The 140813-nt window shown below is 45.2% G+C and overlaps 7 protein-coding genes and 1 pseudogene across 32 annotated transcripts; 4 read left to right on the top strand and 4 right to left on the bottom strand.

The window, feature by feature from the left end:
- Window positions 1–12918: 12918 nt before the first annotated feature.
- LOC144994149 (uncharacterized) lies at window positions 12919–17567 on the bottom strand. Its single transcript, XM_078950889.1, has 2 exons — window positions 14822–17567; window positions 12919–13757 (listed from the first exon to the last, which is right to left on the bottom strand). The coding sequence occupies exons 1-2, from the start codon at window positions 15086–15088 to the stop codon at window positions 12921–12923; spliced, it is 1104 nt and encodes a 367-aa protein (XP_078807015.1). The 5' UTR covers window positions 15089–17567; the 3' UTR covers window positions 12919–12920.
- A 21296-nt stretch (window positions 17568–38863) lies between these two features.
- Window positions 38864–40987, top strand: LOC111948295 (serine/threonine-protein kinase pim-2 pseudogene; annotated as a pseudogene). Its single transcript, XR_013657767.1, has one exon. The product of XR_013657767.1 is annotated as a serine/threonine-protein kinase pim-2 pseudogene (transcript).
- Window positions 40988–51919: 10932 nt separating this feature from the next.
- On the bottom strand, window positions 51920–52897 carry LOC144994301 (uncharacterized). Its single transcript, XM_078951612.1, has 5 exons — window positions 52705–52897; window positions 52580–52615; window positions 52363–52515; window positions 52169–52287; window positions 51920–52080 (listed from the first exon to the last, which is right to left on the bottom strand). Exons 1-5 carry the CDS (start codon window positions 52772–52774, stop codon window positions 51973–51975), a joined length of 486 nt encoding a protein of 161 aa, XP_078807738.1. The 5' UTR covers window positions 52775–52897; the 3' UTR covers window positions 51920–51972.
- Window positions 52898–53324: 427 nt separating this feature from the next.
- sun1b (Sad1 and UNC84 domain containing 1b) lies at window positions 53325–73199 on the top strand. Of its 14 annotated transcripts, none has more exons than XM_078951596.1 (23): window positions 55357–55835; window positions 57607–57704; window positions 64091–64279; window positions 64449–64705; window positions 65321–65557; window positions 65679–65813; window positions 66131–66259; window positions 66829–66912; window positions 67382–67492; window positions 67620–67739; window positions 67835–67928; window positions 68198–68256; window positions 68664–68845; window positions 68941–69216; window positions 69313–69405; window positions 69885–69976; window positions 70071–70215; window positions 70324–70638; window positions 70741–70825; window positions 71188–71303; window positions 71402–71569; window positions 71663–71755; window positions 71834–73199. In XM_078951596.1, the coding sequence occupies exons 2-23, from the start codon at window positions 57628–57630 to the stop codon at window positions 71948–71950; spliced, it is 3174 nt and encodes a 1057-aa protein (XP_078807722.1). In that variant the 5' UTR covers window positions 55357–55835; window positions 57607–57627; the 3' UTR covers window positions 71951–73199. The 14 variants fall into 14 exon arrangements, with proteins under 14 accessions (XP_078807727.1, XP_078807724.1, XP_078807732.1 ...); XM_078951593.1 differs by having other exon boundaries at window positions 67835–67930; window positions 68191–68256; XM_020705310.3 differs by having other exon boundaries at window positions 55575–57266.
- Window positions 73200–73938: 739 nt separating this feature from the next.
- Window positions 73939–88039, top strand: iqck (IQ motif containing K). Of its 9 annotated transcripts, XR_013657766.1 has the most exons (12): window positions 73940–74074; window positions 74139–74254; window positions 74330–74417; window positions 74505–74602; window positions 74713–74765; window positions 74881–74958; window positions 75198–75282; window positions 82302–82413; window positions 86452–86583; window positions 87110–87168; window positions 87258–87360; window positions 87506–87695. XR_013657766.1 is itself a non-coding variant. In XM_020705315.3 (11 exons), the coding sequence occupies exons 1-11, from the start codon at window positions 74023–74025 to the stop codon at window positions 87267–87269; spliced, it is 885 nt and encodes a 294-aa protein (XP_020560974.1). In that variant the 5' UTR covers window positions 73940–74022; the 3' UTR covers window positions 87270–87419. The 9 variants fall into 9 exon arrangements, 8 of the variants coding, with proteins under 8 accessions (XP_078807736.1, XP_020560974.1, XP_078807737.1 ...); XM_020705315.3 differs by lacking the exon at window positions 87506–87695 and having other exon boundaries at window positions 87258–87419; XM_078951611.1 differs by lacking the exons at window positions 87110–87168; window positions 87258–87360; window positions 87506–87695 and adding an exon at window positions 87885–88039.
- Window positions 88040–88693: 654 nt separating this feature from the next.
- gprc5ba (G protein-coupled receptor, class C, group 5, member Ba) lies at window positions 88694–104321 on the bottom strand. Of its 2 annotated transcripts, none has more exons than XM_011478198.4 (4): window positions 103478–104321; window positions 94520–95551; window positions 94154–94299; window positions 88694–91539 (listed from the first exon to the last, which is right to left on the bottom strand). In XM_011478198.4, the coding sequence occupies exons 2-4, from the start codon at window positions 95547–95549 to the stop codon at window positions 91495–91497; spliced, it is 1221 nt and encodes a 406-aa protein (XP_011476500.1). In that variant the 5' UTR covers window positions 95550–95551; window positions 103478–104321; the 3' UTR covers window positions 88694–91494. The 2 variants fall into 2 exon arrangements, with proteins under 2 accessions (XP_011476500.1, XP_078807733.1); XM_078951607.1 differs by having other exon boundaries at window positions 94178–94299.
- Window positions 104322–112431: 8110 nt separating this feature from the next.
- proza (protein Z, vitamin K-dependent plasma glycoprotein a) lies at window positions 112432–116077 on the bottom strand. Of its 2 annotated transcripts, none has more exons than XM_004071437.4 (9): window positions 115906–116077; window positions 115220–115325; window positions 114904–115046; window positions 114777–114801; window positions 114591–114704; window positions 114363–114497; window positions 113660–113763; window positions 113463–113580; window positions 112432–113251 (listed from the first exon to the last, which is right to left on the bottom strand). In XM_004071437.4, the coding sequence occupies exons 2-9, from the start codon at window positions 115296–115298 to the stop codon at window positions 112719–112721; spliced, it is 1251 nt and encodes a 416-aa protein (XP_004071485.1). In that variant the 5' UTR covers window positions 115299–115325; window positions 115906–116077; the 3' UTR covers window positions 112432–112718. The 2 variants fall into 2 exon arrangements, with proteins under 2 accessions (XP_004071485.1, XP_078807717.1); XM_078951591.1 differs by having other exon boundaries at window positions 115683–116052.
- A 9486-nt stretch (window positions 116078–125563) lies between these two features.
- gpr139 (G protein-coupled receptor 139) lies at window positions 125564–139231 on the top strand. 2 transcript variants are annotated; one of them, XR_909159.3, is made up of 3 exons: window positions 125564–126090; window positions 134022–135562; window positions 135701–139231. XR_909159.3 is itself a non-coding variant. In XM_004071670.4 (2 exons), exons 1-2 carry the CDS (start codon window positions 125946–125948, stop codon window positions 135011–135013), a joined length of 1137 nt encoding a protein of 378 aa, XP_004071718.1. In that variant the 5' UTR covers window positions 125564–125945; the 3' UTR covers window positions 135014–139231. The 2 variants fall into 2 exon arrangements, 1 of the variants encoding a protein (XP_004071718.1); XM_004071670.4 differs by having other exon boundaries at window positions 134022–139231.
- The last annotated feature ends 1582 nt before the right edge of the window (window positions 139232–140813 follow it).

The following is a 140813-nucleotide window of genomic DNA, read 5'->3' as shown; positions in this document are numbered from 1 at the left end:
ATGGAACAACAGTGAGAATGGCTCCGTGCTCCGCTCGTAACAGAATCCTGAGCAGGACATTGTCTCCTGAGTGGACCGCAAACTGCAATGCCGCGGGGTACCCCATCGCTCCCTCGGGCCAGTCTCCTTCTGCAAAGTCCGCGAGTTCCAGGCATGAACCGCTTTCGGCGAAGCACTCGAGCACCAAACTTAACATGTCGCGGGCTTTCCAGGGCCCAGAGATGGCCGGGTTAGTCTCCTCCGAACCCCCTTTGCCCGACAGCCACTCCACCTCTTGTTTTGTGAGAACCAACGGAGGTAACTGCTGTGCTGACTCCAGCAGTTTTCGAAGTACGGCCTTCATCTCGAGCTTTGTCGGCGAGGGCACAGACACCTCCAATCTCACATTTGTCTGATTCCCACGAACTCGTCGTGAGCAGCATCCGATCCCCCAGTACTCGCTCTGGGTTCTTTGCTTGCAAAGCGGCCTCTTTTCAGTCCGCGTTCTTGAGACCTGCGTCCGGAGCCCAGCCTGCCTCAACTGTTCAGTGGTGCTCCCCTGATAAATGTAGATCCTGTCCGCGTGGACGAAGGCCACTATGTTCCCTCTGGGAGTAAGTCTCACCACTCGTGCCCCGACAGGCACCGAGTTGGAGACTTCCACCCGCTCTCGTAGGAGCTGGGCTCCACCGCCCTCCAGAGGGTCGCCGATGTTCATGCGTGAAGACAGACCCAGTCTCAATCCCGGAACTCCCGGGATAGATACGAAGCCTTTGGCGAGGGGATCATTCTCTGCAGCTCGCTGAAAAAACATCCCTTCCTCTAGCTTGTATATACCGTTGACCCTGACGTGGGACAAACCCCCGTCTTCGAACAAGGAGCTCCTCGTGTAACTATAGTGCAGGGTCCCGAACTGTCGCGCTGCTGAGTCTATCGCTGCAGCGAGCTCCGCAAACAGCGGAGTGCCACTTGGCCTTCCAAACGTATGGTCCAGGCATCCCAGTGAGTACCGGGTCACCCCCCACCTCGCCATGTCTGAGACAATGTCCCCGAGCTCGCCTGCCGAATACAAGTGGCTGGCTGAGCTCTTTCTCTCTGCGTGCCTGTTGCTCTTCCTCATCGCAGTGCAATCAGCGTTGAGCTCGTAGCGGGCTGTCGGCAGCGTCACAGCGATGCCCGCGCCGTTGTTTGACCTGCGGCCGAGCTCCACGAAAACGGACAGCCCCGTCAACCCGTGCAGTGCTTCCTCTGCAATCAATCTGGTCGAGTGCGGGTCCCTGGAGTCGTACTTTCGAAAGGGCCAGCGTCTGGGTTTAGTCCACTCGCAGGGCCTCTCCAATCTGTCTATCCAGGAGTCCAGGTCTAGCAAGGCACCGCGCTGAGATGCCACTTCACCGGCTTCCTGCAGGGCGGCCTCGGCCTCTTCCACCTGACTCGTTTCGAGCCACAGAGCTGGCTCCGGGGTCTCCGATCCTTTCTGGGAGACCTCTGCTGGCCTCAGATCTGCAGGGCACAGCGCATACACCGTGTCTCGCTCTCGACACATGGTGCAGTTCTGCCCAGAGGCTTTCATGGGCCCGCAGTCGAGCAGAGGTCGTCCTCTTTGCTGTCGGTACAGAACCTTGCCGTCCTCCCCATACAGCGTCCTGATCTTTGAGCACTCAGAGTAAGCTTTGGTGCATGCGAAGCGCTTTTCGTTCCCGTACCTCACCGACATCAAGTGAGCGAGGGTCTCTCCGGACAGTGCGGGCAGGACGTCCACGCGAGACCCGTACATGTTGCGCAGGACTTGAAAGTAGCTCCAGAATGTGGGCTCACGTGGGTCAGCATCCAACACTGCGACTTTCAGTTCGGGGTAACCACTCAGCAACCAATCCAGCACTGCGGACGTCTCCTCCACGCTCAGGCCTCTGCCTTTCGGCTTTGGACGAACGATCCTCACTCCAATCTTACCCCCCCATTCTTGACGAATCATCTCGTGCAAAGTCTCCTTGGTCCGCAAAGGCACGCTTGGGCCAGTCAATTTCTTCTGGCTTTTTTTGCTCGCTTGCCGCACGGCGAGACTAAGGTAAGGCCCATCGTCACGTCCTACGGTGTCGTCCAGAAGCACGGGCACCTCGAGCAGCATCACGTCACAGCTCTTCACGTCAAGAGGCGGATTAAGCGAGCCGCGCCTGGGGGACGGGGAGCCGTTGAACACTTCTGTGGTGGCCGAGCAGAGACGCTCAGTCTTGCGTGTTGTCGTCCCCCACAGCGTTCGACCCCTGGTTGCGCGGATGCTGGACTGCTCGCCCGACACCACGAGCGTCCAGTCATTGAATCCGGCGCTGGGGTAAGCGCGCCTGAGGCCGATCAGAGCGCACACGGGTGAGCAAGGTCCTGCGGGGGAACCATACCGCAGAAGGTCCCTCGTGCAGTTGCAACCAGGGCTCAGGCAGCCTATTTTGACGTCTGTTGTTGAAGACGGCCCTCCCGTGGCAAAGTCGACTCTCAGGCTTGCAGATTCGAAAAGTCCGCAGACGAAACCTTTCACCAACAGGGAGACGTCCAGCTCCTCCACAAAAGAGCCATCCGGGTAGAAATATTTTTTGTAGTCCTTGTACCACAGGCCCGCGTTAGGGGCAAACTCGTACTTGGCTTTGTCCGCAAACACCACCTTGGTCCCGTTACCCTTGAGCAGCCAACGACCTGCCGCGTTCCACTCGAACGTGAAAGAATGGTTTTTCGTGCGCATGCCAGAAGGAAACACGATTTTCGCGACAATTGTGACCTGTGTGCCTTCCTCCACCCACAGCGGCCCGGCAGGCTCTAGGAACACGGTTGGCTCCGCACGAGGCCCTTTGGGCTCCCCCATCAAAGGCTTTAAGACTTGCTCGTACATTTTACGGGCCTCTACGTACGCACCGACTCTGTTCAAGGCGAAATACAGGTTCTCGGCCAGGTCTTGGCCCATTATGCGGAAAAGTGGAGCAAAGTCCGCCGTGCATATCTGGAAGGTACGGGCGATCGAGACAGAAACAAATGAGCACACACTGTAAGCGGCGTTTTCGTCTAAATCGTAGATCCATGCTCTTGTCAGCTCGTTCAAAGCATGATGTAAGGCGGGAGAGCGTCGCACGTCCCTGGATCCCTCAAGCAGAGCGTACTCCTCAGGCCTGCCGCATACGGTGTCGTGCCATACGGTTCCTCGGACGATCTTCGTCTCTCCTGGCGGACACGTACTCCTGTGGAGCTGGCACGTCTGCTCCGTGCCGACACTCGTGACGAAGTATCCCCCAGGACAAACCTGTGCGCAACTGCGTTTATTCTTAGATGGTTGCGAGATCAGGGGCTGCCCGAGCGGACAGTGATGGGCACATGTTTTCCGGCCGTAGTCTAAGCATCGCACAAGCACAGACTTAACTCTGAACCAATTATCGCAGTGCGTTTTATATTTCAGGCAATTCTTGAGATTGCTCGTGTCTAACACTTGTTGCTGCGAACGAGCGACGGTCCAACATTTGAAGAAGACCGCCGCAAGCAGCAACCGCGCGTGCCACCTTGATAACTTGAACATTCTTGCTGTAATCATTTCATTTTTGTTTTGTTTTTTCTAGTCGACAATGGCAGCCACGGCCGACGTGTCTGTCGACTAAGGGCTGATCAGTTAATTCGACCTAGCGAGATCGCAGGCACGCGGAGCTATGGCGCCACCCCAGCGATTTCATCCACCACAATGCAAGACGATTCTGAGTCTGTTCGACGGGACTGGCAGCATATGTAGGCCTTTCATTGCGGCCGGCTGGACGGTGCGCAGGCTCGATGTGGACGGGAGGCACGGGGCGGACATAGTGGCGGATGTCAGGCAGTGGGACCCGAGCAGGGACTGGCAGGGGCCAGCGCCTGACGTTGTTTTCGCCGGGCCTCCATGCGAGAACTACAGCTTGGCCAGGACCAGAGCCAGTAGGCCGAGGGACCTGAGGCTCGCAGACTCGCTGGTGACCAAGACCTTGGAGATCATAGAACACTTTCACAGACAAAACCCTCGCTTGCAGTACTTTGTCGAGAACCCTGATTCCAGCATGCTCTGGAGGCGATGGGTTTCTCACCGGCTGTACCAGGAACCAGGCAAGCACTACCTGAGCTCCTTCGTCGAGTGCATGAATGCGACCAGAGGCAAGAAGAGCTATAGGTACTTGACTTGGGCCAAACGCAAAAGTTTCAGTTCAGGCTGCGGAGACATACATGCCGTCAGGCTGGACTATTGCATGTACGGCACCAACTACAGAAAGAGGACAAGGCTGATGACCAACAGCCCTTTCGAGGGTGCGCAGTGCAAAAAGAACTGCTCTGGTTTCAGAGAGGGCAAGCATGAGGAAGCGGCTCAGCGAGGACCCTATGACAGAGGGGTTGGGCAGAAGAGCCACTCCCTGAACGAGCTGCACGCGTATCCCGCGCGACTGGTGGACGCGATATTTGCACACGTCAGCCGGGCCGAGTGGCGGGCACGACACGGGCTGAGCCTGCCGACTGCAGAGCCTGTCTTGAGACCGGTCTCAAGACAGGTGAAGCTGCAGAATAATATGAGATGTGACTGAGTGGATGAGATGTGCTGACACAGTATATCTCGGGGTCCATACCGAACGTCCGATTGTGGGTCGTTTCAAAAACTCTGACCAAAAAGAAAAACCCGACAGCCTCTGTGTCCCCTGCCTTGCTATGTCTTGGCGATCGTACACATACGCTTTTACTTGCTGCTTGATTTTCTACTAAGTGTTCCAAATAAAACTCTAACTGGAAGAAAAAAAAAAAAACAGTCTGTGATTCTTGTCTAACCTAGTCTGTCTCGAGATATCTGGCTAAGTTTGCGTACGACTTTATGTGCTCAAAGGCTCTCTGCGGTATCCTAGGCAGAATAAAATGTTGAAACTCTAAACAAAAAAAAAATAGAAAAGAAATAATGAAAGCAACACATACAAGACTCAAATGTGATTGGGTGCACATTTTATTAGTTCACACATCTGTAGTGATCCATTTGTAAGACACAGATTTTCAAAGCAGAGCAACAGAACAGAGAAGGGAAAAAAAAAAAAAAAACAGTAGATGTCAAACAACCCCAGTTTCCTGCAGTAAGTGCCTTACGATCATCAGTTACAAGCAGTTCTGGCATGTCTTCCTCCCTCAAGCTACGAAACATTTGGCTTTGGTATGTGAGTCAAAGACCAGGGCGCAAAGCTTGGTCTTGGAATGTACCCTTCCGTGAATCGGGCATGGGTAAGTCTCGGACCTCTCGTTGGCTTGCACATACACCAGCCCCGATCCGGTCATCTTCAACGTCACCGGCACGCCCCACTGATCTGAAAGTCTCCTAGCCTCGCTTTCTGCCAGTGCTTGCTCCGGGGCCCGGGGTGGCTCAGTTTCAGGACCTGGCCGGGTTCTCCCTGCCCCGAGTGTGTGTTCAAAGCGCCCCCCGAGAGACGTCACGTCGGGAGCGATAGGGTTCGAGGAGAGGCCCACAGAGAGAGCTCGGGGGTCCTCTAAGTGAGAATCCTCTATGTCTTCTCGAGCGTTAAACGTGTCCACGTACTCGAAAGCATAGCCGTCCTTGCCGCAGTTTGGAAGTCTCACGCACTTTCTGCAAAAATATGGAGCTCTGTCGATCGCCGAGCGCCTGCTCGAGCTGGGATTCGGGCCCTTCACTCTCAGCCATCCTGATCCGGATGCCCTCCGCTCACTGACTGCTTTTTTGAGATCGCACAGCCCGCATTGAGACGGGTCGTCCGGGTAAGAGAGCACAGTGTAGCGCAGGGACCTTTTTTCCATCTCTTTCAGCAGCTGCCCATACGCTTCTATCCCGTCGAAGCTGCACAGTTCGATCGGCAGGTACCACAGGATCCTTAAGCTCAGCTTAGCCATGGCCGTGGACACCTTTTGATACGCTGCGAATTTCCCCAGCGATTGGCACAGGTCCGTCAAAAGCTCAGGGTTCCCCTGGACCTCCGCCTTTTTCACCTCAGCCAGCCTGAGCACAGATTCCGCTGCCACGAGAACCAGGCTCGAGACCACGTTCTGACACACGCGAGCCTTGGTGGCTCGGTCCGTCCTGCTCGAAAACTTCTCGCTGCATCCCTGACAGCACTTGAGGTCCAGGTCCAGGTTCAGCCTGCTGACGGGTCTGCCTGGCAGAAAGACCTCGTTGTAACAAGGGGGTGGTTCTTCGCAGGGCGACCTCGTGATAAGGGTGCTTAGGTGGCCTCTGGAGGTTACGGTGTACCTGCGCGAAACCTTTCCTGTTGACCGATTGACCGGGTCTTCCATGAGAAGCACCGGGTTTATCGATCCCCATCGACAGCGCTCAGGCAAGGGACCCAGGGCTCCCGAGGCTCGTTTCAGGCAATAGTCGACCAGGTCGTTGAAGCGTAGCTCAGCACCCGTGAACATGGTGTATGCGTAAGGAAATCCCTTTGGGCCGTCCGTGAGCGTTCCGGTCAGATTGTTGAAGGCGATGTAGGTCTCTCCGACCCCGTGGGCCTCTCCCAGATCCGGTCCGCCTGACTCTTTGTCTGTGCCGCCCGCAAAGTCCTCCTCTTCGCCGTCCTCTGGGCCGCCCTCATCCTTCTTTTCACCGGAGCACCTGTTTCGTTCGCAAAGAGGGGTCTCCGCCTCAGCAACGGAGCTCTTCGGTTCCTCACCTGTGGTCTTGCCTTCAGAGCGCTCGGCCTCTAGGGGATCCACGGCAGGGTCTGCGTCTCCTTCGTAGTACCCCCATCGCGAAAACGACAAGTGGTCCGATCCCACCAGCGGTATGCCGTGCAGAGCGACGTGCTCTTCCACGCTGCGGTCGAGCAACCCGCCCGGAGCCACCATGTCCTTCACCTCGGGCGGCCCGGACCGGACCTCAGACGTGAGGTGCAGGCTCAGAGCTCGGCTGAACAGGGCGTAATGGTGCATCACGTCGTACTGCCTGCGTAGCATCTCCTCCACGGAGCGCATGAACAAGACTTGCAGCCGGGCTCCGAGCCTGGTGTCTTCATCGTCCTGCTCTGGCTTCTTCACGTAGTGATTCAGGAAAAGAAAACAGTCCACTCCTTTGGACAAGCACAGTCTGGAGAGCTTGTCCTGATCCGCCGCCTGCTGCAGGACACTAAGGTGCTGGTGGCCTGGGTGCTCGCGGCCCGAATATGAGTCTGTGTGAAATCGCACGTCTCGATCGAGGGTGCAGGCTTTACTAGAGGACCCAGGCAGGACGAGGTCTATGAGTGCTTGGACGACCACGATCGAGTCGCTCTCAAAGTTTCGATTCAGGATCCTTGCTGTGCACCTGTCTCCGGGGCGCAAGTTCAGAGCCATGGAAGACGTGTTCCACACGTGCCACTCGCTCTCCGCGGATCCTCTCGTCAGGAAGCAGATGGACATGGAGTAGAACGAGGGTCTCGGACGCTCTGTCTGAGGACCAGGGAACTGTTGCTGCTCTGTGCCTGTCACCCTCTCTTTGGCACGCTTCATCGCGTGAACAATATTGGACGGGAGGGTAGAGAGCTGCGGGGACGTCTATGTTCTTTTCCTTCTTGTCTTTATTTTTTCTAGCAATCCGTGAAGTCAGTCTAGGTTTCTGGGGCCGACAGTGGCGCCTGTCTCCGAATCTCGATGACCCGTTATAGAACCAAACAATGGAGGCCTTCTCGGAGAACGATCGTCAGGGCTTTCATTTTGTGGGCAACAGCGAGGCCCGCGCTCACCGGGTGCGCGACCGCACATGTAGCACCACAGTTTGTCAGCCAGCGTGATGTATATCCCGTGGGTGAGATGAACCTTCGGAGAAAGGTCCGTTCCGTCCGGAGCCCACACAGCCTGAGGGTGAGCGATTAGGCCCCTGGTGAACCTTACTTGGCCTAGCTCAATGTCGATGCGCTCTTGCGTGGAGTTTGCAGGCAGGGCAGAGCAAGTCCCTCCTGAAACAAAAACATGCTGGTTCAGATAGGTCTCGCCCGGCGCCGCAACGCCTTTGTCGAAGCCGCAGGAGAAACTGATCCCAGTGTTCGTTGGCCTGCTTAACACCCGTTTCATCGTCCTTTCTTGGCATTCCCAGCAGCAGCATTGCCTGTGCGAAAAACGAATTGTCATCCGGGTGGACGTCTCGGCCTCCATTTGTGCTGTTCATCCACTTGAGCCTGTGTGACATCAAAGTACGGGCCTAGACCGATCGGAACATACTCACCGTCCCTGCGGACGATGTTGCTGTATACTGTAGGTTTGTCTCCCTGTCGTCGCTCCATCCCCTCGACTGGTTTGACACCTGCTGCAAGCATGGCTGTATAATATTTGTGAGACAGAATCCTCGAGCCTGAGATAAGAGTTGCTTACCTGGCACAGATGTCTGAAGCTGGTGTTAAGAAATACAAAAGGGGATAAAGAGTCTGAAAGGGAAAGGGCCTACGGACAAACGAGGACGAAGAGGAAGATTCAAATAAAGGTGACGGCAAAAGAAAAACGAGAAAAGAAATAAGAAGAACAAGAAAAGGAGCAAGGTGACAGAGGATGAAATCAATAAGAATGGGCGAGGAGAACGAGTAAAACGAGTGCCCACTCACGTCGTTGCTGCTAGACAGAAAGTGAGCGAAGGACGAGCCCTTGTACCCGGGATCGAATCTGTACACCCGGTTCTCTGGGCTTCCCTGAACGCTCACGGTCCTCTCAGTCTGAAGGAAGGATGGCAGTCTCTGGAGTTCCTCCATGACGGCTTCCACCCCAAGCCTCAGTGTGGTGCACATGTGTTTGTTCTGAGCCTGCACCATGACGTTGATGTCCAAGTGCAAGAGCACTGCCGCCAGTATCAGCTTCATCGCCAGGCTCTTGCCGCACTGCCTCGGGGCGAGGCATAGGGTGTACGGGTTGGCATATCGAGCGAACTCTTTTTCTACTTCAAGCAGGTGGCTGCGCGCCGGGTTCTGGTAATCGTAGCTCTCTGAACCCAGAGGCGCTAGGTTCAGCGCACTCAGCAGGGCGTGCTTGTGCCTGAAGAGGTCGTCTCCAAACTGCGCGTTGGTGACGCCCAGCACCACTCCTCTCAAGAGTTCTAGCTGAAAGGGCTCCATGCGCATGCCGTTCATTTGGAAATATTCAAACACCCTTTCTACCATACATCGAAATCGATACATGAGGCGATCGGAAGCATCCCCTTCAAGATTTCCCGAGGCCCGTAACTCGCGCACCCTCGCCTTTGCGCCTTCCAAACCCAGCTCCCGGATCAAGACGGCTTGCGCAACCCGGTCTGTCATCAGACGGTTGTATTCAGAGACCCTCTCCCGCTCGGAGCGCCTGGTCTCCCCCTCCACCTGATCCTTGTAGAGCCTGAGCCGAACGCAGTCCACAGCCACCGCCAAAAGCGCAGGCGCCCCAGAGCCCGGTGCTGGATCGTGTTCGATTTGGTTTTGCAACCAAAGGATGTCATCAGGGTTTGACGACAGGGCTCTCCACAGGCCCGGCCGCGTGAGGCGCGACGAGATAGATCTGCACGCAGGCTCTGTGCTCGCAGAGGGAGAAGAGGGTGAGGCGCTGTGTCCGGCAGAGCTCATAGCACACAGTACCTGGGCTTGCCAAACCCTGGACGAAGAAAGACGCCCCTGCAAGGCCACGGTTAGCGAGTTTGTGCTGCCGCTAAAAATCCACTTCAGGTACTGCTGGCTCTTCTCTGGGAGCCCTGTGAGAGAAGCATCGATACCAAGAGATGCGCATCGGCCGGAAGCGTTAACCGATACCCAAAAGGTTCGCGCCAACCGCGCGATGATGTCCGGGGACTTCGATCCCGAATTCTGCTTCGAAGAGTGGCCCGCGGAAGCCTTTGGGGTTAAATCATTTTGGCTCACAACTGACGGAAGGTTGGTTGTCGTCGACTCGCCCCTCGAAGATGCAAAGTTTTCTTGTCTGAGGCAACGCAATCTCACGAACGCTCTGGCCCTTTGGGAGGTGCAGCCTGAGCTGTGCTCCCAGCTCACCAAGGCCTCGAGTGTGGCGCACTCCGCCTTGATTGGACTGTGCGGGGATGCATGCCGCCTGAGCCGAGGCCGCTTCTACAACCTGTACGCCAAGTACCCTCTGCCCCTGGAGAAGCGAGGCAGCGGCCTCGCCTGCAAACCTCCCGAGAATCGGGGGGCGCCCATCGAAGAACGCGACCTATCTTTCAGAGAGATCCGTTCGGGTAAGGAGTTGCTCTCGATCCTCAGACCTCTCTACGCCACATATTTCGCCCTGGTGGAGGGGGACCCGGCTCTCGAGGAGCTCCGGCACAGGGTCGATCTGCTCAAGGCTTGGTGGCTAGTTCGCGAAGAGCGTTCTGAACTGAGCCTCTCTGTCTGCCTGCGTGGCAGTCGGGTCGCCAGATGGGCGTTAGCGTGTGCTTTCTTCCTCACCGACTGTTGAGCCGCGTGGCATGTCTTTTGGACGGACAGAAAATACAGTTTATTAAGCCCGGATGCTGTTCAGCAGGTCAGGTCTTGTTCTTCCGAGGCAAACCGCGCACCTCATGCATCTGAAGACATGGACCATAGGAATATCAATCTAATGGGACCGTTTCTCAACAGGGACGAGACAGTCAGGTTGATGCTCGGCACGAATTTGGGCAGCTATCGCGTAGTCCTCATGCAAGGCTCCTGCGATGTGTGGGTGCGAGGCAGAGATTGCACGGTCCAGTACCAGGCACACAAATGCACGGAAGGCTCTGGATGGTACGCCTACTCGAAATCTCAGTCAAGAATATCAGGTCTGTCAGTGGAGGACCTGATAGAGCTTTGCGTCGAGGACACAATCTGCGAGGAGCAGGAAGAAGAGGAGGTGGTGAAGGAGGACAAGGAAGATGAGAAGGAGGTGGTGCAGGAGGATGATAATGAGGCAGCGCGGTACGACTACGAAGTGATACACAAGCTCTGGGCGCGCAACAAAGGCCGCAGCTATGGTGAAGAAACGAGCCCAGACGGTGGAAGGGCTGGGGGGCATCCTGACTCACGAAAGACATGCTGGGGCTCCGGGGGGGGCGTGCCGTACCTCCAGGATGGCGAGAACTCGGTTGATGAGGATGTCGAGAGTGGTGATGAGCTAGACTTCTTGCCCGAAAAAATGGGCAACCTCAAGCTCGTGGCAACGGATCGACTCCAGAAACGCCCCAGCAGCCCAAATCCAGCTCACTGGGACCTGGAAAGACGCCAGCCGGGCAGCCCCCCTCTGCTCCGTTGGGACCTGAAACCCAAGGAGCATCCCGTCACCAGGAGTGCCTTGCCCAGCGGCATGGAAAAGTTTGGTGGTACTCCTCCACTCCGGAGACATCCTGAGCCAAGAGAGCACTGTCTCACCATGCCCGTCTCGCCCACAAAGGCACCCGCGACTCAGGTTCCCAGTGACCTGAAGCTTGAGAAGTGCAGCATGCACAAACACGCTTTTTCCTGCGACAGCTCCCAGAAACCGGCGTGCCCTGGACGAATTCGAATCCCCCCGATTTTTTGTGGTGAACAGGAAGCAGATCCGCAAAGTCCATCAGAGGATGACAGTGAAGAGGATGGGTACGGAAAGGTCTACGGCGAAAAGAGATCTTAAGCGACGAAGCAAGCACCCCAGGAAGAAGTTGCCGAATATATCAGAGAGTACAAGGCAACGTGGTTGAATTGAGTGTATGTGTTCATTTATTTATTTTTTGTTTTGTTTCTGTATCCTCTTTTATTTTCACCCATATCCATCTGGACCACTTCACGTCACCCGTGATATCGTGTCAGGAGAGCAGTAGTTGAGCTCCGTCGAGACAAACGGGTTTTGTCGGATGAGCCTTTTGGTCTCCTTAAGCCCGAGTAACACAGGAGTGGTGGGCAGTGACGAGAAGCCTGTGTCTCATCTCTTTGTCTGTTTCAAGAGAGTACATTCACAAAGAAAAAGAAAGGAAAAAAAAAAAAAACTATTCTGACACGACAAGTTACCAGGAACCTCGACCCCACCTCCAGGTTGGATCAGACACACGGTTCAGCGGACAACAGGAGTCTCCAGAATCTCCCCTCGTCCGCCACCACGGCAATGTCAACCACTCCAGGACACGAGTTTTACTCCTTGGATGTAACGCACACAAGAGCTTCATCCTTGACAATCACAACAGAAACCGTGTCGTTCACCAACGCCCGTGGTCTCGAAGGGGACGGTGTCCTCACCACGTTCTCACCCAGAGACAGGGCCAGCTTGGAGCGCGGTGGAGAATCCGGTCGAGGGGGGGCGGAGGACGTGCCGGACTCTGTCATCTATGATCAGCTCTCACGGAACCCTGAGTCGCTGAGTAATTCCAACTTCGTGTCCGATTCGCTGGAGAGAGGGATGTCCGCTTCCTCCGATCTAGACGAGGAGGAGAACGAAAGGTTGGATGAAGATTCTCTTTCTGACTGCAGCCTGCCCGATTGGTACGACCCGGCACTCCGGTGGCATGCCCCCGAAGTCGTAGAACGCATGCGAGGCCAGGGCCTAAGCGTTGACGAAGAGGGATTCTGGTACGACCCGGGCTCCTTCTACTTGGACGGCTTTGAACCTAGAGGCGTTGTGTTTGAAGACGAGAAGTGAAGTTCTGATCCTGATGTATCCCTTGACTCTATTTTTCCTACCTACAGAATTGAACAGTGTTTGCTTTTGTATGTTTTTTTGACTTCATTGTATGAGACTCAATAAAAGTTCTGCTAACTCACAACCTGTGCACGAGTGTGTGGTGCCTCTGAATGAGAGTCCATGAGCTCCTGAGGCTTGTACAGTGAAAAATTATTGGGAGCGGGAGATTGGAGCAAAACAAAAGAAAAAGTGAAGAAAGGAAACAAAACAACGAGAAAGACCAAGCAGTTCATCTTTACCCTTTTACTTTGTATTTTATTGAGGGGAAACAAATGTGACGATACAAAGCGGCGGCACACACAGACAGAGGCAGACACAGACAGAGAAGTAGCATTTCACATACAATGAATCTCTCCGCATATTCTGACGGATCTGTCTCCCCCGTGAATTTCGTCTCTGGTGTGGCAGAGCAGCAGAAACGCAGAGAGCACGTCGTCCCTGGTGTACTCGCCACCCTTTGACTTTTTGCCTCCGGTGAGAACGGTCCCACCTACACCCTTGGCTGACTCTGTTATCACGACAGTGGCCATCTCATCCCTCAGTTTGCCCAAGAGCCGCTTCCCGTGCTCTGCGTGCAACCTGTCGGTCAACCTGCTGTCAGGCAGGAAGATGGTGTCTCGGATATCTAGAGCTCGAGCGGTTGCATCTGTGGCCAAATTAATGCCACTCCTTGACCTCCTGTACATATGTACGGCCATGGAGGAGCCGGCCCTCGTGCTGGAGCCAGCGCCGCGACAGACGCCAAGGGCCGCTTCTACGGCCCTGCCCTTTCCGATGGCCTCGGCCAGCACGGCCCAGCCTAGGGACATGACACACTCGCAGTAGCCCAGATTGTCCCTCTCGATGGCCGACACGGCGCTGAGCACCATGGCCAGTTTGGTCTTGGCGCTGACGTGTTTTCCCAGCATGTACCTGGAGTTGACCTGGGACCACTTGCTGTAAAAGAGCACCCTGAAGCCAGCGCGCGCCAGAGCGTATTCGAGCAGCTCCTTCAGATCTGCCAGCGCGTTTACGTAGGTGTTTTGCTCAAACACCACAACCACCGGCACCTCTTTCCAATGAGCTGCGGGCAAAAGGACTTTCAGTAGCCTGACGTGTGCGCTCAGCAGGGCAGCGTACACCCTGGTGACTTGATCTAGATCCTGAATCTCTAGCTCGTCCAGGGACATGATCTGCAAAGAGACGGGGGAGACACGGGTTAGAATATTTTGTCTTCAAAAAACAATTGCACAAACAACACTGAGAGGTGCTCGACGTAGTGATCATCATATTCATCGTACAATTCATCTTCTTCTTTAGCATCATCATCGTCATCACCATCATCATGATCAACATCATTATCGTAGTATCACCCTTAAGATAACACAACTGAAGCAGATCTGACATTATCAACATGTCTCTCTGTCCTGCCTGCTGTACGGCTAGAAGACATCTCTTGCAGTCCATGCGTATGCCGTGGGAGCTGCTGCTCTCCCGATATGAATTCATGGTAGCCCTTGCTTCGTTCCGCCGCAATGTGGACCTGTACGTTGAGATGGACATCGGGCAGCTGAGAATTGCGTACAGTCAAGTGGTTTCGTTTTCGCCCGCCAGGATACTCGTGACAAACTCGCTCATCTCCCATTACAAACTGAGTTTGAAGAACGAGCACTCGGGACGCAAAGTTCAGGCATCGGTCCCCCGAGTCCCCACGGAGCTTTCTGAAGCGGTGACCCTCGCTCTCGGAAATGCCGTTCCGAGACGTTTTGTGCACGGTTGCATGTCCAAGCGTAAGTGGCGAGGACACGAGGAGATGGTTCTCTCTGCCTTCGCCTCTGCTGAGTCTGTGCGAGGCGGGCCACTCAAGTACCTGGCCCTGGTGAGGGCGAGCCCCCGGAACGTGGCCTCTCTACACACGGTGGTCGCGCTCGCCATGACGGGCTGGATGATGGAGTTGTCGGGGGGTAGGGCTGAGAGCTGCACCTGTGGGGTCTGGGATCAGGCCCTGCAGCTCATCTCGTGCTCCGTTCCAGACGCGGAGACCACTCTTAGCGTGCAAGACGAGAACCGAGTGAGCGCGTACATCTGCACCCTGATGCATGTGAAGCTGGGCCCCGAGAAAGAAGTGCCTCGAGGGCAAGCTCCTGACTACGGAAACATTTTCAGAGATCTTCTGGTGTCCGGCTTAGAGGAGACAGAGGAGGAAGGCGTCGAGCGTGTACGGTCGCGCGTTGAGGATCGTGGATGGGAGACCTACCACTAGCTTGCCTCCGGCAATCTCCACGGCACAACACACTCCGGCGCAAGACCTGGAACCTCCCCCGAACGTCGGGTCCAGACACAAGTAAGCCCTAGTCACAGTCGATCGAGCGAGGTCTTCCAAAGCAGAACAGTTGTTGGAAAGGAACCTGTTGATGACAGAAGCCTCGAACGGGATAGTTGTGTCAGTCTTGCGGTCCTCAGACGAGGTGCTGCTGCTGCCTGTAACCTCACTCTCGAAACCCTTGGGCGAGACCATGTTCATGAGCTCCTTAAGCTGCTCATCCACTGATATGTGTTGTGGGCAGTAGACGCCGAGGCAGCAGCAGGTGAGCCCCGGATCCCTTTCGTGGTACGCGCACTTGAAACTCTGGGACACCACGTGGTAAGCGGGGCTTCCCAGGTCGTCGCGGATGTCCGCGACCTTGTTCAGCCAAGGCGTGTTGTTGACGTGGCTGGTGATGTGAACCTGTTTCCTTCCTCTGAATGCAATGTTGGGCAGGACTGCCAGAAGCACTTTGGAATTCACAAAGCCAACTTCGTCCACCAGGATGAGATCGGCGCTCTGTCCCCTGCTTGCCTGAGAAAGGACAGCAAACAAAATGAAAGAAGAGCAAAAGTTTTTTTTTTTTTTTTTTAAAAAAAAAACAAAAAAAAAACAACAACAACAAAAACATAGAAACACTGTAGCAGCGTGAGTTATACAAGTGGGAGAACAAAGAAGAAGGAGAGGAGAAGAAACAGGAGAACAACACAGAGAAAAAAGAAAGGGCAAATGGGACAGGAGAAGGCTGATCGGGAGACGAATCGAGGTTTGACGCTAAGGAAAGCATCGATGGACCGCTGGCTCTCAGAGTTAATAGACGACCCTCAGTGGGTAAGCCACTGCGTGGAAGAGGGATGCACTTTTGATGACCGATACATCCTGGGCTGTTACGTTTGCTCAGCGCACCTCAGCAAGCACTCCTGCTCGGGATTCAACTGCTCCCTGGTGCGCGCGATGGCCGGCCGGGTTTCTCTCGCCTCGTCGTCAGAGGAATGCTCCTGCCCCGTGGTGGGGCTGGCAACATTTCGCAGAGAGGACCCTGACTTCAGGGGACCCTGGTACTCTGGTACGGATGTGACCGTGGGCTACGGAGCGTTGGAAGCGGACCTGCGGACGGGCGGACCCGTAGGCAGGGTGCCGTGGGTTGAAGATCAGCGCAGCGTAACGGCACGTGTGCTGAAATCCTGCCTGCCGGCCATGATCGCGCTGTTCTCCACCATCCTCTCGCGTGAATTTTCAGATGAGTACCAGGCCCTGGAGCGTGGGGAGGGTCAAGTCCTTTCGGAGCGTTGCCGCTGGACGTCTTGCGTGTTCGGACTCGCGGGTTGCATCGAATTTCAAACCGGAGGAGAGCGGGTCAGCGCGGACCTAGGAGATCTGGAAACCGTGAAGGACGCTGCTCTCAAAAGTGCAGCTGCCGTATCGACCCTTTTCTGCTCACCCGAAGCGAGGGTCAAGCGCTTTGTGAAAAAACTTGTGAACAAGCAAAGCGACAAGCATTCGAGGAGAGATGATTTTTACACTCTGGTGATTATGGCCTCCCTTTGCTTCTTCCCGTACTTAAAGCTCACCGTGTTGAGCGAACTGTTCAAAAACAGGACCCTGGTGCTCATGTTTTTCGACAAGACCCTCGTCAGGCACAACCAGTGGTCCATGCTTGCTACCAACGTCCACCTGCACGTGAAACAGCCTTTGTTTAAGAATGCATTCGCGGACGGCGACCCGGGTCGATACCTGCCTTTGGTTGTAAGGGCCGCCTTGGGCGATTATATTTCGTCATCCAGTCTGAGAAGTGAGCTGAGACCAGGAAGCCGATGCCCAACGGGAACGGAAACCGCCACGAGCCAGCCCAGGCCCCGCTCAGAGAAAATGGAAACAGGGACCGAGGCCGCTCCAGAGGCAAGCGGATAGAGCCCTCTCTGGCGGGCTTCTACGAGATGCATGAAGGAAGAATCGAGGAGAAGAGAATCTGCGTTAGCAACGAGCCGCCTTCGGCACAGCGTTGCAGACAATATCGCGTGGGGTGATGACCTACTGCCTTTATCCGATGTCTTCGCATCTCACGCTGCTCATTTTACCTCTAGGATGGTGTTTTGTCTGCTGTGTTGTACCTACACTACATTCAATAAAATCTCCAATGAAAATGTGACTGGTGTATTGGTTTGTGTCCCTTGTTTTTACCCCCCTCACCTTTTTCAGAAAAAAAAAGAAAGAAAAGGAATTCAGGTTTGGTGTAACAGTTTTATTTCCCATATTTAGTCTCCCTTCTGGTACAATGAAATGATGAAAAGAAAGGTAACAAAAAAAAAAAGAAACTCAGAACCAACATCAGCAAGGCGACTCCACAAGCGTTCCGAAGCAGCACAGAGACATCGAAGGGCCCTAGACCTCATTGTGGCTCTTCTGTCTTGGTTTATATGCCCCCACTTTTTTCCGCTTGGAACACAGAGGTCTTCTCCATTCAACGCCTTTGGGCCGTGAAGGTTTTGGTTTATTCATTTCCACGCTGCGGGAGCCGTCTCGTTCCTGGGAGTCTGTGCTCTCAAGAGGCAGCTCTGCGCGTCGCAGAGCACGATCGGATTTGAGCTTCTGCAAAACCTCTCTCTTCCACTGCAGGTTGACCAAGGATGTCAAGGGAGCGTGTCCGAATTGCACCAAAGCGTCGTATGAGTGCCCTGGGTCGGCGCTCGCTACCCTATCTGCGAAAAATCTCATGAAAGCGATCTCGCATCGCAAGCAGTTCCACGATCTGCTCGAAGGGCGAGTGGGCTGAGGCGATGCGTTGGGCAGAGTCCGGCGCTCCCCCTCGTCCTCTTGCCGACAGCCTGTATCCAACGTGGCCGTTGTCAAACACGTAGATCCCGTCGCGAGACAGTTCCACTGGCGAGTCTCCCATGAGCACGTATCCATGAGGCAGCTTGCGGAGCGTGCAGTATGATGTGATGTGAGCGAATAACCAGATGAGAGAAGCGACCTTTCTGTTATAAGGTGTGGGTCTTGTCGTATGTTTTAGCTGCCTGTTCACTCCCTCACTCAAAGTCACCCCGATCAGGGGGACCCTGGCTACCCGAGACACGCTCCTCACCAGGCTCCACGAGGTCTCCACCGAGAGCCCCGATGCCACCAGGTGCTTGAACAGCACAATCCTCTCAGCCGCCATGTTGCATCTGTCCGTATGTCTCCGGATTGGGTCCAGCAAGGCCATGCACACGTAGGAGAGCAGTTTGTCGTTGGTACCCGTAGAGGCTGTGGAGGCCAAAGAGAGCTTGAGCTGCTCCACCGCGAGGCCCACTCGTGCTCGACTGTCATCCTCTGCCACCCCCGACCGGCAGTTCGCCAGGAGCAGTGCCCTTTCACGGCTCCTGTTCAGCGAACCATAAAAGCGGTGGAGCCAGCGGACGGGATGGGCACTCAGGTACCTGGGGGCTTCCAACTCCTCTAGCGTGCGCTTGTACGAACAGAGCCGATGAGCCACTTCTTTTCCAAGAGCGATCTGTTTGTTCATCTCGTCCCGACGCTTCAGGGACTCCAGCTGCTCGAGGAACCTCATGGACCTCGCGCCGTTGCCCGTACTTTCCGGGGGCCGCTCCATTCCCGGGAATGCACCTCCGCTCGGCCCGGCCCTGGCCACCTCTCCGAAGCCTTCGGGGTCACTGAAATCTAGCATGGTCGACCCGACCGAGTCCAGGTCGCAAAGGGGCTCCACGCCCTCGTGCCTCAGCGTGAAGTGGCAGCATGATAACGTTCTCTGGGTTTCCTCCCAAGTGTCCAGGGTAATGTAGGTTTCAAAGTAGCACTCGGGGCACTCCTTGGTGTCTGTGGCCAGCCTCGGAATCACTGGGTAGCGGAGCAACAATGCGAAAAAATCCCTGAGGGAGTCCAGTGCGAGCAGCAATTCCTGGGTCGAGAGCGTCCCAAACTCTCTGCTCAGCCTAGCATACACCTCCAGCGCTTCGGAGAACGTGAGGGGCTGGCTTGGTTGCCTGACAATGGTTTCCCCTTCTTCTATCCCTCTCACAGCGAGCCAAAGGGTGAATTCGTTCACTCGCTCTTTGCCCGGGTCCGATGGGGTGCAGGCGGCCGTGCGGGGCTCAGCAAAGGTCCTGGCGAATTCCAGCAGTGTTGCATCTGCCTCTCCCAGCACGCGAGCCAAGCAAGCTCTGTCGTACAGCTCCGTCAGGGACCTCCGAGTTGTCCCCATGTTGCTCTGGTCGCATCTTGCTTCTGCGCCACCAAGGCTTCCAGTGCGCCCGGAACCAGAGTGTTCGCGATGAGCCTCTGACCCTGCCACTCGGCTAGACAAAGCATGAGTCCTATCCATCGCGGGTCCCCTGAACACGAGGGGTGCTTCACGTCCAGCCTGAGACCAGCCGATGGCCAGAGGGTTGTTAGTTGGGCAAACGTGGCCAATCCGCTCTCTGAGAGGAACCGCCTGGGTGAGCCATAGATACGCCGTGGTCCTTGACTCCAGGAGGATAACGGTCCGCCCAACTCACGGTCCAGGCTCTCTGGGATTTCTTCTAACTCGTAGGCCCCGGCCTTTGTCACGATCATGCAGCGAGAGAGTTCTCTGGCGCGCTTCAGTATCTCCCCTCTGCCACCCCTCACCACCAATGTGACACCAAACTTGCCTGGAGGTGCATCCATCGACAACACGTCCCCCAGCGCTAGAGTGCAAAGGACCAAGTCCAAGATCTTGTCCCCCGCCGTGTCTGCAGAACCGTGCTCAAACACTGGCCTCAGGCCACATCCGAATGTCAAAACGGTGTGAACGTGATACGCCAGGGTTGAAAATGCGCAGGGTCTGTAATAGCGCACAAGCTTGCCTCTTCCCGTCAGCTCGAACTGCCTTTTGCAGTTCACATTGGGAGCTGGGGTGAAAAAAATGTGGCCCTCCACAGCAGGGACGTCTGGGAGCAATTCAATCTCCAGTCGAGAGTTCAACGTGAGGATACTCGAAATGCCTTTCTCTCGCCAATTGCATTTTACTCTCACAGGTGCAGGTATTGGTGGCGCAGGTTCGTCTCCTTTTCCTTCATCTCCAGCTTTTTCTTCTTCTTCTTCTGCATCATCATATACTTCGTCAACGTCAACGTCCTCTTCTCCTGCTTCTTTGTCATCATCCTCGTCTTCTAGCTGCCCAAGTCCATTGTCACCGTCCCTCGTGTTCTGTTCCTGTGCATTTGTTACTCCTGTGTTGAGCATCAGGTTGGCAGCCCTGTGCATCCTCTGGACAAGCGACGCCTTTGTGTCCACCGAGCACCAAAACCTGTCTCGCTCAAGCACGAGTCGACCGTCGGGGCTCCTCTGCCATCTCGGAGGGCTTGGGCCGAGATGGGGAAACCATTCGCAGTGTCCTCGAGCCAGCGCTTTGACCGGCTCTGCATTACCCGTCTCCCACCTGAACTTCAGCTCGGCCACCTTTGCGCAAAACGATCCCGGGTCTCTCTTTGACCATGGCGAGGGTCCGTTCCAGGTCTCGGGGCCACGTATTCCCCCAGGCACTCCGTTCATTTCGCAGAAGGCCCTAAGCGAATCTTTGTTTCGCATTCTCAGAATGTTCTGCTGCTCCTCCGATGGTTCGGCATCCTCTGGTGCGCTGACGAGCACGTGCAGGCCAGGGTCGCCCCGAATTGCAGCAGCCCTCAGGGTTCTGGGCTCAGAATGCAACACCAAGTTACCAGAGTTTCTCACCGGTATGACACCTCTAGACCTTTGGACCAGAAGCGCAATTGCCTTGTCCTTCTGTGAGCTGCCTCCACCCGGGTGCGACACAAGGTACCCCGTCCTTCTGCTTTTCAGCGCGTCCATGTCCCTTGGCAGCGCATGGGTCCACCGACAGGCAAAAGTCAGAGAGTCTGCCTCTGGAGTGTACACTGTCACAGAGCGACTCCTGAAGGGCCCAGTGGCTCCTGCAAACCAAGCAACCGCTTTCTGTAGGTAACCATATAGCCCGCATTGCGAGCATCTGATCTCCAGCTCCGCGTGAATTTCTCGAGAGAGCATGGCACGCGCGAGCGCGCCCGCAAACTCTCGGGCAGAGCTCACCTCGGCCCGAATGTTCCGCCTTTCGAGATCATCTTCGCTGTCATCCTCCAGCTGGTTGTTGGCGTCGTCCTCAGGAATTGGCTTTGCGTACCACCGTCCGGGCTCCGCTATCTCTATCAGGCTGGAGATGGGCACGCGAGACTCACGCTGGAACAGGCTAGTGCCACGATTTGTCACGACGCAGAGGCCCCTCGTCCACTTTTTTTCCAGGGGGCACGTCAAAACGCGCGAGCGCAGCGTGTCAAAACCTCTCCATTCTCTTGGATTCAGTGCCCTGGCATCCTCGTCTTCCATCTCTACTCTCCCGAGGCCATCGCCTAGGTGACCGAGGTTCGTGAACTCCTCCGGAGGAGCTCCGCAGAACCATTTTACCATTGCGATTTCTGAGTCATCTGGGCCCAGGGACCTGGAGCTCCGGGACACCGGGTAATCTCGCTCCCAGTCGCTCAGGCGCGAGGTCTCGGCTGGGACTTTGGTAAAAGTCCATCGAGTTTCCTTCAGCCTCTTCCAGGAGCTCTCGCTCGCTGCATAGCCATCCAAGGGATCCCTGCGCCCCTGACGCATGAACATCTTGTCGATGGCGGAGGCCTTGTCCAGGCACTTGATGCGTGCCCTGGGCTCGAGCGGATCTGGGTCGGGCCACGAGGAGTCTTCGCTCGTTAGAGCGTCGGTCCGGAACAGCGAGCAGCTCTCCACTACCACCGCCACAGACTCCAGCTTCTGAACCAACGGGCCTTCACCCCTCAGGTAGAACAAGGGAGACTCAGAAGCGAACGCCACCATGTGCCCGTCTATCACAGACACCCCGGGTTGTCTGCCGGACGCCGTCGATTCAGATCTCGAGGCCCCCTCGCTCCCCAGTCTGAGGAAGCTCCAGTCACCCAGGCTCGTCGAAACTTTGCTCGGGAAGCGCTCAACCCTCTCAAACAACAGCGTGGGTCCCAGCGTCTCCGAGTACGCTCTTAGCAGGAGATCTTCTTCGTCCCCTCGAGGCAGCAGCACGCTCCCGGGGTGAAGCTCGGAGGCGCTCAGGGGTATGGGCTCGCAGCACCTGGCCAGGAGTGGGGCCAGCCTGTGGTCTCGAGAACAGAGAAAGGCTCCAATCGTGTTGACCCTAAAGCTCCCCGAGTGGTGAAACTCAGCGTCTGTTCCCCTGGTCCAAGCAGATGCACCCCTGTGCCGGCTTAGCGTGAACAACCGGGGGGCCGAGTGGCAGCTCAATCTGCAGCTCTCAGCCAAGTGGCCCAGGAGAGCGTACGCTGGGGGCAAAAGGCCCCGTCCATGCAAGACGAACTCGTAATCGAGCATGATGTCACCGGTGCTCATTTCTGGCACGCAAGGGTGCACGGCTCGGTAAAAGTGAGTCAGACAGGCACTCACGTCGAAGTCCTTCTCTGCCCCCCTTGTTGCCAGTACTCTCGCGCAGTGCCCTAGCATCACTGCCTCGTCCAGGCATGCTTCATATGCGGAGCCGCACTCCCCGGGGCACCTGTCGGCTCTGTCTAGAGCAAAGCGCTTCGGGCGAGCGTTCGGCGCCAGGTTCAGGTTGTATTCGCACAGGGGACGGGAGAATGTATCTTTCGGAAAGCCCTCGCTCGAGTCCTTCTCGTCCCTTGCCACCTCAACCGAAGGAAAGAACTCTCCGTCCCCAATGGCACTGCGGCATGACTGGTCAGCCTGCGCGATGAGCCAGGAACGTGCGTATGGGGGCTCTACAAAACAAGGGCCTCTGGTGAAAGGCTCGTCCACAGCCACCTCGAACTCGCAGCGCCCAGACGTCCTGCGGGAGGATGTGAAAAGGCGCGACAGCCTGCGCTCCTCGTAACCCCTGGCCTGATCGCTGCGAATGGCTCGTTCCAGGCCGAACGCGACATCCACAGCGAACGGGGATCGTACGGGTCCGGGGTCAGAGCGGCTCAAGGCAGGCTGGCTCTCCGTCTCCGGGGCATAATTCAGCTGAAAGTAGCATTCGCACGTCTGAGGGATCCTCGAGGAGAGGCCGATCGCGCAAAGGTCGTCGGTGAGCCTAGTGCGATGGCCGCCGCTGGATGCTGGACGCACGCCTTGCGTATTTGGAATCTTTAGGACGGCCCTGTGATGACCGTGTCTCGAGTGAAACACCCCGCAAACCCTCAGTATGTTCAAGTCTGTGGGCCCCAGCGTGCGTATGCCTATCGTGAGCCATTTGAAACAAGAGCTCGGCCCAACTCCCCTTCCGTAAAGGACTAGGTGGCCTGTCCTTTCGGGCACCTCTCGGGTTGGTGGTGAATCTGCGCGTGCCGGAGTTTCTAGCTTGTGGATCTCCTCGGTGTCCGAGTTTGGCTGCGGCCGTCTCGGGTTCCCATGTAGCAGCGCTAGTTCCTCTTCCAACTTCCCGTGGATCGGACTCTCGGGCGATCCCAACGGCTCTAGACACGTGAGACGAGGGCCGGTGCCCGGGAGATACTCAGACACGATTGTCCTGAGCTTTTGTAGGATGCAACAGTCTCTCACCTCAAAGCGAATGTTGCTTTGATTCAAACCATGTTCAAATCCCATACTTTCCACACTGAGGTAACAAAGAATCAGTGCTTGCGCCTCTTCCTGCCCCAAGGGATCCGAGAACCAGAGGCTTGTTGGTACGTCCGGGCCCACCAGCCTTGAGAAGGTTTCCAGCGCGTACAACACCGCCGTGCAGCTTGCGCCGTCAAACTGAGCCGGCGTGATCACATCCATCGTGCCAGGGATCAGACATACGGCTCGGTCGAATAGGTACTCCTCTGACCTGCAGCCCTGCGGCACCACCATTTCGTATCGGGGGCTCCTGGTGACGCGCAGGGTGGGCGTCCTGCTTGCAGACGGCGACCTATCTTTCCCTCGAACGAAGCGCGAGGATATCAGCAAGCGAGGCACCCCAGGTGCAGCCGTCTCGATCTCTAGCACAGAGTGCCCACAGGGAAACCATTCTGTAAGTCGTCCGCTGGGGACTCTTCCTACTGTCCCCATCCTCCTTCTCCATTCCTTCTTAGCCTCTTCGGGTTGCCTTCCTGTTCCTTTGCTCCCACCTACGTCTCCGCTCCTGTCGCTCGTGCTACTCGTAGCACAAGATACGCCATCCCTACCCACATTCTGCCTCGACTTGGGCACGATCACCAGCGCGTCCCTCAGAAGGTGCCTCAGCACAGCGACGTGGCCGTTTTCCGCGAGTACAGAGAATGCCAGTGGCGTGGAGATCACCTCCTTCAGAGCCTCCAGGCCAGAAACTGTGAGGAAGTCTGTCTTGATCACTCCGTCGAGTTCCCTGTGAGGGTTCGACATCCCACCAGCACAGGGGCCTTTCATGGGCCCCGCGAACAGAGGATACATCGGCTCCAGGTCTCTCAGGTCCAGGGGGACAGCGGCTTCTCCGGGCAGCACGCATCGCAAGGCGAACCGTGTCCCAAGCCCACAGTCTCCTAGGGCCAGGGCGCACAACGTGCGGACGACCTCTTCTCGGCAGCCGAATGAGAAGAAGAGGCAAACGCGAGCCTTCCAAGAAGACACCACCTGGTAGAGTGACTGACCGTCAGAAGTGTAGATGCGACCGGAGATCACCTCGGCTCCGCGCACGTCCCTCTCCTCGACTGTGTAGCCCACGCTTGTTTCTGGCCACCAGTGGGAAGAGCTGCCCGAACTGCTCTCCGAATGTGTCGAGATCACCAAAGAAGGCTCGGATCCTCCGTCGTCGCGCGCTCTAAAGGCTACGTCTGAAAACACGGACAGCGTTTCCCTGAAAACGGCGAACGCGCTGTCTGAGGGCCGCAGCCTTCTGGGAGTACGAGGCTCCGCGAACTGCCGGATACTCAGCACTCTGCCTTCCTCGTCTGCGGTGACCAGTGCACCGTCGCCCAGCCATGCGGCATAGTGCGACGAGGTTTTCGATGGCATCAGAGGGCTCGGGGAAAGGCGCCGCCGACGCTCCCGCTCGTACACGATGTGGCATCGCGACCTGTACCGCTCAAACCACTCGGGACGAAGACTGGCACGCAGGTTTCGGCCCCGCATTCCGAACAAGTAGGCCAGCTCATCGTCCGTGAGTTTGGACTTGCCAGCGCGGAGGCATGCATACACGTAGCAGATGTACTTATCACACATGCGGACTAGGGGGCCCAAACGCCCCCCTCCCGAACGTTTCAGAGGGGACGGGGCTTCAAGGGAGCTGCTCTCGATCACTTCTACCCCATGGATCCGGTCACCAGCGTGTCTTTCTGCTCCGCCTGGAGCCGAGTGGTCGAACATGCTGGCAGATTGCCGCAGATTACGCTGGCCCAGGCCGTGGAGTCTGTGTTTCGGAGGTATGAGGAAAGGACTTCCACATGTAGGAAGAGGGTCGAATCTACAGACCGTGAGACTTACAGAGGAGAACGCAAAGAGTCCAGAGCGCCGAGGTTTGAGCAGGACGAGGTCGAAATGAACACAGAGGACGAGTTGCTCGATTTGGAGTCTGGATTCGAGAGGTCCTTCGTAAACCTGAGGAGTATCAAAAGCGAAGAGAGCATGTCTGTGCTCTCTCAAGGCAGTGACGTTGAACTTGAATCCGAATGCGAGTACAATGTTTCCTGGGTACCCGTGAGACGGGAAAGGTACCGGCGTGCCAATTCTGTAAAGAACGACAGCCTCGGTCCGGGAAATCCTCCGCCGAACGAGCCCGCCAGGTGCCTCAAGTGCGAGGCCTACGACGCCCACTGCAAGGCCGCCGCCGAAAGTTACAGACGGACCTTGAGTGGCTACACGAAGACCGTCTCCGAGCTTATGTTGGGCTTCAAGACGGTTTTGGAGAGGTATCCTGAGCTGAGGGTGGACACGGGAGATGAACGCGTTCACTTCATGGTTCAGGCCGCATTGGGTCGTAATAATCTGGTCCGAGAAATGGTCCGTCTGTCTGCAAGGGCGACGTGCGAACGCACTCTCGGGGAGTCCAGGCAAAGAGAGTCGTGTCAACACGACTCGGCAACCGTGTGCGAAGCGCTGAACTCCTGCTACACGGACGCTGAGGCACTGCGGATGATCCTGGAGCGCTACACCGACCTGTACGTAAGGTACATGGAGGTGTGGAGGGGGATGTGTGCCAAGATATCAAGGGATGTCACACCGCTGGAGTTTCTCGAACTCGTACGGGAAAGGCCTGGGGTGAGCCAAGGTGAGCCGTGGAGCGAGGCCAGAGCATACGTGGGTCGCATGCTCGTCAAAGCGTCTTCGCTGGTGCCAAAGTGTGTGGGGGACGATTGTGCTCGGATGCTCAGGAAGTTGGACGTCGAACTTTCTCGAGCCAGGCCTCTAAACTCAGGGAGTAGCAACAGGTTCCTCGTAGGGTACCTTGAGGACGTGCGTGGGCGTCTGGACAAGGCAGGCTCCGGTGTGTGGAGCTGGGATTGTCACATGAACGATGCCTACTTTGACATCAGGTGCGACTTAGCGGTTCTCGAGAGCCTCATCGGCATTGGTGACATCTCAGTCAGAAGCCTGCTCTATGAGAGATCCCTGCTGATCTCTCAGTTGAGAAAAGTCATGATGAACGAGGGCTCTCTGGAGGTCAACCTGAGCAGGGCACGCTGCAAGCTCGCTGAGGCCAATGCTCTGAGGCGTCGCCTGGAGGCCGCCGGCCCGGTCTTCACGTTCTGAAGGTATCCATATGTGTGTGTGTGTGGGGGGGTGGTGGACACAGACGGTATGGGACGCGGCGAGATACTTAACACATAAAGCGGTGAGAGCTCGACTGACCACCCCCCACCCCCTCATCATGGATGTCAACTGCGATTACTTGGTGGTCAGTGGTTTTGACACTGAACCTGACGACCAGATTCACTCTTGTCCACATTGCTCATCTGCACGGTACCTGCGCAGGGCGCTGGTGTACGAGCCCGCAGATGGGGAATGGAGCGGGATCTCGGCTTCCATCTCGGTCAGGCCGGTCACCTTTGAGGAGGCGTCTTACGGTCGCATGGTCCCCTACTTGCTGTCGCATGAGACACGGGACGATCATGGCACCGGACCAGAGGAAGGGGACAAGACCTTGCTTTACTATGTTGTGCATAACAACCTTGCCTCAATTCAAGGCCCAGTGCACTTGAGAGACACGCCGGAATACGGAACCTGGTTGACGGAGGTCGACCGGTGCGCCGTGGCGCTTGGACGGTTGAGAAGCGCGGCTTCCGCATGTGCTCACCTGCCAGACCTGAAGCGATTCGTGCTGGAGCAGAAAAACGACGACGGCCTGCTGCACCTGGCTAGCAAGTGGCTCGCACAGGCCAAAAATTCAGCCGTCGGGATTGAAGCGTTTGGTCCCTTTTTCATCGACGTGGCTTTCGCGCCAATTCTTCACAAGATCATGAGATCTGACTGGCTTGCCAAGCGCAAAACCAACTGTGGCACCTCCAACGAACTGAAACCAGGCTGGGCGCAGGAATTCTACAACGCCAGCAAGGTCTCGCGCTCACCAGATGGTAAGATGAGATTCGTAGGCCACCCGACTTGCCTTTCTGTGCCGCTTTGCGTGGCGGGGGAGGGGAAGGGGCCCAGCGGCGTGGCTCAGGCCATCCTGAGAGAGATGAGGCTCTGCGGATACACCCCTTGGTCCGCAGTGCACGCAGTGCGGTGCCACGAAAGCTCCTTGCACGGGCTCTCGTGTCCCGAGTGCCGTCGGGTGATTTTTACCCATTGTGCATTTCTCATGGAGTGCGCTGCACTCGAGGCTTCTCTTGAACACGACTGGCTGGTCCGCAATGAAGCTGTGATTCAACTGTGCTGGGTGGTCCATTCCCTCCTTTCACTCGAGATCCGAGCCGCGGTCACTGTAGGAGACCTTTCGGCTGCCTGCAGCGGAGCAGACAGTGAAATGGATTTCGAAGATGTGATGACAGAAGGAACGGAAGAAGTGGAAGGAGAATGGGATATAGGAGAAGAAAACGAACAAGAAGATGAAAAATTAAAAGAACAAGAACAGCCAAATGAAGAAGGAGGAGAAGGTGCGCCGTTCGACACGACACGCTGTCGCGTCGAGGCCAAGGAGATGGACACTTGGGCATTTTTAGTGACCGCGCACTGCGTTGCATTTCAAACCCACGAGCGAAACTGCTCGCTGGATTTGGAAAAATTGGCAGTGCTGTACGCAAACGATCATTTCCCGTCTACTCTTGAGTGTGAGAACGGGGAAGAAGGACACACCCAGAAAACGAGCGCGAAGCCGGACCCCAGACTGTTTGAGATGGCAGCCCTGAACAACGCATTCAACTCTCCCAGGCTCAAATCAGGGAATTGCCTTCAGGAGCGGGACATGCGGGTCCCTCCGGCTGGGAAAGTGTTGTACGGGCTCTCTGCACCAAGGAGGTTCTATGGTTCGGGTTCCGAAGACCAAGCCCGGATACCCAATGCCTTCGTTGACATAGCCGGACGTATCGAGGCCCGGGGTCAGGATCCAGAGGTGATAGCGGACGCCTTCGGGCTTCACTTTCCCAAAGTGTCACCGTGCGCTCTCTGCCATCTGAGCCTGAAAGCGCCTCAGCCTAGCTCGCTGAGGGCAGACGCGAGCTTATTTTGGCCCGTGTTTGTCAACCCCACGAGGTCCTGTCACAAGCTGTTCAAGGCCCTGGCTCTTCCCGTGTCCCCGAGTCCTGCGTACGCACTGGAAACGTTGGCACGAGGATGGAGAAGGGTGCCGGACCGTGTGCGAGGAGAAATGCCCACTGCCACTGGAGGCTGGGTCACGATCCCTCGTGAACATTACGAACGTTATTTCAAGGGCCCTTTGGACCTCTTGACGGGCGCAGGGTTGATGAGCGAGAGCGAAAAGGGGATGATGCTCGAAGCTTTGAGCAAAGGCGTTTTGCCATGCTTCGCTGCCGAAGGGGAAAGCTTACCCGACACGCTTGTGAGTTCCACCCTGGCGTTATCATTCGCGGCCAGTGGGTTAAGGCTTTTTGCATCCGGTGACCTGGCTGGAGGAGGAGAGGGACGGCAAGGAGTCAAGGCAACAGCTCGTTCCGCAGTGAGAGGGACCGTGGCGGGGCTGTTGTACTTCGCGGCGTGGTACGTGCTGGTGTATGGTAACGCTCTGCACTCTGGCCCATGCGCGCTCAAAGTCCTAGCGCGCGAGGCTGGAGGAAATGATGCAAACAGGCACTTGTGTGCGGCCATGGAACTGAAAGCTGACCGTTGCGCCAGAATAACTCCTGCAAGAGGAGACGGTGGAGGGGACGCGGACCTGGACCTGTTCTGCGAATACTCTGTTTGGGGGTACGACGACGGCAGCATCGTGAAAGCTATGCTGATCATATTCGAGGGACTGCTCGATGCTCGGACCGTACTGCGTGCGGCCCAGCTGTACGTACCCGAGCTCACTGCTCAGCTGCCTTTCTCCAAAGCCATGAACTCCGTCCCCAGCACGGTAAAAAGCGCGATCGAGGCAAGGGACGCATGGTTTGCTGCACGCCAAGGCGGAGTAGAGTCCTCTCGGGGTGATCCGCCTTACATATACCTGGGCGATGTGGCCCATGGGATTCACAGCAGCCTGAGAGGCGCTTTAGATGACGGTGACGAGAGGCCCGTCGCGGCTCCTCCGGCGAGCCTTGACGCTCAAGACTCAGACCCGTGGTACGCATGCCTCCTGTATCTTAACGAGAGCGACGACAGAGAGGGGTCACATCTCAGCTACGTGATACAGGACCTGGAGAGAATGACTGTTCTGAACGACCCGGAATGCTGGGAAAACATACTGGAAGGAGAGCTCCCAGACGTTGATTTGGGCATTCGTTGCCCAGACTCTGCAGACGGCACACGGCAAGTCGCGGCCCGTTCGGAGAGTGTCGCTCGAGGCTCCCCACACGTCGCAGGCGGGGTCGCTCCCGGGGATCCAGCCGTACAGGGAGTGGCGCGTTCACAGCTGGATAGCTCTCAGTCGACACTGGAGAAGTTGCTGGTGGTGGACTCTCTGGATAATCTCGGCTTTGCGGGCCAGAGCATTTTTCCCAGAGAAACCGCTGACATCGATGACTGGCGGCGTTCTGACGGGGCGAGCGCAGCCCCAAGTTTGAGAAGGCCATGCCTGACGAACGTGTGGAACACGACTTACACAAGGACGCATTGGGACGGCACGCGAAACTCGAAACCTGCCCTACGCAGCTCGCGGTCACGCTCTTACCGAACCCTGGCGGAAGCGCTCTGGGTGATGTTCATCGGCGCGTACGGATGCAAAGGGTCGCACTCAGCTCCCCTAACGGTGGAAGCCCTCGCAGTGATCATACACCTGGCCTCCAAGATCATCGATAATGGATCCATCTCCGGCCTAGGGCCCTGCAAGGACATAAGGGCTCTGTGCTGCCACTTGTACCCCGAGCCGCGCCAGTTCCTGCCGGTCGCCTCCGTAGCGGCCGGTATGTTTGGATGCAACGTTGCGGTTTGCTCCCGGGAGACCTTTTATTGCATTCATAACAGCCATCACGAGAACTCGTGGGTCCAGGGTTTTCTGGAGTGCGACGGGTCCTCGTGGCACCTGAGGGACGCGCCGCTGCACACAACTCCGATCGAACTGCTGTTCGAGATCGGACCGAGGCACAGAGCGGGCTCACTTCAAGCCTATGCGAGGCTACACGACCTCGAAGTGATCAATGTTCCTTCGGACGGCTACTGCGGATTCCACAGTGTGGCTCAGCTTCTGTACGGTCGCATGGCCACGGATGAGATCCGCGTGGATTTGGTAAAGAGGATGGCTGACTTTGTTTTCCTCAACGCAGGAAGGTCAGACATTAGAGAGACGTACCTCCCGGAAACCAGAGCGCGAAACATCTCTGAGCTGGAGCGGCACTTGTCTGAGGAGAAGAGGTGGCTCAGTGTACAGGAATTGGGTTATATGCTAGAAGCTCACGGCAAATGCTTGGGACTACTCACGGACACCTCTTACCCAATCTACGACAAGGCTTGCGCTCACATCGTATGGACACAAAACCATTATGAGCCCCTGAAACCGAAAATGGAATGTCAAAGAAGAAGATGTTGAGCTGTGCTGTTTTTGGTCAGATATGTTTGTCCTAATGAGCTGATGGGAATGAATAAAAAAATAAATAATAATAAAAACGTACACCAGAGTTTGTGTTGTATGGCTCAATTCTTTATGTTGTACGACAGGAATACATAGGATATATGGAACAGGGTAACAACTCTGGTAGAAAGGACCAAAGATACTGCACAGTCAGAAGGCACTTTTTTTTTTTGTGCGAGAGGAGTACACAGGAAATATGGTACATGGCGACCACTTCGGTCGAAGTTACTCGAGCTACAGCTGTCAGAAAACACATTTGGCACACACATATTGCAGTCCATCGAGTAGGTGGATGAAACCTAATAGTACGTGCTGCTCTGCGTGTCCTCTCCCTGCTGAGGGAGCACTGGTGCGCTTTCCTCTGGCCCGTCTCCCGAATCAAGTTCCTCGCTTGGCTCGGCAAAGGCGGAGAGTAATGCCCTGGTGATCAGGTCACACCTTTGCGACGGGTTCATCTGAGCCAGGGTCACAGGCCCAGTCAGGACGGGCTCGACCACAATTGCCCGATTCCACTTGATGACCTGATTTTGTATCCGTACGACAAACGGGCCATAGGGTTGCACATCGGGCCCTTGGTCGGTGGGCAGCGAACACGTTTTGTATCGTCCGTCTCTCCCCAGCACTTCCTCCAGGGGCCCTTGTGGCCCCGTGGCTCTCTCAGAAAAGCCGCAAAGTGCGTACACTTGGTGGACGAGCTCCTCGTCATCGGGCAATGTCCACTCTCTGAAGTGACCTCTCATTTCCCCTGGTCGGAGCCACGATGCGCAGCCGCGCTCAGTACCGTGGACCCTCTGTCTGCGCACGGGGGGGGCGTAGGTGGGACCCGGGGGCGCTCCAAACACTGTGGCGTAAGCCTGCTTTAGTTTGTCGGCTGCCGCTGTAGGCACGTATTTGTGCAGGTTTAGCTGGGAGAGGGTTTCCCACACAGCGGCCAGACCTTCCAAGGCACCCCAAGCGGGACCGTTACCATCCCAAACGTACAGCGTGTCGGCCAGGCACGCCAGCAGGTCAACCCTGAATCCCGTCTCGACCCTCCAAATTCTAGCGGGCTGTATGCGCTTCATGGTGAAGCCGAGAACCCTCAGGGACAGGATCTGAACTCTCAGTAGGCACTGTAGCACGTGGTAGGCCAGCAGGACCATGTCGTCGTACCCGCATGACACGATTGACCCTCTAGAGCACCCTAGGTTCACGGACCCGGGCCTCTCGCCCACAAAGACACCGACAGCAGTGTCCTCCGTGTCTTTGGTCACGGAGTGTAGGGCGAAGGTGCGTGGAACAAAGGAGTGGACTTGCAGGCGTGTGTGCATGTCAAGCAGCATCACCAGATGCTTGTAGGCCATGTGAATCCTGTGTATGATCAATCCCAGGACATCCTGGACGGTGCACACGGCACCCAGGTAGTGGGTCTTTCTCCCTATCACTCGAAGGAGATGCGGAGTGTCTTCCTTGCACAAGCACGGCAAACTGTCCACCAGAATCTCTGTGAGCTTGTAACCCAGGTCCGGTGGAGCGGCAAGATCCACGGGAAGGTACATCTGCTCCGAAAGCTCGCAATCGAGCAGGTTCCGCTCCACCGTCGGTACGTAGGCAAAGCCCCTGGGCCACGAGAGGTTAGTGCACCGGGCGCGCCCCCGTTTCATGGTATCTCCATCCCTGAATGAGTACTCTCTGCCCAGTGTCCACAAAAACTTTTGACAAGTACTCGCTCCGAGTACCAGGTCCAACACGTCTGACATCCGGTGCTTTTGGTCTTCTGTGCAGCCCTGGCCCCAGGCGTCCCATCTCCCAGGCTTTTTGAGTCCGTGGCACGGCCTGCTTACACAGGCCTCTGCTGAATCGCGTTTCACAGTGGGGTTTCTCATCATATCAGTTATGTCCCTCGAAACAAGGTATGTGATGGGGTGAAAGCGTGCGCGGTCGGCGGATTGCCTCTCCCGCCGCGAGAGCCCTCTGGATTTCCACCTCATGCGATTAGCTGACAGCACGCGCTCACGTTCTGCTTGTAGTTTGGGACTCTCCGCGCGCGTCACCGCGCTGAGACTGTCCCCTTTGCTGCAACTGTCCTCTGTTTTGACGCGACCGTGAAACGATCGCCTCTCTTCGCTCCCTACGGGGTCGAGGCCTCTCGGCGTGACGGGCGTCCCTCGAAAGCCGGCCTGCGTTGGCTGTTGCGTCTCTTCGTCCAGACCCTGCTCGGGGTAAAATGACTCTTGAAAGACTCTGTGCGCTGTCTTGGCGCTTGGGAAATCGTCCATGTCTGTATTAGTCTGGAAAGGGTCTGAAGCATTGTCTGTAAAAATGCTGTCCAAGGAGCCTGCCGTGAGCAGCGAGTCTGCCGTGTGGAGGGAGTCTCCCGTGTGTAGGGAGTCTCCGGAGTGGAGGGAGTCAGCCGTGCAGAGAAAGCCGATTGTGTCGAGTGTACTGATCGTATGAAGGGGGCTCACACAGTCATTGCTGCAAGGTTCAAAGTCCTTGAGGGCGAGGAGAGCCAGAGTCGCCTGCTGGTCCTCATTGTCAGGGTTCGCATCAACGTCCAGGTAGGTCACGGTTCGGGGCTCGGTGAAAGGCCCGCTCGACAGCCCGCTCGAAAGAGTCAGTTCGCTCGTGATATTGTGGCACATCTTCCGAATGTTCTCCAGGCCGCTGAATTCTCCTAGCATCTGCCGGCTTACAGATTCAGAAGTCTCTGATAAGAGTGACTCGCTAAGCTCCATCGTCATGCTTTTTGTGATGCACGGATGGCACTGCGTTTCGCTCTTACGCTTCCTCCTACCAGCCTTGGCTCGAGGCGGACTGGTGGCAGGAGCGCATCCCAAAACTTGGGAATCCAGAATTTCTGCGAGGGTCTTACAGCTCTTCGGCAACGTCCTCCGAGACCCCAGCAACGACAGCTCGTCCTCCTTCAGGACCTCAATCATGCAGACGAGCCCGGGAACGGCCGCGGTCTCGTCACATCCCATCAACCAGACGAATCGCTCTCTCAAAGAGGTACGATCCCTGTACCCTGGCCCCAGCCATGCGGGTTGCGGCCAGTGCCCCTTCTCTTCAGACCTCATCGGTCGTCCGAGGCGATTCCACACAGCTGACCACAGCTGACCGTCCACCATGCCAGTCCTGCAAAACGAAGAGATGGCAGCCTCCGTTGTCGAGCCGTCTTCCGGGAGCGGATCGAGACGGCCCACAGTGGGCTGCGAGCCCTCGGTTCCTTTACTCGAGGCCGTAAAGGTTCGGCAGTCCGCTCCGGCGTGCAACACGCTCAGCGCCAGGTTCAGGCACGCAGCACGGAAACTCTCTTCATCATCGGTCAGCGCAGAGGCCCGGTAAAGCCCTGGCAGGGAAACCCAGGGAAGCAGCGACATTGTCTCCCCTGTGTGGCGGTTGATGATAAAGGCGCACGGGAGCTTGGAAGTGCTGCGATGAGAGTCGGCATCCTTGGCATTTTGGTACAGAACTCTACAAGGCCTGTGATCAATCGAGCAAAGTTCCCTCAAGGAGTCCAACACGCAGACCAGCGCTCTGCGAACTACGATAGCATGGACATGCTCTCCTCGGACCTCCTTCAGCCAGCTGTGTAGCGGCAGCCACCCGGCCCCCAACGTGGTCACCAAGTGCATGACTGTTGACGCGGCTCCAACTGCCTGCTCCAATGCGATGCAATCGAGCCGTGGGTAGTGCCGCCTGACCCCCAGTGAGCAGCTACGTTCTTCGTCTTTCAGCGTGTCCCTCAGCTTCGCTCTGCGTTGGTTCTCGTGAGCCCTAGTGGCCTCGTGCAAAGTCTGCTCCAGGTGTTTGTTGGAGATCAACACGCTCAGGATGATGGAAACGTCCCCATGGAGCGTGGTGCGCAGCTCGCGCACCCTCACAAGTGGGTTCCTCAACCGCCTTTGGCTTGCCGTTTCGGGTCCGGACACACGTAGCTCATGAAACAAACACTGGTCCCTCAAAAAACTGTACAGGGGTTCGGGCATCCTCAGGTCGAAGCGATCAGACGATGGAGTCCACGACCGTCCCTGCGGCACCGTGGCCAGGTTGAAGTAGTAGGGAATGGACACGTGTAGCCTGCCGCTAGCTCTGGAGCTCTGCTTGTCCTGATATCTCCACCAGAGCTTGAGCACACTGGCGTGGACGCGAAGCTCAACTTCTGGGTCTTGAGGCAAGCAGTGGGATGCATCGGGACCTAACGCTAGAAGTAGATGCGCAGCCATGTCTCTCAATTCGCTTGGGGACTTGTGAAACGTGTAGCGTCTCCTTTTCACGAGGCTGACGAACAGCATCACAAAGTACGGCGTGTGGAGAACAGCCAAGTGTTCCAACCGTCGTAGGTTCAGCCCCGCTTCCAGCGGTGCGGGCTCAGCGCGGCAATCTTCCACCTCCAGCACGTGGCGACATGCAGTTGGGTCGAAATACAGTTTTGCCCCTCTGCAAAGCTGACAATCTCTGCACTGGCCCGTGGCGAAAAATGAACTTAATCCAATAGAGCCCCTCAGGTGTTGCGGGTGGTAGAAGTAATCCCTGCGCTCTGCCTCGAGGCGGTTATGCTCCCCCGAGGAGTACCCCCGTGCAGCTTGATTGCAGAGGTACCGCAGGGCCTCCTCGACACATTCAAAGCCGTCTCGAACGACGGCTAGCTCCAGAGCGCCAGTGTGCAGTGCCGCGGCTGCAGCCAGCCACTTGGCGACGCCGTCCTTCGGATCCATAGGCGCAACTGGTAAAGAAAAACAAACAGAGGAATGGGTGAAGTGAGATGAAAAGAGGGAGAGGTCATGTTCTTTAAGTTATTCACTGGGTGTTCATTATGTTGCTTCATCTTAACCCAACGGTGGCCCTCGTCTATTGGAAAAGTCAGTGAATATCCTTCGCGCTATCCCCCTAGCGGCCCCTGTCCTCCCAACGCAGCATCACAGTTTGTAAATGTTCAACGAGGTGTCACCGTCCGAGACTGTGTGCGTCACCATCAGTTTGTATCGTCTGTCCCTCGCATGGTAGTACAGGGTGTGTTGCACGGCAATGGCGAGACAGCAAGCCCCGTTTGTCTTTTTGAGAGCCCAGGTCGTGAACTGGTCCCACAAGCCCTGGGGCTCTTGTGCACGGCGTGACTTGGAGCCGCTGCTGAAAGGTGTTGGCTTCAGGGCACCCAGGGATGCCGGCAGCTCGTACCAGAAAGCAGGCGAGCCTGGTCGTGGGAAGCCCATCCTAATCGAGGCCTCTGGGAGCTCGCCGATGGCCGCTGCGGCCAACCCCGCATCTCCCTCGAAATACGTGTGTGCAAAGCAGGAGGTCTCACCCAAGGGCGGCTCGGGCAGAGCCCCAGGAAAACCTTCCATGTCTATAATGATGTAGCGCACGCCGAGGCTCTCGTTTTTGTAGTCTACGGTGCGTACGGCCACGGGCAGCGCACCGACAAACCCGAAGAGCCAGGCAAGCACGTCAGACTCGATCTTCACAGGGTCAGGCACGTGGTTGGACCAGACTACTGCCTGCATTCCCCTGATCTTTGGAACCGCCTTCAAGCAAGCGCTCATCACGTCAAAGGAGTTCCAGCGGAGATCTATCACGCAGGCTTGTTCCGTTCTCATGGAGATCAGGTGGTGGTTGCAGGCGACGGCATTCTCGCCTGACTCTGCAGTTATAAGGTCGAGCGCTAGGGCTTCTCCAAAAAGCCTGTTTCCGTACTCGGGCGCGGGTGCTGTGATGCTGCGCCCAATCACGTACAGGGCGCTGAAGTTGTCGCGACCCGGGAAGAGCTCCAAGGTTATCTCCTGGGGCAGCGAGCTTTCTAGGCAGCACGGTTCTTCCCCCGACGAGGCCGGTCCCCGTCTCTGGATGCAAAAGTTAAACTGCTCCACCACGCTGAGGGGTCTCTCTGCGGTGCAACCGAAGTGGGATGGGCGTGACTTGTAAACGTACAGCCCCGGAGGCAGGGTTCGGGATCGGTCAACCTGGTAAACCAACACTGCGTCGCAGCATTTGGGATATCTCGCGCTCCGGTTGCGAATCAGCCACCTGTACGCCGCTGCCACCGGCTCCATTTCGTAAGCCCAAAGGACTCGGGACTGGGCTCTGGCGGTCTCGCGGGTGGAGCTTCTCACACCTGATTTTGTTGCGCACCGTCTGCTGCGGCGTTCCTCATTTGGAACATCTTTGCCAGACTCCTGGTTGTCGCGCTGACCTGCGGACAGGCTGGACTGATGAGCGCAAGTGCAAGGCTCGTCTTTTGTCCCGTGCCGCAGCAACGAGTCCACCGCGTGCCTAAAGTTAAACCTGTGGTGGAAGCAGTTGGTCGAGCCATCTCCGAGAGATCTCAGGCTCAAGCCTTCCGCTCCGGGGGCATACAGCACACCGTCAATCACTGGTACGGGGTCTAGCGCCAAGGCCTTGTACAAACAGCAGCACAGCTCCCCTTTGGCTTCCATCTGGGACCGAGCTTCCACGGACAAACACGGCAGGTGTTTTCCGATGATGCTGCAAGGAGGGGAGGAAACTCCTCGAGAAGGTCCTCCTGAAACATTCACGGGTAGGGTCCCCGTCGAGCTGTTGATGGAGTGCAAGAAAAAACGTCAGAAGGCCTCAGCGGAGGCCGCTCTCAAGTCTACAAATCTCTACAGGAGAATTTCCACCATCAGCTATGTTGGCGGAGCGTCCAGGGTCAGCAGAGCGCGAGCCAACAAGAGGTCTGGGTGCACCAAGTGCCTGGCATGTCTGGTGACCTTGGTCAAAGGCGGCAAGCGAAGGAGCAGAGCCGGCGTCAAGCTCCGATGTCCTTGTGACGCCAGGGTGTGCGAGACCTGCTTTGTGAACGACCCCCACTGGTACCTGACGGAGCCCCACTTCAGCAGCTGCCCTTCGATCCGCGGGTTCATCTGTTCCGCGTGTGCCTGTTTCGCAGGACTCGTCGAGAAGCCATGTTGCCTCTGGATGTGCTTGGGCTGTTCGGACGGGGTCCGGGAGAACGGCGTAGACTGCTTGCAGTGCTCAAAACCTGCGCCTCGAGGGAAGCCCCGCTTGCGTCGCGCTCTTTGGTGCGAAACGATGAATGTGGGTCGACAGGATGCTGGGGAGCCTTCCTCAAACGCCCTGTGTTGCGACAAGGACAAGGTCTCAGACTGTAAGGAACTGATCAAGGTACGCGTCCTGGAGCGCGTGGCAGAGAGCAGGCACCTGTCGTCGACAGACCTTGCCGTCCTCTTTCCGGAGTGCAAGCCTCCGCTGGGCAGATGCTCGTGCGGGGCGAACGGCGACCCCGATCCGATGTGCCCACGCTGCACCCCCGTGCTGGCCGTGATGGAGCTGCTGGCCAAGAACCCGAGGCCGCTCATGGCATCTTTTGCAGAGCGTGCGGTACCAGGGCGAGCCCTGGCCCGTAACACGTACGACAGGGTGCTGCTCACTGAGATGCTGAATGACAGAGGGCTCCCTTGGTGCGCTAATCGCAACTCTTGCAAAGGCATGCTGGTGAATGCAAGGACGGGGCCCTTGAGGACTCTAATGTCCCCCGAGGCTTACAAGCGATTTGTTTTGGAACGAGTTAAGGCACAGCGGTTGGGCAATGGGGAGCCGGAGGTCACGCCAAAGACATCTTGCTGCGTCCTGTGCCTGCTGTTCAACCAGTCTGCGGCCGTAGCGCAGATGTGCGCTTCTGAGGGTTTCAGGCTGGAGGCTCACCCCACTGAGCCTGTGTACTACTTCAACGTGAAGTTTGCACCTGACGTGGGCCTGCCTGAGGTATCAGTGAGAGACTACCAAGGCTTCCTGATCAACTTTCAAGGGTCTGTTGGAAGCTACAAGCCCACGTTTTACTACAACTGGAGACATATGTTGGAAATGTTACGCAGAGACGCCTCCGGAACAGTGATGCTCGTTCACCCCGGACAAAGGCAGCCTTAGACACTTATCAAAACAAGTTATGAAACGAGTCTCTCTAAAAACGCGATCGTTGGAAAAGAACAAAAAAAAAAAAAAAGAACAACAAAAAGAAAAGCGTTTCCAAACAACTACATGGTAAATGACAAACTCACATACCTGAAAGAATCTCTCTTCAGTCCTGAGCTGACAGCTCTGCGATCCAGGTTCAGCTGCACAAAAATGATATTGGCCAAAGAGGAAAGTCCTTTCAGAATTCCAGATGAGTATTTGAAGCAAAATGCCCTCCTCTTTCTTGCTCCTTGCAACGTGACAACCTGCTTTGCCTGAGCCCTTGGGAGAATTCCTCCTCCCTCCAGTCGGATGCTTGAATTTATGTGGTCAGATATCACTGTCTCTCCCCCTCCCTCTTTCCCTGCAGCTTTTCCTCCTTCAGACAGAAGACTCCACCTTCTAATTTCTCTATGTTTCTTTATCTGCCTTAGTGCCCTCCTTCTGCTGCTTCTGTCAGAAGTCCAACAGGAGCACAGCAAACAGAGCTTTCTGTGTCTAGGTCTGCCAGGGGAAACCTGCTCTCTGGTGCAAACAGAGCTACACCAGAAGACTGAGATCCCAGGCTCTTCAAACCAGAAACTGTTTCATGCAAACCTAGAGAGGTTTAAGTAAAATTACCTGGCTCTGTAAAAACACCATGGAAGCGAAGACTCAAAAAACGATCGATCCTTCTGCCATGAAAACATTCCGGGAAAAGTATTGGATGTCCAGCCATCGCCTGGGCAAGGGGGGCTTCGGCAAAGTGTTTCTGGGAAAGAGGCGGAGCGACAGGATTTCCGTGGCCCTGAAGTTTGTCCCGCTCTTGCGTACGAGATGCTGCGAGGTCGACGGGACCAGTAAGCCGCTCGAAGTGGTCGCCTTGGAAATGGTCACCAAAGACCCTCCGTTTCCGGGGATCATCCGCATGCTGGACTTTTACAAGACCCGGGGAGCTTGGGTGATAGTCACGGAGACGCCAGAGAACACGCAAGATCTGTTTCACTACATCACGACCTGTAAGCGTCTGTGTGAGGACACGGCCAGAGATTTTCTAGGTCAGGTCATTCAGGCCTTGCTCCACTGTCACAGCCGCGGTGTCGTGCACATGGACGTGAAAGACGAAAACCTGCTGCTGGACCCGTCTACGCACAAGCTGTTACTCATCGACTTTGGTTCTGCCGTTTTCCTTGAACCCGACAAAGTGTACGACACGTTCCACGGGACCGCGGTGTATGCACCCCCCGAACGGCTCACTCAAGGATGCTACAAAGCTCTCCCGTCTGAGGTCTGGTCGTTGGGAATACTTTTGTACGACATGGTGCACGGGGACATACCGTTTCAAAACGACGAAGAGATCCTACTGGGCGAGCTTCGTTTCAAAAAGGACCTTTCCGAGGACTGCGTGGCCCTGATGCAATGGTGTTTGAGCAGGGCGCCTGAAGAGAGACCGACGCTGAAAGACATACTAGCCCATCCTTGGATGTCAAAGCAAGACTCGGAGATGCACCAGGGAAACGCCTCGGCCGGGGACCCGGCGCGCACGCGAGGGGATCTCCCGCGATTGAAGAACGAAATGCAGCACCGTCCGTCGATGTTGACGCAAGGCTCCGAGAGCCCGGAGGAGCCTGAGGAGGAGGGGGTTAGCCGCACTCCAATCGAAAAGAGAGACGGAGCATTCATTTAAATCGGCAAATGACCTCCATGTTCCTTGGAGTGTTGCTGAAGAGACAGGACTTTCCGCGGCCACTCTGAAGTCTCACAGAGCCGTGTGTCGTCCAGCCTAGGCCCAGCGTTGCATGGGTGGCAGCTTTCTGATAGTTTGGCAAAGTGTGTTCCTTCAGGATTTCTGTGTTGCAATTTTGCCTTAGTCGAATAAAAGTTAAATCTGAACCAACATCATCTTGTGTTTTTCCATTTGTGTTTGCTGGGTGCTGTATGACATAGACCCCAATAATACCTTTTAAAGATAAATTGCTTTATTTTGTATTAGTTGATACAAGACACAAGCTGGCTTTGTAAAGATTGACAAATGCAAAAAAAATAATGAAAATAATAATACTACTAATACTAATATCAATAATAATAAAAATAAAATGAATAAAACTACATTGATGTTTACATTGTTTCAATAGCATATTGGTTAGCCTATAAGCAGGATAAATTAAATGATTATTGCATACAGAGGTTAGATGTTTGTGATAAGCGTACACACAGGTTAAATCGAGTGATTATCGTAAGCAGAGTATACATGTTTGTGACTACCTGACACGACTATGAGATTATAGTACGAAGATATTACATGAAGTTACTGTCTCATACAAGATACAAAACGGTACATATTGAGACGGATAATAGCAGGAGGAAACAAATCTCGAAGTCACAAGGCAAAACATTGTTTGGTTTATTTGTTTTTTAGTATTTTTTTCTTCTTTTTTTTTTAAGGTACTCAATCCACAAAGCCGTCACGCGCCGGGTTGAGTACTAGCAGCAATGGGTATGCCTAAAGTGCGAGTGGCATAGAAACTCTTCCGCTGGTACAGCTCAGCCAGTCCCCTTCGAGGAAGCCCAACGGTGGAGCGCTTTGATAATGTTGCCTGGTTCTGAGTTAAGCCTGGACGCGGAATTGCGTATCTCATCCGTGCAAACGAGCCAGCCGTCTGGCCTCTGTCTGCGCCAGGACGCGGTGGGCTGGCAGATGGGAACATGACGTTCAGGGACAGTGTTGAGGTGTTCCCAAGCAAGACGTGGCCTCCAGGTACCCCTGCAACTGCGCTTCTGTATTCGGTGACACTGCATCACTTGTGGCAAATTGGCTGGACCCTGTAGGATGTTGGTCACCGTTTTTTCGGAACCGATCATCATTGGGTTTGCCTAGAGAAAGATCAACACAGTAAAAGTTGAGATGGCATGCCCCTTAGCGCTCAGGAAAGAATAAAAAATAAATAAATAAAAAAGGTTACTTTGATGGCCCCGTCCTCCCGCTCGCCACCGTAGCACCAGCAGAGTAGAAAGAGAAACGAAAGTGTCCGAAGAACTATCATGCTGCCCACACTCAGGAAAAGGAATGTGTTTGGAAAGTCTGTAAGAGTCAGTAGCTTTTAAAACCCTAAGATAGAAGTCGGATTAAGAAAAAAAAAAAAAAAGAATTGTAGCTTACTCTGATTCAGAGGTGCCGACCGCAGTTTAGGGACTCTGACCTAAGTTCTGAGAGTCCGACCACCACAGACAGAGTCTGACATTAGTCCCTCACCAAGAAAAGTCAAATTATAAAAAAAAATAAATAGTATAAAATATTAAAAAGTTTTCCACGCTCACTTGTTGGGAACATAAAACCACATTGTAAACTAAAACAAAACAGAAAAGTGTTCTACGCGCTGGTTGTTGGGGTTATATGGAACCCACCTTAGACTTAGGTAAATAAATAGTTTTGCACCCTGCCTTGTTGGGTTCGCGAGACAGAAACCTCAACAAATATAGTTCCGAGCGCTAATTCGCAGGGTCCCGGGACCCAAGCATAAACATGAACAAAACCTAACCAAGGTACACTAAAACACCACATTTGTTCAGAGCGCTGCCTGGCGGGGTCCGTGAGACCCCAACATAAAATAAAACAAAATATAGTTCATCATGAACCTCGACAAAACGTAGTTCCAAACCCTGCCTCCCTGGGCCTGTGTGACCCCAAGGTGCACTAAAAAGATGAATTTGTTCAGTGCGCTGAAATGCGGGATCTGAGAGACCCCAGCGTAAACCTGAACAAAACTTAGTTCCGAGGTCTGCCTCGGCGGGTCCGCGTGACCACAAGGTACACTAAAGTGATGCATTTGTTCCCCGCGCTGCCTCGCTGGGTCAGCGAGACCCCAGCGTGAACCTGGACAAAGCGTAGTTCCGAACCCTGCCTCGCGGGGTCCGCGTGACCCAAGGTACACCAAAAAAAAAAAAAAAGAACAGTTTTTCAGCGCCCTGCCTCACGGGGTCCGAGAGACCCAAGCTTGAGCCTGAACAGAACTTAGTTCCGAACTCTGCCACTCCAGGTCCGCGGGACCCCAGCGTGAGCCTGAACAGAACTTAGTTCCGAACCCTGCCTCGCGGGGTCAGCGAGACCCCAGCGTGAACCTGGACAAAGCATAGTTCCGAACCCTGCCTCGCGGGGTCAGCGAGACCCCAGCGTTAACCTGGAGAAAGCGTAGTTCCGAACCCTGCCTCGCGGGGTCCGCGTGACCCAAGGTACACCAAAAAAAAAAAAGAAGAGTTTTTCAGCGCCCTGCCTCACGGGGTCCGAGAGACCCAAGCGTGAGCCTGAACAGAACTTAGTTCCGAACTCTGCCTCTCCGGGTCCGCGGGACCCCAGCGTGAGCCTGAACAGAACTTAGTTCCGAACCCTGCCTCGCGGGGTCAGCGAGACCCCAGCGTGAACCTGGACAAAGCATAGTTCCGAACCCTGCCTCGCGGTGTCCGCGTGACCCAAGGTACACCATAAAAAAGAACAGTTTTTCAGCACCCTGCCTCACGGGGTCCGAGAGACCCAAGCTTGAGCCTGAACAGAACTTAGTTCCGAACCCTGCCTCTCCGGGTCCGGGGGACCCCAGCGTGAGCCTGAACAGAACTTAGTTCCGAACCCTGCCTCGCGGGGTCAGCGAGACCCCAGCGTGAACCTGGACAAAGCGTAGTTCCGAACCCTGCCTCGCGGGGTCCGCGTGACCCAAGGTTCACCAAAAAAAAAAAAAAAGAACAGTTTTTCAGCGCCCTGCCTCACGGGGTCCGAGAGACCCAAGCGTGAGCCTGAACAGAACTTAGTTCCGAACTCTGCCTCTCCGGGTCCGCGGGACCCCAGCGTGAGCCTGAACAGAACTTAGTTCCGAACCCTGCCTCGCGGGGTCAGCGAGACCCCAGCGTGAACCTGGACAAAGCGTAGTTCCGAACCCTGCCTCGCGGGGTCCGCGTGACCCAAGGTTCACCAAAAAAAAGAACAGTTTTTCAGCGCCCTGCCTCACGGGGTCCGAGAGACCCAAGCTTGAGCCTGAACAGAACTTAGTTCCGAACCCTGCCTCTCCGGGTCCGCGGGACCCCAGCGTGAGCCTGAACAGAACTTAGTTCCGAACCCTGCCTCTCCGGGTCCGGGGGACCCCAGCGTGAGCCTGAACAGAACTTAGTTCCGAACCCTGCCTCGCGGGGTCCGCGTGACCCAAGGTTCACCAAAAAAAAAGAACAGTTTTTCAGCGCCCTGCCTCACGGGGTCCGAGAGACCCCAGCGTGAGCCTGAACAGAACATTGTTCCGAACCCTGCCTCTCCGGGTCCGCGGGACCCCAGCGTGAGCCTGAACAGAACTTAGTTCCGAACCCTGCCTCGCGGGGTCAGCGAGACCCCAGCGTGAACCTGGACAAAGCGTAGTTCCGAACCCTGCCTCTCCGGGTCCGCGGGACCCCAGCGTGAGCCTGAACAGAACTTAGTTCCGAACCCTGCCTCTCCGGGTCCGGGGGACCCCAGCGTGAGCCTGAACAGAACTTAGTTCCGAACCCTGCCTCGCGGGGTCCGCGTGACCCAAGGTTCACCAAAAAAAAAGAACAGTTTTTCAGCGCCCTGCCTCACGGGGTCCGAGAGACCCAAGCTTGAGCCTGAACAGAACTTAGTTCCGAACTCTGCCTCTCCGGGTCCGCGGGACCCCAGCGTGAGCCTGAACAGAACTTAGTTCCGAACCCTGCCTCTCCGGGTCCGCGGGACCCCAGCGTGAGCCTGAACAGAACATTGTTCCGAACCCTGCCTCTCCGGGTCCGCGGGACCCCAGCGTGAGCCTGAACAGAACTTAGTTCCGAACCCTGCCTCGCGGGGTCAGCGAGACCCCAGCGTGAACCTGGACAAAGCGTAGTTCCGAACCCTGCCTCGCGGTGTCCGCGTGACCCAAGGTACACCATAAAAAAGAACAGTTTTTCAGCACCCTGCCTCACGGGGTCCGAGAGACCCAAGCTTGAGCCTGAACAGAACTTAGTTCCGAACCCTGCCTCTCCGGGTCCGCGGGACCCCAGCGTGAGCCTGAACAGAACTTAGTTCCGAACCCTGCCTCTCCGGGTCCGGGGGACCCCAGCGTGAGCCTGAACAGAACTTAGTTCCGAACCCTGCCTCGCGGGGTCAGCGAGACCCCAGCGTGAACCTGGACAAAGCGTAGTTCCGAACCCTGCCTCGCGGGGTCCGCGTGACCCAAGGTTCACCAAAAAAAAAAAAAAGAACAGTTTTTCAGCGCCCTGCCTCACGGGGTCCGAGAGACCCAAGCGTGAGCCTGAACAGAACTTAGTTCCGAACTCTGCCTCTCCGGGTCCGCGGGACCCCAGCGTGAGCCTGAACAGAACTTAGTTCCGAACCCTGCCTCGCGGGGTCAGCGAGACCCCAGCGTGAACCTGGACAAAGCGTAGTTCCGAACCCTGCCTCGCGGGGTCCGCGTGACCCAAGGTTCACCAAAAAAAAGAACAGTTTTTCAGCGCCCTGCCTCACGGGGTCCGAGAGACCCAAGCTTGAGCCTGAACAGAACTTAGTTCCGAACCCTGCCTCTCCGGGTCCGCGGGACCCCAGCGTGAGCCTGAACAGAACTTAGTTCCGAACCCTGCCTCTCCGGGTCCGGGGGACCCCAGCGTGAGCCTGAACAGAACTTAGTTCCGAACCCTGCCTCGCGGGGTCCGCGTGACCCAAGGTTCACCAAAAAAAAAGAACAGTTTTTCAGCGCCCTGCCTCACGGGGTCCGAGAGACCCAAGCTTGAGCCTGAACAGAACTTAGTTCCGAACTCTGCCTCTCCGGGTCCGCGGGACCCCAGCGTGAGCCTGAACAGAACTTAGTTCCGAACCCTGCCTCTCCGGGTCCGCGGGACCCCAGCGTGAGCCTGAACAGAACATTGTTCCGAACCCTGCCTCTCCGGGTCCGCGGGACCCCAGCGTGAGCCTGAACAGAACTTAGTTCCGAACCCTGCCTCGCGGGGTCAGCGAGACCCCAGCGTGAACCTGGACAAAGCGTAGTTCCGAACCCTGCCTCGCGGGGTCCGCGTGACCCAAGGTTCACCAAAAAAAAAAAGAACAGTTTTTCAGCGCCCTGCCTCACGGGGTCCGAGAGACCCAAGCTTGAGCCTGAACAGAACTTAGTTCCGAACTCTGCCTCTCCGGGTCCGCGGGACCCCAGCGTGAGCCTGAACAGAACTTAGTTCCGAACCCTGCCTCTCCGGGTCCGCGGGACCCCAGCGTGAGCCTGAACAGAACATTGTTCCGAACCCTGCCTCTCCGGGTCCGCGGGACCCCAGCGTGAGCCTGAACAGAACTTAGTTCCGAACCCTGCCTCGCGGGGTCAGCGAGACCCCAGCGTGAACCTGGACAAAGCATAGTTCCGAACCCTGCCTCGCGGGGTCCGCGTGACCCAAGGTACACCCAAAAAAAAAAGAACAGTTTTTCAGCGCCCTGCCTCACGGGGTCCGCGGGACCCCAGCGTGAGCCTGAACAGAACTTAGTTCCGAACCCTGCTTCGCGGGGTCCGCGTGACACAAGGTACACCAAAAAAAAAAAAAAAAAGAACAGTTTTTCAGCGCCCTGCCTCACTGGGTCCGCGGGACCCCAGCGTGAGCCTGAACAGAACTTAGTTCCGAACCCTGCCTCGCGGGGTCAGCGAGACCCCAGCGTGAACCTGGACAAAGCATAGTTCCGAACCCTGCCTCGCGGGGTCAGCGAGACCCCAGCGTTAACCTGGAGAAAGCGTAGTTCCGAACCCTGCCTCGCGGGGTCCGCGTGACCCAAGGTACGCCAAAAAAAAAAAAAGAACAGTTTTTCAGCGCCCTGCCTCACGGGGTCCGAGAGACCCCAGCGTGAGCCTGAACAGAACATTGTTCCGAACCCTGCCTCTCCGGGTCCGCGGGACCCCAGCGTGAGCCTGAACAGAACTTAGTTCCGAACCCTGCCTCGCGGGGTCAGCGAGACCCCAGCGTGAACCTGGACAAAGCATAGTTCCGAACCCTGCCTCGCGGGGTCCGCGTGACCCAAGGTACACCCAAAAAAAAAAAAAGAACAGTTTTTCAGCGCCCTGCCTCGTGGGGTCAGCGAGACCCCAGCGTGAACCTGGACAAAGCGTAGTTCCGAACCCTGCCTCGCGGGGTCCGCGTGACCCAAGGTTCACCAAAAAAAAAAAAAAAGAACAGTTTTTCAGCGCCCTGCCTCACGGGGTCCGAGAGACCCAAGCGTGAGCCTGAACAGAACTTAGTTCCGAACTCTGCCTCTCCGGGTCCGCGGGACCCCAGCGTGAGCCTGAACAGAACTTAGTTCCGAACCCTGCATCGTGGGGTCAGCGAGACCCCAGCGTGAACCTGGACAAAGCGTAGTTCCGAACCCTGCCTCGCGGGGTCCGCGTGACCCAAGGTACACCATAAAAAAGAACAGTTTTTCAGCACCCTGCCTCACGGGGTCCGAGAGACCCAAGCTTGAGCCTGAACAGAACTTAGTTCCGAACTCTGCCTCTCCGGGTCCGCGGGACCCCAGCGTGAGCCTGAACAGAACTTAGTTCCGAACCCTGCCTCTCCGGGTCCGGGGGACCCCAGCGTGAGCCTGAACAGAACTTAGTTCCGAACCCTGCCTTGCGGGGTCCACGTGACCCTAAGATACGCTAAACGATTCGTTTGTTCATAGCGCTGCCTCACGGGGTCCGAGAGACCACAGCGTGAACCTAAACCAAATATTGCTCCTAGCTCTTCCTCGCCGGGTCCGCTAGACCCCAGCGTGATCTTGAACAAAAAGGTACTTCCGAACGCTGCCTCGCTGGGTCCGTTAGACCCCTGGGGAGGGTGAAAGGGCTGTTTATCTTTATATATATATATATTCATAATAATAATAAGAATAAGAATAATACTAACAATAATAATATTAATAATAATAACAATAAAGAAATAAAAAATAAAAAACAACTGTAAGGTTGGCACCATCAGGTGGCAGAGAGGAAGCATGGTGCATGTGGACTAAGACCAAAAAAAGAAAAGGAAAAAGAAACAATGAAGCCCCCCCCCCCCCCCCCAACCCAATTGGTCAAGGATAAAAAAAAAGAGAAAATAAAGGTGGACTGCATAATGCATTCGGTGGAAATCTTTTCCTAAAAGGATGCCCCTTGTTGGCATTAGATCAAATAGGAAAGAATTCAGGGTTTCAGTGACCCTCAGAGAAACGGCACCCCTGGTGACCGAGGGTAAAAAGAAACTAAAAAAAAAAAACAGAGTGACCGCAGTAGAGAAAAGGCGACCCCTGCTGTCCGTGAAGTAAAAAAGAACCGGGGAACTGGCGACCCCAAGTGGTCGGGGGTGATAGAGGGTGCCTGAAACGTCTACAAATTTTTGGGGTGAATGACCACTCTTCAGTGGTCAGGGACCAAACCAGGATGAGGGGGTGCGTTTTTAAAATGACCCCCCCATTCCCTTCCTTCAATCCAAGCCTTTTTGTTCCCCCTCTAGGACAGCCAAAGGGTTAAAATAAGCCCCCCCGTTCCTTTATCTAATCCAATTTATTTCTTTTTTCTCTAGGATAGCGCAAGGGTTATTGAGAAAATTTAATGCTACAAAAAAACTTTAAAATGATGGATATAAAGGAAAACTATCAAAATAGCTCAATTAAATCTACTGGTGCAAACTATGCTGCTTATTTACAGGTCTGGGATGGAGAAATGAACAAAAATAAGCATGTTGTTACTGACTACACAAGTCCAAATAAATGAATAATTAAAAAAAAACACAAGAGTCAGGAACTGGTTTTAAGCACTGTATTTTTCAAACTCCTGAGTATAAGTCACATGGCGGCCAACTATGCAAAAACTTAGTCAATGAATCAAAACACTTTTTTGCGAATGCAAAGCTATTGAAAAAAGACATTGGAATTTTTTTGGGGGGATAAATACATTTGGTATGTTTACATGATATATATATTTTTTTTACAATAATGGTATGTTTACATGATATATATATTTTTTTTACAATAAATACAGTTTCTTAATTTCCTTAAAAGTTTGCACACCCCTTTTTGCTCTAAAAAGTGTTGTTTTAATTTTCCTTTTTTCATTTTGACATTCTGACCCCCTGATGTCCGTGCTGAGCTAAACAGGTCCCTTATATCAGTGTTTTTCAACTTTATTTGAGCCACGGCACACTTTAACCTTGACAAAAATCCCGCGACACACCAGCATCCAAAAAAATTGATAAATAAAAAAAAAGAAAAAGATCATAGTCTGTATTGATCTACAATCTCTGCAATCTCACATGCATTTTTGTGATAATTGTTGCAGAAAAAGCTGGAAGCTGCAGCTGTTTTTTTCTAAAAGATGTATTAAAAATTAAGTCAAAAGATTCAAAAACTGATGTGTGTTCGTTGTTTTAAGACGTTAAGAGGAGAGACTCATACACCTTTTTCGCAAAAAACGGAAATACGTCATCAACGTGTAAACCTACTTGTGCGCTAAGACAGTCAGTTTAATGCATCATTGGAGATGTAGTGCCGATAATGCGCCGACCGCAGAAAGACCAGCGACTTTGAGCTTCATTGTTTTGTTCACTTGTTCCACAGTCTGATACCAGATTCTGTGGAAAGCTACACCGCTAAACACGAGCTTTAGCTGGTATTTTTCTGAGAACAGAGAGACTTTTTTGCGCTAAATCGAAACAAGAAAGTGAATACTTTAACCACTTCTGATTGGTCAGACTGATGACATATGATTAAGCCTTCAAGATTGATTGGTGGAGACAGTTAAAGGGGCGGGACTTTTCCTTACACAGTTATAGCTGCAGCTATAAGTGTACCGCGGTACCGTCATTCTTATCAAAGTGTCTTTAATAGAATCATATAAACACAAAGAAAAAATAATTTTATGATATTTCATATTCTTAACTCTTCAGTGTTTTATCAGGGCCTGTTTGGATGAACAAAGAGCTGATTTCCTGGAGATGGTAATTGTTTTTAGATCAGTGAATGAGGGCAATTTCTCACGGCACACTTGACCATCTCCCACGCGGCACACTGGTTGAAAAACCCTGCCTTCTATCACCGGTGGAGACAGTTTTATGGTCTAGGGGTTGCAAAACACAACTAAAAATCTGAAAACACCATCTGAGTCTAATCTTCCTTAATTTGTTTTTAATGAAAATATGATCATCTTTCAAGATAATTTTGTTAATATTACACTCAAACTTTGAAATTTAACAAGGTTTACGGGGAAGAGACATACTTTTAGAGAACAACTTAATCAAAGCCTTGAACTTAAACAAAATAAAAATCTCTGATCTACATCTTGTTTCGTTTTCACCTTGTAAAAATCCTCTAGTGACATGGAAACATTTCGTATTTTGTAGAGAATTGTTAAATATATTTTTCATATACCTGCTGTATTTCTGTGTACCAGGAGTTAAGTCTGGTCAGATAGTCCCATCCACGTAATAAAATCTTACTGCCACTCACCAGTGACATTACTGTGCCAACATGGTAGTTTTGTTCTGAGCTTTGCTCCACTTTGCTGAACGTCTTCCTTTCAGATGGTTCCATACATGCACAATGCTTTTGGGACATTCAGATGAATCAAAACCTTTCAGCCTGATTGCTGTTATTCATCACATTGTGATTTTGGTTCATCCACAAATATTTTTCCAATAAAAGACCCTTAAATTTGATTTGAAAAGAGTTAATCTAAGTTTGTTGATGTACTCTATTTAACCACACAATAAATCCTCTGACCTTCAACGTGTTCCACATAACTCAGTCCCATATTGATGTATACTAATCCGCTCACACACACAAGAGAGAAAGGAGTTTTAAATATATTTGGAAATGTATCACATTTAAAAATGAAGCAAATTGTTTTTTAAGAGAAAAACAGATGGAAAGGTTTCCATGGAAACTAAAGAGTTTAGGCTAATTGGTTCCATTAGATCTGAAATAAAAGATGCAAATTTGGTCCTAAATAAGATAAGGATTTTCTTATATTTTGCTGCTGAGTTTGTCAGGGCTAAATGTTTAATATAAGTTTGCTTTTTTTGCAGTCCTACTAACTGGAGATGCACAACATGCAGAGTTTGTCAGGTTTTTTTTCATTTCATAATTTTAAATCTCCAAACACATGAGGTCTACATAAATAAGGGGTCTCATGCTTAACCATGAATGTAAGGTTGAAACATCTCCAATGACCTACAAGCAAACATCTATGTCCCGCACCTGAGACCAGGCAAGGATTAATTACAGCTTAGGTTTTTATTTTTTATCTTTTTTATTTTTACTTTTATTTTTTTACGAAAAACAAGAGCTATTGGTAAAAGTCTACATTCAATTTTACTCAATATTTATATCTGATCTCACTATGCTATACCCAGGGTTCTAAAATGTATATGTTTCCTGTTGGGTTGTAATTTCCTGATTGTTTGAACATTTATAGTGTTATTGTGGTCCAGGAAGCAAACAACCTCAAACTTTTTGGCCCTCCTGTGTTCCCGTCATTTTGTTCTGTACCGTCTCTGTTCTGTTGTTCCTTACTGTCGTAGTTTGTTGTAGGTCTTTGTACAGTCCAGTCTAACTTTTCACCTGTTCAAGTTCTCAGTTGCAGGCCCTCTTTAGGGCCTGTGTTCTCTGTGGACATCTGTTTGGATTGAAATTCCTGATTCTGCAAAGGAAGGACTTTTTCCTGCCATTTTGAAAGACCATAACTTCCTTCCTGCCCCCTAATTTTATAAACCTATGTATTAAACTTCCCTTCTGGGTTTGACATTCTTTGTGCTTGTCCATCTGCACAGCAACTAAGTACCGGTACACAACAAGTCCATCTGTAGGGACCTCTGAAGACAACTAAGGGTTTTTTCTTTATTTGGCCTTTATTTCAATTTAGATTTAAGTCAGATTTTCATTTTTCTTTAAGTGAAACGTCATCGCTAACGCAAAAATTGATGAATATTAACTTTAAAAGTTTTGGCTCCTTATTAAGAAACATGATGTTATCGCGTTTCATGTCACCATGCGATACTCTATCGATTTAAAGTACTTTGCGTTGACTCCACCGCAACATGAAATACTGAGATATCAATGATGTATTTATTATCATGATCAAATAGCTGATAAAATTCAACAGCTTCACAGCTCATCTGAATGTGCAGTAATGGGCTGGGCGATGCGTACATTTTCCTTGTGTGTCTGTAGTAGAGCCTCAATATCAGATTCTGCAAAGTCAACTTTGGAGTCCTAAAAAAAAAGTTATATAAGAAAAGCCAATTACTCTCTGGAAAAAATATTTTGCATAAAAACTAAAAACACCACATTAGCAACTTACCTCCTGAGACTTTTGTTTGACACCCACACACGCATGGGATTGCTCATAGCACATCACAATGGACAGATTCTTTGGCTCTTCACGAGCTAAAGCAGCGAGGAACTGGTCACGATGAGAATCTGGATGGAGGGGTTATTATTTTAACTTCCTGATTTGTAAATCTAGAGACTTTTCATCCGGGACAGAGATCTTACCCAGCAATTCCGTGCAGGCAGATAGCACTTTATCCTTAGTCGCATGCTCTTGATTGTAGGACAGAAGGTGATGGCACAGCTGCCCACCAAGGAGCTTCTCTACCACTCTCTGCCTGCTTTCAGTTGGGGTTTCCTTTATGACTTTCTCCATCACTGAAAAGAAGCGCATTTGTTTTTTTTGTGTTTTCTGAAAAAGACAAAGTTGAATCTGACATACCTTGTGCTGCTTTCAGACAGCTTTCACAATTCATGTCTGGTAAGGCAAAAACAAACAAACAATTAAACAGTAAGGTGATGGCACAATTGAGCTAATCAATTAAAATGTTTGCAAGGTCTACTTACGGTGATCTTTCTTTTGAGCTTGTGTGGGAATAAAATAAAACATACAGATGAAAAAAAAAGAGATTTTCATGGTTTTTGATCGTAGACCAAACCCTGGGTAACAGCAGAAAAAGGAATGAGCCGTGTGAAGCTTTGATCAGCTTCCCTTTTGCGTAATGCGCTGGTGTGACCTCAGGGACAAAAGGATTCCTTCTCAGTCATTCACAGCATCACGGAAGTCCAGTTTTTCAGGTTATGTCTGTCTATGTAACTAGTGGTCTGCCTGTCATTTTAGGACCTTAAATCATTAAAAAAATAACTTCTGACACTGACCAGAAAGACAAAAAAAAGGAAAGAAAAGATTATGTTTTCTGACAGTTAAAAAATAGCATAAAGAAATGTTTGGAAAAAAGGGCTACGAGGTTTATGTCTACATGTCTAGTTTCATTTATAAATTAAAAAAACAACACTTTATGATAGTGAATAAAATTGAATGCTATGTTAAAAAAACGTTTTTATATAATTTTTGTTTTGGTTTTGCTTAAATATTTTTATTTTATTCAATTTTATTTTATTTATTTTATTTTAGGTGACCGCCAGGTGGCAATAACGTTCCAACATGCACACTTGCTCGGAGTTTACCAGGATTCGAAGGACGTCTCCCATATATGGTCATTTTTACTATTTAAGGGCTGTCCGTGTGGCGCGTGCGCATTAGTCAATTAAATGTTAGCCAATGAACGAAAAGAGTGACCTAGTGCGGAAAAAGCGAACGGAGCAGTTGAGTCGTCTTCTCTCGAAACAGCAAATGTGGCGCCTGTAAGCCAGAACTTCAGTGTGTGACCTGTTTACAGACTCGGTTCATCGAAGTTCAAGTGAGTATCTCGACGTCTGTGGGAAGATGATAATAGTGAATTAGTTCTCGCGCCAAGTACTATTTGGAACTGTCACGAGCGGCAAAGGAAGCTAACACAAAACATGATGCAGTCTTAAGTATTTTGTATCTTTAATCTTCTGTTAATCTGCCTATGGGCTGTGTCAGATACCTATAGTTACCCTAGTAACGTTTCTTCTTCGTGGGATTTAACAAAAAAATGTGGTTCTTGGTCATCTGTCGGCATTGGTCGGTAACCGTTAAAAGTAACACCATCAAACAGCCAGAGACTAAGTTGGACTCGCTTTGAGTTTGAGAAAAATAACAATAGTTATATCAATTTCAAACAAATTTCCTTCTTTCTGCATGTCACAAAAACACACCACATCTTGTCAACATTTTTTGGAACCTACTAATCGTATTAATTGAACACAGTTTACTACAACCGGATGAACCGGGATCCAAACCGAAAATATCTTCCACTCTTATATCATTTTGGCAGGCATGTGCAGTCTGATGTTAAATGCGAACTGAGACTGGGACTATTGAATTAGATCATTTGCAAAAGTTACGAGACAATTTTCTTCTGTCTGACTCTTAATTGTCCTTTCTTGTTTTCTTTTGAAATATCTTGTAATTAACAGTTATGTTGGTGTGAACAATGAACAGTATAATAAGTCTATTTGTTATTAGTTGGTTGTCTGGATTCATAAATGCAATAGTGGGATTTCTGCTCCTGGACCTCAGTCTCTGTACATCAGGGCTGGACGTCACCTTCAACGTTTGTTTTTAACCAAGGTCGTGTGGAAGAAGGTTTCTTCTCACTGAGATACCTGGATCCAAAGATTGATGGGACTCCAAGGGTTTAGTTGAAGGTGCGCTGTCATGTCTAAAGTGAAATCCAGCTTTTTAACTCACTTTGGCTGCTTCAAATCATGAAATGTGACCCCCTTGCTGCTCTGGAAATGTTTTACTTGCTTCAGGACCTTCTCTGTGGACAGCCACCTGACTGATGTGCTGATGCAGCCCTGTGCATCCTAACAGAGCAAGAAGTCTCAATTTATATTTTTGATTTAAAGTTGATTAACTTTTCCTGTTTGTCAGTTTATCATTTTAATGGGAGACTGACCTCACGTTCATTATACTAACTATAAACCTGTCCCATAAGATGGTTACCTGTTTGATTTTGGTTTTATTGTAAACTATTGGTTTAGACAAAGGTTTTTTGGGGCTAAAGCAGGAAGTTAACAAGCAAAAGTCTTGAGTTTGGGTTAAAATCACTAGACAGTCAAAGGTTAATATCCAGAAAAAAGCGCTGTTTTTTCTTTGACCAGCAGGTGGCGCCTCTTCCATGATTAAATGTTGGTTCAGTATGAATTAAGTGGCCAAAAATATCAGATTTATTCGCACATCTGTGTCAGCTTGTTGCAGATTGATCACACCTCAGTGGGAAAGATCCTCTTCCCGTAAACATGATGTACTCAAGCATGTAATAACTAATGCACTTGCTTTTGTAGTGAAAATGTTTAATTATGTACTGTTTTTTTAGGGTTGAAATGTAAAGCAGATTTGGAACATTTTTGATAGTTTTTATATGATATTTCATGCATAACAGCTTTATATATGTGTAATTTGAAGATGTACTCTTTCTCGTGTACTGATGGTTATTTATTAACAAGTTGGCCCCTTTATAGACTTAATCATTGACTATTTAAGACCATTCGGTCTTTTTGTGACACTTATTAATGAATATTTTACTTAAAAAAATGTTATTCTACCCTGACAGTTTGCATCTTTGTACACTTCTTCTCGAGGAAGATTCCGTTTTTCTGGAGGCTTTTTAAGTGTAAGGAGGAGATTTGGAACTGTCATATATCCGGGCAGCATCTCTTCAGTGGATGTCATATACAGCTCTGCTTTCCTCCAATAGATTTAAACTGGGCGCTCTGACCGACAATAGAGGGCCCGGGAGTGGGAGGATCAGCTCGGGAGAGATCCTTCTGGCTTTGTTACGCCAGGGAAGCCATTTTGGAAATCTTCTTGTTATGTATTAGCAGTTTGCAGTCTTGTCGTTGCAAGTAAACTTTTCTTTCCTACAGAAACGGCTTGTAAAAAGAACCGGGTGCGCGTAAAATAAAAATCCTTTTGGGAATTGGGCCACGGGAAGCAGGAGGGAAGTTTGCGCACCTTCACCTTGCGTGCGTTTTGACGCGCGGATTTTGCTCCCTTTGGATTACGCTTTTAAAGAATATAACCTCCATGGATTCAAACCACGCGGGCAAGTTGACATGTTACCACGAGTAACCTCCAACTGAGACTGTATTTGTGTGGGGCAGGCCTGTGCGCTCACTTAAATATGTCCTTGCTGCGCTCCTTTACCAACAACTGTTTTGACAGCTAACGCAGTGTCGGGCCCTGTTTCCTTAAGTACTTTTCATAGATAATAGTCTGCTTGGTTATCACATCTTTAGGTGTATAATTATTGGCAAACGCGCGTGCATGTATGAAGTGATGAATGGACGTATTGAGCAGAAATAATAATGGCGCGTCGTTGATCAAGCTTGTAAGTTAGCGCTGCGTAACTGACGTTGTTGTCCAACACATCTACATCTAAATTTAGCTCTGGGCAGCACCGACGCGTTACAGCCTTCACATGTTCCCCACACCGACGACCACTCGTAGTCATAGTAAAGTAAATATGTTTTCCTTTAGCTTTAACGGCGTTATTCTGTAGGACTGTTTGGATTCGTTGTCAGGTCGCCGCTGTTTGCCGTGTCCGTCGCAGGTAGTTTGCGTAAAGGAGGCAGCAAAACATACGCGTAAAAGAGGTAAAAACACAGCAAAGGAAAGGTGTCTTTTTACCCCTTATTGTTCAGCCTGTTTCGTCTAGATGAGGCTGTCTGTCCATCGTGATCAGGTGCACTGGTTTGACATGTGGGGAGAAATAATCCTGGCGGATTTGAAGTAGTTCCCTTGGATTTGGGGTATTTGTTTCCCTTTATCCGTCTTTTCGGCTTGGAGAGTTTTTTTCCCATTTAATCAAGATTAGGTTATGTGTTGAGTTTTTGGAACTGGATTTTATGAACAGACTTTTAAGTTCTGCTGTTTTACTTCTATTATAGTCAAACGCTATGTTAATGCACCCTTTATGAATGTTCATTTGTTTATGTTTTGTTATTGAATAAGATTAGTCTTTTTGTAAATTTGGATGCAGACTGGAGCTGCAGGTGCAGTAGAAAAACTGTAGATATGAAGTCAACTTTGTACTGTTAAAATATACATTTATAAGTATTGATCTTTAGCTATCTTTGTTGGAAGATTGCTTGAATCTCTTGTTGGAAGTGTTGGCAAGTTGCAATAGCAAGCATATTGCAGCAACATGCTGTTTGCTCACTGTTCTCATAAAGGAGGTTTCTCTCAACTCTCAGACCGTTGCTTCCCGCCCATTCCTTCACAGCCTGCCCCACCCCTCTGCTCCTTTACAGTTTCATAATACCAAGCTTACTTGCAGTCACTGTAGGGACTTGCTGTCCTGCTGTGTGGTCTGCTTAGTCCAAATAGAAAGAAGATTGCCTTTTTTTTCTCTCCTGTCTCCTTTTTCTATCATCCAAAGCCTGTTGACTGCCAAGAGAAGAAGAAATCAGCTTTTTTTAAACTGTTTTTGCTGGTGTTTTAGTCTACGTTGACCAGAAGCAGCATGCAGGACGAGGTTGGCTAACTCTCATTCACAGTAGCGTTGTTGTGTTTTGAATAGAGGGGATGTCCAGAAGCTCCCATTAGGATCTGCCTGCAGTGGACGTCCATGGTGACTTCCTTTATCACTGGTGTATGAGTTAATGTGGGCAGAGTCAAAGAATTAGCTAGATTTATTTGCAATGTGCAGGTAAATTTCTCACCAGTTGTTAAACATGTGAGAACTTGCATTGATTGGCAGAACAGCCACACTAAGAGACAGGCTGAACCAAGCAGGGAAGATGTTTTTTGTTTTTCTCCTGAAGTCTCAGCTGTGATTTTAAAAAGAACTGTGCCTTACGTCCTCACTTTTTCAGTTTAAACAAAGAAGAAATACCATGGATTTTTCCCAGCTTCACACATACACGCCTCCACAGTGTGCCCCGGAAAATACTGGCTATACATACTCTCTCAGGTGAGACCCTAGTGCCGGTGCTGCAGAACGCTGGCAGCATCAAATATGTCTATCAATGACATGAGGTATACTATTCAACTTGAAATTGAGCAATGCCCTTTCTGTTTCCTGCTTATTAATTTTTGAGGTGTGGCAGAAATAACAATTGTCTTTCAATAGAGGTATGTGCTGGTGGTTTAGATGAGTCAGTTTCGTTGTGACTTCAGTTGGGGGCGTTTTTCTCCCATCAGAAATTGGGAAACATTGCACAAAACACTAGGCCTATTACCAGGTTTCATATTTACATATCCCCTTTTTTCCATTTTATGAAAATGATGGCGCCTGTTTGGATTTAGCGTCCCTCCCCATCTCTCAATCATGCTTATGATGGATGCTAGATTTCTTTCTCTTCATCAGAGCACACACACTCTTAACCTAGTCAACTCTTCCTCAGAAAGGTCTGTGCATGTAGAAGAATGCAGTATTTTTCAGAAATGTCAACTTCATGCCAACAGCTAAGAGACTACAAAAAGGTATTTAGGGTTGGGTTGGGATTTATATCACTGCGCTTTGTTCAACTTTTAACCTAAGAGTAAGAGTGATTGACAGTTGAGGTATAGCAGATCTCATGGGAAAAATATGAAAGCTATTTTTCTTTCTTTTTTTAATAAGAAGACCAAAAAAAGTTTGGGCTTGGTTATGGATTTATATTGTGTGCTCTTTTCTACCAACTGGCAAAGCTGGACTGCAGTTTCTGCTGGACTTACTGCAGTGTGGGAAAGTCAATATGCTTAAATCCAGCTTATTTTTTCCCCTTTTTCTGCTTTTATTATTTTCTTTATGTAATAGTTGACTGTATCAACTTTAAATGTTGACGCTTTAGAATGGTTTTACATCTTAAAAGATTCATTCAAAGCATATAAACAATTAAATAATGGGGGGAGGGGTGTTTCTAATTTTTTTCTAGTTTTAGTGCCAATTCTTGTAAAGTTGAGTTCTGGTTCATTTTTTTTTTCTCTTTTGGGTCATCTTTTGAACAAATGGAGAAAAGCTAGTTTCACCCCCGACTGGAATCTGTTTGGTGACTGAAGTGCTGGAACAAGCTAAGCTTGTTCCCTTGAATGCAGTCAGCTGAGAAGCTATTAATGAACCACACTGCCACAAGTGTCCCCCTGATCTCAGGATTAGACTAACAGTTTATGCCTCTTTACTGTTAAAGAAGTCCAAGGTTTCACTGGTTAGCGTCTGTAAGAGGCTGCGGGAACCAACCAGGTAAACTAAACCAAAAGCAGTTTCACATCTGTGCTTGCTTTTGAGCTGTAGAACGGCTGCTCAAAACCTGTTGAGAGCTTCGGCTGAAGGGTTTTGGCGCACGCGTGTGTGTGTAGTGTGTGGTTTACAGTTCAAACCGTCCAGGATGGATGGGGTCAGGTGACAGAAGCGGTTGGTCCATCTGTTGTCAAATCTCAAAGGGACAGAGGCAAGTTTTGTAGCACAGAACGTCAGCACAGTCAAAGTGTGAGAGGACAGGCGTCCATTAGGAGAGAGAAACTACAAGAATCTTGTGCTTAGTTCATTTAGAAAATGTAAAAATACAGCGAGGACAAGCTTAGTCTGAAAAGGAATTGCTTTAAAGACTTTAGTGAGAGTTGTCTTTGAATGCATACAGATGTGTTTTACAGTCTGAGATGATCACACTCTGCAGCCTTTACAATATTAAACTACCACAAATAGTAAGTCTTTGCAAAAGCTTTTGCAAGCTTGATGTAATTTCAAGCTTCTTTTTTTTTCGATCTTGTATATCTGATTTTCTTGTGTAATACAGTAAGCATCAAATGGGTTTTATAGAAAATAAAACCCATTTACAAACATTTGACAAACATTTACAAACATTTAAAACAAAACCCATGTACATTTTACTGTTTTAATTATCAGAATGTGAGGATTTCATATCAAGAAAAAGATGTTTGATGCACCCAGATACTGGTGTGTGTATTGGGTCGCACACAGCTTTCATATTTTATGATGTTAGAAGTAGGTCAGTGGGGCTTCAGATGCATGTCATCTTGTTTTTTTCTTCCATCATTTGTGATAGCTTGATTTTTATGACTGTAACCTGTAGTACAGACAAGTGCTATTCAATTCTATAAAGGTGTAGTATATGCAGGGAAGTAATTTATATAATGCTGATGCAGAGAAGCCCTTATGTATAGTAAAATACGTTTTTTTCGATCCGATAAATTAATAATGAATGCGTTTTGATTTCTCCATGCAGACTGATGCAGCTGAGGCTGATGCAGCTGGACAGTTGTTGCTTCCTCTGCAGTCGCAGTTGTTGTTGCATGTGCTCGATGTGTCTCAACACCTGCGCCACCAGCCAAATAACTAACAAATGACAGCAGCTTGAGTTTAGAAAGACGACTTTTGCCATACTTATTTCTTTCAGCCTTTCTTAAGAACTTTTAAACTCGTCCCTGTCGAGTCATATAAGTTTAAACTGTCGACTTTTATACATCACTTTGATGTTTGGCCCTTGGATTTTTTTATTTTACAGTCTTTGGAGATGATTTTGCTCTTGTTCAGCTAATAATCAGTTCTGTTTTTTTTTTTTTTAGACGAGGGTCCTGTTTGAACTTGTCCCCATGGCAACGGAGAAAACCTTTAATGGCACTCTGTAGTACTTTGTGTTGGTGAATGAAGGATATCGCCCTGAAGGGAAATGCTGTCTGAGAGGCAAAATGAGATTATGCTGGAAGAATCTTAATATTGATGAGTCAACTTTTTCAAGTTTTTCTTCCTCTGTAGAACTGAGTAAATATGCTTTATCGCTTAAGGGCAAAATGTGCTAAGAATGTTGAAAGGAGACAAGAAGTAGCAAGAAAAGCACAGCTGAATGAGAGCATAGTACGGTAATGAGCCCCCCACTTTATTAATAACTGTACTTCAGCAAGACTAAAGCAGAAAACACTTCATTAAATACAGTGTTGTTGCACTAAAGTGCCTCAAGAGGACCTCTAAAACTACACCTTCTGTTCTGTTCTTCTGTTCTTCAGAAATGACTTGCATTTGAAAAATTTGAACCGGCTTGTTGTCACAGTAAATTTGATAAAAGCTCCAATCTATGCAGCGATGAAAAGGTAACCAAATTGGTGTGATTTTAAATTTGAGAAATATTTGCAACATTATAAGGCTTATTCATCATTCATTTCTGCGCTTAAAGCCCAAACCTCCTCCTTCTGTTTCTAGGAGATCTAGGATGATTAATAGGTGACAATAGATCCAGACAGAGCTTGCAGCTCCTCTGTTTTCTGACGCATGACACACCTTCAAAAAGTTACAACATCTGCACTTTCCTGAAAGCTCCAAAATATTGGGCAAAGAAGAAATGTTAAAACTGTCTCACACTTACCATAACCTTTTGGTTATTAAATTGTGAAAATATTTACAATCAGTGACTTGGAAAACGTTTGGCCTTAAAACACCCGTCCTCTGCTGTGTGAATTTAAGGTTAAATACGCTGACAAAATGTAGAGCAGAGCTTTTGCAACCACATTCTAAATTTTAATGCTGAGATTTACAACCCACATGTTTCCCATAACCTCCGTTTAAAATGTGTTTGTGCTCGCCTCCATGAATAGTAGTCAGAATGTGGAGAAAGTGAGTTCCTAATTAAACTCACTGCTGTAGACTGAAAGCTTACAGCTTATTTTAAACTAAGATAAATACAAACATGTTTTTCTACTTAAAAATACATTTCTTGCACTGCCTTAATAAAATAAAGATTTTTTTTAAATTGTGATATTTTGAATGTTTTCTTATTGCTTCAACGGTTTTGGATTCAAATGATATTGCAGCCAGAATTCAAGCTTTCATTCATTCTGAAAATAGTTGGTTGATGAACTGATGAGGCTTTAAAAAAAATCATTTGTAAGATACAAGACATGGCAGATTCATTTTAGATTTGTCATGGCTGCTGGCTACACCGACAAACTGTCTTGTTCTATTTCCTAAATTCCCGCCCTTCCCTGTGTGTACACAGGAGATTTGGCTCAGGATCTAACTTAAAAGCTTGGAAAGATTTTTTATTTGCTTTTTGCTGTAGGCCAGATTTACTGGATTAACTGCTTATGCCGCTCATTTGGCAATAACACGTTTGCAAATAAGTTTGAAAAGTCTTTTTCTGTTTTGAATTTGTCTTTACATTCTTTTTTTTAAAGTTATTTAATTTCAAGATTTTGCTTTTTAATCACAATACAAACCTGTGAAACATTCACAGAAGAGCATTCGATTTCCAAATGATGAGCTGTTTACCCCTTTAATCTGAAGTTCATTTATCCCTTTAGTTTTAGTTTTTCAACGCAAAGGAAAGTCATAGAATAATATTTAACCTTCGAAGACTAAAGTGTTACCAATATGATACAGAATTATTACAAAGCTACAAAACAAAACCTGAACAGACACAATCTGTCCACCTTTTATTTTTGAAGTTGGCAAAACTAAAAGAAAATTAATGTTTTTTGTCCTTACAGTATCAATATTTTATTATTTATATTCATAACCTAATATTTTTAAGATGACCAGTCCTATAAAATTAAGTTTTAAAGAACTGGAAAAAATGATCAAATTTAATGGGATGACTTCTGCTAAATATAAAAATGATGCAAACTGACTGATCTGTTTGAACTTCTTTGGTCCTGACTACTCCACAAAAGCTTTGCATAGCGTTTTCCTCTTTCATGGCTTCCTATTGCTCTTTTTTTGTCATTTTGTTCTAAAACCTAAATATTTTTGCCTTTGCTGGAAGCTGGATCTACTTTTGCTGTTTCTACTAAGCTTTTTGATGCTGATGAGCATTTCTTCCAGTCAAATAATCAGGGCTTGGCAAGTCTGAAAGAGGGATTATAATGATCAGAATCTGCGTGCTTCTTCCTGCAGCACAGAATCCCTGTGCACCAGGGGTACTTTGAGTCTGCCCTGTAGTTCCTCTAGATCCTGTATTCTGTTACTGTGCAATCTTATGTTAATAAACTAGGATTGTGTTGAAGTCAGCACTCGTGAGCCCACGACGGTTAATTAAGCTCAAATTTATAGAGCATGCTCAGTACAGACTGTCTGCGTGCCCACAGTGTTCAAAATCATAAAGAGAAAAAAAACACAAGTTACCCAGGATTGACTCGTAACATTGTAAAAACATTCAATTTATCGAATTTAAGAATTTAAATATTTGACTGGGAAAAAAAAACAAACTACAAATACAGTTTTTGGTTATCCTTTTTTCAAACTGCATCAAATGAATCTAGTGTTTTTTAGCTGGTTGCCAAGAGTTTATGAAAGTTTGTTTCGAAATAGTTTTTTTCTTTATTAAGGTCAATTAAAAGTGCCTTTGATTAGACTTTCTATGTTTCCCAAAAAGATCAACTTTAGAGCACAACAAGAATGGAGTCACCATGTGCATTGTGTAGAAGAGCCAGTTGGCTGAGCAGACAGTAGACTTGCTGGGAAACAAAAGCACATAATTGGCTCTCACTGGGAGGGTGTAATCCATTGGAACCACAGGGAGGGTGAGGGAGAAACCTGCACAATGCAAATACGTGCACATTCGCACACATTGCAATGTGGTCCTGAGACTTTGGCCCCACTATTCAGAGTCACCAACTTGGAACTGCGTGACTGGGCCATAAATCTGACAGCTCTTGCATAAAAAGAAAAAGTAAAATTACAGAAAGAGGTTTGTTTTGGTCTCACCAGGTTCATTTCACCGTTTACTTTTCACTTTTCTGAACATGCCGGAATGAAGAAAATTCATACTTTAGCGTTTAACAGTGTCTGCTTTCAGCGTTGACTCAGTCTGGTGGGTGTGCCCCATTGAGTGAGTCATGGTGTGTTTCCACTTACTGTTGGCTCAACATTTTTTTTCCATTCAATCCCCTAACATGCAGATGTTTACTTTCCTATCTGTCCAGTTTACTTTAGGGGAAGCTCTGAGCCTTTTGTCAAACTCTTTGAGATATTCGTTTCCGGTCACAAACTTCTGCTGCAAAGAACAATCGTTTAACGGCTTAATGGAAAAAAAGGAGTTTTTATCTGAGGGTGGGAAGCATTTCTGTGATTCCCCCCCTCCCCTTTTGTTGTTTAAGAATAAAGTTGTAATATCTTTAAATTAATCCTAGGACATCTTAACGTGATCCAAAGAACATCAACAAGGAAAAAAAATCATTTGTTTAAAGTCACCAAGTTAAATATAGAAACTACAGGAAGTGCAGGTCTAGAACAAACATAGCACCAGCTGGAGCAAATATAGGAAGTGGATTTCTGTTTCTCTTTTTAATTTTTAAAATCTTGACTTTTATCTAACTTTTCTGCTTGTGCTTCTTCTTCCTCCTCTTCCTCCTCTTTTTTTGTGTCAGTTCCAGCTACTCCACTGCAGCATTAGAGTTTGAAAAGGAGCACCAGATTGCTCCTGTGTACGAGTCGCCCAGAATGTCACGGCGGAGCCTGCGCCTGCAGAGCGGCGCCACTCACTATGGCAACGAGGGCCTGGCTGATCACTGCCATAACCAGAACAGCAGCTACAACAGCACCAGCAAAGAGATGCGGTACGTCTATGATTAAATACTCGACAATTGTAGCTCAGCCTATCTAAGTAAATCTTTGTGTTGATGACTAATTACTCTACTAGCTGCTTGGGACAAAATATAACATCTGCATACATCTGCATATAGGAGGGCTAATGCTTATACTCACTTCCTATCTTTGCGTTTTCAGGACGCTTCGGAGCCGAAAGCAGCAGCAACAATCTTTGTCCAGCTCGATGTCTTTATCTTTGAGCCAAGTGGCCACACCCCGGCAAACCCTATCCTTCTCAGCTGTCAGCACCCCGATTGATGGAAGCAGCAGCAGAGTTCAGGAGAGCAGCACAGAGTTTGAAGCATCTCAGCTCACATCTGTTTATAGCAGATCTCACACGAGGAAACAGACTGTCTCCACTATCAGCACCACCACTACAGTGGATTTATGCAGGGGTCAGTGAAGAAGGACACATTACTCACAAAAGACCTGCCTTTCTTTTCAAGCATTGTCATCTTTTTGAAAAATTCACAAGATTATTTAATAGATCATTTGATGAGTTTCATTTATTTCTTGAGCCTTTCTCATGAATAATATTCATCTATTTGAATCATTTTTAGTTAACTGAGTTTTGAAACTCAACCTGCCATATTTGTCACAAATCCTGGCTATAAACAACTCTCTAACTACCAAGAGTTATAATTTGTAGTCTACTAATTATAAGCTGTAAGTAAAATCATAAATAGTACAAAGAAATGTTTTAATACTGAGCCTAATGGGGTTCTTACCATATCAACAGCTCTAAAGTTGTCTAAGTTACATTGTTTTTTACCATTTTAGTTGAAAAAACTACTTTCAGTTTTCACAAGTGTGCATTGCATGTATATATTTTTTTATTAATTCATTTAATAATACGTTTTAATAGTTTTAGCTAAACAATAAGCTGAACTCAAAGCTTCTGCTTTATTTTTACTTTGCCAAAATATACTTTTCCAGAGCAAAGATAGAATTTGCATTAGAGCAACCGCATTGTAATAAACTACTTTTGTTGTCGCGTCTTTCTTCTGTAGGTCAGAGCTCAGCTCAAAAATCAAACGTCAACGGCAAAGCCAGCGCGTCGAAATCCCACATGGCACTCAGCAACGGATACATCTGCAACAACTGCTCTTTACACGCTCAGAAAACAGACGCTTGCATGTCAAATTCGTCATGCCAGGCTCAAGAAGTCTCCACTGAAGCCCTCTCCTCCACATCCTCGCCCTTCACCAGTGTGTACACCAGAGACAGGAGTCGAAAAAATAAGACCGGTGAGGAGGCGGAGTTAGGCTATAACACACATACTTTCTTTTCTGCCTTTTTCCTGACTTCATTATACGGTTCAAGCTCGGAAGTTAACAAGAATGTAAAGTCAACACTGTCTTTCTGCAGGTGTCCTGATGTCAGTGTCCAACACATGTATGCACTACAGCAAACAAGCCCTGACCCCCGTAGTATCCTTAGTCACTCTTCTCCTCAGTAGTGTGGTTCAGCTGGGATCAAAGGCTGTAAGCCTGTCAGGAAAAGGTACCCAGAGAAACTTTCTCTACTCCTCCTTTCATTTTACTCCCTCATCGTCCACCCTTTGTGGTGTAGCTCAGTCCTGCTCATTGGACACTTCATCTATATCCTCATTTTTCATATTATTCTCCCATGTTTTGTTGTGTTTTATGTACAGTTTTTTTTTCTTTTGTAAAATTTTTCTTCACGGACTATTTTCTTTCTTTTCTTCGCTTTGGCCCACCTTTTGAGATTTGGTTTAAATGTTTTTTGATGTGAGCCGTGTGTCTGTTTTTGTAACATAAATGTACATTTTGACCAAGAGTGAACTTATTTGTCACCAGGTATTCTCACAGCCTTTTTGGACTCAGTGAGACGAGCGTCATCTTCCAGTTTGTCCAAAATGTGGATATTTAGGTCAAACATTCTCCGCAGGATGATGGGCTCCTCGGAAAAACGCTATGAAGAATCAGGTACTTGATGTTGCCGGCTCTGCAGCTGCTCTCCTGCTAATGATATTAGCTTCCTTCTCGGGAAGTCACTCCTTTATTTAGTGAGATGAAACCTCATCCAAACTGAGAATCTCATCCTTTACTTCTCTCGTCACATGCTTGTATCTGACTTTCACACTCTTCCACCCCTCTCTTTAGGAGGAAATGCTGTAAAAACAAAACTAAGCAGACCAACTGTTTTCTGATTGACAACATTCTTTTCATTTTTCGTTCAAACTAGCTTTAGAGCAGGTATCCTTAAAGGACAACAAGACAGTGATGAAGTTCTATAGTGATCTACATTTGTATGTTTGTACGATTGAGCCTCAGATTTCAACAATCCTAAAAAAGGCTGCCTTATTAAGCTTTATTAAACTATGCTTTTAAATTTGCTTTGATTCAGTTTTACTCTCCAGGACGCAGCAGCTGTTGTGATTTAATATAAAAATTAACTTTTCTTCTTTTTATGAATGTTCTTCTGTCTCTTTGATCCTGTTTTCCTGTATGAAAAGGTGTTAAATGTTCAAAGAAAATCTGTTTGTGTGTTGCAGCACATTCTTCTTTTTCTGGAAGCATAAATGTAAACGATCAGGCGACGGACGATTTATCGCATCTGAATCTCAACGGCTCCCAGTGTAAGCTCCAACACACACACACACACCTAACACACACACTATGGGTTCTGACCGTTTGTTTTTCCAAGTGCGCTCGTGACTGACGGAGTCAATGATATGCGTGACCTCTGTCAGAGCCACAGAGCAGAGGTTGTGTGAACCTCTTTACCTCGTCAACAGCCTCTTGACTGTGGTGACCTGCAGAAGCGTCTTTAAATCTAGAGACTACTCCAGATCTACTTTAGGATTCACTTCAACCTCCAAAAGAGCCTCATTAATCCCAATTCTAAGTGACATTTCCATCCTAACATCTCTGTATGGCTTTAGGTACGCAGTGGAAATACGGCTTTGAACTTTTATGGCTTGAACAATTATGGCTTTATTGAAGAGTTTTCTGTTCAGTTTGATCAATTACTGCAACTTTGTTCACCTCTCTTTTTATTTTTTCCCCCTTTTCTTATCTTGGTATCTGTCGTGCTGTTCTGAACAGGCAATGACGGTACAGGGAAGCATTATTCTGCAGCCAACACTGTCCTCCTCACAGAGCGTTCCAGGTCCAAAGGTGTGGTGGGAGCATTGTGGAGTGTCCTTCTTTTTACAGGTTAAACAACACTTAGTTATCTTTGTATGAAAAAATACATTGAAATATCTTTTTTTTATGCTAAAAAGTGAAATTCAAGTAAACAGTCTAACAGATTTAGATTTTCTTCATTAACTTTGTCTTCCAGGTTACTGTCTCCTGCTGCCAGGTTACTTTGTGGTGAAAGCTAGCAGCGCATTGGCTTCAGGGTTTTACTCAGGAGCAAAGAATCTGCTTTCATGTTTGTGGCTTCTCATGACAACCCCAGGTGAGTATCACGCACTTAAAATATTCACCCTCACTTTAGTGAGGACATTTTGAACAGCATTGTTTTTATTTAAAATTTTTTCTCCATGCACTCAGTGAAAGCAAGCAAAGGTTTGCTTTGGTTCCTTGGGCAAGGATGGTACCAGCTGGTGTCTCTGATGTCTCTCCTCAACATCTTCTTTCTGACACAGTAAGCATCTGTTTAGTTCAAAATATTTCAGCACAAACAGAAATTATTTTTAGCTTTATCATGTTTGTCTCAAATCAAACAGTTTTTTCCAAATCTAAAGGGTTTTAAATAAGTTTTAATAGTCGGACCATAAAAATAAATATTTGATATTTTGCTGTTTAATTTCTAAAAGTAAATCCAGAATGAAGAGAGCAGATGGACAGGATAAAGCATTTTCTTTGACCAGCTGTGTTTTTTACTGAATGTGTTTTTTTATTTTGGTCTGTCAGATGTGTTCCCAGACTCTGGAAGCTCCTGTGGTTTCTTTTACCCTTTTTACTGCTCCTTGGTGAGTGTCTTTTTTTGGGTTTTTTTTTTTACCTTCAGAGATGTAACCCATTTTAATTCAGTGAGCACATGGTGAAAAATCTCTCTGTATAGAAGCAGTGAGTGTCCTAAGCCTCCCCAGAGTCTGCTGCAAAGCCAGCTGCAGATTTGGGTCAAGTTCCTCAGAGCTTTGCCGTAGTTCAGACCTGCTCTGACAAAAACAAACCAAATAAAAGTTGATCTCATATAGAAGCTAGTAAATACATCTATTAATACCAATGAAATGTGATTATAGTCAGATTTAATACTATTTTAGGTATATCAATGCATTATTTCATATAGCGAAGTTGATAAGATTAAATGGTTAAGACCTTGCTTTCTGAGTTGTTTGGTTGGAGTTTAAACCTAAAACCTGAACCTTCTTTGTAGTTTTGTGGTTGTGGGGTCCGTCCGCTGCCACTCTGTTCGCCTACCTTCCAGCCATAAACCTGACCGAGTGGAACCTTGCATCTGCATTCTCCTTTTCCAACTTTAAGAAGATCCCAGCTTCGGTCCCTGTAACTGAGCCTCCAATGAAGCAGGCTCCAGTCGCCCCGGTCTCACAGGCTACGGTAACTATTACTGATGCTGTGATGAAGAAAAGTTAACAAGTCTTTTGTTTGAAATCCCAAAACGTGTGTGTTTCTGTCTACATCTCCACCCTCAGCCGGTTCTCCCCCCTTCTACGACCTTGAATGTGGATTTAAAGCGTCTTGAAGATGTGGAGCGTCAACTGGCACTGTTGTGGGAGCGAGTTAAGCAGGAAGACGAGCAGCAGGACCAGCGTCACCAGGACATCTTTAGCCTCTACAGCAAACTGAAGGAGCAGCTGCACATGCAGACCAACAGGGAGAGCCTGGGAGTGTGGGTGTCCTCACTCCTGGAGGAGCGACTCAGTTCGCTGAGAGAGAAACTAGAGCAGGAGAACACACAAAGAACACAGGTAGGAGGATGAAGAGAACAGCGTGACGGGTTTACAGGTTGACCCCTTAGACTTTTAGCATTCTTAAAGCCCGTGGAATCTTGTTGTTCTGTGCAGAATGAAGAGCAGCAGGAACAACGACAGGAGAGTCAGGCTGTCCGGCTTGCTGAATTAGAATTGCTGCTCAAAGCTTTGTCTGGTAAAACGGAGGTGAGAAAGATGGATTTTCTGTATTGGAACACTTTAATTTATGTCTTCAGAATATAGGAAATAAATGTAATGGCTGATTCACAAGATATGTAGTTTTCTTTTCTATAAATAGCCAACTTTCAAATTTGTTCGGTATATTTCATAAACAGTTATATACAGTAACCAAATTTTAAATATAAATAATAAATTATTAGCCTAAGTGATGAATGAACGAGAATCAAAAAAGCAACAGCTTTAAGGACTAAGAAAATTGATGAAGAGAGCTGAAAGCATTCACATAAAAACAACCGAGAGCAGCTAAGAGCTCAGTTTGACGTAAGTGTGCCAAAAAACTTTTGCGTTGCCTCAAAAAGAAGTTTTCCATTTCAGAAGCAGACTGCTTTTCTCAAGAAAAGTGTCATATCAACAGCAGCTGTCTCTGTGATGAAGGTTGAACGCTGTTTTTCTTGGTTTGACACTTGTTTGTGTGTGTATTACAGGAAATGCAACAGAAGCAGCAGCAGTATGAGCACTGGAAGGAAGAGAAGGAGAAAGAGGTTGTCACACCAGCAGCAGCAGAGACACCTGTGAGGTACAGAAGCTGAGACCAATGCTTTCACCTTTAAATCTAAACGTGGACGTCTGCCGCTTCTATGATCTGACATGTTGTTTGTGTCTTCCCTCAGCGCGGGTGTGCAGCAGGAGGACCATGATGCTCTGCTGGTGGAGGTGCAGAGACTTGAGGCGGAGCTGGTTAAAATCAGACAGGAGTTACAAACAGTTGTTGGATGTAAGGGGAAGTGCGGGCAACTGGACACACTGCAGGAGACGGTTAGTTGGGCCTTTTAGTCCGCTCCGTGTACCATCACTGAAATCCACTTTTGATTTGATAACAACCAGCATCTGTAAATGACTTTATTTCTGCTTTATCCGCTTCAGATATCTGCACAGGTGTCGTCGCAGGTGCGCAGAGAGCTGCAGGCGCTTTTCTTTGGCGCCGGTGGATCAGAGGACCAGCAGGGCGAGGTACCAGAGTCCCTGATCAGCTGGCTGTCCCAACGCTACGTCGGCACACCCGACCTGCAGGCGGCGCTGGCCTCACTAGAACTGAGCATCCTGAAGAATGTATCGCAACAGCTGGAGCTCAGCCGAGCCCAGACTCTGACTGAAGCGGAGTCCAAAACCCAAAACATGGTTCAGACAATCACTGGGACTGTCCAACACACGTCCTCATCGGAGGGACTGACGGAGGAGGTAACGTTTATATACTCGTTATTATAACTGTTTTTTATGTCAACAGCGTAATTGTCATTTTTAGCTATAAAGTAATGGAAGTTTTTTTTTTTTTTAACTCAGCAAGTGAAGCTGATTGTCCAGAATGCTCTGAAGCTGTTCTCCCAGGACAGAACAGGCCAGGTGGATTACGCCCTGGAGTCTGGAGGTAGGAAGAAAGTCATCTGGTCATCAGCCCTAATTCAGGTCACTAGTGCTTTAAAGTGATTACCAAGTTAGATGTTGCATAACATCTCAGTGTATGTGTAATGCAATAAGGGTTCAGGCATAAGCAGGCTGGAGGACAACAGGGTATTACCTGATATAGCTCCCTGCTCCATTGTCCAGATACTTCCTTCTGTCTGTTGACCAGACTGATGCGGATTTTCCCAGCTGTGCTCAAAATATGTTATTGCTTCTCTAACATTTGGGTTTGAATTGCATTTCACCAACATGGTCAGCAAAAAATAAGGGGGTAATGCTCACACTGACAGCAGTAGCATCACTCTTTGAGTTTCTGTGCACATTCAGGTGGCAGCATCCTCAGCACTCGCTGCTCTGAGACATACGAGACCAAGACAGCCCTCATGAGTCTGTTTGGCCTGCCGCTCTGGTACTTCTCACAGTCTCCACGTGTTGTCATTCAGGTGAGAAACCTCAAAGGGATTTATTTTATCCAATAGTTAGAGGAGCTGCCGAAAAAAATAGAACTAACGTTTTTTTTGGCTTCCCATCTTTTTAACAGCCGGATGTGTATCCTGGTAACTGCTGGGCATTTAAAGGCTCTCAAGGTTATCTGGTGATCAGGCTCTCCCTAAGAATCCTACCAACATCCTTCTGTTTGGAGCACATTCCTAAATCTCTGTCACCTACTGGAAACATAACCAGTGCTCCACGCAACTTCACTGTCTTTGTAAGCGATGCTGGCAAATATTCATATAAGGGAGTTTTTTTTCTAATTCAAGCACGAGTCTGTTATAGTTATGATGTGCATTTTTATACGTAGGGTCTAGATGATGAGTACCAAGATAAAGGAAAGCTGCTCGGCCACTACACTTATGAGGAGAACGGGGAGGCATTACAGATCTTCCCTGTAAAGGTAAGTGGCATTATCACTATAGACGAATCTCTTGACAGGCGTTAAGAGACACTTCCTGTTTGTTTGGTCTGTTTTTAGGAGGAGAATGACAAGACTTTCCAGATTATCGAGGTGCGTGTGCTGTCCAACTGGGGTCACCCTGAATACACCTGCCTGTACCGCTTCAGAGTCCATGGAGAGCCACGGCCCGAGTGATGCAGACATCACCAAGCACATCAACAAACAACGTTAAACCGTCTCTGTACATAACACTCACTGTTTCTTCAAAGCCAGGGGGATTCTGGAGTGTTTGTGCGTGGCACACAGAGGTTGTGGATACTTGAAGGGATGTGCCCAGAGTGACTTGGGGAGGTGAAGCGCTGGAGTGTCGAGGAATATGTGGAGAAACAGAACGTCGGACGAACCTCCCAGCCCCCTTTCATTGCACTGAAGCTGCTCTTGAGGACACTAAGTTTGCCTGAGCTGACAAATCCAGCCCTTCAATTCATGCAGGATGGTGGGTTTGGGTTCACAGTCTCCTTTTCTTTCTTCACATGCTGTTAGCATCCCTACATTTTCTGTTTATTTGCATTTTCTCAATAAGAGATCTCCTTTAGGAAAAAGACTTTTAGCCCTTTTCCTGAGATTCTGTCCAGTCAGGTGAACTCACCACAGATATGTTGGCTTCACTACATAATGAGCTCAATTTCATGCTTTCTTACATCCATAATAGGCTTTTTCAGAACTGAACATGATGCCTTTGGACAAGCTCTGAATGTCAGCTCAAGTGGAGCTACGATGCAAGTTTCCTTTAATCATATGACAACACTAAAACCACTGACCTAAGCTCTTTTTGATTAGTCCTGAGTCTTCATGTGTACATTACATGGAATCTATGTCTAATGATGGCTAGACTCAAGAAATAATGCAAACATGTGACTCCTCAAGAAGCATTTACCACTATGCTCAGTAACTTTTGCATCGTGGTTGTAAAAGGTTTTCCTTCCTGGATCTTAAAAAATGCATTTCTTCTGTAGACAACCGTGAGCTTTTATTCCTTTCTATTTCTTTATTTTTTTTTGTCAGAAAATGTCCTTTTTCTCGCATCAGCTCACAACTCTAAAACTTTTGAAGGAATGTAATCTGTACATTTTACTGTTGATAGTTGGTCCTTTATATTAAAAACTTTTATCAGTGTTGCTTTCAAAAAATAGTTTTAAAAGTCATTATTTTTATTGTATTATTTCTACTGTTACTTATGGTTTTCCTTTCTTTTTGATTAGTTGCGGATTTTTGGATTGAAAGGATGCACTGCAAGAAATTGTCAAAAGGTTTATGGGCAAGGTCTTTATAATTTGTTTAAAAATGGGGTATATTTGCATCTATGAGTAAGTCTAAAATGTTATTTGTAAAAAAGGTTTTCTTCAATATTTTATTTATTAAAAAGTTTATTAGTGGCTGCAAAGTCTTGAGTAACTGCAATGTATATTTTTGTCAAAAGGTGTTCAGTGCATTTTGAAATCTTTTTTGTTAATTTTTTTTTTAGATAAATTGCTATTTTTGTTCATTATATTTTGTCATGAGATGACTTAACCTGCTTTGGAATATAATTCAATAAACCCATTTCCAGAAAAAACTTTGTTTTTTGTTGAGTTTTGTTGGTTCAATTTAAAAAAGAAAAAAATCCTTTTTAGTGCAAATGTTAAAATGTACATTCAATATTTCTTCAAAATGCGTGTATCCCAAGTGACAATTTTCCAATTATTAATGCAATCTAGATATAATCAGTTATTTATTCCCTTTATGACTGAATAAGCCGTGAATATTTAGAGGGCAATTTTATTCTTCTTAAAAAGTATGAGGACCAGAAATGCGCCATTTTTCGAATCCTACCAGAAGCTCTTTTTTAAAGCTTTTTTTAATGACAGACATTGATCAGAACTTTGACACACTTCACTGCTGTTATCCTGTTTAATCAATAGTCTTTCTTAAAATACAGACTGATCGATTTTACGTCATGTAAAGATTATCTGCTGCCATCTAGTGTCGTGAATAGGTATCGCAGGGCTGCTTCTTGGAAAAAAAGGTTAATTCTGAGTTTTTATATGTATTTAAAAATACTACAGACCACTACGCATTTCATTTTGGTTCCCAACCAGAGATTGTATAAAGCCGTGGGCAAATTCAGTTGACCATCTGATTCTTGTTTACACCGGAAGTTGGTTTATTCTTGTTCCTTGGCAACCTGAGAGTCCTTAGCAACCACTGTGGAACACGCAAGCTAAGTAATGTCGAAGAAAACGGGTCTAAAAAAATTACTTCGGCAGAAAGTGTGTAAAGGTAAGTTAATTTAAAAAGTAAATCCGATTTAATATAAAATAAAAACAAAAGTTGTGTTCTGAAGAATCTGAGGCTGAAAAGCGTAGACCTTCTAGTGTCCAGCTAAAAGAAATTACCTCAGTGAGTATTCTGCACAGCTTCAGTGTACCGTCACTCACCCATACTCTTACCAATCCAAAGGTGAGCCTAACAAGTTGTCTTTTAATCACGCTTGCTCTGTAAGGTTGTTAATATAGTTTGTGATATTTTTATTAGAACAATGATGATCATGAAGCTGTGTCTGGCAAATCCCACCTCCCTCACCAGCGGCTCTCATCAGAAGCTGATCAATCATTGTTATCTCGTGAGTGAAAGAAAAAAAATGTTGTTTTTTAACATCTCAACCACTTAATGCTGCCAATTCTCTGATATGATTTCGTGTTAATGTTAGATCCCATCTTAGCTGTGTTGGAGATGACAGTCTTTCCTGTGTTGCTACCTGGACTGGAAGCTTTGCTAAAGGAAGCACAGAAACATGGCTGTTTTAAGGTAATACTGTATGATTTAAAAAGTTTACCCAAAATTTGCTTATTAATGTTCTTTTTCTTCAAATAGCAATTTGAACAGTAAGTTAAATCTCCCCTTTATCTGTGTTTCAGAGGAAATTCACGTTGTTCCTCCCTTGTGATTTCCTTACGGAGTGGCTCTACAAGTAAAAAGCGTCCCACACAGATTTATCACACAACAACACACATATTGTTACTCAAAATGTCAAGTTGTTGGTTTGTGTAAAAATTCAGTGCATCATGTTTTTCTCCTCGCCTTAGTCATAATCCTTGCAGGCAGGGACAGGTCCCAGTGAAACTTCATGACATTCCCTTTGTGAAGGACTGGCTCGGCACACAGTAGGTTTTTCTAGATGCATACATATTTAGTTATTTTCACAATTTTTCATAATTTCTTGTAGTTTAAAATGTGTAATTAATAGGAACTTAAGGGAAAATGTAAAAGATCATTCTTTAAAATTATACTATTTATGCTTTAATGTCCTCTGTCCCTAATAGTTTATATGTGGTCCTTATACATGTCCTTTGTGAAGTGTCCTTGTATAAAAAACTAATGACTCTATCTTTTTTCCCATCAGCCCCAGGCCTCCCATCCCTCTATTTTTGCAGCTCAATGAAGCTCAAGCTGCTCTTCTCATCCAGGCTTTTTGGCGAGGATATAAGGTACAAGCATTTTTTATTAAAGCATTTTCAGTAGTCAGAATACAAATGTATAATCTTACAGATTTACACAGATGTTCACTTTAGTTATGCGTCTAAATATACTATAGCAAACATCTTTTTTGTGTGAAAAATGCAAGAGTTTACAAGGGCACAAAATGTTTTCTTGGCTGTGTGGTCACCGCTCTCTTTTGTGTGTGCATCAGCCTTCATCATGTTCTTGTTGTATAATCCCATCTCCCTGAAAAGCCCCTCTTCCACAGTCTCTGCAGTTTCATTCAGCAGCTTGATTATGTCATCAGTGATGCCAACCTTTAATTCCTTCCTGTGTGGGCGCTGTGCTGCTCTGTTATAAATAGTCATACACAGACATGGCCAGAAGCAAACAGCAGCAATTCTGCAACACTTGCACTCAAATGAACACATTTGTCAGCGGGTGGAAGGAGACCAAGGGTCATGTTCTGTTTAGCATACTGGTTATAGTTGTTGCGGGGGAGTGTGTGTGTGTGTGTGTGTGTGTGTGGGGGGGGGGGGGTGTTCATCTCAGTTTCACAGTAAAAAAAAAGACATTGGGAGTAAAAAGAAGGGCAGCTGTTGTGTCATGTACAATAACATCACACTTGCACTGTCAGAATCAATATGTCTCTGAACGTGTGGATGAGTCTATAGATGCATGTGCATTCTGGGGTGTAGAGGCACTTTTGGACAGCAGGAGGCAGCACTTTTCTGCTCTCATGTGGCCACAGCAGTGAGCCAGCTGCCTTTTAGTTTTGACTGTTTACATGGAACTGAAAGAGGGTCCAGGAGGGCCACAGATAAAGCTGCAGACAGACACTCCCCAAGAGAGCAAGCAGAACAGAGACACATCCTGAAAGACATGTTTATCAGCAGACATAAAGCTAGAAGATCAGAAATCTGCCTTTGATGGTCTTTAGAGGGATTATAAAAAAATCAAACAAAACTGCAGTTTAGTGTTTTGTGAGATAAGTTTCTGTCAGAATTTGTCAGCTTTAGCAGATGGAAGCAAAGTAAAACAGTAGTGCTTAGTGAAGACTTGCCTTTGACAGACTCATGACCTAGTTAAGAAACACAAGCATTATTTTTGCATGTTTCCCCTCCTGTGATGAATGTATTGATATATTTTCTAATGACATCACAAGGTAACACATATGTCTAAATGAGTATGGAATAAATCTTACAAACATCTTCAGTGGTACTTAACAGGTTTGTAAAATAAAGTTAATTTTTTGTCTGTGAAATACATTTAGGTTCTTTACAATACCGCCTAACTCTACACCCCTGACGCAGATCCCCATGTTCTCCCCCTCTCTCACACTTTTAGCTGTTATATAATCCGACTGATGCAGCGCTGCTCCCTAACTGCAGTGTGTGTCTGTGTGTGCGAGTTCGTGAAAGTGTGTTGTGGTAAGAAAGACAGACAGACAGACAGAACAAAGCCCAGCAACTGGGAACGGAGAGTATTTTTGTAGAATGGAATTTTATCCCTCCATTATTAATCTCCTTCATCACAACACAGACAACTTGGGATGAGCAGCAGTGGAGATGGTCCACAAAGGCACTCACCCGCTCGCATCTGCTCCCTGAACAATGTTATCGTCTCTTGTTTCATAAACTTATAGCCACAAAGAGCTGCCCCGTCTAAACATATTGCATAACCGTCTTTGCCACTCTGTGCCTTAGCACAGCTATAATCCAGCTATCCATGCCTACCACTGTAACACACATTCACTAGATACGTACACATGCACATACATTATACTGATCATTGAGACTTATCAGGATTACTCAACTCTGCTCAGTTAGAGAGCAGAACTGAGTTGTAAATGTTAAAAGAGAAAGACAGCATCCATCAGGATGCATTTTTGTCTTATTTTGAGGTACAAGTGCATCCACACCAATAAAAAGACTATCATAAAAAAGTTCAATGCTTTCTGCTAGTTATAAATGTACTTGTGTTTTATGCAGCATCTTTTGAAGTGTATATATATATATATATATATACACACACACACACACATGGGAGGGCAAACCCCTGCATGGGATGTACCACCGGACCATAACTGAAGTGGCAGAAATCAGGAAGTCCTACCAATGGCTAGAAAGGGCTGGCCTACAGGACAGCACTGAAGCGCTCATCCTGGCAGCTCAGGAACAATCCCTGAGTACCAGAGCGATAGAGGCTCAGATCTACCACACCAGAGAAGACCCAAGGTGTAGGCTGTGCAAAGAGGCACCTGAAACAATCCAGAACATAACAGCAGTGTGTAAGATGCTGGCAGGGAAAGCATACATGGAGCACCGCAATCAAGTGGCTGGAATAATATACAGGAACATGTTTGTAGAATATGGACTGGAAACCCCAAGGTCAAAATGGGAAACACCTCCGAAGGTGGTTGAGAATGAGAGGGCAAAGATCCTGTGGGACTTCCAGATCCAGACTGATAGGATGGTAATGGCGAACCAACCAGACATTGTAGTGGTGGATAAAGAACAGATGAAAGCCGTTGTGGTGGATGTGGCAGTGCCAAGCGATGGGAACATCAGGAAGAAGGAACATGAGAAACTGGAGAAATACCAGGGACTCAGAGAAGAACTGGAGAAAGCATGGAAAGTGAAGGTGACATTAGTGCCTGTGGTAATTGGAGCACTCGGGGCAGTAACCACCAAGCTGGAGGAGTGGCTACAACAGAGACCTGGAAATACCTCAGACCTCTCAGTCCAGAAAAGTGCAGTGCTAGGAACAGCTGAGATACTGTGCAGGACCCTCAAGCTCCCAGGCCTCTGGTAGAGGAGCTTGGAGGAAAAACCACCCGCGGAGGATGAGAGGGGCGTTTTTTTTTTGTTTTTTTTTATATATACACATTATGTTGTAATTTTAATGAATGAATTAGAAGAATGTAAAAAACATTCAGTTTTGGAAATGTTGGAAATCCTGCGAAATGTACCTGTTCAAAAAAAAAGGTAACTACACATTTTAATCAGTAAATATCTTGAACAGGAGGGTTGTTTTCTTTCAGAAAGGAATTTCTGCCCCACTGCTTTGGGGTGCTATTGGATGCCTTCCCCTCGTGGGGTCTATTGGATTAACAGGCTGTTTTTGTCAAAAATGGGGCAGTGTCAGAGCTGAGGGCTAATACACTTTAAATGACCCAACAGAGCTGGTTGACAGTCACACACACACTGGCTGCAGAGTAGGAGAGCATCATCAGTCGTGGAAGTAGATCTGTTTTTCCAGCTGAGTGATCTGAGGTCAGTCATACATACATGAATGGTTTGAACTAAGCTATAGAGGCAAGTCAAATGACCGGGTACACAGGCTGACACTCGAGCAAAAAAAAAATGGCAGGCACTCAGGACATTCACTCGGTGCTGCCTCTACTGTGTGACTGAGTGTGAGATTGTGTTTACCTGTGAGTGTTTATAAAAAGAACAACGAGGTCGGAGTGCAGCAACTTCTGACCCAGAATCCACAGAGTTGTGGGTCATATCGCAGGTCACTGGGCTGATTTGAGCCTTGATTGGAAGAGCTGGTGAACAAAAAAAGACAATGTATGGGTGGGTGGATTACATGTGACGGGAAGACTGAATGGGGTTGTGTCTCTATGTGTCTTGTCAGCATTGGGGATGTTACTGCAGCCAAACAAATACATGTTGTGCTGCTGAAGAATGTAAGCCTCTGAGAGGAGCTTAGTCACTCAAGCAAGAAGATGTTGTGGCGCTCAAGGTTACAGGCAAAAATAGAATATATAATAACCAAAAGAGTCCATGAAAACATCCATCCTTCCATCCATTTTCTGAACCCACTTAATGTCTTTGGGGTCACAGGGTTGCAGGAGTCTATCCTAGCCACTGATGGGCAAAGGCAGGGTGCACCCTCGATGGTTTAATGAGTTAATTGATTTGTATTTTTAATGAAAGTATTGTAAATGAATCAAATACATAATCTCCAATCAATTAACATGGTTGCCACCTCTTAGGCATTGTTTTTTTCTGTTTTTGTTTTTTTGTTCATGGTAACTTCATAGACTGGGAGGAGAAGTGCTCTTTATCTCGGTCTGTTATATGTTTTCAGAACAATGAAATCCAAACTCCATCACTTCTGAAAGCTGTTTAAGGATGCTAGGGCTAGAACTGTAGAAGTATTTGAGACTGAGGAGGGTTGAAAGATGTCGAGAAGCTTCATGAATGTGAAGATTGGTGTTACTGTTTTCAAAAAATAAATGAGTGCATGAATTACTGTCAGTCTCATTTGGTCCAGAATTCCTTGTAGCCTTAAATACTTTTATGCAAGACTGAAACCCTGCAGGGATTGCAAAGTAACCTGGCCAAGAAAACACTTGAATCTTGTCAGTGAGCATCTAAATGAGTCAGGGGAGAACTGGTTGACAGTGTTGTGGTTACATGAGACCAAAATAAAAAAAACTGTGACATCAACATATTGGAGAAGAGAAGGCTGGTTAAAACACCAAGTACGTCATTCCCACCATCATTTACGAAGGTTGGGACAGGATTTATGTTGTTTCTTTGCTAAGCGGACAGGACAACTGCACCTCATCTACAAAACCAAGAAGAAGACATGTTGCTGTCAAATCTTGGACGGAACCATCTTCCTATTCATGCATTCTGTCGTAGCAACTTGGGTTGAGTGGCCTTTCCATTCTCCAGATCTTAGTCCCCCAAAAACCTGTGCAAAGTGCTGAGGTTCAAGTCGACAAAACTTGGTTTCCAAATTTTAATAACCCAAAGAAGATCTACAAAAGACAATGGGACACAACATATTCTGAGATCGTGACACATTTGGTGGCCAGCTACCAGAAACATAAAATCTCTGACAATGGTTTTGCCACCAACTACTAAATTATGTTTTGTTTAGATTAGATTCAAAACATTCACTAAGAAGCAAAACTCTATTTAATTTGGGGTGCAATCATACTGGCAGGTTTGATTAGCACCAGGGTTTGTTTGTTGGTCCAGATAGTACCTTATTAGGCACCCATGACAATGTTAAATTTAAAGTATAGTAGGAGACATTTGTTTTTCTTCTGTTTGCCATTTTTCCTGATTAGGCTATATGGCTTCCAAGACAGCAGATATTTGGAACTGCACGATGATGGCTGGCAGTTTAGGTCTGCAAAAGTTCTTGGTTCATCTCTGAGAGCTCCAAAGGTGACTGAAACCAAACCAGACGAAGGTGTTAGTCTATTCGAACCAAGTCATGGGGTCTGTGACTCAAAGGCTTCTTGCAGATGTGTACGTGCTGTGCTTATAATACGGTTTGATGCATAAAGCCTTCCGCAGTCTCTTCATTTTTTATGCATTCTGTGTACAGCTTGAGTAAGGAGCCTCTGACATGTGTGGTGACATTACAAAACACTGGGTGGAAAAACAGGATCAAATTTGACATCATGATTCAAGATCAACTGTTTTACTAGAAACACACATAGAGTCCATCAACTCTCTTTCTCCCAGGCTCCAAACAGAGCATTAACAGTCTCAGCCTTTGTTCTTTTCTGTCATCCAATCTGTCAACACCTCGCAAAACCTTTCATTTTAAAAGTCAGCTTTTCTCAGTCTGATTTGGTTTACGCACGACACTTTGTGAAGCTGTTGTTACGCAGTCATCCAGTATTCCTGTCATACAGAAGCAGCTGACAGCAGCAGAAGTCGAGTACTAGACGCAAGGTTCGTGGAAGGAAATACTGAAAAAATCTACACTGGTTAGGAGCAGCACATAGTTGCAAGCAGAACACACATGCTAACAAACACAAAAAGAGCCCCTCCAAACCCATCTTCCCCTGACCCTCACCCCTCATTTCCATCACTATGCTCTTCTACCATCAGCACAGCGGCGGCTGCTGCAGCACCATGACATCCAGTGAATTAGCTGTTGGGGCTCACTGGTCTTGCCCATTCCTCAATCCACGGCTTACATAATAGACCCAGTTTCATACTCACTAATAGCAACTCCATTGTTGCCACACAACCAGAGATTTGAGAGAATGTTGGGGTTGAAGAGGGGAGTTGAGGAGTAGTACAGAGTGGGGAAATGTTAGAGAAAATGCAGTTTTTGGGAAAGGAAAATGAAACATTAATGTTTTGGAAAGTCCCAGAGGGGACCACCGTTTGAGGGAGCTAGGAGATGAAAGAACGGAGGTGGAAAAGCTAAAGGCAGCAATAGAAAAAAAGAAAGAAGAAAGAAAAAGTGGCCAGTTGGTTGAAGTAAATTATTAGGAATTGTATATTAAGATCTCAAAAAAAGTGCAAAATTTTAGTTTTTTCTTTTGTCTCTATGTGTCCTATACTTTTATTTATATACATTAAACTGAGACAAATATACACTTGTTTTTTAGCCATGATACTCTGAATTAAGATCTAAGGGGTTGTACTAAATGATCTGCATTTACAAAATATTAAAATGTACAAAAAATCCAACTAAATCATTAATTATCTTAGGATGACTTGAATAAACAGTTTTAAATTAACACTGACAGTTTTTTCTTTTTATGATTAAAGAGTACGATTTTTAAAAAATCACATAAAAAGCCACATGTAGATAGAAAAAGTCCTTTATTCTTCTGTTTTACAGCAATACGTTTACAACTTGTGTTTTAAAAATAATAGATGATGAAGCAAGATTAAATATGAGCGAATAACAAAGTATTTGCATGCTTTACATAAGCTTCACGAGGCATTACAGTAAATAAAAGTAGAAAGATTATGACCTCCTTTGGCTCTGTTTTCCTGTTGTTCAAACTCATTAACATGCATGCAGCCTTTCAATGTTAAAGCTACTAAGCTTGATTTGAGTTATTCCAAATTTGTTTTGACTTGTATTTGTAGCCAGTAAAGGCTTAGCTGCACTCACTGAGACCATAGTATTAAGTAATTGCAGTTTTTCCAATATTTGTGTACATTTTTATTCCATTCCATTGCTTCTATGGTAGTTCAGTCATCCATGATGTCTCTATTTGTGCCTTTTTACACGTGCACTGTTGTTCCAGGTCAGGGCCCGTCCAGATGTGCAGGAGTTGCGTCGATGGCAGAGGGGGCTAAAGGAGAGGCGCGACATTGCCAAAACTGTTAAACAGTTTTGGGCGCAACAAGAGAGGCGGGGTGAGCACAAACACTCTATAATTCAGCCCTGCTGACATTAAAATACCATCAACTCTGATTTTTCTGACCGAAAACAGCTGCTTGTGAGTTATATTTTATGCGCACATAAGAGAAGTGTCATTCTAAAGCATGCTTATGTAATACTGTGTCACACAATCTGCAGCATGGGGTTACACGGCTAAACCACTGCAGAAACACCACGTTCAGCTCAGTGTTGCTTTGATGTGAAAGCGTTGAGGATTCTGGCAGGAGCGGCACACTGAGAAAGTACTGCAAATGAAAGAGTGGAAGAATGTCTGCAGGGCTCAGGGTCTCTTTGTGTGATGGAGATGGTGGAGGGTGGGGGCTGGGATGGGAAGAAAGAGAAGATACGCAGAGCGAAGAGGCGCAGGAGAAATTTCAGACGGCGTGTGCGTCCGTGTGTTTTGTGTGCACACATGAAGGACAGAGTGCAGCAGCTGAGAATGCATGCCCGGGATCCAGTACCGACTAGCATTAGCACTCAAGGGTGGTGACTAAACTTTGTCCTTGAAAATACAAGCACTCAGTGGTTCAAGCAATTTGGAACCCTTAAGTCTTCAAGTAAATATTAGTGTAAGACTCATGTGTTCTCTGTTATTAAATAGTAAATCAAGTAGAAACATAGGTTACAATTACAAATGTACATTCCATTATGTGATGGATTTAATGATTTTATCATACAGGCAGAGTTTTTCCAAAACTGCTCCAAATATTTGAGAGAATATTGGACTTTTATAACTATGAATTGAAAATTTTGTTTCAAAATTTTCATATTTCAAAAGTAAAATTTTAGTTTAAATTTTAAATATTTGTATTGGGAGGGACATTTCCGAGCGAAGCCATGCACACTTAGAGCTTTTCTGAGCTAAGCCACTTTCTACACTGACTGTACATTGGTCACTTAATAGTTTGGGGTTAGCATTTTCCTAAATAGGTAGCTAAGCTTTCTAAAAGGAAAACAAAAGGTTAGTAATGTATAAATACACACATTTTCCTGCAGCTAGAAGCACATGTTAATAGTAAATAACAATTGTGAGGAAGTAAAAGTTTTGTAGTTTTGTAGCTTGAACCATCTTTACTGTATTTTCACACAAAAAAAGATGTATTGTAAACTCTCAGTGTGGAAAAGAACAGGTATAATGTAAGAAAAAAAGCACTTAACACATTTGTACAGTTGTTTGCAAGAGTCGAGAAAATGAGTGAGAATTTCCACCTCTGTCCTAAAAACAAATAATTTTAATATTTATTTCTGAATTTTGGCACTTCTCCCCAATGTCTGAGTATCAACCCAATGGGTCAATGTCAAACCACATTCACTCACAGCAATGCCACCAACAGAACTGGCTGCATTTCTAACACTATTGATTCCTTTCTAAGCCAAAGTAAATTACTTCAAAATGACAAATACCTGACCAGTGGCAGCCGTGCAATTTAGATCCTGGCCAGCAGTGACATCATTCTTCATTTGGGTTTATTAATAAGCCTCACAGTGTCATCAACATCAGTGCAAGAATTATGTGTCGTTACAATATTGTATTATGTTTTGAAGACCAAAAAGATGGATCACTGTCACAGCTCACTCTTTGGAGCAAGATAAATATTTATGTGACATAATTTGAGCATTTGACATTACTGTAAGCAAAGCTCCACACTAAAAACTGAGTGCAAAAACAAACTAAGATCAAAAATTATGAATGAAACCTTGACACCCAAAATTGGAGCAAAACAATAGTAAATTCCCATGATGCACCTAGACCAGTGCTTGCCTTGCATGGATTGAAATCCCAACAAAAATAAAACAAAAAGTCACATGTTTGCATTCACCATCACAGATCTCCTTCACAGGTACTTATTATTTAATGTTGACACCCCCCTGCCTTTTTTCTCCTAAGTAACATGCAAATGACTTTACTTTACTGTTCATCTTTGCATTTCCCTTCCATCAGCCTGTTATTTCCTGTCGACGCAGCTCTATTTGTTTATTTTTAGTATTTGTAATGCGCATCCACAGCACTGACCAAAAGCAAGGGACACAGGGACATAAGCTTCTGTGACACACTTAGATTTTTGCTCCAAAGAAAATATCTTAACTGGTAGCACTGGGCAAATTTTGCTGAACCTCACAACACAAATGAGCTAAAATATTACTGGATAAAAACTACTACAGTGTACAACACTTTCAGCAGCTGATCTGTGGAAATAGTGTAACGTACATACAGAATAAGGTTATTTGTTTCATTTGACATTTTTATTTAACCCTTGTGCTATCCTAGGCACTTTAACATTGGGAGTAGGGTCATCTAGACCCACTAGACAGTGCGCTGCACCTTTTTTCTTCAATGATTTGTGATCTTCACTGGTGTCCATGGATTACATGAAATCTTTCCACCTTTATCCACCTTTGTCATGGTAGGAAGAACACGTCAATGTAAGGGTGGGGTCATCTAAGATAGCACAAGGGATACAAAAGTGAATAAGTTTAGGCTATCAGGGTAAGTCTTGCAGGCCTTGATGGCCCACCTCCTAAACCTGACCAACCAAACACCTGCTAACATTTAGCCTTACATCTCCCTAATTCTACCCCAAATTATGTATTTTTTGTTTTAAACAGGTTTTTTTTTTACATGTTTTTGAAGTCGAAACGTAACAATTTCTGTATGTCACAGTAATTTGCATTGTCTTCCTGCTGTTAAACCATTTCATCATTGGGGAAAATGTCACCCCACAACCACCTAGTTTGACCTTCTTGATAGAGCAGTCATAGGAGTCATCAGTAAACACATCCTCTCAAACATCTGAACACGATTGTTTCTCTATTTGTGCGGCACGCCAACAACAAGTGAGACTGTCGTGAGCGCTGGCCGTTCTCACACTGACAAAATCCCACTCAACAAAGGCGCTCTCTGCAGCCGGGGAACATTCTTCCAGTGTGCGGCGCAGCCACACACTGTGCCACTGCAGACCCCACACAATAGCAGGGGGCCTAGGGAGGGGGGGGGGTCTGTGCGTATTTAAAAGTGTGTGGTTACAAAAGAGTCTGCCTACGCTGTCGTCCTGCATGGAAACCACTTTTGGGCTTTTTTTTAAACAAAAATTGAAATGAATGAAGCAGAGAGTGAAGCTCTGTACTCTTCTGTCTGTTGTGGTTTCGGGTGATATGGTCTAGTTTTGACAGATGAACAAACTGTGGTTGACACAGAGCCAGGAGTAGAGAGCCAGAGAGAAATTATTTAGAGAAGCCTCCTCCTAGGAACAGCTGCAGTCGTGTCATTTGACCCCAACGTGGTATTCTTCCAGTCAGAGTCATACATCTGAGTAAAAGTAACTATCGAGTGTGTTTACATCACACTAAACTGATAATAGGGGTAATCAGAAATGTATTAATCTGATTTGATGAGTTTAAATGCATTTTAGAAACGGGATATTCATAAATCTTTGGTTTGCATGTTTTCATTCATAGTCCTAGCTGCGTTTGTGGTGATTTAAAACTCAAACGTCTTCCTGCTTGTCTTATCTCCTTTCATCTTGTTGAAAATGTTCTACATTTTGTCTCAAACTCTGACTTTGTCTCATTCACTTTTCTAACACGCAAGAGCGAAGAGTACAAAATAAATCAGATATTAAGAATTTTACATCAGACATCTGCTTGTCTAAACAAGCTGCTGCCATGTCAGAAAGTCAGAAGCTGTTGGACGAGTGCAGCTGCCGCAGTTTATGAATCACAGCACTGCTGCCCTTTGCTGTAACCGGCCTGTTGGGGGCTTATAATCACCCATGACCTTTTGAAAAGAATGAATAATGAAAATAAAATCTGATTGGTTCTTTCTAAAAACCACTTAAAGCATCTATTGATGCACAGCTGCAATGATAAACTTAAATTATCCAAATGTTATTATTTTATTTTATTTTAGATATCATCCCTCAACGTTTTTAACAAAATAACAAAAAAGAGTCTTGAATTTAGTTCTTAGAAGAAAACAAAAAAAAAACTGTTAAAACTTTTTTTTTTCTTTACAGTTGGTCTGACTATGTCCGATTTCCCAGAATGCCCTCAGCCCAGCAATTCCGATGTGTCTATCCAGGTGGTTTCCCCCACCCCTCAGAGCAGTGAGGCCCACACCCCTACCTACCACATGACTTCAGAGGCCGGTGAGTGGCTGATGCCCAGCGTGTTTAACAGGGAGGAAATAGATCTGACTAATATCACCCAAGTACCTGAATCCATTGAAAAATGTCTCCCTCTGTCTCTATTAGCAAAGCCTGATCTGCATTAGTGGGGCTATTATCCAGATTCATTAGCCCTATTTACAAGGTTTTACTGTTGTTAAAAGGCTTTAAAGGTTATTGGCTTGATGACAACCTGACTAAAGTAATCAGTCGATGAGGCGCAGAAAAACTCTGTAACCAGCTGGCTATAGCCATGTAAGGATTTATGGTCTGAGATCTGTGTCTAATCTTTTTATTGCTCCCATTGCCTCGTTGATGGATCACTTCCCTTCACAAGTTCTACCCAGCAAATGAATACCATACAATTCAGCTCCCATAATGCTGTCAGGGGGGGAAACCTCCTGTAACAGACTTCATTTTATTTCCTCTGCTCTTCCTAACGCATGGAAAATCATATTTTACCGATCTGTCATTCCTTTTTTTCTTGGTAATACATATTACTGTACAGAGGCCACATTATCTCAACCACAGCAGAGAGGTGAGGCCACAGAAAGAGGCGACCTGATAGTAAGAGCAGTACTTTTAATTCTGTTAGAAAGGAATCTACCAAAGAGATAAAAAATCAGAACACATCTGAAGTTCTGCTGAATTCACAGGTGGAAGTTTAACAGCCAGCTAATACTCTCAAGATTGACAAAGTCCGAAGAAACCTTTTTTTGTAAAGTTCTTAATAGGGAAAATACATCCATCATGTTTCAGGTTTGTTTGTGACTTAAAATTTAAGAATGTGTATGCAATTTTGAAATGATCAAACTATGTCTTTATTTGATATATATTAAAGTTGAAAGCATAACAACTTCACAGGTCAATCCTCCTTTAACTGTCTGCTTTTCATGCCCACTAGAGATCAAGCATCCTTTCCAGGATCACAAAGCAGCTAGTGGAAGCTCATGAGAAGATGATATGCCAAAATAAAAAAGTCTGAATGCAGTTTTCTGTTTCCGCATGTCATTTCTGTCCTTCAAGCCAACCCATCCTCGTTGTAACCATCCTGTTCTGAATGCTTGTTAATTAAACTTATGGAGTAAAGAGCACCTCTGGCATTTTTCCATTTCCTCACACACCCAGCATTGAGAAACACCATCCATGTCTTTGATGTTGTCTTGAACCAAAGCATCCAGGGTGTCAGTGTGTGTCTTCTTTGTAAAAATGTGGATGCTTGGTGGGCAGCTGTTGTTGAGTAAGATGATAAAACAGTCCATTTCATCCTGGATATCTGATAGGAAAGCCAGCTCCGGAGAGTCTAGCAATTTTGGACTGAAACTGGATCAGGAAGCAGCAGAAGGGAGGCGGCACCAGGCTGTTACAGTGTGGAACAACTGCTGCTGGCTTCCAAACTGCAGATGGAAGTGTACATTACAACTATCTTCTAACAGAGAGAGACCCAGTTTAAAGAATTATGTTCCAATTTATTGTCACACAAAAAATGGTTTCATTTCAAGTCATGTGGCTGCATGTGAACAACTTTTGTATACAAAAAAATAAAACAAAAGAAAAACATTTATATGGCAGAAAAGAATTGTTTTTAAAAATCCAAAATAATGCTCACTTTTCCTCACTTGCAGCTCCCGTTTTCAACAGGTAGCATTTCACTTTGAGGGCAAGCATTAGTCAGAGCTTCTTTCTAATAAAAACCTGACTATTTATGAAAACCTTTTTTCTCATAAAACAAGAGTCTAAAAAGATATTCTTTCCAAAACGCTTTCCTCTATACTTAAGAAAATTCAACAAATAGTTTTGCATGAATAATTTAATTATTTTCTGCTTTGTAAAAAAAAAATGAAATGTTTCCCTGTTCTTCATTTGTGCATTCCAGTTTTTTTTATTCTTTTCCAGAGACTTGAATCTGTTTTGTGGATTTAAGCCTAAAATCAAAACATTTTGAGTCAGTTCAGGCTCAGAATACGCTCATAGAAAAATTTTACAATGGTAAAAGCCAACAAAAAGAAAATCAAAATCACTTAAAAAAAATGTATTTTTGTTTTTTATTTCGAAACCACTTTCAGAAAAAAACACCAGATCAAATAAAAAGTTAACTACAAACATGACACTTTTATTGAACTTTTTTCTGAATCAGTTACAGAAACAACAGTCTTTTTTTTTTTTTTTTTTTTAATGAGGGGAATCAAATTTGTAATACATAGGCATGCTGCGTCACTGCACAGTCATAGCTGTGAAAACCAATACTACCCGTCAGCTGATCGACTGGAACAGCCTGAAGGCGATAGAAACCAGGAGAGGACAAGCAAGGACGTGTCGAGCCCGGGGAGGATGAGTGTTCGGATGGGCTGCAGGGGACGACGAACTTAACATTGAAGTTTTGTGCAAATTTCACCACTGTCTACGTAATTTCAAACACAGAGACAAAATCAGTCCAAAGATTCTTTTTTTTTTTAATCCTTCAAGTGTTCAAACCCTGCAGAGGAAGATGTTAGATCCACTGATGAAGGGGACCTTCGTTTTGGACCATTTCCTTCATGTTTTAATCTCTTTGCTTCACAAGAACCAGCTCCCTTTCATGTTTAAGAAAGCACAGACATTATATTAAGTGTGTCATCTGATATACACGTAAATCATGACTGCTGTCACATGACCTTTACATAAATAGAGTTAGTATTGAAAAGTACATCTGAGAAAGGTCTTGCATGTTGAAATGGTGTGATAAGCATGCACAGATAAGTATTTGAGGAGTGCAAAATCTACGAAGTCACATCATGTAGGGTTTTCTTTTTTAATGCATTGTACTTCACATTGAGTGAAAACGTCAAAAAAATGGAAACCTCCCACCTCGACTCTGTGATGAGACTTGGTGCTAACCGTCCAAAACCCTGAGGATACTTCCTCCTGTGTGGATCTGACCAGCTGGACTGTAACTGACAATCCTGTCTTAGCTTAGCCAGTGTGTATGACGTAAACATACAGCAGCAGTCGAGGCCTGACCCTGACTTCTTTCCTCGTCCATGGCTCACTTGAGTGACTTTTTAGTTGGCTGTGCTTAAATTACCCCAACATTTGACTAAATTAGTCTCTGTTTGCTGCTCAAAGCTGAATTATTCACAGCAATTATCCCTTTTTCTAAATCTTTCCCAAAATAAGTACGTTTATATCCCCACCGCTCTGACTAAGAATTAGAGGTACTGACTACGTAATTCATTTAATTTGCATTGATATTAATTTAAAAAATAAAAGCCTATCTAGAGTTGGCAACACACTCAAAAAAACCTATTTAAAAATGAGAGAAAAAAAATAAAAGCATGAAGCCAGCAAAAAATAAAAAATCTGTTTTGTGGTGGTCGGTCCTTCAGTGCTTTACTGGAGTTTATATTCAGCTTATGGTCTGACCCAAAAAAAAAAAGTAAAGAAGCAAGCAAAGCTTTACTGCACTAATATGTACACAGCTTTTCAGGTGAGCTGGTGCCATGATAAAGGGGAAGGGAGTGAAACAGACTCTGGTGAAAGAGAGTCCTTCTTGGCACTGGGACTGGCGTAATGGCAGATCACAGAGAGACAGGAGGAAGATGAGAAGGAGGAGGAGGAGGGAGAGACTGAATGGTCCAGGGAGCCATTTTATCACATAGACACAACTGAAGAATACACTGTAGACTCCCATCAGACCTCCAGATACCTCCTTTCGTTGCACCCTCCTATTATATTTGATCCCGCTGCCTTTTTGCTGTGTAAATCTGATCTTTCTAAGGCTCTAGAATATCTCCACACAACTAAATATAACTGTAGTCTGGAAGTTGTGGCTTGACCATCCACACAGGTGTTAATTCTTTGCCTCACCACAGTTGTGTGCAGGAATATTTAGCACCAGAAAGCAACTTGGACTCTGATTTTTTTTCCACTAACACTTATGAAGCTCTCGTGAAAACAGACAGAGGAACCAGGAGTTGCTTATTTCATATCCTCGCTCTGTTTCCTGCTGATTTAAAGTGACACTCTTGTTGCCGCCGCTCTCCGCCAGTGGCCACTGGAGATGTGGGAGCAAAGCAGTCTGACCTAGATTCACAAGGCGGCACCTCCTCGCTCGGGACTGACGCCCTCCTCATCCAATCCCCTCATTCAGGTGTTCCAAACTGCTGTTTTATGTCTCTGTGCTTGTCGAGGGTGTTTTTTGATCCAGTTCACAGTTTTTGTTCATGCAGGTGAGAGGATGAGTCCAGGTGAGGAGAGTCATGTGTTAGGTGAACACAAAGGCCAGGCCTAACAGTCTGGAGGGTTTGTTGGAGTGGGATGGGAACACTCACACAGTTTCCTTTCAGATGTTCTACACCTACACAAGCCAGCTTATTTTTTACAAGGGCGATGCACCAGCTCTATAGCTGCCCATGTGGCCCTAGTGTGGATGGGTGGAGGGCAGAGCCAAATGTTTCCACAAGGGCGCCTGTATTGTGTGGAGCAGCAGAAGAGACATCCTGCCTGACAGGATGAGAGCCGGAAGAAACTTTAGGCTTCACAGATTTTAAGGATGTGGTGTCAGAGGAACAGATCAGTCCAAAAACAGGACAAACTCAGTTGATGGTTTCATGTTCTAGTCAGCAAAAGCTCAATTTTGCTGGACTGAAGCTTATGAATAAGTGGAGATGATAGAAAGAGTTTAGCTCTGTCCTCCATGAACTGCTTTCTCTCTCACACACATACATACATTGATTGGCACACAGTCAGTGTTACGGTACTAAAGTTTGTACAGAGTGAAAGGGCTCTGCAGGCATCTGCGTTGTAAATCCATTCCCACAAGTCCAATCCAACCTGGAGCCTCCCTTCCCTCCCTCCACACCCACTTCTTCTCCTTTTTTTTTTGATCATACATCTTCTTTCCAAACGCCTCGCTCACCACAGCTGCCTCCCCGTGTAAGTGGGAGGGGCCGAGGGCACCTGTAGATTGAAAAGGCACATTTGTGAATGATAAGCCACCTGATGTATGTCATATAAGTCACACAAGCATCATAAATGATGTTCCTTTTAATGTGGCCCTTTTAATGTATTCTCATTTTAGTCAAAAAATTTGCAAAAATTAGAATAATAATAGTTAATTTTAAAGACCCACTCCAATAAAAAATGTATTTTTAACATGTTCTTGTGGCATTGTTCACATGATGGAGGATATATATAAAGAAAATTAAGATTGAAATGTCTGAGTATTTATTCAAATTGTGGTGAATCAAGAGCTGATGAAAAAACACAGCTTGAAAAAGCTCGCTCTATTCCGATAAATCCACTTGCAGACAGATAGAACCGTGTACGTTCTTGTCTTCCTCGTCTAAGCTGGAATCTCCAATGTTGTTGCACCTGTAATGTTAGGTTTGGGGTTGTAAGGGCCTTTAAGCTAGCGGGAGAGAGTGTAAACAAGGGGATGATGGGAAATGAGAGCAGCAACTCAGAAGTGAATTTCTAACAAACCCCTGCAGCTCTGCAGAAGCTATGTCCAAGAAAACGACACAGTTTTTACATTTTGCCAAAAAATGTCATAAAACACTGGGAACGCCTTGAAAATGCACCATAAGACGATTGGAGTGGGTCTTTAAAGACATTTAGTAAATTAAATGTTTCTTACATTACCCTAATTCTTACATCACACTTACAATATTAATTTGTTTTGTAGTTTAACATTTGGAAATTATGTTCATGTAAACACTTATCCATTTACCAACAGACCTTTTGCCACGTGAGCTTAATTGTAATGTGTTTATATTGCAAACATAACAGGTGGCAGTAGCCGCTTTGCATTTTGGGTAGAAATGTTTTGTTGTTTTGTTCTGTTTAAGATATTTTCATGTGTTCTAAGGGTTGTGTTGGTCGCTGCTTGTTTATCATCGTGGTTGGGATCTTTGGTTGTAACTTCCACCACAAATGAGTGAAAGTGACATTGCAGTGCCAGCACACTATTGTATTAGCTTTTGTACATTTAAAAATGGATTAAATTTTTAAAATGTATTCACTACAGATTTGTGATTTTGACATTTTACACATTTTATTTCAAAAAGTATCTTATTCAGTGAAGGAACGGCTATAATTATGATTCTAGTTATGATGACCCAAGAAGGTCAAGTCAGGTCATATTGCTTGTTGTTTACATAAATCTAGTAGGACTACTCCTTGATCATCATCCAGAAACCGCAATGAATCACGTAGCACCAACATGTTTACATTTATATCTAACAACAAAAACATATTGTTCTAATTACTGTAACACATTTAATTTGGGTGGAAAAACATCTTACAATTTTATTAAGTTCAACCAACAAGTGATTTTTTTTAGTGTAGCAACTGGAGATTAATATGTTTCTTTCACCATATTTATGGCCTCCCTGAGGTAACTTTTCTAGTCGTTGCAGCTTCCTGCAGCCTGACAGGAACCCCCAAAGGTAAAACTGTGCAATTCTTTGAAGCTTTCTTTGACTCAATGCTTTAAATATTTATACATTTTCTATATATGCTGAATGAAAAAAAAACATACCTTTTCTTCCCAATGTGCTCATTTTGTTCTATTAACTTGTGAATCCAAATTGCATAAAAATTAGCGTGAAGACTTTAAGATTTGTGAGAAATCTTTATTTGCTCAGTTTACAGCCTTTAAAAAAAAGAAGTCTGCCGTATTTTTTCACTATATCACGCATCCAAACTGGGTTTTTGTGGTCCTCTAAAGGAACTTTACTTTAGTGATTTAGTTTTATGCTCTTTTGATCTAAATTCAAAAGAAATGAACTTAGAAATTATACAATTAGAGGAATCAGTTAAAGCTGAGTTAGAATTTTGAAACGTGCATGGATTAGTCCATAGCTTGAAAGAAAAGTTGTTGTTGTCCAAAAGTCAAGCTCAGCCTTTATTTCAGCACTAGCATCTGCATTTCTTAACACTGCTTTCTAATTTTTTAAAAATTTTTTCTTTCATCCCTTGTTTTTAACATAATAAACAGCTGACTTTACTATGTATGTTCTGTAATGCTATATAAAATTGCCCCTTGGGCAATAACTAAGGCATCAAAAAGAAAACTTCTTCCAGCAAACGATAGCTCATGCAAAGCAGCTTAAGAAGCCACAGCGCTCTTCAAATCAGCACTTCAGCTACTATTCTTAGAATTGTGGCTGCAATAGATCTGCAGGCTGCTCTTTGCTTTGTGTGCTCTAATCATAACACAGAGCATTGAAAGTAGTTATTCTGTGGCAGCCAGTAAACATTCATCCTGTAAAAGTGAAGAGTGTGACAGGTCTGCAGATGTGAGACACTTTCACGTTTTTAGACGCAGAGACAAACACAGAGGCGGCCTAAGAATTGCTGACACAAATCAGAGTCAAATGACTGACGTGATGGAACCGTCCATGCATGTGCCGGCCTAACACACACGAGAGTGCAAGCCCATGCTGAAATGACCGCACACACACACCTCTCCCTCATTCTTCTGCAATGACATGGTGTCCAGAGCGCACGGATGTGCATGCAGACTTGTCGGCATGGTCGAATGAGAGAGCGGCGTGGAAGCGGCGTGTACCTGTGACTGGGAGGCTGTACTCACCGCTCCCCCGTTTAGAATCATGGTCATCTCGGTGGGCTGGTAGACGTTGCTTCGGAAAGGAGCGCTAGGCCTGGCGCCGGTGTTGCTGTTGTGCTGCCCGGCAGCACCTCCACTCCTCAGTCCTGGCATGGAATGAAAAGGAAGGCAAAAAGAGATTACGGTACACACTCTGAATCATCGCTTCACTGTTTCTTTTGAACAACCACTTCCTACACAGCAAAATGTTTCTTCGGTTCTTATTTCTAGAGTCTGTTGGAGATATTTCTCACATTGGCCTACATTCCTCCCACAGGCTGTCCGCTCAAACGCCTGCCTGATCTAGAATACCTGATGAAGTTGTACCTGCAGTGTTCTCATCGCTGTATCCGTAGCCCTGGTTCTCCACAAACTGCCTGTGTGAGAGAGGGATGTCCTCATCGAAGCTCGTCTCCCTCATCCGCGTTGAGTTCTGCGATGTGTCGAAATAGTCTGGGGCAGTGGGCTGTGGTGGGGGCTTTAGGCAGGTGTGGGATTCAGGAATGGCATGGAAGATCAGCAGCAACCAGCCTTGAGCCACCAAAGCGATTGCCAACGCCGGGTCATTCCAGTCCGGAGATCTGCCAAGCCAGTCATTGCCGTATAGATAGAAGCCCACCCAGGCCACCCACAGTAGCACAGACAGTAGGCAGGTCACCAGGAGCCAGATAGCGTTGCAGCGCCAGTGGTGCGTCTTCCCGCACAGAGCCACCGAAGCGGCTGTCAGGGCAGCTAGTAGCAAGGCAAGAACGTAGCTGCAGGCTAGTGAGAAGTCCAAAGGCAGGTACTGACAGGCCGCTCTTCCCTCCCTCAGCACGGTCAGAAGTAGCCACTCGGCAGCAATGATGCCCTGCACTGCACTCAAACCCAGTGCTAGGCCTGTGAGTGCGCAGCCTCCAGGGCTTCGACGTTCCCGACCCAGCCTGCGCAGACGGACACCTTGAACCAGCAAGCAAGAGAAGCAGACTGCGAAAAGGAGGCCCCACAAGGCCCTGCGGACTAGACAGAGGGACTCATCCTCCTCTATCAGGTAAGCAAAGCTCAGGCCGAACAAGCCAAGAATGCCGAGGAGCAGCAGGAGTATGGGACCCACACCGCTGCGCTTCTCTGCCTCGCTGATGTGACGTAAACGGCAGAGCAGGACAAGGGCGAGTAAGATGGCAGCCAGAACCCCACCAGCGGCCACAGATTCAACAGCAACACCCCAAATAGAGTCCAGGTCACAGAGAAGGGTGTACGGGCGCACGAGGCCCCAGCCGCAGCCTCTTGGTAGACTCTCCTGTTCAGTCGCATATTGACCCTTGGAGTGATGAGCAACAGTCAACAGCAGCAGCAGGAGCACCGGTGGGACCGCCATATCTGAGAGAGCAATTGAGAGGAAGATAGAAAGAAAACAGCGCAGAGACGGAGGAAGAATTGAGAAAGAGAAGTGGAGGAAAGTTAAAGACAGTGAGTCATTCTGCTTATAAATGTTAGGAAAGCTACAGAGCTGAGCAGTCACTCATTCGCTCAGCAACCGTCCGACTGTGAAACAAAGCAGACAATCAGCCACTGCTGTGTTTTTGCAGAGGAAACAAAGGACAGCAGTTCATGCTGAGCGAATGACTGCAGCCCTGAATGCACGCACCAAACACACATCCTGTTTTGTCAAGAGCAGCCCAAAGCAATACCTTTTTGAATCCATTTTATAGCTTCAATTTAAAAAAAACACACTAACAAGCCTTTATTTACTCTCAATACAGCAACAGTCTGAGCTGCTGCAGCACATTGCTTCCAGACATGATGTGTGATTTGTCTTGTCACTTTCGGCAAAGGAGCTGCTGGAGTGCTGACAAGAAAGCTGCAGAATCATGCATAGTTTTATGAAAAATCTGAGATTTAGAGAAGAGGAGTAGCATGTAAAAGCAGTTGGACTCACTATCAGGCATCTGGGGGCATGGCAAAAAGGTGTGATGATGCATAAAACACTACATACAAGAACACAAGGCTGAAAGCACTCTGTGCCACCAAACCTTGTACAAAATCCTTGCTGTCTCAGTCTACCTTTCTCTCCTTTTTAGGGTGATTCTTCATAGCTGTACACACATGCACTGAGCAGCACAAGTGCACAAACTACAATTTTATTTTGACTTTGCAGTGATGATCAATGCTGTTTTCTAACCTGACAGGCTGTGTGCTTAGGAGGCTGATTTGCGTTTAAAGGCGCTGTGCTCACAAACACATTTCTGCACAGGGATGCCGTCACAAAACATGCCAACATTCTTTCCAGGTCGCCTCTTACTCAACTGTCTGCTTTTTACTTCTTCCCCTCTAGCTTGTAGCTAATCATTGAACTGTTAACACTGAAAACACGTCTTGCTGATAAGTGCAATAGTGTCTGCCGCTGCAGTGCTTATGGATGGGTGTAGGCTCAGGGTTATGTTGAACTTTCCCAAAGATGGTTTTAAGGTTTGAAATACCCACTCCGGTGAAAATTGTGTATTTGGTATTTTTAAAATGTTCTTGTAGCATTTTTCTGACAATGGGGGGCATATGTTAAGAAAATTAAGCTCAAAATTGCATTTCTCAGTATTTCTTTACTCAAATAGTTTTAAATTAGGAAGAAACAGAAAAATGCAGTTTGAAAAAGCCTGTGCAAAAGCAGTGACATCGGTGCTACAGTCGGCAGGCCACAAACTCCCTGCTCCACTCCATTCCGATGCATCCAAATAGATCCATCTACTACGTCTTTGTTTTCTTCATCAGAGCTGGCATCCGGCTCAAAACTGTACGCCTGGATAGCTTCAAAAGCTTAGGGGTGTGAGGGGCTGCAGCCTAGTGGGAGAGCGTGTAAACAAAAGGATGATGGGAAATGAGGCCAGGCTTACTCCATGCCAACTGTCCTGCCTACAACTCAGAGGCAAATTTCTGCTGAACTACTGCAGCTCTGCAGAAACTGTGTTCTACATTGTGGCTAAAATTTACATAATCCTAATTAAATAACCACTTGGAATGTTTTTAAAAGATAGATTGAAAGATGATTGGAGTGTTTTTTTGCAGCTGTAGTGACGAAAACCGGCAGATGCATAGCATCAGGAAGCTAATGCCTTTTGTGAGACGTTTAACTACCCAAAGAAATGTTGCGATTGATATCATTTCAAACTCAATAATATTGATTATAGTGTACCATTTGCACACCTAAAGAACACTAGTTACACCCATTTTCACATTCAGCAGACTCAGTTACACTGTTCCACCAGAAACTTTACTGCTGGGATTCATTTTATCACAGAAATTGAAAGAAGGAAGAAGTGACAGAAAGCTGAAGTTCTAAGCTGCTCGCAAAATGCATCCCCCATCCTTACATCTTTAGTTCATTTTTTGATGTTGCAGGGGAAATTTGACTGTAAAAATAATCAAGTAATTTGTGACAATAGCCACATTGACTAATCAGAACAAATGAGCTGTTGTCGCACTGATTTAAGTCGGAGATCATGAAGCAGAAGAAAAGATAAGGCAGGGTTCTTAAAGTCCAGATTAAAATTGAGCTGCATGAGCACTAACGAAATAATTTAAGAAAATGCACAAAGAGATTTTTTTTCAGAAATTTCAAACTACTTTTTGCAAGCTTCAAGCTCTCCAACCACAGTGAAAGCATGCTTTTCTTGTGGCAGATCATACCGTTGCGATCTACAGCTATTTCCTGAGTACAGAAATCAGTAAACACCCTCCTGGTTTTTTATTCAAGCTCTGTAATCAAAACTTCCTTCCACATTTATCAATTTCTCCTGTGACTTTGCAAACATTTAGGACACTCACCAACAAATTTGCATGTGCAAAAGTGCTAATCTGCCTACTACTCATCAACTAAACTCAATGAAAACACGCGTCTAAAATACATGTGGGGAAAATTCTTGGTACCCTTATAGTGAAAGAAAAATGTTTCGCTTTTTGGTCCACTTTTAATTATAAAACTCAACTAATTGTCGGCGTGTTTAAGCTCCTTCCACAAAAGTTCAACAGTATTTAGACTAAAGTTTACAGAAAGCTTCTTCCGAATATTCCAATGTTCTGCACTAAGATTTTCTTGTTAGTTTTTTGCTGTTTATGCTTTGGGTCAATGTCCTGTAGGAAGTGTCATGAGCCTTAAAGAGAGTTGTTTGAGACCAAGCTCGTTAGCACATCTGATTTGCAGTAGAGTGTTTTTCTCTTGGATAGGTTCAATTTTTTATGTGGACTTAGTTGATATTGTCCAAAAGCTCCAATTTTGGCTCATCTGTCAAAAGGACATTCTACCAGCTGTCACAGCAATTGTTCTTCTTCCATGAATTCCACATTGGTGTGATCGGATGTACTTTAACCTTAGAGTTCACCTTTTAAGTCTTTTGGATACGTCTAGAGATGTCAGCAGCTGTCGTCATAGAGACCTCAAGCTGCTTGAAGATGGTAACACAGCCTTTAGCTTCAACACATGACTTCTTCCACAACAACTTTCTGTGGTCCATGTCAGTTTTTTTATGTTTTTTTGGTGACCATTGTGGGCTTTTCATTTATTAAATGAGGGTTACCAACAATTTTGTCCATGTGTGAAAAGCAGCAACATTTCAAGTATATATTTTTAATGGTACAGTAATGGCAAATGGTTCAAACATTTATTTGATGTGTCTTCTAAACCCATGCTAAAATACTTTTGAGGCAGCAGTTGTTCGCAACTTTGTGACATATTATTTATTTAACAGTCCTCCGGGCAAAACAGTAGAAGACCTGTGCATGTGTGGTTCATACATATTAATCATTCAAAGCTCTTTCATGTGTCCCTGAGAGATTTGCACCCACCAAAATTTATCATAATTAAAACTGATGCTCACCCGTATTTCGTACTTTTGTTTGTTGTTGTGTCATTTTGTTTATTTTTGGATTACATAGACATCAGAAGGTGTTTCAACAGAGATATGGCTCAGATTCTAACAAAGACCTGACACTGATACTTGACTAAAAACCAACCTTTACCCAATTCCTCCTTACATTGTGTTTTTATTCTCTAGGGCCCTTGATAACCATGGTAACGCCTCATCTGTAAATTACAGCAATAAAAACAAAGAGGACAGGAAACAAAAAGGGAAAAACTCACTTACTCCTTCTCTTTGTCTTTTTTTCTTCCCACAATCCCTCTCACATTGACATGCCAGAGATAATAAAGTCCCACAGTCCTGAGAACCTCACGATAGACAAGCGTTTGAGACTTTTTGACCAGCTCTCATTTTGCCACTCCGTCTTGCGCGAATGGTTAAACTGGCTGCTTTTTAACTGTGACTTTGCAGACTTTGCACACATGTATGAATGCCAGCAGCCAAACATGCATGTGCAAAATCTCACAAAAACATACATTATGTTTAGAAGTGGAGGAGGAGGAGGAGTCTGTGGCTTTCTGCTTTGAACAGAACCGAGAGGATGCGGCTGCTTTTGCGTTTTCCTCCCCCTTTATGTTGCAAGACATGTTTTTCTTACTGTCACCCCCGCTCCAAGTAGCCATATCTGTTCTCCATTTCAAAAATAACCATCCTTCTAACCACATCTCTGTCATCCATCTGCCACATTTAAATATATTTGAAAATCTTTTTATTTTATTTCCTCTTTTAATACTGTTCAATTTCCCAAAACACCACTCTCCTTTATAATTTGGTTTCTTCCTTGCCTCTCGTCTTCTTGCCTTTATTTTGTGCTATGCTTCTTATGTAACTGAAAAAAGGATCAGTTTTGCTGCATGGCTTCAGCTTCTTGTGCATCATCTTCCTCGGTTTAAAGCTGCAGACTGGCACCCACTGATTTAAAGGCTGCATGCACTCATGTGTGCACGGGCTTGCAGCTGAAAATCTGTCTGTAGAGATGGCCAGGCCAGTTAGGATTGTTAAACAGATTATAAATCAATCATACATGAAGCCAGTTAGGTCATTAGGCTCGTAAAATTCCATTACTGTCTGATATAAAAATATGTTTAGTTGCTTAATTTACATATCCTTTTTCCGTTTTTTATTTTTTATTTTAAACAAGCAGTCTGCAAGTACAGTAGACAACACGGGAATAATAAAATCATTTAAAATCTTTTTTTTAAAATAATTTTTAACATTTATTCACCACAATTTAAAGATCATACAAGCTTATTTCTGTCCATTTTTTACATATATTAACAAGGCTTTGATAAACAACAAAATATACATATCAGACATTTAAACAAAGACAGCAAACATGCACCTTTTTTTTAAATTCAGAAATGTGAGTTAATCTCAGTTGAATGCGCTGCAGCAGCAGGACCTGCTGTTACAGAAAACTCATACAGCAACTCAGAAAAACGTGGAAGTGAGAAATTAACCTTTCAAAATGTAGCTTTTAATAAAATCAACCAAGCAAGAACTAACAGACCATTTTGGCCAACAAACACAAACACTAGATGAAACAGTAAAGTATATAGGGACACTGGCCTGGCAGCTAAAAATATAAACCTAGAATAAAAGGTTTCATATACAAATTTTGGATAATAACAGTGTCAGTATCCAGTCTTTTAGTCTCAATAACTGTGCTTTCACACTGGGCTGTTTGGTCCATACTGAGGTCTCCTGCTTAGTTCTGAAATTCATTTAAACTGTGTTACAGACGATCCAACAAACCAAAAACTACAAGTTAACCAAAGAGATTTTGTGCAGTGCATTTCAAATAAATAAATAAAAAATGAAAAAAGCTCAAATTTTGAAAGAGAAACGGAAAAAAGAAAAGTAAAAAAGTCCTCTTTATAAAGGTGCTTATTAGTAAGGAAGCTTTACTTTATATGACAGCCGAAAGCCTAAAGCTAATTATTAGTTTTCTTATTGTTTTGTTTTTTCGGGTCAGAATCTATTTTAGGAAATACTGTCTTCGATGGATCACCTGTTAAAACTGCATCTTGGTTCTGGGCTGCTTGATTCACTCAAATCTGAAGAGTAAAAGCAGATAAAACCAGATAGAGCCGCAAAGACTTTGGTATGACAGGAAGTAACGGGAGGTTTGGAGTTTTTATTTATGGTTGTTGATTATTTTACCTTTCGACAGATTTTTGTTTGAGCTATAGTGTTGCCTTTTTAGGAAGTTATCCTGTTTAGTATAGAAATTGGATGGATGGAAACAATTTTCCTTTTTCTTATGGTTATTTTTGGGCTTTAAATAAATATTACAGCCCCTTCTGCCTGTTTTACAATAAAACTAATTTACAGTTGTAACCATGAACAGTTTCTGAAAGTAACGCCTTTGCTTTAAATATGACATGTAGGGCAAATTACCTCATGATCCTAAACCTGGCCCCAAGAAAAAATGACTGGTAAAAGACTTATCGCCCAACAAACAATAATCATTATCTTTCCTTTTTTCATGATGCTTTCTTAGTATTTATTAAATTACATAAGAATTACCATGATTTTTCCTGTTCATTTAAAATTCCTTCAAGATTTTTCAAGAATTTTTTTCATATCAATAAACAATAAGGAACTTGCACATATTTGATGTGATGTATCACAAAACAATGACTTCCTTCCTTGTCTCTGTGTCGCACAGACATTTTCTGTGAATTCCTGACCCTTAGGCAAACATTCCTCCTCTTTCACAGCTGGTCGTGACAGATACAAAAGATGAGGATAATAGGGGATATAAAAGAAATGAGGGCAAAGGGGTGGAGAAGCTGCAGATGTCGAAGTATGAGATGTAGGATGTAAACTTTTTAAGCAACCTCACAGAAAGAAGAAATAAAACAGGCTATGAGAAAACATGAGATTAAAAAAAAGAGAGAATAGTGAAAAACACCCACCTGCCTCCAGGCTGAAAAAAGTGACAGCGGAAGTAATTTTCTGCAGCCTCTTCAGACATCATTGGCCACTCTAATTAGGCCTTATTATCATGTGACTGGGCTAACTGCAAGACCATATGCTAATTGAGTTGGCAATTAACGCTGCCAAATCTCAACCATCTCCTCCCTCCTTTTAACCCCCGCCCTATGAAATGCAGCAGCATCTTAAACCTCTGAACACAACCGGAGACACACCCCCAGTGTCATGCAGGATGTGATTAAGCATCCTCCATAACAGATCAAGATATGAGGCAGGATGCAAGGGGGGGGGGGGGGTATGATAGTGATCAGAGTACTAGTACTTTTTTTTTTAAACGCACTGAAGCAAATGAATGGCGTTGTATCTGACAATCATTACACTGCACGCAAATGCCTCAAGATAAAAGAATCCAAACAGACTACATATGGCAGCGGCTCGGAGGATGCACTGTGGCATCATCTTTTCCCAGGGGAAGACTAACTCCTGAAAGCCCACTCTGAGAATAAACAGCTCCACACTGATGAATATTGATTTATGATGGAAAACAGGACACTGTGGAAAAGGCCCAGGAGCTTTCTGACGGTACAAAACCTGCACTGACAACAGTAGTCTCCTCACCCTACTGCAAACAATCAGTTCATATGCTGGCCTTTCTATACAAACATCAGCTGTGCAAAATGACCTATAGGTGCAAAGCCTTCTTAAATTTGATCACCTATCTGGGGCTCTTGTTTATGTCTTTTTCTGGTGGGAAAATGGCATGCATCTTCTTGATCTAGACAGGAGCTAATTGAAAACACACATTTAGAAAAACCTTTTTATCACCCCTCCTGCACAGCCCTCTCCTATAACAATACACACCGAATGGGAGGGTCTCTGGGGGTTCCAGAAAAGAGTGTTTGTTTGAGGGACTAGCAGTAGGAGCATTGTCACTGAGGTATGTGAGTGATTCAGAAATAATGAATGACATCTAACCTGGACTCCAAAGAACAGAGGGAAAACTGACACTCCTAAAACACTGGGCTGACTGATTTGGGGGTGATGAAAATGGAGGCAAATACCCAAACAAAATGTCAAAAAATGTGCCAATAGGTTTTTAAACTGAGATCAAATAAACATCAAGATCCAGCACGGATTTGGATTTGGGTTGTGCGTGTTTTGTTAAACACCCCTCGGGGGGTCAGAACTATACGTGTCAAGCCCTGTGCGTAAAATCTCTCTGCCCTCTCTTTGGTGCATAGAAATCGCTTGTCTCAGTGCTGCAGTTTTTAGAGGAAAACAGCAACATTTACACACAACAGCACACACACAAACGGTTCCAATGCTTGCAAATCAAATTTGATGCATTTGCGAATCTAAATGTTTGGCATCTAGGCAAACATCAGAGGATGTGACCATCCCCACCCCCCTTTTGCATCACTCAGTATTCCTCGGCTACATGATGAGAAGCACGTACCTTGATCGATGTAAACAGATGGGGAATTGATTGCAGAAGGATGCACTGTTGTGAGGTTTGCTGAGAATAAAAATGGGAAGAAGTCACATTTCGAAATGAGCTCTGCCCGCCGTGTTTATTGCTCCTCTCTGTGTCCACATGGACTTTTATACGAGGAGCCCAGATGGTTTCCCTTGCTGGAGCCTTCCAACCGAAGGAAAGCGGTAATTCAGCCCTTATTTGCTGTCCTCAGAGGCGGAAAGGGGGCATCGACGACAATCCAAGTGGGAGAGGCAAATGCGTAAAGGGTGTGGGGATTAAATTATGGAGGATACCCTAACGTTTTCCCCTAAATCCTTTGTTCAGCGGTGCGCATATTTCATCGTCAGTCAGCGGTGGATCAATGAGTCCGAATCCCGAACAGCGCACATAACAGTTCCCCCTGTTCTGCAGGTTCTGGTGCTGAGAGTCCGCGCTGACAGTCGCTGCTCCCTGCTGCTCCTCTCCCGACTCAATGCATCACCAACACTGCGCCCCGCACAATGTGCGTCGCCCCGCACACTGTGCGTAATGGTAATCTCCCTGCGCAGCAGCACACATGCACACAGAAAGTGACAGCTCTCTAGAGCCGCAGACGCTCCCGTGAGAGCTGCTCTCCGACCCCTCCTCACTTTATCTGTCTGTCCCTGACAAAAAACGAAGTGACTGACAGTGAGCAGACCCCACGCAGAACTCCTGGTTCTGATGAGTACGTGTCCTTCACGTGAGGTGGGCAAGCCGGAGCTTTAATGTTGCTCTGTTAGGCTCCGCGATTCACTGACTGCTCTCACTCCATGCACAATCGCAGAATAGCCATCAGCATCACAAGTTTTCCGGTTTCTGCTTTTCAAAACAAAGCTCGCATGTTGTTTAAGAAAATAGTTCAAAGTCTAAAAGACTGGCACTTGCAACATTAAATGAATGAAAAACTGAAAAAAAATAATCAATTATTAAAAAAAGTGTAATCAACCATGGGAGATGTCATTTGACCCAAGGTTCCGGGTGAAAAACTTGTAATAAAAAATCAGATTCAAACACCAAAAAAATGCAATGTAACTGTGCTGTTTTGCTTGATACATGATACATATTCCATAATAGAAATATTGTGTCCAAGGCAATCCCAATTTGCCTTCAATGTGTAGGCAAAGTTTATTTTATTTTGAAGGTTTCAAATCTATTTTCCGGTTTTTTCTTTGCTTGACATAGTAGGTTTAACAAAACGATACACTGCTGTGACTCTCATGTCTTGTTCTTATCACATGGTTGTTGCCACAGCTGCTCTTGTCCATCTAAAGGAGAGATGGAGGTGAACACCCCCACTCCAGCCCCTGAACCCCCCCTCAGCTGTATTTATACCAAACCTTCTAAAGGGCATCATTACCCTTGCAGCTTTTGTTTTCATTTTTCCCTTTTTATTGTCCACAATTCCTCGTCACAGTCATATTTGGTTTTTGATTGAGAGAAATCAATAAAGTTTCATTTTTACGTTGTTTTTGGAGTCAACAGGGGGGGTCTTAAATTTGGCTTTTACTCCAAATCAGGCTTGGCATGATAAATATTCTTTTCTTTTTCACAGAAAAAAATGATGCCTTGGCCTGAAAAGGAGGCGAATCTCATGGAGTGGCAGCTGAGGACGTGAGACTAATTTGACAGGTGCAAGCCTAGAGAGTGACAGCATGGGAAGAGGAGGAAGGCGAGGAGGAAGGGTGGGTGGGTGTGGGGGGGTCACTGCTCAGAACAGGAGGATTGAGAGAGATTAATGGCCTTCTCGTTTATCAGCAGACAAGCTCTGGCAGTATATCATCAAAAGTGTTGTTATTCTGGTTTATATGGGCCAAGCGAGATTGCAAAGTGGGAGGAAAATCACCACACAATCACAAGCTGCCAATCTCAGCAAGTGCATCTGAGAGAGTTGTTCATCGGGTTGCAAAGATGGGGTAATTAAGAAGCTTATTAACAGGTAGTCAGGATAACAGGAGCTTACACCACACTGTGATCTGAATAAAAGTTTTATATTGTGAATGTTGAATATGATTAGAGTGGATGTATACTGGAAAAACACAGACGTCTTTAGCCTAAATTATAAGGGTTATGTGGGAAAGGAAACAGATAAGGATGACACAACAAATTAAATGTTATTTATATAAGAGTTTAATTAAATGATATGTACTGTCAATATTGTTTGTTTCCTTCCATTTGTGTTTATCCTTTCGTATCCTCGAGTTTATTTTGATTTTGATTTAGAAAGTACTTTAAACCAACTAGCAAAAATATTTGGGGACTTTTTGTCATTTTGAGCTATAAAAATAGTTTATGAATCTTCCAAACTCACAAGCTCCAGCTCTGCCTCCTGTTTCTTTCTTAGAGCCTTTAAACCAACACCATGGCGGCTCTCACAAGTCTCCTACACATTTCCTTTCATTCTTGCTGACACTCTTTAGCAACACATCACACCTGAAACCGTCCTCCACCTGTTCCAACCATCTTGCACATGACTTTTCAAGTCTTTCCCACTCTCTCTTTTGTTGTGGTGAATCCCAGTTAACCAACAGAGCCTCATTTAGCAAATCTAAATGTGTGTTCTGTAATTGTGATGTGAAATCTTAAACTGACACTTCCTCAGAGAATCAAAAAACATAAATGTTTGTGTGCGTTTCAAACAGAAATGTGACGCTAAGGGCAGCAGGACATGTGAGTATTTATAGGAGGTGACAGTTTATCTCTGGATTACCATGATCATGTTTTGTGCTGACTAATTTAGCTGCACTGACAGACCAACCTGGCCCAAGCGGATGAGTTCCTGTAAAGGAAGGGAGAACATGCTGTCGTCTGGTTCATAAAAACAACACCACAGCTGCCTGTCTGTGATGCTTCCTTTAGTTTTTCTGGTTCTGGTTCAAATCTTTCAGACTCCAATATTTTTGTGTTTGATTCCATCCTTCTTTTTATCCTTCCTTCTTTGCAAACTGTGAGGAAGTGGTCTGGCATTGTCCAGACCCGGTTGGGCTCTGTGGAGCAAACCACTCAGTGACAGCGGGGTGGCCAAGCTTGGAGGCTGCATCTGTTTCCAGCGACGAGCATCAGCATGAGAGCCTGTGACCTCACAGGATGCATTAACTATGACAGGATGCAGGTGTCCAAATTAGTATGAGTGGAGTCTAATTTTAAAGATAAATTTTGTTTCTTGAGAGGCTGAATAAATCTAGCAGACCCATAAAATAAAGAAAGATGTTGAACTGTCTGTTGAGGTAAGAAAAGGAAAAAACATTTTTTTTCTCCTTCTGATTCGGTTAGCAGCAGTCAGGAAATATTAGCTGTGGCCTAATGAGAATTGAACGCATGAACTGTTTATGTGCACTTGTGTTTGTGAGGCAGATCAACTTCCATCTGATCACTAAACCCAACAGATATTCCTCTATTCAACTCTTAGGATTCTTTTTCTTGCCACCGCTAATGTTGTTTTCATCTAACACATTTGAAAACGACAGTAGAGCAAATTTAAGCTTGAGTTGCATTATCTTACAATATTCAGGTGAATTTCTGTGCTTAAGAATTTGCGTTTTTATAAACAAATTGAAACAAAATCTCATATGCTTTTTTTGAGGTCACATTAATGTTTAGGCATAAAATAATATAACTTTTAGAACTATAAAGCTGATTTAGATGAAAACTAAAACGTGGATCTGCATGTTTTACAGTTCCAAGCATCATCCCGAACAAATCTACACTTTTCAAAGAACACAACTTACTCCACTGTGCACTTGTACTCCTTTCAATGAGCTTTGAAGACTATGTTTCCCTGCACAGGGTTTAACCTACAGAAGGTCAGGGGGAGGTCAGTGGAATAAAGGTGCATGCAGGATTTACCTTCCGCCTTTATGGTTAAGTGACATGACAGTGACAGCACATTGTCTTCCGAGCCTGTCTTTACTTAAAAGGTCAAATGTGTTTCACTGTCAGCAAAGAAGAAAAACAACAAAGAACAATAAAAGGACAGATACAGCAGAGATGCTTTTGATGTTTCTTTAAAAAAAAAAAAAGAGTTATTTTTGGAATAGTATATTTAGCCTTCCTAAAACAATACATCAACTAAATGTTATATTTAAAATTGCACATGGTGGTTCATAATTCAGCTTTATGATGCTGGTACCCAACACAAATAAATTCATGTTATTTAGTTTGTATATTGCATTGTGGAAACATGCAATGAGAGGCAAAGTTCTTGTTGTGATACATGGAAATTTTGATGATTTTTGATATTTTGTTTGACTTAGAATGAAAAATGGTTTGCTTCACACAAAGTTTTTTCTCCATAGCTCACAGTCCTGTTTAAGGGGTGAATTTATCACAGATGGAAATATTAACACTCTCTAACACCATCTGCTAAAGGCACACTTACTGTTGATGTACATTTCGCTTGATAAAAATCGTCTTAAAGTTTAAATGTGTAATTAATGTGCATCAATAAATCTGAATCCTTTCTCTGTTCAACTTAAATTTGATCAAAGAACACATTACGGTATAACATAAACAAACTGTGTTAAAAGAAAATTTCAACTTAATTTTATTTTTTTGAAAAGACAAACCATAAATATCTATTTCCTTTGTTTCTATCACTTTGTATGACTTTATCTTGATGCTAAAATTGAAACTTTCTTGAAATATTAAGCCAGGGATGACTGTGATGTGATCACTTTAGGAAAAAAAAAACAGTGTAATTCCAGTGCATTTTATCGAAACTGCACCTTTGCCAAAAGTAAAATAAAGGAGGCCGGCTTTGGTTTGCTTCACTGACGTCAAAGCAGCGTTAGAGTTCACTGGCAGTTCTGAGCCACATCGCATGGCTGCTAAATAACATCATATTAAAATATTTACTGTGTGCACGTAAGCATGCTGACGCAGTTCATTAAAAAATATCCCAGGAACAGCAGCACAACTGCTGAATCATTTTATCTGCAGGGCCCTTTGTTTCCCAAAATTACATCAAATCTTCTATTCCATGTAATCTAAAAAGAAATATATGCAGATGCTTCTTACACCAGAAATGACCTTAAATAAAGCTGTATTTCCTTCTGGTTTTAAAATGTTCTTTTATACAAGTTATCTTTGGCTCAAAATTAAGATTTGATGGATGTTTAAAAAGAAGTGAAATGGGGAACTGCAGAGCATTTATGCACTCTTGCTGTGAGCCAGTGTTGTCATGGAGAAATGAGACTAAAGTTATATAAAACTCTGTGCCCTGTCTCATTCTTTCTTTATCATCTGCCTCCTCCAGCCAAAGCTGTAATATCTTATGGTGCTGAGTTACCTCCACCCTTCTGAACAATTACCCACCCAAGCAGATCCTCTGCCTGGCGTGGCGAAGCGTTTGGGTTATGGTGGACTGGGCGGAGCGAGGCTTTGTTTTTCCATCTAGTCTGGACTCTGTGGATGGGAGACAAGATTGGGGACATGGATTTCGGGGGAAACAGGATTAATGGACAGGATCAGAAGCGTGCCTTCATGCATCGAAGTGCTCATGCATCACACATGTGGGTCACATTTTTAACTCAGTTAATCCACATGCAGAGTCAGACGAGCCGTTGACCCCCCCCCCCCCCCCCCCCCCCCCGTGTGGATTTAGACACCACACAGACAGATAATCCTTCCCAAAGTCGGACATTTGATGTCGACACCCCCAAAAAAGCGTGCACGTGTTCTGCTTATGTACAAATGTATACACATGCACTTTAGAGCAGGAAGTCAATGCATAATTCTTTCTTGTCAAACATACAATCATCAGCAGCACTTTTTCTTGATTTGTCCTTGCTCTCCATGACCAGATCTTGCTCGGTGTAGGTTTTCCATACTTGTGTGAGCTTCATCATCTAAGCGAAGCTGGCAGGACAGGAGAGAATAACCAGACTCAGGGAGGAAGGAGCTTCATTTAAATTAATCTCCGCTGGACGACCCAGTAAAGAAGCACTGCCATTTTTGGGAGCAAGGAGCCATCTCCTTGGTGAGTACCATGGCAACAGTCGACATGGGCCCCAGCTTTGTGAGCCGCTCCTTTTCAGGATCCAGATCTAAAGTGGCAGGCCAGGTTTTTTTTGTTTTGTGCCGTCTCTTGCACTTTCTCTCTCGTGCCCATTCTTCTGTCTCTGCTTTTCTCTTACTGGCTGACATGGTCCTGGCCTTGTTCACCAGGGAAGCTGTGAGAAGACTACAGAGGGTCAGTGTCCGTGGGAAAATGTTGCCAGACAACACAGAGGTTATGTGACACTAAAGGAAGGCTAACACAAGTAGGTTGACTTAAGGCAGATTACCAGAGTCGAATTTTTCTGAACAGCTAAACTTTATATGGTCAATCTTTTACTATTCGTTTAAGTCAATATGATTCATCAGATTTAGTTTAGTTTATAGGCAACAGCTGTTTCCTTGATTTATTAAGTGATGTTTTGATTTTTTTCATTTTTTAAAAAGCTTGTCTTGTTACCATCAAAACTTAAAGCTCTTGACTGACAGTAAAAAGGCAGATTTAGACCATTTATCTCATATGAGAGTCACTAAATATCAATTACAAAATATAAGACCACAATTATTCAGGCAACTTTCAACATTACGTTACTTTTATTCAACCAGAAAGTTAAGTTTCCTTTGGATTGGAAATGACTAAAGAGTTTGCCAGATAGTAAGAAGACAATGTTTAGGAGGCATCACTGTGAAAACAAAAGTCTCTGCTCTCATTTAGGATACATTTGAAGAAAATGATCATAATTTCACAGATGTAATTTTAGGCATAACTATAAGTCAAACGCAACAAATAATATACAAAAATTATTGTTTCTGCAGTGTGATTTTTTTCCCCTTCCACCTCAAAAAACAATGTTTTTGTAAATCTTTTCAGTCGAAAACTCAGCAAATCATATAGAACCACTTCAAATTCTGAATGTCACATTCAGGAATTGTGTGAGGTAAAAGTAAAATTTCTGCACCGAACTTATAGTAAAGGTTCTGCTAAAGTAACTGCATTATGTCAGCCATTTGTGTGCAGAGGACCTACAGTATTTCCCATGTTCCCATCATGAAAAACATCTATTCATGCAAGATAAATACAGCAAGAAACTGGATATCTTTCAAGTTAGAAAACATATGGGCCTGAAACCAGGAAGACTTTTTCCTTTCAGTTATACCACGTGACTTGTTCAATTTTGTTCAAAAATTTGTATCTATTTTGGGGTTGTGAGAATGTCTCTGGTACTGATAAGGTTCAAATATTTGTACTGTTTCATAACATTTCCGCAAGTTTTACTTTCTTTTTTTTTTTTACCCAGGCTCCTCACACTTTTTACAGAGGCCGTTAACAGACACATTCGCCATTTGCAAAATTATCAGTGAGGTAGCAGCTTTCAGCTGTGGCCATCGATAAAAATGATAAGACTAATATGAGAGCCAGGCTGCTGCAACAACATCAACTTTTTACTGTAATGAAAAATTAGTAAACATGACAGAAAACACTTTCCACTGTGGATAATAAAAGTTGTGCTTCATCTGGAGGTGTTTGTTAACCAGCATCTACATAGTAACAGGGCTTTTGAATAAACGTTCATGAAGAGTTTAGGTCTTTATTTTCAACACGTTTTTATTGTTTTGGCTACGTTTATTTATTTTATAGGCTTCCATTTATATTATTTTAATTTGTTTCAATAAAACAAACCAGTTTAAAGTCTAGTTATAGTAAGTAGGAGAAAACCTAGAAGGTAGATTAACATGACCAAACATGACCTTTAATATGACCCAAAAAAAGTCACCATGAGACTAGGACAAAAGCCTGGAAAACTAAACAACCAAACAAACTAGACCATCCACAGATTAAGGCAGAAAACGGGTTTAGTGAAAAGCTTGCAAAACCAGCTGACACAGAGGACCCAGAGGCAGCTCCCTAAATACAGATGGCATTAAACTACAGTACAGTGCAGACAGCTGCAACGTCTCCATGGAGAATCAAAGGACAAGGGTGGAGCGTCCAGGAGATTCCACAGCCAACCTGCACAAAAAGACACCAGACTGCAAAATGAATCCTGATTTAGTTAATTTGGGTATAACTAATCTACAAGCTGATAATACCGCTTCTTCCACCGTTTTGCTTTTACTCCACCCCATCTATTTTATCATTGAAAGGAGATGTACATTTTGTCATTTATATACAAATAGTTAATCATTAAAATCAGGTATGTTTGCTAAGTATCTTTGGTTTTCAAGAATAAAAATATAGGCTATTCTATTCCTCAATAGAGGTGGCTGAAATGAGCTCTTAATGTGCAAAGCTTCTGCACTGTCTACAATTAGCAATACTTTATTTTGTTTTTTGGTTAAATTCTGGACCTAAGCAAGCCTTTTTTTATTTTCTGTTTAACTCACTTAATGCAAATAAAACTATGAAAACATCCATGCTGAGTATTGCTCTACATCATTTACACATGTTGATGTTGCAGAAATAAGTTGCTCCAGGGGCTTGTACACTTGTAACAGGGTGCATGCAGCACTATCACTATTTATCAGATTTTTAAATCCTATGAAGGTGCTTAAAAATACCAAGTAATTAAAACAATTCTGATATTAAGTAATTCCCTTGGAATTTGAATTATTTTGGACCTAGTTTACCGATGCGCCTTTGCCTGATAGTTTAGTCATTTTACATCAAACAATCTGATTGTCATTTTTCACTATTTTTATAACTGATAACTGGGTAAGACTTTAATAAAGCATCTGAATGCACATTAAACCATTAGTATTTTTCACAATTTTCATTTAGATCTATGTTCAAATTGGTTCTGAAATTATTTTATTTTAATAATCATAATCTATGTCTACACTGCAGATGACATAACCTTTCAAATGTTCATGTAGAAAAAGTATTTTTAAAAAACAAACAAAACAGACAAGCTGGCAAAAGCTGGGGTTTTATGATTTATTAAATTTGTGGAACATAAATATTAGGTATCATTCAAAAGTACATATTGATTATTAAAGTATTCTTTAAATAATACAACTTTAAATGTTTACATCACAAACATGCTGAGTACTGTACATGAAAGGCCTTGTTGCATGAGAGCAAATCTGTTCTTAAAGAGCCACCTACTGGATAAATGAGGAAATGCACAAATACATAAGACTAAGAACTCATTATAAGTATAAGTGTTTATATGTGTTTGTTCAAACGCAACACAGAAATAGTTTATGATCAGCGTGAACCCATAATGGACTGCAGCCACCCAAGGTGACGCGGCACTTTTTGGAAGACGTAACCATTGCTGCATTCGGCCCCCTCAGGCTGGCTCAAGATTCCAGTGAGGAAGAACACATCCCTGTACATGGTGAGCAAGGGGCTGCCTGAGCTCATGGTGCACTCAGCCCCTCCCGCTGGTGTGGTACAGCCCATCTTGTTGGTCATTATGCTGGGGTAGGTAGTTAAACACTGATTTAGCGGACGGTACCCCAGCTGCTTAAGGGTGAGCTGGTCCTGGAAAACTGCCTGTGAGCTTGTTTTCCATCCCGTAGTAAATGCTGGGAGCTCTCCTGCCATCAGTATGCTCTCGGCAAAGTCTTTTTCAGGCAGACAGGCAGCGATGACTTGATTACCAAAAATGATGCGGTCGCGAAGCTCGATCACGGCCAGGTTGTTCTCGGGGCGGCCTTCCACATAGCGAGGGTGGAGGTGAACTACTTGTACATACAGTGTCTTCCCTGAGCTTTCACTTGAGACTTGGTGTTTGCCTGTAAAGGTAGAGCCGGAAACAAAAGGTGAATAACATTTGATTTAAATAAAAATTCAAAATGTTTGAAAACCTTTTTTTAAATGATTCTTCATGCTTTTCCCCCCACATAAATAATTTCCTAACAAGCTGTTAAAGCCTAAACTCTACTGCTACGTGCACACACATGTCACACATCCTCAAAAACACACTTCTGAGACTGATAGACTCACCAACAGCAACCTGAAAGGAGCTGTACTTGTTGGCGCACTGAGCTGTGGTCAGGACCAGGTTTTCTTTTAGTATGACTCCGCTACAGAAACCTGAAGACTCTGCATTTTTGAGCAAAGCCTGCGAACAAAACAGAGAAGGTCCCAGAAACATAACGGAGAACGGCAGTGAGGGAATGTGTGTGTGTCTGCCCTCCTACCTGCCAGGGACAGTCGGAGGACGAACAGGAGACTCCATCGATGTTGCTGACCTGGTTGCTCTTCCACAGACTCAGACTGCTCAGCCTACCGCAGGGTTTTGGAACTGTAGGTCCAACAAGTACATGATTACTTTATTTCCCACACAAGCTTATTTTAAATTTAGTGATAAGTAAAAGCACACACTTTGCTTAGGCTAGAAAAAAATCAATTGTTTAAAGACCCACTCCAATGTTTAACATGTTTTTGTTGCATTTTTCTGATGATGAAGAACATATATAAAGAAAATTAGGCTAGAAATGTGCATTTCTGAGTACTTCCTTCTTCAAATTGTTGTGAATCAGGAGCCGATACCAAAATGCCGTTTGAAAAATGGACTTGTAGTCCGGTTTTCATTTTCCCTGCCCTAGCTGGAATCTGTCTCAAACCTGTACTGCTGGATAGATTCAAAATTCCTCGCCATTTTATTGCACTGGCAATGTTAGTTTGGGGGTGTAAGTTAGTGGGAGAGCGTGTAAACAAAGAACTCTCAGCAACGGGGAGGGTAAAGGGGGATGGGGTTGTTCTGCACCATCAATTTGGGCTGAAAACAGCATCACCATCATTAAAAGAGCACTGGGAATGTTTTCTCATTAGACCAAAAAATGACCAAAGAGGGTCTTCAAGTGGATTCTGACTTTATGGAGGAGTAGGAAAACAACATACCTGCAGGCATGCAAGTGTTTCTGTCTGTTGTGCTCAGCTTCCATCCAGGAGCGCAGGAACACTCATACGACACGTATCCAGGTTTACAGAACTGGGAGCAGCCCTTGTCCTTCTCCATGACGCAAAGGGTCAAGTCTGCATCACAGAAACAGAGCCTGATAGTAGCAGACTTCACACGCTAATCCCAAAAAGTAAATGAGCTCCATCCTTGCTGATGCTCCACCCTACCTTCTTGACAGTTTTGTCCACTGAAACCTGACTTGCAGACACAATCGTAGCCTCCCACACTGTCTAAGCACATGGCTCCATTCTTGCAGGGCTTCTCAGCACACTGATCGCCGTCTGAACAGATGACAAATCTTTAAGAAGATAAACAGCTCTGTGTTTGGATGTCTTTTTGAGCCAGACACTTACCAATGTAGACTGACCAGAAGATGTCCTAAAGATAAAATAATAAGTTTAAAACAAGTATTTTTTTGCAGCAATCACAGAGAAGCTTTCAGAAAGGACCTGACTCCCAACGCAGTTACATCAGACTCACCGTGCGGTAAGTGTCCTGGAAAAATCTTTTGGCCTCGTCATATGTGCACACCTTCTCCATGCAGGCCTGCTCCAGGGTTGATGCTTCAGCAGCCCTCTTTTGACGGGAGATCAGTGAGGTGGCCTGCTGCTTCTCCAAAAACACTGAGAGACATGTAAATAATCAGATGCATCACATTGGTATCTGTCTGAGGTTACTTATGCAGTATCTAAGTGATGCAAACAACTTTGAGGTACCATTATTCACTACTCCATTCTATTTCCTATTTAAATTCAAGGTGAAGAGCAATGCTCCAGGTCCATGCAGGTTTTCTCACCTGTCTGGGAGCTGTGGATGGCTGCTGCAGCCCCAAGCAGTAGGAACATGACAGCAGTATACATGACCCCACAACACATGCTGAAGAGCCACAAGTGTCAGTACTCCTACATGACACACCACAGAAAGTGTTATAAACAAAGAAAACAACCATTTTCAATACAATTTGTGAAAAGGCACTTAATTTTGTTGTGATTTAGTCCCTGGAAGGCCAGATGTTTATGATTTACAATGCTGCATTCAGGGACTTAGAAAAAAATCAGAACAAATATAATGCTAGTAAACCTGATCCTACAGATATTGTTTTGAAAAAGTCTAATCATCCATGTGTATTTTTAATTAAACTATAGCAGCACACCAAATGCCAAGATAATGTTACTTCGTTGTTTTATATTATTCTGTTTTAGTAAAACAAAATTCTGATTGGAGTTAGCCTTACGTGACTGAGCATCTTTAGCACTTACTTGTCCGACTTTAAACACGTCCAAAATAATGTTGTTTTAAGACTCGCGGCTTTGTGGTATTCCGTTAGGTTGTAAAGTTAGCTTAAAGCTCAGTTCGGTTAAATGCAAAACAACCACAAAATTCAAAATATGACGCATTTTCCCAGGGCGGGTCGCTTAATTTCGCAGGCAAGAAGAAAGCGATATGAGAATAACAACCACCGCGGGGCTGTTAGGTACCTACCGCCTGACAAAGAAGCGAATAACGGCACTGTCTGCTCCCTTTCCAAGATTGTTGTGAAAACTACCGTCGTTTCCTGAATGGACCGGGCCTGTGAGGGAGAATAACGGATGCAGATCACATCCGAGCCCGTCTGCGGCAGTGTAATGTAGTTACAGCATGATGGCCAGAAGAGGGCGCTGTTAAATGACGCTATGCCTTCATTTGATGTACAAAACCGGAGCAGACTGGACAGGAAAACAGACAGCTTTATTTATTTATTTATTTATTTATTTATTTATTTATTTATTTATTTATTTATTTATTTGTTTATTTATTTATGTGTTTGTTTGTTTGTTTTTGACAAATATTGCACATACCGTATATCATACATACATGCACTCCTTATCTAGTGCAAATTCAATGTATGATAACAAAAGATTATTGATTGAAATTGCCAGGTTAACAGAAATATTATTATTATTATTATTATTAATAATAATAATAATAATAATAATAATAATAATAATAATAATAATAATAATAATGGACACAAATCAATAAAACACACTAAATACACTTTAAAAGTAAAAAATAAAACAACAGCACACACAAAAAATACGTTTTCAAAATACATGTAAACAAAAATTACTCTTTTCTAAAATGCCAATGAGATCAACCTGTTTTATCAACAGTATATCTAACACTTTTCACATGCAGTATCATGTCTTTCTGGAAAAACAGAAAACATGTTTTTTTGTTAACAAGTTTACACTCATGTATGTAATATTTACCCATGATGATGAGTAAATTGAATACGTACCATACATTTTCTTTCTGTTCATTTTCCCATTAATAAAAACAATGTATTCATGTAATATTTTCTAATCTTCACATACATATATATATATATAATCTCTCAAATGATGATAGATATTTATATTCTTTATATATATTGCAAATGTGAGTGTAAAATAAATATCTGGAAGAGATTTTTTTAACATGTTGAATATAATTGGGAATTTTAGGAAGCCATTAATAATTTTTTTTTAAATTAAAGTTATGAAATGTATTGGAAGCAGTGCTAGAAATGCCCTAAGTTCCCCTTCTTTCTCTTCTTTACAGCATTACAGATACTTTTATATCATAACCCTTGTGCTATCTTAGATGACCCCACCCTTACTTTGACGTGTTATTTCTACCATGACAAAGGTGGATAAAGGTGGAAAGATTTCATGTAATCCATGGACCCCAGTGAAGATCACAAATCATTGAAGAAAAGAGGTTCAGAGCACTGTCTAGTGGGTCTAGATGACCCAACTCCCAATGTTAACGTGCCAAGGGTTAAATATTGAGAGAGAACCTATTTTAGAAACTGGATTTGTAAAGGGTCATGCAGTGGTGTTTTTTTTAATAAAAATACATTTCTTCCTAGTCCATCATAAAAAAATTTCTGCTGTTTCTTCAAGCAGTGTGATCTGAATGACAAGCGCTACTAAATGTGTACACACTTCGTTAAACAAAACCGGGTGCAATCTCCTGTGATCAATAAGACTAACCCCTACAGCAAACAAACACAAACACACACACGCAGCAGAGACAACAGCAAACAACTGAAAACCAGACTGGAGCTCGTTGCAAATAGGATTGAGCAGATGAAGGAAAAACTAAGCAGACAAAAGACATGAAAACTATTGAGAAGCAGAAGCTGAGAAGATGTTACTGAATAACAAAAAAGTTCTTCTAGATGAAGTTGTGAGACATTAGGTAGCCTTACTACATAATTAATGCCAAATCCAATTAGTGGTTCTTGGTCACAACAATGAAACACACACACAAGGATAAGATCTGATGGAAGCAGGTCGTCGCGGCTGCACTTTACAGAACCAAAGTCTCCTCCGTGGTCATATTTTAATGGGATTGTTTGTAAGAGCAATGTAATTTACACAGAGGGCCGTGGGGGCTTCAGTCTCAGCTGCAGCCCTGCTAAATGTCTCCATTTCCCAGGTCTAATAAGTGAGGTATTAAAAAAAACCTGCTAAGACCAGCTGGTCCCTGGTGTCAGGCAGGAAGAGGATCTGAAGTGTCCAGTCCAGGGAGACTGTGAACGGACACAGAACTTGTTTGAACATGATGTGTAAAGGATTAATAACTCGACGTTTTTCTTTTCCAGTTCTAGTCGTTTTAAAGTGCATGCTTGTCTTGATACTTTATATATGTACAGAATACATACTTTATGATTGTACAAAATATCAAACACTTAATGCACAATGTTTACTGTGCAGCAGCAAGCTTGCAAGTTCACTCAGTACAACATACCAGCGATCAGCAGCAGTGGAAAGCACGCCTAGTCATCCATCTCCTTCCCTCTGCTATGTTTTATTCAACATCCCCTTCTCATATTGTTTCTCACCCTTTCATTTTTTTACCTCCCCTTCCCTCCCACTCCTCCCATTATTCCTTAAGTTCCACCTTTAAATGGGAGAATGACGGAAAGAGAGGAGGGGCTGGATGCTCGCGTGTGACCTGGTCGACCCACGCCTCCTTCAATCTAGAGAGCAATTTTACAGGCACACACCTCAGGCATCACAAAAGGCATCCATAATTAATGTCAGCTGATGCTTGACAACTTTCTGATGATACTTTAATGGAAAAGATGAAATCTACAGTTATTTGGAGTTCCTATTGATTGACATTTAGCAAATTTCCTGATAGTTTTCTGTCACCTTGGCCGTTTTAAGCTTTACAGCAAGGAGGAAAATGTTCTGCTGATGCCTGCTGTTTAAAATAAATTTCTGCAAAAATCTTGTTTGGTTTTGCATGTTGTTGCATCTCTACATCTGTATGTTCAGTCTGATTAGGAGCTGACAGTAAAAGGTGCAGCAACAAGTGTAATACTGATGTACTGGTTCAATAATGAGGGTAAAATACATACAGGAAATCCTTGTCCCACCACTCACCTCAAACAAATAGGCTACATCAAAAAATGAAGTAATATGGTCAGATAGAAGTACACCATTGATGCACCATGTCACCAACAAAACAAACACCTACTGCTCGAGTCTGATTTTGACAAATAACTGAACATAAAAACATCCTCAAACGTAAGTGATAGACTTGAGTCTTCACTTCCTCTAGGTGGTGCAGTCGATGTCAGAAAAGTTGGCCAAAGCTGCAGGCAAACCAGCCAGTGGGAAATAAATGCAGGTTTCTATTGTCATTACTCTAATAAAAGGTAGTGTAATGGTGACTGCCTCTGGTAAGGAAGTCTCCCTTTTACTCTCCATGACTCTAAATGCGTTTAGCTGCAGAAGCAGTTCCTTATCCTTCCTTTTCTTCATACGAACACAGTCTCAGCCCTGGCTGTGGTTTTATTAATTTTTTTCTCATATGGTTTTGTCCTGGTTGTACCCCACCTCTCACATGATAACAGTTGAAATAGGCTCAGGCCCCCTGCTGACCCTGAAAGAGATGGATGGATACTGCTGTGCACTCAGGGACAATGACTGTAAAAATGCAGGCAGGCAGCGAGGGTCCAGCTGCACAAACATAAATAAAAACTGAACAGGAAATAGTTGTGCTTTTGCATGATGAATTACTGGTTTTCTAGAAAGAGGATATAACAATTTACATGCCAAATTGTTAAACTCTGATGGATCCTAGAGTTTGGAAAATAAACATGAGAGCTTATTGGTTTTATGGGCAGTGAGTTGGTGGTTTGAAAGAGGGGAGGAGACAGCTGCAACTCTGCCTCTTTCATTGTGGCAGTGAGTTATTAATATTGGACTTTGGGCTTTTGTTCTTTTCATAGAGTAGTTTTTAATGATTTGCATTTTCATTACGTTTTTTTGGTTTATATCCAGCTCATCTATGGTCTTTTTGCTTTGCCGATATTCACTGGTTAGTTCTGTTCTGCGTAATGTGTGATTGTTTCTGCTGATTTGCTCATTTTTTTATTAGAAGTTCTGGATTTCTTCCAACTGGCAGTATCTGTATTTTAGCCAAAAAATATCAGAAACATGCGGTGTAGAACTGAAAATGTAGAAGGCCAGGAGAGGCTGCAAAAATGTAACCCTTAGAGCCTACTGATTCATTTTAACAATGGTTTGATTCACATCCTAATTTGGTGGTTGCTGGTAAGATTTATGGTCGGTATTTGTTTATTTTGACCCATCCGATATGATTCACTGACCTAAAATTAATCCAGGACATCTTTAGCCTTTTTTTGCTGCCATCACATGTGTGATGTCCGCTGTGAGGAAACTTGTTTGTTATAATAAGTTAAACCGACCTTGCCTCAATCCAAATGGTATTTACCAATATGATCATTTTATTTTGAATCGAATTTATAATGTATCAGTCGATTCGATTAGCAACTTGCTTCACACAGATCAATCTACCGTAGTTGGAAACACAACTGACATCTCCACCTCTCAGATTGTCTTTATTATCAGCTCTTCAAAGTCCTCCTTCCATCTTTCATCACACTTGTGGAGCCTGTCAACACATGTCCATTCCTGTCCTTGATCCCCCCAATCTGCTGCTCATCCTTTCCATCCCCGTCTCTTTGCATTGGCAGCATGTGCAGATCCACCTCTCCTTCCTTGGTGTCGGACCAGTCCTCATCCACCCTTTGTTAGCCTGTGCCACCACAACCTTCACCTAGATTTGCACCTCCATGTTCTACTGTCAGAAGTCTTTTGTCATCTCAATGCCCCACTTTTTCTCAGCAACCCTTTTCCTCTAAACACACTCCTGATCTTCTTCATTCCACCTCAAGGTCTCTTTATTAGCTTCGTCTTCCAGACCACAAACCAAGTACCTTCCTCTTAGTCTCTGATTACTTTAGCTGTAGCTTTCCAGTCATCAGGAAGAATCTCTGGATTTCCCAACGTATGTTTCAACTGATCTCTATGTCTTTTCAACTTCGACTTGATCCTCTGGTCTGCCCTTATCCTCTTCATCTTTTTTTAACCATCCTAGTCAGGCAACTATCTCTCCAGCTCCAACTAAATAGTGGCTCCCTTTCCGTCTGGTTTCTTGAATACACAGAATATCCGTCTTTCATCTTCCCATCATGTTGACCAACTCTCTAGACATTCATAGGTCCGACTCTTCAAAGTCCTTCACCCATACTTAACAATAAATAACTAAATAACAGACTTTAAAACTGCCTTTCTGTAATTGGTAAGAAGACAAATTTAAACACCCCACATAGTGGGTCAATAATGTTGCTGGAACACTCTCAATAGATTGACCTACTCAAAAACCCACATTTCCGAAGTGTTAAGTCAGTTCTGTTGGCGAAAGCAAAGTACCTGTGAAAAAAGAAAAAGAAAAAGAACATTTTTGTGGAAAATGCAAACCCTTTTAAATATCAAAAACGGACATATTTTATGAAAAATCTTGCATCCAAACGGAAATCCATTTCTGTTGCATTTTAAGCTTGAAAGTGTTCTGGAAAAAAAGACTCTTTCACAGTTACTTGTGAAGAATCACTTACCTGTGCCCCACATTTCTCTGTGATGAATTCACATCATCTGGCCATATTTTATTTAGCACAAAAATCATGGTGCTTCTCCCCAGATCATCTGTTCCCAAGTAGGGCAAAGGAATTAAGGGTTTGAGATTGCTTCTCTTTATTCTTTGACTTCTTCCCACATCTCTTTCTAGCTGCAGAAACAGCTAGAAAGAAAATTTCTGTAATCAATTCTTCATTTTCGTACTGAGCTCAGCATCCAGCAGAAGCTCAAGATAACGTAAATTAAGACTCGAGCATTTTTAAAGATGAACTGCATCCTCTTTTTTGATCCTCTGCTTTCCACAGACAGTGACTCATTTTCTAAGAGGAAAAAAAACTCATTTTTTCTCCTCTTCTTTGTGTAAAACCCTTTGATCACATCTGACCTCGGGTTCTTATCTCAGCCCCGTGCGCTACCTTTCGATGATATACAGCGTCTGGCTCATACAGCAGAGAGGCGCAGAAGGTTGTTCATTTTCTTCAGACCCGTGGAGGGGTGGCCAAACCCTGATAGTGCTGAGGAAGCACGCAATGAGCAGAAACACAACCGACTGCTCTGTAAAGGCGCATGATGTCTATTGTGCTCACATATGGAATGACTGCTGAATGCCTAAAGCTATCCGATCATCAAATAAGTAATGAGAGCTGTACATTCCCAATGATAAATTGGCTCTATGACACATACTGTAAATTAGTTATGAGGGAAGGAGGTGAAACATAAAAAAACACCTTGGAAAATGACGTGTGGTTATAAATCAGCTGAGTTGCTGTTGCATTAGAACACATGAAAAACACAAGAAAAGATTTTCTCTTTGAAATTGACAAAAATGTTTTCCAAATATTTAAAATATTATGTTGATTTTTGTCAAGACATTAAATATATTTTTGTGTTTAATCTCTTTTGGAAACAGGACCCATAGGTTCAGCAAGTCAATAACAGGAACAAGACTTTGGTTATATTTTTTTCGTATCATTGATCGTTGCAGTTTATTTATGTATAAGCAGTTTAAAAAGAAATCCTCATTTAACTGAAGTGTCTATTTTTTAAGCCTTGTTTGTGGTTTTATGACAGAATAGTTGTTCTGGTCAGCTGAGTTCATAGCATTGAACTTTGCAGCTCCAATTTAGTTTTCTTTTATCACCCTTGTACATCCATTTAATCTACATTCTTGGAGCAGTGATTTTAATCCACACCTTCACCTGATTCTTATTTACAGAAATAACAGTTTTGCATTTCAGCCGGGTGGATGTAATCTTTGCATTTGCTGCCTAGTACACCAGAGAGCCAATGTTCTCTGCTGCTTTTGATTTGTTCTAAGACTGAGGATTGGTGCTTATTGTTTCATTTTATTGTTTAAATTAGATGCACAGTGTTTTGTGTAATAGTGAATGTGGTTGAAGAAACTCCAATTTTTTTTCCAGAAATGTAGTTTATGATCATGGAAACCATGTGGTTTAATTTCATGAAAAGAAGTCCTATTTTGTCCTAGATGTTAATGAGCAACTTGATATATGAAATGTATTTCATTAATGCCAAATTTTTAAACTGCCTCACAAAAGAGGCAGATCATTTTAATGAATGAGCCAACACAATTAAAAGGAAAAGTCAGAATCGTATTTGTTTTTATAGTCTTCAAATGTTCCACTGCATAAATAAACTGTGTTTTTCAGGCAGCCTAACTCAACTTTTCAGGTTCCAGCTCGTATCAAACCACGGTTTAATTTAAAAAATCTTCATTTTTTTTTAAATCCTCTTTTTTAAACATTATTTGCGTAATTATCTGCACTGTACATGTTGCTGCAAAAAAGTAATTGTTGAGTAAAAAGGTGTGATTAACGCGAAGAACCTCAAAATTAAGCTTTAATATAGAACTTAACTTTAAACGATTGAGCAACAATAAAATATAAATACATCCATCTATTCATCCATCTTCTTCCTCTCATCCGAGGCCGGGTGGCGGGGGCAACATTCTAAGCAAAGATGCCCAGACCTTCCTCACCACTTCCTCCAGCTCCTCTTGGGGGAACCCAGAGACGTTTCCAGGCCAGCCACAGACCTAGTCTCTCCAACGTGTCCTGGGTCTTCCCCGGGGCCTCCGTCCAGTGGGACATGCCTGGATCACCTCCGCAGGGAGGCGTCCAGGAGGCATCCGCACTAGATCCCCGAGCCACCTCAACTAGCTCCTCTTGATGTGGAGGAGAAGTGGTTGTACTCCGAGCTCTCCATGGGTGACCGAGCTTCTCACCCTATCTCTAAGGGAGCGCCCAGCCATGCTACGGAGGAAGCTCATTTCAGGCACTTGTATTCGGGACCTCATTCTTTCGGTCATGACCCAGAGCGCATGACCATAGGTGAGTATTGGACCAAAGATCGACTGGTAAATTGAGAGCTTTGCTTTTTGACTCAGCTCACTCTTCACCACAATGGACCGGTACAATGGTCTGTTCATACAATAATTACAGACGCTGCTCCGATCCGCCTGTCAATCTCGTGCTCTGATCTTCCCTCATTTGTGAACAAGATCCCAAGATATTTAAAGTTCTCCACCTGGGGCAGGAGCACTCCACCCACCAACAGATGGTAAACTCCCTTTCTCTGGTCAAGGACCATGGCCTCAGATTAGCTGTGCTGACCCTCATCCCAGCCGCTTCACACTCGCCGCAAACCGCCCCAATGCATGCTGGAAGTCCTGGCTCGGTGAAGCGAAAAGGACAACATCATCTGCAAAGAGCACAGAGGAAATCCTGTAGTCCCTTAACCGAACGCCTTCTCCAAATCCCTAAAAACACACATGGACTGGATGAGCGAACCCCGGCGATTCTTCCAGCACCCTAAAGATGGTGTAGAGCTGGTCAGAAAACCACACTGTTGTTCCTAGATCTGAGGTTCAACTATCGGACGGACTCTCTTCTCCAGTACCCAGGCATAGACTTTTCCAGGGAGGCTGAGGAGTGTGATTCCCTGGTTGTTGGAACACACCCTCTGGTCCTCCTTCTTAAAAGGGGAACCACCACCCCTGTCTGCCAGTCCAGTGGTACAAATACAAATGAGTTTATTTTTTAAATGTTTAATAGTCAGCTTAAGCTGTGATGATTTCTTAAATTTAACTTGAATAAAGTTGTGAAAACCAGTTTTATCTTAAATGTCATTCTATTATGACACTATTTTTTGTACTTTTTTGGCAAAAGCCTGTATTCTACAGATCGTTTTTGTTGTTGTTGTCAGGCTTCAAATTTGCTTAAAAAGGGAGTCTAAGGTTTTGTGAAATGCGAGACATTTCTATTTTAAAGTCAAAAATGTGTGGCTCAAAATGCTTTTGACCAAAAACATTTTTTTTTCAAACTTTAATGGTAGCAAGAATTCATTTCACATCTTGTTTTATTAGTTTGCTTATTGCCTATTAGGAATAAGTGAATACCTGTTGTTCTCGTTTCCCTCTAGCCTTTTAAATCTATTCTTCAACATCTTTTGTTACTCAGGATCATTCTGGTAATGGTATTTTTACTGAAAATTGTCTTCCAGGAAAAATAGACTTTTTTAGCAAAGCCTGCTTGTTGCTGTTTTATTGTCCAGCCCAAAGCAAGTGTGCATAAAGGAAGTGTTTTCCAGTGTCATCAGAGTTCATTAACACATTCTAGCAGGAGATTCAGATTGTTCACACTGCATGGCAAATTAGACGCGGCAACCAATCCCAGCCCCGCGACTCCCACCACACGTGTCCAATCACATGTACAGTACTGCACGTTCAAGACGTGTAACCAGGCATGCATGTGTGTGTAAACAGACATGTGAACATATAAAAAGACACATTAATAAAAACCAATGTCCCTTCCCAACTTTTTCTCTTTTGCTTTGATCTCAACGGTCTTGTCTTTTGCTTAACTGTGTCTTTGTTTCCTGAAATACCTCTTTCACTTTCTAAGCATCTCTTCACTTCCCCTCAGCCTTCCACCTGCACACTACACTCCCAGTTTCTCCTTTTTTTCTCTGAGAATTGAAGAAGCCCTTCGAATGAGGAGGGAAACGTCTTCTTCGTGAACCTTTACAGTCTAGTTGCCCCAAAGAGCTGAATCCTCCTCTCCCTCCTCTCCTGATTTCACTTTCTCTCTCCCATTCTTCCCTTCATCCATTTGCTCCCTCCCTCCTCCTCCCCGTCCATGTTCTGGACTCACTCCCGTCCCCCCCACTAGCTCACACACTCACGCAGCATCCTCTCCTCACCAACCCTACCTTCAAACTCACCTCCTCACGCCTCCCTCTCCGCTCCTCCAGCCGCCCTCCTCTCCATCACCCACTAACGCACATCATCCTTCGCTCCTCTTTGTGTGTTGTCTCTCCCTTCTCCACCTCCTCTGATTTCCCCCCTCATTTTCTCACACTCAACCTTGCTTTCTTGCACAAGTGCGCTTACACACAGACTAATGTTGATTGGCACCCAAGGACAGAGCACCCTCTCCTTAAAGCCAGCAACCAGGCAGTTTCATTGCGTGGCCAGACTTCTTGACACTGAGCACAGCTGAGGAAGAGGACCAGGAAGAAGATATGGAACACAGCCACATCCCAGTTTTTTCCCCAAACAGGAGCACCTGGAGCATTGGGCAAAATGTCTCTGAAGTCACACAGGGATGCCCTCTTGGACCGCTGCCGGTCATTTACTACAGCATCCTGCTCTGTCTGGGCCTGCCGGGTAGGACATGTGCACGAGTGTGCGCTCCATATGCATGTCTAATTTGCTTGAATTCATACTGGAGGCTGCATCAGTGGATTATTGGCATCCTAAACTGTTGCAGGACTGTGTGACTGTTGTGCTCTGCTGCTTTGGTGCATCTTCAATTTGTCATCCTGACCTTATGGCTGTCTCTTCTGCATGCATACATGCTTTTAATTATTACATCTGCCTGTGCTTGCCAAGATTACTGTAGAAGCAGAACAACTGGTGAGCATGGCTTCAGCAAATCTGAATTAAAAAAACGTTTTTCTTAATCTAGAGACTTTTATTGAGAAATTGTTGCCATTTTTTCGTCTTAATATTGTATCCAAGCACATGACAGCATTAAAAATTGAGTTAGTAGGGATCACGGCTTGACCTCCAGGACAGGTGTTTGTTACGTGCCTTCCCTTCATGACCTGTGTTAAAACAATTCCCTCTTCAATCTTTAACATTGAATTATTAGTCCATTCAGAGCTACTGTCAGACCCTTTTACTGCCTCTGTCCTGTTGTGTGATATACAGGCGCTGACCTGATCTCACACAAAATGATGAGTGTGTGAAGCAGCAAGACAGACGGTGGGAGACAGACAGAAAAACATGGAGGTCAAATGTAAAAAAAAAAGATTCTGCTCTGTGATCAAACACGGAGGGTTCAATATTAAAATATTCCTAAAAACAGCTATTTTACTTTGTTTTGAAACAGCACAATAAATCTGATTATTCTACAAGTTTTAAGTGAAATTTAAAACTGTATCTTCCGTTTTATTTAACCAAATTAAAGGGTTACTTTGAATGTCTTTTTTATGATTTACTAATCTCTTTGAGATCTTTTCTTCTTGATATAAACTGAAAGTGATGCTATCAATGTAAAAGCTCTTATCGGTTCAAAATCCATCCGCATTGCAAAGTAAAGTGTGTGCCAAGACTGCAGCTGCTCCAGAGATTTGCTGTCTTGTAAAAGTCTATATTTTTGATCAGATCTCATGTTCCAGTAAATAAATCCCACACATACAATTTATCCCCCCAGTCGTGCCTTTGGTTTTACTGCACGCTTTGTTATTACAGATCAAATCGAGGCTGTTTATTTAATAATCTGTGAGTGTGGGGCGATTTTTCAACAGTCACTGGGACTGAGTTGAAGACGACAGTCATGATGACAAAGTTCAGAAGCTGAATCAGGAGTGATCAAAGCCACATGTTCTGAAAAATCTCAGGGTGGGAGCTGGCGGTGCAGGACTCACAGGTACCAACATCAGAAGGATGATTTCTACTTCAAAACTCTTTGACCTGCATGCTGCTGGCAGAGAGGGGGCTCTGAGTCTTGAGAGGAGAAATTACACAAAGAAAGGTGATGCGAAGGGATTAAGCCAGTTAAGTGGAGGGTATAAAGATTCCTTGGCAGCTTTGTGAAGTGATGAAATGGAAACTAGATGATCTGAATCAAAAGAATAAAAAAAACAAGAACAGTCAGAAAAGAAGCATTAAGAGAGACAGGTGTGAGATTTTGTGGTGAAAGTGAGATTCCTAACAGCATCACCCCCAAGCCTCGAGTGGAGGTGTTACAGATGACAGCACTGTAACAAATTGCCACATTTTTAATTAATCACCAACTCACTCTGGCTGTTTCCATCTCAACTCACCCAAACACACTTCTCGAGACGGTGCAGACATGCTCTGCAATCAGCGTGATGAAGTTGCTCTTTAATTTGCTGCTGTGTAGTGGAAAGCCATAAGATGACGGATAATACTGTAGGGGGGGACACAGGTGGAGACTCAAAAGATGGCGAGTCAGTCTAAGGATGTACTGTCAGCTTTAAAGTAAAGGTCAGTGTTTTAGCCAAAGTCGAAAAACCTGTCGTCTTCTAGAACATAGTTTCTGCAGAGTGGCAGTGTGTGAGTTGTGGGAGGAACCATTGGTGCGGAGTAAGCCCCGTTTCCCATCATCCCTTTGTTTGCACTCTCTTCCCCTAGTTAACAGACCTTCACATTCCCAATTACCATGGGTCTTAGGGCAGAATTATTCAACCTAAGATTGAATTTTAGTAAAATTCTTTCTTCTTGCAAATTCTAGGGACACACAAAGCTGTTGAAAGAATTAGTTCAAATTTTAAATAATTTTTAATTTCTAGATGATGTAACAAAAACATGAACTAGGAGATGGATTTTTAAAAAAAGTAATTCAGTTTTAGGACAGTAACTGATTACCCACTTGTACATTTTCTGGCTTGGAATCAACCAATTACAATAAAAAAGAGGGCAAAGTGAATAGGAAAACGACAGACAAAGTGCCCTTTTAAGCATAATAAAGTTTTAAAGGACGCTTATTTGTTCATGTATATGTTTTTTTTTATTGCTCACTATGTTTACAGTTAGGGAGTTAGCTTCAATTTGATTTGACTGAATGGAAATGTGTTGTTTGATTGTTTGAGTTTAGATTAGTTTAATTATTTAAATCATCTCTTAATCCAGTTTATTCAATGGATTCAGTTTTATTTGTGTTAAATTTTGTTCATTTCATTTTAAATGCAAATTCAATGGTATTCGTGGTGCTTTTAAAAATGACAGAACATCAAATAACACAAAGACATTCAAACATTATCATCATCCAGTTAATCCAGATTATCAAAATAGGCCAAACTGTAATGACTTTCTTTCAAAACTTGCCTATTGTAGTCACATACTAACAACAGACGTTAAAAAAAAAAAATTACCCAGTGAGTCCAAGAACAATTGTTGGGCTCACCAAAAACAAGAACCCCATCATTTGAATAAAGAAATTTCAATGAAATCAGCATCATGCTGCGTTCACATGCAGCAAAGCGCATCCCTGATTTTGTCACAGCTTCTGTTGCGATAAAGCAGTCTGACTGGTGTTTGTGTGGAGAACACGTCCTCCCATGTCCACCCATCCACCCATTCATGCAGAGAAGGTTGAAAATGCTCAGTACTAACAACCACCCCCGTCCACGGTCCAGCGCAGGCCAAGTGTCAGCTGCTGCCTAATGAAGAGGTGGGCTGCATCGATTTTCAGTTTGAACCATCGATCTGTCAATCTGCGCCACCAACAGGGCATCTGCGGTGAAACAGCGCCATGTTAATAGATACTAACACTCTAAAAAGTGACTTAGGTTGACTGCACAAAAAAGGGGAATGGCTGGGGTTGGGAAAGTAAATGAATATTGCAAATTATGTAGAATTGGTCTTCATTAACAGCAGGAGAGGTGAGTCACAAAGGGAGCGGGTGATAAAAGCAGAGGAAGGACGTGTTGTTTCAGGCAATAAATCAGAGGTGTGTTGAGACAAAGCTGGCTGCATTTGACCAGTAGACATCAAACTGCTCTTGCAAATCTAAACTAATGGTGTATTTTAAAATAAAACGGTCGCAAAAAGATTTATTGTGGAGCATTTTGTCTTTTCATTTTTGCTTAAAATTTGTGCGTGATGATGCAAAAAAAAAAACAATCCAAGGTCAGTTCTACATTCCTGGCAATATTATAAACGAGAGTTAAACAAGCTGAGGTGGAGCTATCATGCCCATCACAAGGACACTCCGCTCCAAACCTTCACTCACTGTGGCCTGTCTGTGAAATGAATTGCTGTTGAGGTGAGCAGGCAGCAGAGCACTGCAGTGGCATCAATACATTATTTTCTCTTCTGTGCTTCGTCAATTATTTCCCATTAACAAATCAGCACACTCACTCAACTTGTATTCAGAATAGGCCTGACTGAATTGAATACAAAATGACATTTTGAACATTTAATTGAGGGTTTCTTTATGTCGAGGATCCGCTCCCGGCTTTTGCTTCAGAGAATTAAAGGCTTTACTTGCTTTATGTCTGGTGTGACACTTAGAGAAGACAAAATGGAAATGGTTGTCACCAGGAACAAAGTGCTTGTGACCTTTGAAGCCAGCTTTGATATTCACATCCTCTCTTTTCCCTGCCTCTCTTCTGCACCGACCTGTCTTGTTCCCCTAAAATCCTGCTCTCCCTCATTTCTGTGACCTGCGCTCTGTGACCTTCCTCAGACTTTCCCCTCCTCTCCCTGCTTTTATCAGTCTGCACATGTTGTTAAAACCCCTTTAAACTCCACTAAATAATTGCAGAGATCTCTTCTTCCTCTTTCCAGAGTTCATTTTTTACATTTTACTGTCTGTCATGTACGGGAGTGAGGAGACAGCCTGAGGGTCTGTCGTGTTTTGATGGCTTAAACTGTGCAGGGCCTTTTGTCTGAACACGTGCCTTTAATGGTGGGATGAGTCAGCCTTGTTACACACCTCAGGGAGCACACCGTGTCTTCTCTTTTCCGCTAAACAACGTCAATGGCCCTGTCCCTCCTTATATCAGAGGCGCAGTGGGGGGCAAAAGGAGACAGAAGCACTTCACACAAACAGACAAAGAGGTCAGCCAAGCAGTCACAAACTTGAAAATGGTAACTTCATGTCGAGGATGCTTCATAATTCATCTTTTTTATTTTTTTCACAAAAAACATCATAGAAACATAAAACTTCCTCTTCATCTCACCGAGTGTTCATTCTTTGTGCACAGTACTCCACCTCTGCTTTTCCCCGACCCCGCTGTGAGCGGCTTTGCACTTGTCACCTCACACCTGTTAAATGCCAAGCAGATCCATCCAGCTCCGGAGACAATGTAAAGAGAGGGAATCAATTGAAACGGATAGGGAGCCCGCTGCAGGATGGCTACAAGTAAATGGAAATGTCACGCCTACAACAAGACACCTTTTGTTCATTTGTGGAGGGCCCAGCTTCAGTTCAAACAGAATAACACCTACCTATAGTGATGGTAAACAACTTACTGTTTGTGTTTTGTCTCACTTCACAGTATATGCAGCAGCACAAGGGTCATGGTATGAAAGGGAAAGAAGATTGAGACTATTTGAGCAGTGTGTTACATTTGGCTGGAAACTTTAGCACAAAAAGGTAGAAATAAATCCACTCACAGAAGCTACAGCGATGCACTGGCTTCTGTTTGAGTCAACCGAATCAGATTTGGCAAAAGGACAAAGACATGTTGAGCTATTAGAGATTAGATAGATGACACAGAATTAAATTAAACTGATAAAATACATTTTCTGCATTTTGTTTCTGGCTGACAAACCGAATTAAACGTAGGAACAGAAGAAACTAAAGAATCAATAACTCAATCACGTGAAGATTGAAATGGAAGCCATTTTCAAACTGTCAAACATAGCAGCATGTGTTAAGTGGATCCAGCTTGATAAATCTTCTAAATATCTATGACATTTCATTTATGGTTCTCGATAGACTGGACATTAATGAAGTGGTGCATCCCACTAATGATGTATTTGTGTGTACATGTAGGGACTTAAACATGTGTTTGTGTGTGCCGTTCGCTCCACGTCCTCACTGTCTTGCAAGCACATCTCAAGTCATTATGTGGAGCCAGCTATGTAATTTGAAATCATTTGATAGCGGCTGAGGCTGTAAAGTGTGATGTCCCAGACTCCAAGCTGCCATATTTAATCAAATCACAGAACTGTTACTGCAGAGAGGGATCACAAAGACACTGCATTTAAAGCAATGGCTGCTAAAAGCATTAACGTCTGTGAAGTTACACAGTAATTTCCTCCTTTCACTGTGCAGCTTCTGTCCAAAATCATCTCAATGTTAAGCTGCCATGAACACCGTTTAGTATCTATTACTTATTAAAGTATGTCCGCTCTGCTGTGTTTACTTACAAACGACAAAGATTTCTGACTGCAGCGTTGTTGACAAGAGCAGCTTAGTCTGGATCTTTATTTTAAATAATTCTGTCACTCTTCTTTGCCTTTTGGCTGCTCCTTTTAGAAAACCACCTGGATTCTCATAGCCTTCATCTGCATCCTCTTCCCTCACTTTACCTCCATGAATCTCCTCTTGGATTTTCTCTTTTCTGTTCACTCCAACCTCAGCATCCTTTTCCCACTGTCCCTCCTCTGAACGTGTCCAAACACTCTTAATCTGGATCCTGGCGTTTATCTCCAATGCATCTAACATGAGCTGACCCTCTAATGTATTCATTTCTGGTCCCATCAATACTGGTATAATCTTGTAAAAATTCGGCTACAGTAGAATTGTGAGGAGGGGAGGTGACGTTGCTCTTTTGGCTGAAAAAAATGAACACTCAAATATTAGAAAAACACATAAAATGGCAACTTTTCATCAAAAGTTACACTGTATTTGTTCTCACAAATACACCAGTAACAAGACTCATCCTCCACGCATTTGTTCTTCTGCAGGCCTTCTTAGCTTTTGCGGGGCAGCAACACTTTAAAACAATTATCTAAGCCTAACTTATCAATGCTTGAACATCAACTTTCCAGAGCTGGGTTAGCCAAAACAACTATATGTTTGTTTGAGTTTAAATGAAAATGGTTAAAAAAATCAAGACCTAAACTGGAAGGGGAAATATTTTTAACCACCATTGTGCATTATAGGGATTGTTCATTTATCAGTTTTTAATAGTTATTCAAAATCCTTATTTTTTGTTTTTTTAATCTGTAATCTCAATTATAGAACATTTTTAGTAGATTAATATTGTATATTTGCACTAAATTCATTTTAATGCTCATTGAAACAAATCTTCTTGGTTCAAACATTACGAGAAAACATTCAATTACTTTATGGAGTACTAAAGCAGGAGACAAATACCTTTAGTCCTATTTTTTGTGTTTTTTAAGAGAGAAAATTACATCCAACCACTGGGAATCTGCTGCACTAGTTGCTTTTTTAGTTTCACTCATTTTTAAATATGTTTTGTGCCATTTTGTTTCAGGTTCTTTTAAATGTTAAGTTTATCGAAATAAAGAAACCTAAATATCATGCAATTTTTTTTTGTTTTGCAGCAACAATGATGGACATTTGTAGTGCAGTAACTCACACAGATAAGATTGGCTGTTCTTGTGATTTACTCTTAGGTCTAAATTTGCTGTTGCCTTAACAGTATCTCAGATTTCCGATCTGCAGATTTGTCTCTTTTTTATCTCTCAACATCTAATAAATGACTTTTTCTAAGAATAAAGGCAGCTTCTAATAGAAATGAACAATGGCTGTCTGGACAGCATAGAGTAAGCAAAGCAATTTAGAGAGGAAAGTTGCGAGAAACCAGAAATGGACCAGTTTTTTTGTATATTTTGCATGCTTTTACGCCTGCTTGAGTACAACTCCTGGTTCAGTTGATAGACTTTGCATATTTTGGAGTCTCATTGCCTATCTAATTGTACGTGTTTCCACAGTGTCGAGCTTTAATTAATACTCCTACAATTTGTCTTGTAAACATCCTTTTTTATTTATGCAACTCTCTTTCTGCTGTCTTATTATATTTTTGATTGTTTTCATTACCAACAAACTGACACTCAATGTCCTTGTCATTGTTCTCATATTGTATTTACTTTTTAATCTCACTTTACTTTTCTGTTCCAGTTATTAAAGACCCACTCCGAAGAAAATTTTGTTTTTGGTGTTTTTAACATTTATTGTGGCAGTTTTGTAATGATGGAGGAAAATTAAACTTAAAATTGAGTTTCTGAGTATTTCTTTTTTCAAATCGTTGTGAATCAGAAGCTCATCATGCTCACCATTTTTGTTGCACTGCTAATGTTAAGTTGGGGGTATGAGGGGCTGTAAGCTGGCAGGGGAGCATGTAAAAAAATTGCTGATGGGATGTGGGGGCGGGTTTAATCTGCACCAACAGTTCCACCTATAACAACTCAGAGGTGAATTTCTGATTAATTCCTACTGCTCTCTGCTTTTTTTGGCTTAAACGGCATGGTCACAATTAATAGAACACTGGGAATGACAGAAAAAAAAAATGATCGGAGTGGGACTTTAAACTTGTCCCTCCATCCATCTACTTTGTTTGACTGAAGTTTGTCTTTTTCTCTCCTAGCTAACATCCTGACTGTGGTTATCCTGTCCCAGCTGGTGCTGCGTCGTCAGAAGTCATCCTACAACTATCTCCTGGCTCTGGCCGCCGCCGACATTCTGGTTCTGCTTCTCATTGTTTTCGTTGATTTCATACTGGAGGACTTTATTTTAGCAGCTCCCCTGCCGCCATCCCTAAACAACGCAGTTCAAGTTCTGGAATTCTCCTCCATCCATACCTCCATCTGGATCACCGTACCACTCACCATTGATCGCTACATTGCTGTTTGCCACCCACTCCGCTACAACACTGTATCCTACCCAGCCCGAACGCGCAAGGTCATATTTGCTGTCTATGTAGGGTGTTTGATCTCTGCAACTCCTTATTATTGGTGGCCTGAGCTTTGGCACAGCCTGCCTAAGGTTGGCAATGATAATGAAGGAGGAGGAGGAGGAGAGAGTAACAGAAAAACAGTGGTCCAGCACATCCTGGTGTGGGCTCATTGCGCAACAGTCTACCTTCTCCCCTGCACCGTCTTCTTCTCCCTAAATGCTGGCATAGTTAGGAAGCTGCGCAGGCGGCGTAACTGCTTCCGACTGCGTGGGTATTCGACTGGCAAGACCACTGCCATCCTCCTCACCATAACCTCCATTTTTGCTGTGTTGTGGGCTCCCCGCACCTTCATGCTCCTTTATCATTTCTATTCACCTCCCCCAGTCTCTCAAAGTGCTGGCCGTCTCCTCCACGTCCTCACTGATATAGCAAACATGTTGGCACTCCTCAACACCGGAGTCAACTTCTTCCTGTATTGCTTCATCAGCAAGCGTTTCCGAAGCATGGCGGCAAATGTCCTGCGAGCCCTGATACACTGCCGTAAACAACCAAAGCCATTTTACGCCAGCCACAACTTCTCCATCACAAGCAGTCCCTGGATTTCACCTGCCAACTCTCATTGCATCAAGATGTTGGTGTACCAGTATGACAAAAATGGGAAGCCCATCTGTATCTCATCTTGAATCTACAAGCAGATGGCCTCAACTCAAATATTCAGAGAGCCCAGTCAGGCTTTGTCTCTGTGGTAACAAGCTGAATCCACGTGGGAGTCATCAAGTCTTGAAAATCTCACCAGGGCTAGAAAGTTAAGGTGAAAGTTCAACTAGCTTTGGCTGGCAAGGTGGAAGATAAATCAGCAGATGCATGGCAGCATTTAGTGAAGCCTCTAATGTTGAATAATGTTTTCACAAAGGACGCAACATTTCCAAGTATGGTAGACAATGTTTGTTTTCTCCGTACAAAAAAAAGAAAGCATGTGCCGTGGGCTACCTTCAGCAACATTCAGGCAGTCATGAAGAAGGCATCGGCCACTTATTGCGAGCCATCATTTGAGCTAACATTGGGAAACCACGGGACACCTTGATCTTTACAAATGCTTCCTATTGCACACTGCAGTCGAGGTTTTGAACAGATGCGCGTCAGACTGGAGGCATTTTCCAGAGAGCAGAGCTTCAGTCTGACCACTCTAAACCACGACCTGAAAGAAAGGAATCAAGTCAAAGCTACAAACAGTACGTCTGCATCCAACTGTCTCAAGAAGCAGATAACAGCTCATCAGTTTCCATGTTAACATGCAGAGGAGTCTCAGGGGCATGTTAAATGGAGCATTTTTAAATTGAAATGCTTACTAACTTTCTTTATGTGTGCAGTGAAGTCCTCCACAAGCTGGTGCTCACCATGAAGGGCCAAGTCATCCCACATCAAAACAGACTGTTGCAAGGCGGGGACAAAGTCACTCTGAATTCTTTGGCGAAACATTTATACATATTAGAACTGACTGTTATTGTAGCTTTGCAAAAAATAAAAAATGCAAGACAAAAAATATGACTTGGAGTCGCTGTAGCTCTATAGAGTCATACATTTAGGATCCGTATATCCATTATTAGAATGAGGAAATTTCTGCAACTGTAGATAGTCCTCTATTAACTATTAATGGTATTTCATGACTTACTGTCAGCCATTTTCCTGATGAATGTTATGTAGTGTGAAAAAGAGTGAGAAAAACAGAGAGACAGAGAGGACAGAATCTCTTTCCTTCCCTGTGCATAAAAAGTTTTTTTTCTCATTAAGCAGCAGGGAATTTAATACACTCGTTCTGCCTCTGGTCTCCTACTTTGCACTGCAAAACACATTCACATACATCAAGTCAGTGCTGCCTCGGCACATATGAACACACGTTGGCCCACACATAACCGTCTTTTTATACCCCAAAGAGAGAGTGAACTGAGATAAATACACTTTCATGTAGTAAACCCTGTGGGGGAAGAGCGAGGCTCACATATCCAGTGAGAATGGATCGATGCCAGAGGGCAGATTTTTGCTAATGTCTTCAGATAAAACAGATTTGCCACGTTTTTTTTTTTCTTTTTCTTTTTAATAAGAAGTTTTGAATTTGATGAAAGTTAAATGTACTTATTATAACAGACACATCTATCAGCTAACTCCAAGCTGCATGTTAATGTCCAGAACTGCAGATGCTACTTTTGTATGGTGCCTTTCTTTTACCCCATCAAGAAAAAAACAATGCAGTCTCTGGATATTCATGCTTTCATCTAATATTCTTAGCTTAAGACTTTTTTTCTCGTTTAATTTAATTTTTCCCAGGCCTGATATTCTATAGGAACTGATAGATTAATCATTTAAACTTAAAAAGGAGCCTGAAAGTCTGAAAAGAAGCCAGCATTGAGTTATTGTTGAAACCAATGATTTATTATGAAATCTACTTCAAAGTATTTAATCAGGCACTTTATAGTGGCACTGAAGGACAAACAATACCTACAAGTCACTTAATGCAAAAAGGTTTTTTAGAACACATTGACAATTAAAAAAAGCAAAGCAAATTATAAAAAACAACATTACAGCTTTTTTCAAGTTTCCGTAAAGGAGAACAGAAAACAAAAGTAATTTCCAGTAAATCAAAATGAAACAAAAAAAGAAGCAGAAAAAGTAGGTACTATGGAATATCGCTAATTGGATGAGGACGTTTGTCCATCATTTCAATAGAAAGTTATTTGGCATAAATGGAAAATAGTATAGTATTAATAGTATAGTATTAATAGAAAAATACTTTTACTAGTATGCAGACATTAAAGATGCATTGGAAAAACTAAAATGTCAAAACTTAAACATCATCCATTCAGCGATGTCTCAGGGCACCTACTTTTTCCAGTTTCTTGTTGTGCTTCTTCTTTTCTTTTGATTCTTGAAAATTACTTTTGTTTTTCAAAATGTAAAATTTTTATTTTGTTTAATTTTTGGGGGGGAATTGTGTTTTCGTTTCTGTAATTTGTTTGGATTTTTAAAATATGAAGTTATTTTTTATAACATTATAACTTTTTTCTAATTGTCATTGTGACCTCAATATGTTTCTGTGTTGAGTGATTTGTTGGCGTGGTTTGCACTTCAGGGCCACCATACTTCCTTCCCTTTTGTTTATTTGTTTCTGTGAAAAATACCAAATATAATTGGGCAGATTTACTGGAATCCTATTGTATTTTTGCACTGGAAAGTTTACATCCAAAGAGCTTTATTGCTGAAGTGGCATACATGAAAAACTACACTGACTGCAGTAAACATTGGCTCTTTCAGTGAATAAATTCTACTCTCACATGATTGATAAATCCGTGTTAAGTGACTCAATCTGAATTATTGCAATTTTGGGTCAAAGTTATGATCAAATTTTTTGAGTTTATGAGCAATGACCTACATTAAATGTCAAAAATATGATAATTTAAACAGAAAAGGGACACTGAATTTCAATCTAAATAAAATGTTAAATCTATTTTATCTGATTAGGTTTGTTGGAGGGCTGGAGCCTTTCCCAGTTGTCATTCAAAGTGAAGGTTGCACTGCTCTAAATTCTAACCAATAGCCTGCAGCACTGTCAACTTTCAAACATTACTTTACCAGAGTAAATCTATCCCACTCTTGGCTACTTGCGGGTACTTTACAAACTAAAACATTTGCTCAAGCTTAATTTTCTTAATGGCCCTTATTGGTCCTCAACTGATAACCTTGAAATCTTTCATGCTAGGCCCGGGGCACACTGAGGATGCTATATTGTGTTTTTGTCATCTGGAAATGGATGCACATAGTTGCCTGATATAATGGAGATGAATAGCTAAAGGGTCAATAACCAATAATCACTCAGTGAAGTCTTTACCCGGCTGTTTCATCAAGGCCGGGCTCGGCTGAATGTTACATTTGACTGAATGTCTAAACTATGTGCTTTAATTCTAATCAATATTGGTTAATGACCACAGCAGGCTGGGATCATTAGCAGAAAATAATTGCAAAAAACAGTTCCTGCTTTAACCAGAGGAGCTTGTATCAAATCAATGTTGCCATGAAGTTTGTTCTGTAGGGCTCCTTTAGGAATTTTTTTTCAGATTTTTTTTTTTCATTTTTATTGTGCGGGACTAGTTTTCACCTAGGACGACCCTCTTAATCACAGCAATCAAGTGTCCCTTCCTCTTGCACGTGAGAGATTGTGTGTGAGAGCAGTCGTTGCCAAGAAATATTCTCTATTATGTAGGAACGCCCGCAAACTATATTTTTTTCTTTGGTCTGATATTAAAAAGATAACGGCACATTGATCAATCAGACAGGAAAATTGTATTTTCTCTTGTATGCATCCTCCTCTGCCCTTTTTCCTCTCTGTCTCTCTTTAATAGCTCCAAAGTGTGTGTGTGCATATTTGAGTGTGTTTGCACAACCATTAGTGTGCATGTGTGCAAGTCAAGTTTATATTAGGCAGCAGCTTTAATCAGTGTTTGTGCCATAGAACCTGTAGTGTGTTCAACAAATGTGTCTTTATAATCAATCATGATGAGTATAAACACATGCAGCACAGTATTGTAACAATGTATTCAAGAATGTGCAAATTATTTAAGTTATTGCTTTTCTGTTGGCATTTTTTTTCAGACTGTGCTTTTCTACAAACTGACTTATTCGAGCGATCTTTTATCTCTCTTTATCTTAGTGTTGAAAACTCTGTTTTTTAAATTATTATACACAAGTTATGACAGCCTTGCTTCTTTAATGTTTTCCTCCTTATGAATGTATTGACTTTATAAAGGGTATGTATTTTTGTGCTGTGAGAAAATATGGGAAAAAGTATTGGCGATTATTTTTGAATAAATAAATAAATAAGAATTTGTCTAAAGATGAAAATCTTATAAGGCAGTGTGTCTTTGTTTGCAGACAAGTTTACTCTAAAATTCCTTTAATACTACAATAAATGCTACATATAATATTATGCATGGTACTTCAAAGATCCTATCTGATGAGAATATGTGTTTTTGGTTTTTCTTAACAATTCATCATCATTTTTCTCATGATAGAGATCATTTATAAAGAAATTTAAGCATAAAATTGCATTTCCAAGTATGTATTTCTTTATTCAAATTGTTGTGAATCAGGAGCAGACAAAAAAATGCTGTTTAAAAATGTTTGTAGGTGTGACGTGGAACCTACTACAGCAAGCCACAAGCTTCCTCGATCAATCCTGATGCATCCAATTGCAGACAAAAAGATCCATCTACGTCTTTGTTTTCTTCGTCCGAGCTGGCATCTGGCTCATACAGTACTGCTGGATAGCTCCATTATTGCTCGCCATTTTTGTTGCGCCGGTAATGTTAGTTTGGGGGTGAGAGCGGCTGAAAGGTAACAGGAGATAAACAGATGGATGACGTCAAAAGACCGCTGGGAACATTTTGACAATAGATGAAAGCATGACCGGGATCGAATTTTAAACCAAAATGTTAAGATTTATTGTGTGTTTTTTTTAATTCAAAATATTGTGTCAGTTTTCCAGAATATCTGGTTTAATTACTTTGAAGAAATGAGAATTTAAACAAAGGAACTGACACTTTTTAATTAAAACTCAGACAGCACAAGTAAAACTTATGTAACCACCAGCTCATCAGCTGTAGGAAAACTAAAAAGTGTGAATCCTCATGTCCAATAACACATGTCTATCCAAGAACCCTTTGCAGGCTGAGGCAGAAAAAGCATTTAGAGGTGAGAAGCAGTAACAAGTTAAATTCAGTTTGCTCTATTGTAGGCAGGGGACTTCAGAGACCACAGAGTGCAACTTCGGTGGCCTTTTGGATTGGGGCTCAGCTGGGAAGTGTGAGCATCTAATCCAATGTTAAACAAGCTGTCGTTGCCCCAAACCTCATAACTCACCTCCCAAAGATGAGTTGACTGTACTTTAAAGTGCTCACTTGTTGCACTCATTTGCAGCAGTCAAATGATCTTCTGAATTCAAACAACTCTCATGGCACCACTATGATGCACGCTCTTCAAAAGTGTGCAGCCCCTGAAAATTACACCTTATGTTTTCTGCTGTAAAAATATCCCCTCAGTTTTGCAAAGGCCATGTTGTTCTCTGGCACAAAACCAGTGTTTATCATAACATATCATATTTCTACTGAGTCATCAGTTCAAAGTGTTATAAAGAAAGCGGCTCATTTTTCCACCATGACAACCAAGTTATGGAACAGAACATAACAGCCTTTTTTTTTATTTTACACAAAAGCCGAGCTACATATGCCATCAATGCACATCTCTGTAATGCGCTGGACCTAACCAAGGTCATTTTGCCACAATCACGCGAATTTGCAGCTTGCATGCTGGTGGGAAAACGTCAGAGAGGCAACAACACAGAGGTGTCTAGAATGTACATTACTACATCACTGCACAACATGTAGGTAATGTTACCTCAAGCGATGTGAATACCCTGAATCTGGGGGGATTCCT

Source organism: Oryzias latipes, chromosome 8, assembly GCF_053564925.1.
Source record: "Oryzias latipes strain Hd-rR chromosome 8, Olatipes_Hd-rR_3.1".
Classification (NCBI taxonomy): Eukaryota; Metazoa; Chordata; class Actinopteri; order Beloniformes; family Adrianichthyidae; genus Oryzias; species Oryzias latipes.
Note: the sequence above shows the minus strand (reverse complement) of the source record. Positions and strands in the feature narration are given on the sequence as shown.

Coding starts and splice junctions, on each gene's coding strand:
- LOC144994149 (XM_078950889.1), bottom strand. CDS start 15,088: ATGAACATGGTCTCGCCCAAGGGTTTCGAGAGTGAGGTTACAGGCAGC. Junction 13,758..14,821: donor TTGCCGGAGGCAAGCTAGTG/GTAGGTCTCCCA, acceptor GTCTCTTTGCAG/ATCATGTCCCTGGACGAGCT.
- LOC144994301 (XM_078951612.1), bottom strand. CDS start 52,774: ATGAAAATCTCTTTTTTTTTCATCTGTATGTTTTATTTTATTCCCACA. Junction 52,616..52,704: donor AGCTCAAAAGAAAGATCACC/GTAAGTAGACCT, acceptor TTGCCTTACCAG/ACATGAATTGTGAAAGCTGT. Junction 52,081..52,168: donor TCAAACAAAAGTCTCAGGAG/GTAAGTTGCTAA, acceptor CTTTTTTTTTAG/GACTCCAAAGTTGACTTTGC.
- sun1b (XM_078951592.1), top strand. Junction 67,740..67,834: donor GCTTCTCATGACAACCCCAG/GTGAGTATCACG, acceptor CCATGCACTCAG/TGAAAGCAAGCAAAGGTTTG. Junction 69,977..70,070: donor GCAGCAGAGACACCTGTGAG/GTACAGAAGCTG, acceptor GTCTTCCCTCAG/CGCGGGTGTGCAGCAGGAGG.
- iqck (XM_011478196.4), top strand. CDS start 74,023: ATGTCGAAGAAAACGGGTCTAAAAAAATTACTTCGGCAGAAAGTGTGT. Junction 74,959..75,197: donor AAGGACTGGCTCGGCACACA/GTAGGTTTTTCT, acceptor TTTTCCCATCAG/CCCCAGGCCTCCCATCCCTC. Junction 75,283..82,301: donor CTTTTTGGCGAGGATATAAG/GTACAAGCATTT, acceptor CTGTTGTTCCAG/GTCAGGGCCCGTCCAGATGT.
- gprc5ba (XM_011478198.4), bottom strand. CDS start 95,549: ATGGCGGTCCCACCGGTGCTCCTGCTGCTGCTGTTGACTGTTGCTCAT. Junction 94,300..94,519: donor CAGCGATGAGAACACTGCAG/GTACAACTTCAT, acceptor ATTCCATGCCAG/GACTGAGGAGTGGAGGTGCT. Junction 91,540..94,153: donor GTACAGCCTCCCAGTCACAG/GTACACGCCGCT, acceptor TTCAATCTACAG/GTGCCCTCGGCCCCTCCCAC.
- proza (XM_004071437.4), bottom strand. CDS start 115,298: ATGTGTTGTGGGGTCATGTATACTGCTGTCATGTTCCTACTGCTTGGG. Junction 114,498..114,590: donor TGGACAAAACTGTCAAGAAG/GTAGGGTGGAGC, acceptor TCTGTGATGCAG/ACTTGACCCTTTGCGTCATG. Junction 113,581..113,659: donor CCTCCGACTGTCCCTGGCAG/GTAGGAGGGCAG, acceptor TTTTGTTCGCAG/GCTTTGCTCAAAAATGCAGA.
- gpr139 (XM_004071670.4), top strand. CDS start 125,946: ATGGAACACAGCCACATCCCAGTTTTTTCCCCAAACAGGAGCACCTGG. Junction 126,091..134,021: donor GCTCTGTCTGGGCCTGCCGG/GTAGGACATGTG, acceptor TTTCTCTCCTAG/CTAACATCCTGACTGTGGTT.